At 35.5% G+C, this 144,179-nt stretch overlaps 3 long non-coding RNA genes across 3 annotated transcripts; 2 read left to right on the top strand and 1 right to left on the bottom strand.

Annotated features, from left to right (window-relative positions):
* Positions 1 to 43,615: 43,615 nt before the first annotated feature.
* Positions 43,616 to 50,494, top strand: LOC135298026 (uncharacterized). Its single transcript, XR_010359986.1, has 5 exons — positions 43,616 to 43,656; positions 46,077 to 46,117; positions 47,035 to 47,093; positions 49,291 to 49,411; positions 50,227 to 50,494. It is a non-coding gene; the product is annotated as an uncharacterized LOC135298026 (long non-coding RNA).
* Positions 50,495 to 63,021: 12,527 nt separating this feature from the next.
* On the bottom strand, positions 63,022 to 66,895 carry LOC135298025 (uncharacterized). The gene is made up of 3 exons (XR_010359985.1): positions 66,846 to 66,895; positions 65,910 to 66,064; positions 63,022 to 63,183 (listed from the first exon to the last, which is right to left on the bottom strand). It is a non-coding gene; the product is annotated as an uncharacterized LOC135298025 (long non-coding RNA).
* Positions 66,896 to 75,484: 8,589 nt separating this feature from the next.
* Positions 75,485 to 117,649, top strand: LOC135296409 (uncharacterized). The gene is made up of 6 exons (XR_010358475.1): positions 75,485 to 75,641; positions 84,132 to 84,314; positions 112,533 to 112,634; positions 112,858 to 112,986; positions 114,046 to 114,233; positions 115,755 to 117,649. It is a non-coding gene; the product is annotated as an uncharacterized LOC135296409 (long non-coding RNA).
* Positions 117,650 to 144,179: the final 26,530 nt, after the last annotated feature.

Raw genomic sequence — 144,179 nt, 5'->3', positions numbered from 1 at the left:
GCTATGAATCATCACAATGGCAGGTAAGTTCCCCCCTGTGGTGCTCTTGGAGATTTCATCTTTTCATGTGAATTTGCATTGTCCATTGCCTTGAACTATATCTCAGTGGCCCAAGATCTTTCTTGCTTAACTTAAAAGCAGAAGTGAAGATTTGGGAACAGCATAATGACAAAACTCATATTTCTCTAGGAGGTGTCTGTACCCCAGTAACTGACATAAAGCACTATCCACTTTTACAACAATTTAGAGAAATGCATCTAATTCCATGCCTGTCTTGAAATTCTGATGTGACTTTAATAAAATTTGGTATCTCTAAAGAGAAAATTAAGGGTCATCTTTTTTTCTCGTTGAAGTCCAAGTGTATGTGGGCAGATGTATTTGCAGACACACGTTTTCAAGTCCCCATATCCCCGACTCAAAGTTCATAATATTTATCTTGTAGAAGTCCAGCTTTTCTATAATAAAAATTACCTATATAAATGCTTCCATTAATTTCAATGTCATATTTCTTAGGAGATAATAAGAGAAATTTTGACATTTGTAGTTTGTTAGTAGAAAGGAAATTGATATATGTAGTGTCTGACAAACAAAGAATAATAGATCTGTTTATTTCATAGTCATGTTCGAGAAAAAGAATTCTGTTTTTTCCTTGCTGCACTGCATTTCAGAATCCCATTTAATTCAAAAGGGTAGTTTTCTGCTGCCATTAAAAACAGCTGTTAAGCCACAAAATAAGGTACATTACATTGTATAAATTAGATATATTTTAGAAGAATAGGAAATAGGTGGACCTCAACTAGTGTTTCTTGTCACATCTTCTAGGAGGCTGTATGTGAGACAATGTGGTATGCTTAAAGAAGTTAATATTTACTGGCCTGGAGGCCTTTATTTTTTATTTCCAAGGAGTGCAAATAAACCTGCTTGTTAGGGTGGAAATTTAAAGGTCAGTCCTCAGATGTTATAAATCATAGATCTAGGAAGAAATAGATTAAGGAAGCTTAAAATACTCAGTCAGCATCAACAACACAGCAGTGTTGCCTTAATTCTGCAACTGATTCCAGTTATTCTTCTGTTCCTCAGGGAGTAATTTATTTCTAGTTCAGGTCTTAAGAAAAAACATCACATAAGTTATAGTTCCTGAATTTTATCCAGATTTAGGTTTTACTCTTAAGGATTCATAATAATTTTAGTCCTTCCTCTGGTTAAACAGTGTTTCATTTCATTTCTGTCAAGAGATAAATTGATGTTTCTTAATTTATTTTTAAATCAGTACAGATTAGCTTTATTTAAATGCATGTATAATTAATAAGTGCATGTTTATTCAATTTTAATATTGTGGGTTCATAATACTATGTGAATTTTGAGAGGTCATTTAGACTGTGTTCACCAGGGATCCATATTTATGCCATTCCTAATATATATTTCTACATGTTTGCAGTTTTGGAGATTGATGCTTTCCAGAGCAGTCTAATACATTGCTCGATTACCTTTGCAAAAGATACATTTTTTCTAATATCGAATCTGAATCTTCCTTGCTGCAGTGCAAAAGTGTTATTCCACTTTTGTCTCACACATACATGGAGAACAAATCTCTTTAGGAAAAAAAAAGTGTATTTATGCATTGTGTATATCATGAATGTCATCTTGTAGTTGTCTCTTTTTTCTTGCAGTGTTCTCTACCCCAAGGTAAGTAAACTAGATAATTCAGTTGCTCCTGAGAGGGCCTGCCAATAGACCTCCCACTGCCATTTTTTTTCCTCATGCTTTGTTTCAACTGATAGTGACTTGAAATATGGTGCCCAGAATTTGAGACAAGGCAGCATCTGTGGCCTTACAAGGACTTGACAAAGAAGAATCTATTTTATATACTGTGAAACAAACTATGTAAGCTCAGCATTGCTTTTGGGCTAATTCCATCTATCAGTGTTGTTTTATTCTCACTCTCTGTAAAGGTTACCTTTATCATTCTAATTCTGTCAAAGAAGTGTACTTTATATCTTTGTCTCCCCACTGAGAAAATTATTGTTATTTTCACTAATAGACTGTTGCCAGTGGTGTCTAGTCAATTAGAGACTAGAAAAACAGAGCACAAATTGAAACACAAAAAGTTCTGTCTGAATATGAAACCTTTTTCCATTTCTTTTTCTGTGAGGGTGATTGAACACTGAAACAGTTTTCCCAGGGATGCTGTGGAGACTCCATCCCTGGGGACAGGTAAAATCCAACTGTACACAGCTCCAAGTAGCTTGTTCTAGGTGACCCAGAATTGAGCAGGGCAGTTGGACTAGACAGTCTCCAGAGGTCCCTTGAAACTATTATGTGTTTCTATGAAACAATACCTAAGTAAAGGTTATACATACAGGATGGTCCTTAACAGAATTAGAAAAAAACAAAATTTTCTGTCATGAAGATAGTGTAAAGTTTGATGCTTTCCTTTCCTTTCTAAATCCAAGAAGATTTAAGTGTATAAAATCACTGAGGTTGGAACAGACCTTCGGGAACATCAAGTCCAACCTTTGACTGAACACCATCCTGTCAACTAAATCGTAGCATTAAATGCATGTCCAGGCATTTCTTGAACATTTTCAGGGAAGGTGACTCTCCCACTTCCCTGGGCAGCCCTTTCCAATGCTTAACAACTCTTTTAATGGAGAAATTCTTCACAATATCCAACTTGAACTTCCCCTGGTACAGCTTGAGGCCATTTCCTCTTTTCTTTTCACTGTGATGATCTTTGTGGGTCCCTTCCAACTCAGAATATTCTGTGATTCCATGATTCTGCGATACATGCCTGGGAGAAGAGTCTGACCCCCCACTATGCTACTCCTTTCAGGCAGTCGCAAAGAGCAATAAAGTCCCTTCCACGACTCCTCCAAGCTAAACACCCCCAGCTCCCTCAGCCACTGTTCCTCTGGTATCTAAACCCTTTACTATCTGCACTGTCCTTCTCTGGACACGGTCCAGAAATGCAAAGTTTTGCAAGGGGTGGGGGCCCAGAACATGGCAGAGGAGTATTTAAGTCCCTAAAAGGTTAAAGTATCTAAAGGTTAAAATAAGTCCTTATGAATTATTATTGTGAGCAAATGTATAAAAATGATTAGCAGATTCAAATATGTTTGATTAAAGTCTATAAATTTTTTATGTGAAGAAGGAAAGTTGAGTTTGTGTATGGAAACATCCAGGATTGTCACTGCTGAAAGAGGATGAAAGGCATGCTGGTTCTAAGTGCTTTAAAGAACAGTAGGCGATTGTTTATCTTGCTAAGCATAAACTTTTTATGCACTTTTAAATAGTCACACAGAAAACATTTTTGCCTTTTGTTGTATGATCTATGTCTATTGCCCATCATATTTAGTGACAAAAAATGCCCATTTCTGAAGAAAAGCTAATCACTGACATACTAGCTTGTCCCTTTAATTTGAATTTTTACATGAAATTATGCTTTATCTCCTTTAAAGAAAGATCATTATACACTTATGACTATACCCTTTTAATGTGCTCTGTTTAAAAAAAACCATGACAGTTGTTTTATGTGTGGTCATGTGTGACTGGATTAGAGTGAAGCTTAGAGAAAGACTTTTTTCCCCTTAATATAGACCATTAAGATTTCCAGTCTTCTGGACTGGGAACCAATCACTGCACTTCCATCACTACTTTGATAATTTTGCTATGGTTTAGTTTCAAAAGCAGTTAACTCATTTGGGTTTAAAACCAAATCAAACAGAACAAGACTTTCCTGACTGTCAAAGGTTTTGTTGTTGGACTGATTTCTAAGGTAGGATCTTATTTTCAATGATAATGTATTACAGATATGGTGTGACTTGAACCTATTTGGAGACATAGTTTGGAAAAACTCATTTTAGGAATAACACTACTACAACTGTAAGTAGACATGGTATTTTCAACAGTATCACAACATTATTTTTTTAAAATATCTTGAATTAGTAAAATATAAAAAAAATTACAAAATATTTTCTGATTTTGTCCCTACCAATGAGGTTATTTTTTGCCTTTTTCTTTTTCTATTTTTTTTTCTTCCTTGAACATATTTACTTAGTTCTAGTCAAATATTTCCAAGCTATCTCTTCTGTTTACAGCTGGCAGCCTGTAACAAGTGGTGTCCCCCAGGGCTCTGTATTGGGTACAGTTCTGTTTCATACCCTTATCAATGATCTGGATGAGGGTTTTGAGTGCATTCTCAGTCAGTTCACATGTGGCACCAGTTTGAGCGGGAGTCTTTGTCTGCTGGAGGGTAGGAAAGCTCTGAAGAGGAGTCTGGATAGGCTTCCCAAAGGACTGGCTGAGTCACCATCCCTGGAAGTATTTAAAGGAAAATAACACAGAGACATGATTTAGTGGTGGGCTTGGCAGTGCTGGGTGAACTCTTTGTCTTGATGGTCTTAAAGGTCTTTTCCAGTCTAAATGGTTGTATTATTCTATGGCTCTTCCCCATTGGTAAATCATTCTGTACATTCAGATCCTCTCTTCTGTCCTCATGCTTTTGTCAGTTTTGATGTATGTAAATTTGATGTCTGCTTCCACCTCTGTTCTAGCTTGTTTTTCCTGATGCGGAATTATTTTTCCATACTTGTTCACAGGTATATTGCATTCTTGTCATCTATATCTCCCACAAAAAGGATGCCTGCAGAAACACATAGGAAAATATACCTTGGTGGGAAGGAACAATATTGGATTAGCCATGTTGCATTATTGAATAGAAAGATTAGTCAAGGCATACATGTTGTAAAGTGTAAGATCATGTGATCCATCTTTTATGTGCTAGAGTGATACACATATTTTTTTTGTTATTATTAATGGTTTTATTAAGGCAAACATTACAGTACTTTGAATTTATGGTAGTTACACATTGCTATTATTTTTTTTTCATAGATTTACAGTTGCATCCATATTGGTTTTAGTGACTAAAAGTAAAATATATTTTGCAAAATGCAAAATTGTTTAATTTCTGCAAGTTTCAGTTAGTATTCCATTCTGTCTTCTAACGCACTTCATTTGCTGATAGAAAGTTGGTATGTATTTTTGTTTTCCAGATATATTTCAAGAAGTAAAAATCCTTCTGATTTTTCTGAAACAGATGTTTGCTTGAATTGAATTTCTCATTAAGATAATTCAGATCAAATTCTAAGACAATGCTTAGTTAAAGTATTTTTCTGCTGATTGCATAAAAGTTATATGATTAAAGAATTATTTTAAAATATATTATATTTATATTTTATCCCTTTCTGCCTTTGGCATTGGTTGCAATTTAACATTTGATACTCGTGTGTTTTTTTCTTGTTTTAAATCAATGAATACTTTATGTCATGGAATGTTAAATTGGATTAAATTTTCTTTTGCAGAACTATCCATAATGGCATCAAATGAAAATTCAATTATGGAAATGGGAAATTTCCCACACTTAGGGATAGCCTTTTAAAAGTAATAACTTCTAAGGAAATTAATTTTCTGTTGATTGCCTGCTACTGAGCTGCTTGAAAATCAAATTTCCTAACTTTCTTTTCATAGGACACACCAAATCCAAGCCTGTTCCTGTGTCTGGTATTATTAAACAGATTGTTATACTGGAATTGTTCTGCTACAGACACTGAACACAAAACTTGATATGTGAAATTCAGCTAAATTACTAACCAGGAACAAATTAACTGTATCTAGTTTTTTGTTTGGCTTCCTATGTATCTTAGCTGCAGGTGGTTTTGGTTTTGTTTCCAAGAGCAATAGAGCATGAATAAATTAATCTGAGATTAAACAATTTCTCTTTTCCAACAGCTTTTGAGCTGACAGTTGAAGCAATGTCTTGGTCTTACAACTCAATTTGTTTTTATACAATTTGAAGGTTTTTGGTGAGAGACACCTCGTTCAACTAGTGGTAAATCAGTGTGTGCTAGTATGAACTAAAGCTGACAGTGCCTAGAATGACCGTGTATGACATCACTCTTTATTTCATTCATGTTTCATTGCATAGGATTTCCAGATCTTACTTATAATGTCATTTTTCCTGCGGCTTTTTTTTCATGGGAACATGCAATTCAGCTTGCAGCCTCTGGCTCATTTTCCTACAACTGATCTTTACCTTCCACCATTTGCTCATTTGCTCCAAAGCAGAAAATGCCTTTAGTGCTGCTTTTGGTTGTGTTTATGGTAGAGTTTTGTAAAAAAAACTCTCTTCTTTCTTCATAGGAAATCATTCCTACTTCTTTCAGCTTTTGCTCTCCCCTGTTTTCACTCATCATCAAACCTCCATTTCAAGACATGTCAAAACAATCACAAGTTAGATATTCTGTTTCAAGGTTTTTTTAATCTAGTTGTGTATTATGTGTAAACTAATATATGCACTTTTTAAAAACTTACTACTAGATTCCCTGTTTATGAAATAATTTTCTTTCTGCCTCTTATTTTATCTGTTTTAATGAATCGTAATTGTTTTAAACAAGTATATAGCTGCCATACTTCACAGTTACTTCTGTTTGACTACAATTCTCTTCCAGATGTGAACATTTTGTTTTACTCGCTTGTTTGGAGAAGTCTGTTTTTCATAATACCAATGTTTTTCAAGCTCAACAAATAATTGATGGTGTCTTCTTATTGGCTGGTACAATTAATTTGGATGAACTCCCCACTACCAATATATCCTTCTTTGTATTGCAAGCATGCAGATTGTTCTTCACGGGCTATTGATATTCTCCTGCTCCCAGGGATCAAAGCACTCAGTGTTTTCAGATTATTTTCCAATAATAAAGATGAAGTGCAGTACATTGTAAGATTTTAGCCAGTGTAGAAGCATATAAACAGACATATAAATTGTCATAAGGAAAAACATGGATGAGTATGATTCATTGTTACCCTGTCCTACAGTACTAAAGAGATTTTATTAATCTATTTTAATGCTAAATGGGCACCTTTGATAAAACAGCTGAGGTAAATAGAAATCATATCCTCCTGGGTTTAGCTACATCACATACGTGAAATTATCCACTTTCATGTCTCACAACACAACTGATAGCATAGTTGATCTATCTCTAGCACAAGCCAGGTAATTTAATTTCTTCAATAAGCTCATTGAGAAAGATCTGGTTTTCCTTAAAGAATTAAAAACTCACAATGTAGATTAAGAATTATTTTAGACTGAAGAAATTAGGTAGGGTTAAGCCACTAATATTAATGAAAAATAAAGTGCTGTCTATGTAACAAAGCAAATAATTCTGTTTGATACCATACATGAGACAGTGAAGTACTTGGCATGGGAGAAATGGTGTCAAATAACTTGTGAGCTCTGCTAAAAGGTACTCTGGAGTCAACTTTTGTAAACCTTACTTTATGGATTTTTGAAATACTTATTTGTGGCATAGTATAGGACAGATTCTTTAGAGTCAAGAATAGGCCAAACTTTCAGACTCAGGAGCTTGTTCCCATCAGCCACTTCCCAAGGGTTTATGGGAAAAACCAAATGCTCATCTTTATTAAAGATCTCAGATAAAACATTATGAAAATATGTGTTCTTAATGTGTATCTGTGTGTTTGTTTAATGTATAAGAGAGAAAAACTAGGAGATATCATATGTAAGTAGTTTCAGACAGAAAAAAATACAATGTTGTGGAATCTCATAATATGAAATTTCTTTAACCTCACACCTATGAATAACTGATCAAAGGATTGCACTTCTAAAGGAGAGAAGAGGGGATAACAACATTAAACACCTCCCTTCAGATCTTCTGCCAGAAATCCTTGTGTTTGTTATCTTACTGAACCCAGTTACTTTTTCTAGTCATCTAATTATTTTTATGCTTCCCTGCCATGAGCCCCTATGCTTGATGCCATATGTTATAAGCCAAGACTCAAAAACTAGCTGAAATTCACTACCTGCTTATTTAATTTAGATGTCTTTGTTGTAGTAGTTCTCATCAGCTCCTGTGTATCTTTGCTGCCTTGGTGATTCATTTCATTGCAGCTTTGAGAACAGCTGCCATAATAAAAAACTAAGAAAGGATACAAGGGGTATTTGTTGATTCCAGTTTATGAAAATTGTGTCTGACACTGTAATTTTTTCAGCTGAGAGAATGAGACACCTAAAATATTTCTAGAAAGATCAGTACTCAAGTAGGTACGGCTTGAAAAGTTACTGAAGCAATTTTCAGAATTTACTTTTTAGTAGTGGTAAAAAATGGGAGGTGAAATAAAAATTTCTTATTTCCAAGTGAAATGGTAAGTTGGTTGCATCTATTAGAGCACTAGAATTCCACACAAGTCTCTTTATAAATGTGTAGCTCACAAACTTATAATATTCTGCTAATTTGGAAAAAGGTTTTAAAGTAAAAATAATTTTCATCACTTATAAGGTTTTTTGTACTCACTTTCAGTCTTGCAAAGGCATTCAAAGGAGTAGCTGAAAAAGCATATGCCTTTGAAAGAGTAAAAGCCCCATTTGATGTAGAGAAAGGGGATCTGAAGAGTTTTTAACTGTTCTTCCTGACATTACTTTTTCACAGTACATTAGATACCATCTCTTTCCTGTTATAATACCTCTTTATACCTAGCCTATAAAATAGATTAAATTTGTTGCAGTGTGATTCTTTTCATTTCTTTGCTGCCAGACGTGACGTGAAAATTCTTCATCTATTTCTTCTAGTGCATATGAATACAGAAGCGATAAAACATTGGTGCAAAGATGAAAAAAAATCCACAAAATAAACAAAAAAGCTTAAGAAACTCAAAATGAAAATAAAAAGTACTAAATAAATTGGAAACTAACAAAATGCTTGTCAGCATGTACAGCCTTATGATGTGCCCAGGTCCAGGTTTTGTAGTACAGAATGACTTTAGAATTACCTGACAATATAGGTAGGAAAATATATTGATGTCTTCTGCAATAGGTATTATTGGCCTCTGAAAAGTCAAGAACAGAAATTCTGTTTTTTTTCTTTGTTTGAAATCTCCTTTCAAATAAAGTATGATGGGCCTTGTTGAGTACTTGTAGAGTCATTCTGCCATCTGGTACAATAGACACTGTAGCCTCTGTCTCCTTCCTTGATTTACTGCTATTTGATCAAACATCCAGCAGTTTTCCACTGTCTGCTGTATGCCTGTGCTTCTTAGTCCTCCATAAAGCCACTATCTTCCAATTATTTTCAGGATCTGCAAGATTTTCAGTATTTTTGAGACTTTTTCTCTCTCTTTTGTGATACTTCTCTATGAAAACTGAGACTATCAAGAGTATGTGGTCTTGAACCTGAAGTTATACTGCAGCTAATCAAAAGAAAACTGAGATAGCTAAAGAAAAATCATTATTATTTATATACAGTGTTTTAGTTTAACTGTACTAATAATAAACTTTAAAATTATTGCACAAGGATAGAAAACATACTGTATATTTATTAGGTATATATAGAGTACCTACAATTAAGGAAGCTCTTTGGAATCAGCTAAATTTTTTTTGCAAGAGGGACTGGAAGAATCCAAATTGCATGGGGATGAAGCAACCTCAGAAGGCATGTAATTCTATGCTATGAACATGCTTAAATTTGCTAGAAAGTTCTGTCCATCCTATGTACATAACATGTATCACAGCACCAGAGTGGACACCATGGATTGAAAAATTTGCATAATATATGAATACATATTGGTATTTATGATTAACAATTATAAGAGGGTTTTTTTTTTTACTTTTTAAAAACTTGTACTTTTTAATAAAGGGTCAATTTGTCTTGAATCTGTGCAGACAAGCTTACCAACATCTTCATGAAGACTATTCAATTAAGACTTATGTAAAATTTAAAATATTCTGGGCCTGAATCACAATCATAGCTCCTAAACTCAGCTCCTTTGATTCTCACGTGGTGGAAGTTCACACAGCTGTCAATGTAGTTGCACTGTGAAAATCTGGCCTAAGGGCCAGATCTGAAATGATCTGGCCTAAGGTGGTCTACTTTGGATTAAAACAATAATGATTCTGGCACCATCTAGAATTCTTTATTATTCTATTTACGTAAGTTGACTTCAATTAACCAGAGCAACTTATCTTGGAGCTACGGAACCTTAAACTCAGGGCAAGTGTGTGATTTGCTCCCCAGCTCCCCTCTCTGGGATGACACTGTGGTCTGTGGCTGTGTTGACAGGACATGCCTGTCCCTTGCTGTCTGTCTTTATTATGGTCTCAGCAGCACCACTGTTCACTGCTGCTCACTCAATTACTTGTACAGACAAAACTAAGTAACGAAGAGTCCTGCTGTCACAGTGTAATTAATCCTCTGGAGTCCCAAACTGCACAAACAGCTGACTAATCTGCCAAGGTACACCGGAATCTTGATTTGCAGCACCATCACTCTGCTGGTATTTCTGTACTTAAATGTCCTTTGTCATATAGCAGAAGTGAACTCTTCTTAGCTTGCAAGTGCTGGGAAGCTGTTCTTTGCTGCCTGTGTATTTTTACAGCTGATTGTTTATTTCTGGCCTTTTTGGCACAGCTTGTCTTCCATTTCAAAATCACAGGGCAATACCTTCACCTCATGTAAGCATGGAGGGAGTTTTTTTTTATCAGCTGCCTTCTAGAGTTTAATGTTCATTACATTTTATATATTACCTTCAGCAAACTTCTAAAGGTATATTTTCTAACATGAATAATTACATTGTAAAAGTCCACATTAAACACTTTGGATTGAAACAAGTCAAGTGCTAAAAAATATGCACAGAAAATGGATTTTCCATTTTCCTGATATAGATCTGACCTTTGATGTATAATAACCACATACTATGACAGATGACCTAAGCTGTAAACCACTACATGTAATAATGATAGATGTGTTTAGACTTTTTCTGACATTAGGCAAACTATATAACGATAAACATATTGTTAATACAGAGGGCACATTTTTACATTTTCTTGAGAAAGAATGTTTTTTTTCTTCTTTCATTTAGCAGTAACTAAAACAAATGGTTGTTTTGTGCCTATAGTCATGACTCATAAATGGGAAGTACTCATTCAAAATAGACTACTATTTTTCTCAATTAAAATGCAATAATGTTTGTTGAGTTTGGTAGAATTTAGTGTGAAAAGAAAAGTACATGCTTGAGGTCACAAGAGAATTCATCCTCCAGAAAAAATATTAGAGCAGAGCAATGCTTTATTCTTAATTGGCATAACAATATTGAAAGAATTTCAATTACAATTTTCAACAATTATAACTCCTGAGTCCACTGAAGCCAGTCAACCAATGCTGTAAGGAGGAAAAAAGTTGAGATACAAATTTAGAATATATTTTTGGAAAGACCAAATCAGCAAGAACCTGTTTTTGCAGCAGAAATAAAGGGAGTAAAATCTGAACTTTAAACCAAATTGCATTTTCTTAAGGGTATGAAAATTAATAGCACAAAAGAAAAGGGAAAGACAAATATAGTTTGAGTATTGACGGTAACAGCAGAAAGAGATCATAGAATCATTTAGGCTGAAAAATATCTTTTGAGTGTCTTTAAACCCAGCACTGCCAAGTCCACCACCAAACCATGTCCTCAGGTGCCACATCTACAAGTCTTTTCAACAACTCCAGGGATGGTGACTCAACCACTTCCCTGGGCAGCCTATTCCTACACTTGACAAAACTTTTGGTGAATAATTTTTTCATTATATCAAATCTAAATTTCCACTGAAGCAACTTATGTATGGATTATGAATGTTAGATTGTCATGTCGAACTAACCCATAGGTAATTTAGTAAAGCTGATTATCTGTTCAGATAACTAATAGAACTTGGAGGTTTGAACTAGTCTTTTTGGCATCAGTAAAGCTTTGAAACAAGACAGCTGGAGGTGAGTGTCTTTCAGCTCTTTCTTATTAAATAATTCCTTTTGAGACAAAATACTGTGTTGATTAAATGCTTATACAAAAATTTGAAGCCGTTATCAAAGCAGATTGCAGATTTCATAAAATTAAATAAAAAATTAAACAAACAAACAAAAAAAACCAAATAAAAGCCCACCAAAACTCAAATAAATTTTAAAAATGAAGTAATAAGGGATGGTAAAATAAATAATAAAATCCCAGGTCTGGCCCTTGATGATCCATAGCAGAATGTTGTGTTCTAAGCTTAGTGAGCTTCAACCACATATGGGTTGTATTCAGGTGTTCTACCTGATCCACAGGCTCAGTTAGAGCTGACCAGGGCATTCACTTCTAAAAATGCAAAATTTGATTCTGAATTGAATAAAAAGCTAAAAAAAATGGGAAGTGGTAGTGCTGCGACTATATAAGACCCCTCTTGTGCAAAATCCTGATCAGACATGGTACAGAAAGCTAAACTGAGACTGAAACAGAGCAGGAGAAGGGCTACAAAGATACTTAGGAGACCCTACCTTTTAATGGAAAAGATTAGCTTGATTAGCCAAGCAAAGATGAGAAAAAATGGCTTTGTTTACAAATATCCAAAGAATGAAGAAATTCTCTTCAAATTAAAGAACTGTTTTGGCACAAAAGCAAATTTGTCTGATCTAGAAATGAATAAATCCAGGATGAAAATTAGATTAATGCTGTTGACCAGTGGAGCACTTAGGTTTTGGATCTGTTCTCTGAGAGTACTAGGATGAAAAAACTTAGCTGTTTTTAAACTGGAGATTATAAATTGTGGTATCCGTGATAGCAGGACTTGATGCTTGCTATTAGCTGTGTCTTTTTATGTTCTCTTTTTCTCAATATTTAGGAATTTAATTCATACAACTTATATTCAAGACACAAAGAATCACCTACAATTTCAAACAGAGCAAATTTTCCTTCTGGAGACATTTTTTTGGTTTTGGTGTTAATGATTGCAGAGTATTTTAGAATGAAAGTAGTCATTAAGGTTCAGATCTGCAAAAATACTTAAGCATAGAAAAGGATAATTTAAAAACTTCCTGTTCTGTGTTTGTAACTTAGAAACCTGGTGCAGTTATCTAAGTAATTATACTCAAATACTGAGCCAACTCCTACACTGCAGTGTTTAAAGCACTACAATTCCACTGAAGATAGAACTGTGGCTGATTCCTGAGTACAAGTCTTAGGGTACTCAGGAATAAGCAGACTCAACTGTTCCTTTTAAAACCAGATGCTGGAAATTGTGGCTATCCTGAATTTTCTCTTTAATTTATACACATGCAATTTTTTTGCCAGTTCTCAGTGTAATTAGAAGTGTCTTCCAACACCTCACTCAAATCAAGGTCAGCTTCTAGGCTGCAGTATGGGCTTGTCCTTCACTCAGAGGTTTGTCCATTTGAGCTCTGAAATGTCTCTGAACATGGAATTTATGCAGACTGTGCAGAGGAAACCTGCTGTGACGTTTAACTGCCAAAGAATATTTTCTTGTATCTAATTGCCAGGGTGATTCATGGGTCAGGATTTCCAGCCAGGACTGCCAAGGGGCACCAGGGGCAGCACTAATTTCATAGAGAGACCTGGGTCTAGTGCCTACTATTCTTTAAAAAAACTACGGACATATTTGTCTAGCAAAATTTCTTTTCATTCACTAAAGCAAATTAGAATTTTAATTTGAAACTCCAAATTTTGGCAGACTTAATTGGAAAATGTGCTGTGGAAAAGAAAAATTAGATTGCAATTATTGGTTATAGATGTCATTGGGATAAAGAGACTAGTCAATTTAAGACACTATGAGACACATGAGTACAGCTGAAGAGGCTCATGATAGACATTTGTTTAGATTTTTGTTTAGAAATGTGTAACAGTTCATTAATTTCTGTATGTCTTTTTGACTTTTTTTTTTCCCTCTGACATTGAGTTTCTTTGGTTGGTTATGTTCTGTCAACCTGCCACTTTGAACCTAGTCATTCCTTTATTTGTATGTCACTTAAAGCACTGCCTTAGTGGTTAAACAATTATTTTCTGATGTATATTTACCTGTAAAATTTCCACACTTCAGTACATGGACCATCAACAACATTTTATACCACTGCTGAAACAAGTCATTTGTATTGCTATTTATTGCTATAAACTGTTATTTACACAGCAAGCTGTAACCATGATTTCCAGTCATCACATTAATTGACTACATTTCACTGTGCACCTCAGCTGCCAGTAATTGGGCCATAATTTTTACAGGATTTTTAATTTTTTTACAATGTGTGGCACCTGCTGCTCTTTTGTGAAACTACATGATCAGTGGTCCACTAATTGGCTGTCAGAAGTGCAAAAAAGGTAAAAACAATTGTTCTCCACTGTAAGGACGAAGAATGAGATTCCAGCATAGTGCAAACTTTATATCAGGCACAGAAACCAAAGTTTTGTCTGGTAAAGCTGTGACCCACATATCCTTGAAGGTAGCAATGAGGCTGCAGTCTTCTGCACCACCAGCCTCTGGTAAATACATTAAATAAAGCAGAGATTCATCACACAAGCATTAAGTAAGTCCACTGAGTTGTGCATTATTCTGAAAGTTGCTGAACAGCAGAAGGTAATCATTCAGTAGAGTCAAGATGAATAAAATAAAAGGCTATCTCATGTTACAATTGATTTCAATCTGCTGAAATATGCACTGCACATTTTGATTAGCTGGGTAATGCAGTGTGTGCTTCTGCTGGGAAGGAGGAATCCAACACTTTATTGTACTTCTTTTGGCTGCCTATCCATTCATCAAAGCTTTCCTAATTTGCATTCTATTTCCTTTGATGCAATCAACATGAACAATAGAGGGTGTTACCTTGCATTTCTATACTTTGATCTGATTTGGCATTTCTGATCAACACAGTCTACCAATGTTTCAGGTTAGAAAACATTTTGCTGCTGCCATCAATTACATTGTTCAGTGACCTTCCTTCTCCCTGCTGTGCTTTGAAAATACATGTATATATTTCAAGATGTCTTTTTTGCCTGCACTATTTGTTTTACAGAGCAACACACTGTGAAAATGAGAGATGGTAAACAACATCCTTAATGTTTAGGATGAAGAAGCCAATGGCTACTTATCCACTATTATATTCATGTACAGTTACTCTTATGGTGAATATAAATAATAATGCCATTAATCCTCCACGTCATGTCATGAAGAACTATGTGCATAGCCTCCAGCACTGTAGTATGCATTACCAATTCCTGGACTGGAGCATTTTACTCCCCCGAGAAGATGTGTTTGTTGATGTGATGCCAGTTCTTGAATATATTGAAATGTAATAAACCAGATAGTGCATTGTGAAAAAACACTAGTGATTCTTTGGTTGCTGAGGTATTTTTTGTTGTTGGTGTTTGGTTTGGGGTTTTTTTGGTTCTAACTGGTGAAAATGAGGAATATATGGACCTTTACTATTATTTCTATGATTATACCTCAGCAAATTTATGACTTGTGTGATTATTGTACAGCATATCTTTGGATGCATCATTCCCATGCTGTATACCTGAGTCCTTTCACTGGTAGGATGGGATAATAAAATTAATTTGTCATTACTTTAAAATTCCCCACTATAAAAGAAGCATTTGTGTTTTTTATATCAGCTCACAGGGTAAAAGAAATATTGATGATAATTAAAGTCACAGGCAACTTCTCCATAAAGAACTGAAAGGAAAAAAAATCAGTTAAGTCACTATTCTCCCCATAAACATTAGAACATCTTAAATCTAAATATGATTACTGTTTTAATCATTAAGCAGACCAAAATACTTTTTGCAAATCTAAGATCAGAAGTAAGAGGCTCTAGGCTTCCCAGTCAAATTCCATCTGTAAGACATTTCACTTTTCAAATTGTTAGTTTGCATGTGTACTCCTGCCTGCTGACATAAAACATCTCTATAATATTGTTCTCATTACCTTTGTATTGCTGTCTGATTTTCTATCCAAGAAACACTTATGTCTGAGGATCTGGGAAAATCAACTAATCCTGAAAGCATCTTCTGAGCTTGGAACATCTGTTAATCCTGTTTCAGGTTGCCTACACAAAGAATCAACGGGTGGATAGCTGTCAGAGAGAAAGTCCTCAAATTAAGGGTAGCAAGCAGAGCAGAAAGAAATGGAGGAGTTGTAAAGAAGAATAAATAAAATAAATGAACAAAAAAGAAGTGTTGAAAATGCTTATGGAAAGTGGAAATATCACGCCTGGATGTTTAATAGTTTTCTTCGTAGCTTACACATTATTTTCCCAGAGAACCCCCCAGAGATTCATTTGTCTTATTTGTAAGGAATTCCTGTGTGTCCACGAGCATATGGGCATGCTAACATGAATGATACTTGCAAAGTACACTTACTTTTATCTTTAAAAGAGAACAAACAGGTAAAATTTAATAAAGTGTCTGGTTTTGTGTGTAGGCTAAAAAGACTTGAAAATCTAAAGGGAACATCTATCAACTGTGATGGAGAGCAGCAGGGAAAACATAAATTTCTGTAATGTAGGTTATTTATTCTACTTATTACAGCAAACACTTGCTCAGAGGTGATGTATTTAAGAATGCAAACCAGTTTTCTTTGCCACCTCCTGCCTTTTCTCACAGTTAGACCTGGGGCTGGAGTTTTCCATTCTTTTCCTGAAGAAGGTGGGTGTATCATTCCCTTTGTTTTACTAATTAACATTTTTCTCTAAATCCTTTCTGCTCAGAGTATCACAACCTCTCCATTAATTTGTCTTTCTTCTTTTTACTTCTTTCACTTTATTTTCTCCCTTTCCCTCTTTCTTTGACTCCTCTTCCTATTTCTAGTGTGTATAACATTCTGATTAGAAAAATCCCACAATGAAAATCTCTAGACACTAATATTTCACTCATTATCATTATGCTGTTCATATTTTTAGCCTGTTTCTTGTTCTCGGTGTATTGGGTTTTGTGCTCAGATGTTGTCAGCAGGAGCTGCAGGGCAGACTATGAGGAATGGCCAGGACTGTCCTGTGCCAGACATGGCTCATTCCAACTGACCCACCATGGCTGAGCTCTGTAGTCAAGGTTGTGGCACTTCTGAGAAAGCATATTTAAGAAAGGAACAGGCTGTGAGAAATGAGGGGGGAAAAATATGCAAGAAAAGAGCCTTCCAAAAAATAAGAGGAACTAAATTTTCTGAAATAATAGTGAAATTGGATGAAAAATATGGCTTCCTAAAAAATTCAGTTCCTTCATACATTAATTTATCTGAATTACAATATTCTCTACAAAGGATAAAGTTGAAAATGGTGAACAGTAGGAGAGACCCTGGGGTGACTGAGGACGGTAAATTGTAGATGAACTCATTCAGTGCATCTCAAGGGAGAATGGCAAGTGGGATTTTTTTGTCTGCTTGCATTAAAGAATGAAGTCATGCAGAAATGAAGTGCTAATCTCTGCATAGCTTTTACCAGGCCATGTCAGGAATTCTGGGCTAAATTCAGGCATCTTGATACTAGAAATATATGGACAGCTCTAACAGTTTTTCTAGGCAGGTAGTTCAGGGAGAGAAGTACTGAAATGATTACAAACCAGGCAGATTGATTTCTGAGAAGAAAAAGCAGTATAAAAGCTAAATGTGCAGCATACATAAAAGAGCCACAATATGCTTGTATAGAGTGAAGTTTGATTTTCCTTGGGTTATTCATTCTGCTTTAACCGAAGCAAAGTGTGATATATCTGCCATGATATAAAGAGAAAAGCTAAACCTACCATCAGGACAAATGCTGAACAGTGACTTGATTCATGGAATAACTCCAAATAGAGGAATGTGCATTATATCTTTTGGAATTTTCACTCTAACAAGTATTGCTAGTCTCTGATGAGGACAGAATGCCCGTAGTCAGTGGAAACTTCCTTCCATTAGGTTACTCCTTGTCATTTTTTCTCATCTATCTCATGTGTATAAAGTCAGAGAAACAGGCAGAAAAAATTAATGCCTCAGAAGGAAGACCTGGTTCCTTAATGAACAAGACCAAAGAGGGAAATGCACTTTTTCAACAGAAAACTTTTGCAATAGAAATGTTAATATGTTTTGTATCTCCATTGATTTATGTTTAAAATGATCTTTTTTTATAGTTTCCTATTCATGTTTTAGACCTCACTCACAGGTAACAACGAACTTGACTCTAAGAGCAGTTCCAACTATCAAACCAGGAGAAAAAGATGAGCTCCTTGATTCCTCATGCAATCATTTCCTCACTGTAATTTTTCTGTAGGAGTTCAAAAAGGTGTGTTTTGTGAAGCAGCATTGCAAAAGTTGAATGACAGGCATCTATGGTTTCTTTATACTGAAAGTAGGCCACCTTCAGTATATTTATCAGTTTGCATGCTATTCCTCTTGATGGCAGGTAAAAAAAATAATAAATAATGCACAAAGGAAGCTAATCTGTTTCCAGAGTATTTTAATAAATAAAATGTAAAAAAAACCATTCAGGTCTTGGGCTTCTTGCCAGAGCCTGATGTGAGAGAAATACCAAAAGCACATGAACCACCTCTGAAATCTGTTAAGCTTCTTGCTCCAATTTCAAATTTGTATTTATTTTTTTCCTTTTATAGAGTATGATTTGATTTCATACAGGAATCACACTAATAATATAATGAATTTATAAGAAAATATAAAGTGGAACATCTCTACCAAGGGAAATTATTGTTACATCAATTTCTAATTATTCCTCCTATTAACCTTTTATTTTTTTTGTGTCTAGTGAAGAGAAAAAAACCCAGAAAATCAGCTATGCCTTTTGTCGAGTGCTCATATTGGAATGAACTTATATGGAGAGGAAACTGAAGCTGCACACCTTAAGAACTAATGCTCTACTACTCAAGAAGTAGATACTGAGAAAGGATGCAAAAAGTTTACAAGTTCATGGAGTTCCTTTGGGTCAGTGCTTTCCCCAGACTTGTGTATTTCTTAGTGAACTGCTCTCCCATGCCCCCATGGGCCTCTGCAGCCACCTTTACTCATTTACAAGAGAAAGATAGATGCTCGTGTAAGAACTATAAGAAATACAGTTCTAGGAAGAGTCATACTTTGCACCTCACTAGAAGAGGTAGAATAAACTACCACCTGCATCTAAGATAACTCTCTATATAGATATAGGCAAATAGGAGCATGAATAACGTTGTTAAGGGATTAATTAATTAAAAAAAAAATCTGTGTATTTTTCTGCTGTCAATCGAATGCATTTCATAGAATCAAAACAAGCAGTAACATCATCTGTAGACTACTAATCAGTGTAAACAAAAGTAAACACAAGTTAACGTGCAACTGTTTTGAAAAACAATATTGTATTAGCATCATTGGTTCAGCCTCAGAAAATTCTTATTCCACTTTTCATTTCTGAGAGGTAGTTTATCCATTATCTTGAGTGATTTTTTAAAAAGGACTGTGGATAAATGGATGCATCTGTCCCGGTTTTTTGATTCAGATACTATTGGAAACATAGTACTTGCATTTATTTTTATTTAGTGGCTTACTAGCCAAAAATTATCTTGGTTAGCTAATAAATGTTATCAATAAGATAAGATTTAAGATTTATCAATAATTGGGAAAAATCAATAATAGAAACTAATTCCAGTCATTTCAAAAAATCTTAAAAATATACTAGGTAATGAAAAAACCTCACAGAAACTACATGATATTACACAATGTTTTAGAAATTGTTTAATTTTCCCAAAAATATAAAGTTGCAATGCTTAATTATAGTCTCAGAATCATGACTAAATCCTAATGGATGCTGGACACGTTATTAAGGTAAGTATGCTTTTACAAAGATGGAAGAAGGAATTATTAAAAATACTGAAAGTATACACAGTAAGGGATTTATTATATTCCCTAAACCTTTTATTTTTTTACTGAAAGAGGCAGGGTGGGGTTCATTGTGAAGCTGAGAGCACTGCTCCTGCAAAATATGAATTGTAGAAATAGTACAGTGTAAATCTAGATGTGGTTAAATGCGTCTAACAGAATTGCATTTTTTATAAAAATGTTATAAATTTGACACAGTCAATTGCTCTCCTGTATCTTCAACTGTTGCTCCTGGATATGCATTAATATATACATATTTTATAATTTTTTTTTTGTCCCACCCTGTTGGATCCACTCTGTGAAAATCCTGGAATCAGGAAAAATAATCTTCTTGTCACAGATGAATGTATGATCTCCCTGAATGTTTCCTACAAAAAAAAGGAGAAGAAAACCATTTGTGTCAGGTTTCTGGTTTTTTTAGTTGTTTGTCATTGTCACTCGGTTTGGTAAATGTTTTTTTTTCTCTCACTTGATACCGTTTAGGATTGTTCTGACACCAGCTATAGGTTTATGGATATTGAGGAGAGTTATGTCCTGGTTTGGGATAGTACTTCTACTTCCATTGTGCAGAGAAGTGGAGCAGTTTCTAAGTGGTTCTACATGAGAGAGCTCATGGCTGGGTCCCGAGGCTGAGCAGAGAAGGATAGCATGAATTCATCAAACATTTTTCAGGCAACGGTGGCTTGTTTAAGCCTTCTTAAAGAGCTTGCAAGTTTAAAAATTGACTGCAACAAAAATCTCTCCCCAAACAATAAAATAATGTGAAATATATAAAAAGGAAGTTTATAGTGGAAAATACAGAAAGCATCAGGTATGGACTATGTAGCTGTAGTTCCAGGGAATGTTGTAAGGCTATGAAATCATTCTCCATTTAAGATGGTGCCACAACTGTGGTTCTTGGGATTTTTAAATAAAATGTTGATTATATCTATCTATATCATCTATATCTATCTATCTATCTATCTATCTATCTATCTATCTATCTATCTATCATTATATCTATCTATATAACTCATATCTATATCTATATAATCTATATCTCTATCATCATTTATATCTCTATCCCTATATCTCTATCTATCTCTATATAATCTATACATCTATATAATCTATATCTATATAATCAATATCTATATCTATACCTTCATTTCTTCTCCGGTATCTCCCCCTCTCACTGTGTTGAACCTCCTTTTTTACTCTAATAATGTTTCATGCTGCTTTCCTACTAACCTTTTTGACTAAATGACTCATAGATAATACCAAGTTTTCCTGGAGTCCTTCTGTGTTCAGTTGGATGGTTGGTATATATGTGAGACTTTAACTTCTGCACTCCAGAAAATAAAAAATCCATTTTTTTCCCTAGCATATCATACAGGTTGTTAACTCATGAATATGCCTACTCAATCAGTTCTGACCACTCCCTGCCTTCTGAAAAATAGTGTCAGCATTTGCAATTATGTTGCTGCTGTAATTCCAGCTGTTTCAACATTCCTTCAAGTTAAAACTTACATATTCTACAGGTCCCATGAAAAGGACCTTTCAGAAAATCAAGTATCTAAGAGTTTGTCCAAGAGTATTTATATGAATGAGATTAACTCGGTTTTGATGCATATTCCAAGGTATTAAAATGTTGATATTGACAACAGTTGAGGTAAAATCTACACTATTTTCTGATTATTAAAAATTAGTACATTTTTGTTTCACTAGTTCAGTCAGCTGCAATAACAGTCAAATTTTACTCTTAGAGCTTGAAATATGACTGACATAGGAAAAATCAGCATTTAGATGTAGAAAATTCAAACTCTGTGGTGGAAGAAAAAATCTCTTGCCTTCTGCAGGACATTGTAAGCAATAGAGAGGAAACAAAACAAGACATGTCATGGTACCTGACTGCAGTTTTAATGAGTTCCACTAAACGATCTTTTAGGTTTTTTGACTAACACAATGCTTTATAAAAATACATCTAATTGAAGGGCCATCTTCCTTGCCAACCATCTTTGTTTTAGCAACCGTGACACATTAGGGATAAGTGAGGAAATAATTCTCTCTAGCCAATACTCTCAAAGATTAATTGCAAACAATTCAATTTATATAACATAATTCTTTTTAAATTAAGAGTGGTTTACAAATAGATAATAATTTGTTTTTAATATATTATTCCATTTTCACTATGCAATTTAGAAAAATAATTTTTCAGCTGTGGACCCCATATAAATTTGGATTTTTTACTCAGTAGAGGACAGCTAGTTACCTTCATCATATTGCATTAACGGCTTTCAATGATAAACATTCATAGTGCAGCAGAGCAAGTATCAGCTATTGAATATCATTGATGAATAATTTATACAGACTTTTTGGAAACATTTTCACCTACATCTATCACCATTTAGCTAACAAAACCAAGCACTATATTCCTGTGGATAATGCAAATTAAACCTAATCTTTTACAAACAGCAAAATTCAATGGGCCTTCAGTAATGAAAAGAAACATACTTCAGCTCAAATACTCACAAAATTCCTTGTAGCAATATTCTTCTAAAACTAGATTTGTCTTGAATCAAGGTTTCAAGGCTAAATGTCCTATTTTGACATTTCTAATACAAAAATATATACACTTTTATTGTGAATAGTTATGTTTGTGTGCATATTTCTATATAAGTTACACGGCTACTAAGATACAGAATAGCTGTAGCTTTATTTTAGGATACAAGGTGGTGCTGTTTCTTTTTAAAACTGAAAATAATGTGTTGATGTGATCCTGCAGAAAGCAGTAGTAGGGACACAACATCTTGTCAAGTGTAGTTCTTTTAAGAAGCTGTTGATCAACTTCTCTATTTCCAGTTTATTTAATTGTATGCATTTAAATAAGACATGCATGCATATGTGTATTCATATCCATATATCTCCATACATTTCAATAAGCAGGTTTAAAACAATAACAGACTTTAACTTTGTACTTAATGCTGAATTTGATTATTTTCATGCAGAGTCAGTGTCTCACATTAAAATTAGCTTATATTTTGTCATGGAACTAAGGCACTGGCAACTCAAAGAGTGATTCTTTACACTGTACATGAGTGGAGGATATTGGAGCATTAAAAACCCTAATTTGAAATATTTATGAAATATTTGAAAGAAATGAAATATTTATTCAAATAAATATTAAATTTATCTGACTTATTTACTTATAGGGGTTTTTTTGCCTTTATGTCAGTTAAGTCCCCATAAAACAATGTCAGAGTTTATATTTTTAAAATTAAAGCCTAGAAATGTGATAAGTTACTTCTCCCCAGTACTGTTCAACATAAATTTTATACCATAAATGGCAAAAACTATTTTTGAGCTGTATGATGACTGATGTTGCCATATTTTAGATCTTTTTTATTTTTATAAAGTTCACTAGGCTGCCAGATGTTGAAAATCTGTTGGGAAGTAGAATATATTTGGTACCTATTAGAGTCAGGACCTTGAGCAAGGTGCATTTGGTCCTTCTGAAAACTCACATTTTGTGAAAGAATTTGAGGAACCTTAGACTATGGGTAATTGAAATATTAGGCTAAAAGAACAAAAAGAAACTACTAAATTATATACCAATGTGATCATACTGCTTCCATTATCATAGATTTTTCAAAATGTCCATCATATTAAGATCCATGATCCTGAGAAGAAATTGTGTTATAGTTATGCTGTACATATGTACAGTTCCACTGAAACTGATGTGATTACTTACATAAGACACATTCGTGGCTAATTCTTTTCTGAACTGTAGACCTTAACGTCTATAGATAGTGTTAAACTACATTGCTCATCTTGACAACAGATTCTTCTTATATAATCAGGCCAAAAATAAGTATTTTCAGACACCTCCACAGCATGCCCAAGTTCTTACATCCTGAGTATCCTAGACAGCATCTCCTGGGACTAAAATACTTTGTATTAAGCCGACTGATGAAATATACTAGTAACATCAATGGGTTTGTCTGTTGTTTGTTCTGGTTTTTTTCACTTGTGGCTTCTGTTGAACTGTAAACGGACCAGGTAAAAGTTTTATTGCTCTGTCCCTGCAGTTACATAAAGTTGTTTTGAACACAGCTGTACACACACAGAGTCCTGATATTTGATTGCAGTTTACCTTTTTTTTAATGTATGGTTAGATCTTTAGCATCTCTTTTCAGCACCTACTTTTAACCTGTAATATGTATATTCTTGTGCACAAAATATTTAAATCCTTTTGTAAAATAGTCTTAGTGAATCCTAAGTCCTAAGTAGCTAATGAAATCACTTCTACGATTAGGAATAAACACAAAGAAATACTCAGATTTCAAGATCAGTAGCTGTTTATCATAAACTGTTTAATGAATTATTATTTAAATCATTAAGCCTGACAAAAAACCTGTGTGGTTATGACTAAATAGAGTGAAAATGATTCTCATATTACAGAACAATAATGAGGGGAACAGGACACACTCAGAATATGGTTTAAGAAAAACTTGCGGCGAGATACACATTCTTCTGATTTCTGATGCCATGAGTGATACTTCCCAATACTTATCTTTTATAAAAATCATTGGGCTTGGACAATTTTCGGACTTAGATGTCAGCCAGGATTAAAAAAGAAATAGAAAAGAAAACAGAATAACAGCATACCTAGATAATTCTCTGTAGAAGGTCTCTCTGTCTGAAGCTAAAAAAGCCTCTAAGATGGGAACTGCTCCTTTGGGGTTCTGGTGTCCTCTACTGCACATTTGTCTCTCAGTTCTGCTACAAAAGCAAAAGCTTTTGTAACCCACTACTAATTTGAGAACATTTAAGCAAACATGATAGAATTTCCCTTTTGTGATATATCTATCTTTTCTAATACTTTCTTTTAGGCTGACTTTTTCTTTCCTTTTTATCAGGTTATCTAAATGGGAATATCTATTTAAAGAGCAGTGTAAAATGTCCAAAATTATGATAAAAGGTATAATTTTCTAGCACGTAAAGGTCAATAAAGCTAAGTCATAAAGCTAGATCACTAAAGTAAGGTTAATTTAACTGGGTCTAGTAAATCTCTACTCAATAAAAGGTGTAGAAATCTAAGAGGAAAAGAAGAAATAATTGAATGAGAAATGTGTACTACAATATTATCATATCTTACATAAAAATGTAGCAGTAGGAATAACACTAGTGATGGGAAAAATTACCTTACTGACATGGATAAAGTTGTCTCTAGATAATGATGAAAACTAGACAAAAACATGATTCTGACAGCTTCTGAGTCCTAAGAGAAGAGTTTGAGGTAATGGAAAAGGTTTTGTCTTTATCAGGACAGAAGCACAATTGAAATCTCCACTGAGTGTTGTACATAGAGTGTAGAGAGGAAGAATAGGTTTGTAAACAGCAGAAGTTATTATTTAGAGCATGGGTATATATTTGAATGTAAAATTCAGAGATTTTAAATACAAATGGAGTCACATACTCGCACATTATCTATGAAACATAGCTCCTTTCCCCATATGGACTAATGATTGATGGACAAAGGGGAAATTTGAGCTTTTGGGCTATACACTAGAATGCATAATGCATTACATTTTCCAATTATGCTTATCACCTAGTGGAAGGTCACCAGCAAGCATAAAATTGAAATGCTCTGATTGAGCATGCTGTTCAGGATTTCCCATTTGTGGTTTGTTTTTTTCCCTACCTGCAATTTCCCATTATGCATGGTAGTTTTCACACTGTATTCATAAGACACAGGTTTATTTTTGTTCTCTTACTGATTATTTATGATTACTCCTCATATCAGGAGGTCTGACCCAAATATCAATGAAGGCAACAGACCTAAGTTTGCAGCCTTGTTGAATTTTATGATGATTATAGTAATCATTATGACACCTTATACATTAAACTCAACTTTCATTCAAATATGAGGGTGATGAGAGGGATCGTTATATTTCTTTAGCAGTTAGGGAAATGTTAAATTTTGTTTTGCTTTATGACAATTTCCTTCATAAATTAATTTGAAAAACTGTAAGTTGTTCCATCACTAAGAATTAACTTGAAGTCTTTGGGATATATGCTGGCCACCCAGGAGAAAATTAATTACATGAAATCAATAGATTCAGGGCATATTAAAGTATGTACAAAACTGGCATCCAAATCTGACATAAATGACCGTATGAAATAAGGCTTGTTAGCCAGAAACTCCTTCTTGGTTTCCCTGAATTAGTCAAAAGTATTAGCATAGAGAGGTTGCTGTTTTCTCGCCAAGATCATGAAAAAGACAGTGGCCATTGTTAGTGTAATGTGAAACTATAATAACCTTGGTAAGAGAGGCTTGATTTAATATAATAACCTTGGTAAGAGAGGCTTGATTTAAGTCTACCACTGATAGCAGAGGTTCCAAATGTCCAGTATTCATTCTTCAGGCAGATGCCTTAAACAACCATATAGCAACCATCTGGCCCTGGCATTCCTATTAGGCTCCTGAGCCATGAAGAATGATCCTTATTACCAGAGCTGAAAGAGAAGAAAATATGAATAAGCACACTCTATATTACCTACTGAATGCTGGCATTCCAGTTGGATGTCTAGTTTATTTGTTTATGTTTATGGTTTTGGTTGTGGTTTTTTTAAAATTTATTTATTGTTTTGTTTTGGGTTTTTTTTTTGTTTGGTTTGGTTTTTGTGTTGGGAAAGGTTACGGAGACGACGATAAGTGCTGTGTCCTGCACTTTGATCACAGCCATTCGAGGCAGTGCTACGGGCCGGGGGAAGAGTGGCTGAAAAGTAGCCTGGTGAAAAGGATGCTGGGGTGCTTGTCAACAGCTGGCAGAACATGAGCCAGCTGTACCCAAGTGACGAAGAAGGCCAATGGCACCCTGGTCTGTGTCAGCAATAGTGTGGGCAGCAGGTCCAGGACAGCGGTTGTTCCCCTGTACTGGGCACTGGTGAGGCTTCACCTCAAATCCTGTGTTCAGTTTTGGGCTCCTCACTGAAAGAAGGACTTTGAGGCACTGGAGAAAGTACAAAAATAAGACAACAAAGCTGGTGAAGGGTCTGGATCACAGGTCTTAAAAGAAGAAGTTGAGGGAGCTGGGGGTATTTATCCTGGAGGAAAAGAGGCTCAAGGGGAGACCTTATCACTCTCTACAACAGAAAACGGTGTAGCCAGTGTCTTCCCCCACATAACAACTGATAGGACAAGACGATGTGGCCTCAAGCGAAGGTTTAGATTGGATGTTAGAGAAAGTTTCTTCACTGAAAGTATTATCAAATATTGCAACACACTGCCCAGGGGAGCAGTGGAGTCACCATCCAAAGAGATATTTAAAAAATGTGTTGACGTGCTACTGAGAGACACGGATTAGCAGTGGTTGGGTTCAATGGCTATACAGGCCTTTTCCAACCTGAATGATTTCATTATTCTATATAGGCAGTTTTTGCTGATATATATTAATTTTACTGAATTTCAGAAACAAAGAAGACTATCCTCTTGGCTGCAAGATTATTTGTCTTTGTTGAGTTTAATGGTTCAACCACAATTAAAGACTGAGCCACATACCTGCTCCTTATCTGCTGATGAGCTCAGCCGGCCTTTTTCCATTGAATGGATTCTGATGGGCACCATGCTGTGGGTTTTTTTGATAAGACATAAATGATTGTGAAAAGTAGAACTATTTACAACTTCATGATGAGTATTTAACTTCTTTTCTTTTCAAATCTTATTTTGAGCATTCAAATACTCAAAATGGTGACATATACATTATTCAAACCACTTTCTGCTTTTCCTTATGACTTTTTTTGCAAGGTTTAGTTTTTTACTTTTAAAAAAGACAGAAAAATTAATTCTAATGACAAAGATATTTCCTTTTGCATTGAATAAGTTGATTTTTTTCAGGTCATACAAAAATCTTTTATTTGTGTTTACTTGGATAGAAAAACCAAAGCTTTTCCATCTTTAGCATATATAATTTTTTTCATCACATCTTGCATTCATAATCAAGTCTAAATTAATGTGCGTCATCCATGTTACAATTATAATACAATTTTTAATTCAAGGGAAAGGCAAACAGTTGTTTGTTTGGTTTGTGTTTTTTGTAGAATAAAAATTATAGGGATGATCTCCTGATGTAATGTGAAATTATTGTTTTGGGAACTGAGATTCCTGTTTTGGCTTAGTCTCTAAATAACTTGTCTCAGTTCACCTTTTAAATCTGATTAAGTTAAGGACTTAGCAAAGTTTCAGAAGTATATTGCTAATACTGTCACCTTGCCTCTTACTGAAGCTTGTGAAGATCCTTTCAGGTAGCACTGTTGCACACTGCCATCATATCTTTGAACATTACATATGATGGAATTAGCAGGAGATTACATATAACCTGTGGCAGAATCCAGCCTGAGGTTTCTCCTTTACTGAAAGGAGCTAATTCCTCTCTTTATTAAATGGAATCACTTTGTCCTTCCAGTAAAATTGATTGCTATAAAATAATAATTCAAGTAGCAGATGTAAGTAAAGTGAATCTTGAGACGTCCATAGTATGGAAGTAGCAATTTGATGAAGAAAAGATGCTTCAAGAAACTAAATATTAAACGAATGGCTTTTATTTGTAAACAGGTGACATAACTTATTGTTACACTTAATTATATCTGACATCTGCAATACTCAATTATGTTTGCATTCATTTAACTGAGAAACTACTCATTAAAACAAATGTCTATGCTACAAATAGGAATTTAGCTTACTCTTGCTCTTGCAAAAATCTACGTCTGGAAAAATCTCAAGGAAAAGAAGCATCAAGAGCTTCCTTATAGACTAAAATCCATTTGAGAAAACATGTTGCAAAGAGACAGTGAGAATATTTGCATGTTAAAGCTGTAAAGCACCTATAAGGGAAGGACCACAGACTTTCAAAATGGAGATGCATTATTTTAGTGCAGCTAAAATACAATCAGTAAAAGGTGAAAGAAACAATTGTCACTTGAATAAGTAAAATAAGTAGCAAATATGTCCTCTCAGTTGCCTAATTTTAGAGCAAGTATCTTGCATTTAATCAGGTACTTCAAAGACATCATCAACTTTTTCTATTTCATCTAACCTCGCTTGCAAGAAAACAATATTAATATCAAATATTGAGCTTAAATAATTCACTTTGAAACTTAATAAAATATTATTTCCTAAAGTGAATATTTTGGTCGCAGTGGTGACAGATGTGCCCATATAGTTGTGCATTTTTTAAAGTATCCCAGCATTCTCAAAGGCTAGCTACTATAATATATGATAGAATAATAGCTTTAAAAGATGCACATGTAGGCAGTAAATGCAGATATACATTTTTACATATACATAAAATTCTTCACATAAGACATCTTTCTTAGGTATATCATTGCATTCTATTTTATGTTGAAGTATATATGAATTCACACTTTTTCTTAGTTGAAAATGGAATTTGAAGAAGCTACTACTTCTTTTCTCACACTTGATCTCACGAAGAGTCAAACCCTTTACATTCATCCAGCACAGCACTTAAACACATACTTCAGTTTAAGTGGCAAAACACAATCAGCCAGGAGTCCAAACATACTTAGAATCACCCAAGTACAACTCTGGACAGTTAGTGCCTTGAAGCACCCAACCCTTATGCTCTACAAGTAGCAGATATGAATGCACTGTTTAGTCTTTATGTGAGGAAGAAAAAAGATGCATGGTTTTGTTAGTGACTTCCAGTGTAAACATCTGCAGCTGCACTATTTTTAAAGCTTGGCTTATTTTTGCAGCTGAGTGAAAGGTACTGCTTGGTTTACAATGCATAGCAAATCCAATTAAGGGAATGGAGCTACTGGAGTTCTTTTTACATTGAGATCAAAACTAGCTTTGCTAAACCATGTAATTTTTTCCAGTAAGCATAGAACGGAGACATTTACATGCATTAAAAGGAGTTTCTCTGTGCAATAAATGTTAGACATTTGCCATTATCTTTTTCTAGTGGTGTATTTGTCATTCATATGTAAGATTTGAATAATTGTATAGTGAATGAATCTCAAGAAGTACATCAATTACAGCTACTGAGGGAAATATTGGAATTCTGAATAACATGTTTTTTATTTATTGTCATTGTACACAGAATTTGTATTGTCTGTGAATGTGTCTCTAAATATTTCCACTTATAATGACCACAGTTGTAATTGGTTCTTTCACAGCGAATTTGGTACTGATATTTCTTCTCTCTTCAGTGAAAGGAAAAAAGAAAAAATGCCAGGTATACCTGAAGGCATGGAAAAGGAAGCATTGCAAATGCGACAAATTTCTTGCATGCCTGTGAATTTTGACTTGACAATTGGATGAGTTGACATGGATAGGTAGGCAGAATGAGAGATAATGTATCTAAACCAGTTTGTACAATGTGAGATCCCCTATTCGTTCCAACTGTCTCCAAGCAACAACCACAAAATCACTTGAGTTAATGTACCAAAAAATAAACCAAAGCGGAACCTTTCCTTTTTAAAAAAAACACTAACCTTTGAAAGAGAATTGCAGAAGGCAAGAAAGGAAAGATAAAGAGATCTCCTTCTGTTAGTTTAATACATTTTGATTCTCTTAGGTATCACAGGGACAATCTTGATTTAGAAGTGTGGATGATAAGAAGCAGATGCTGAACAAGATATGTTTTCCTCAGACGAATCAAGGTGAATTTTCTGCTATGGAATCCAGCAAAAATGAAAGATATTACTATTAGATTAGTAATAATTCATGTTTCTTTAGGAGTATTGCTGCTAGCAAAGAGGAGGGGAGACCACTGTGTGCTTTTGATGAGTTTCAGTTTATTTTTGAAACTTCTGAAAACTCTTTGAAGTGGATTGGAGATTAGGAGAATGAGGATAGTTTTGAATTACTTAATTTTAGCACTCGTTCCTAAAGTCTTCTTATCTACAAACAAACAAACAAACAATCAAGTCAATTTTATTATATGAATACACTTTAGATCTGTACAACTGCTGTATTTATGGATTTAGCCATTCCCTTAGACGAAATCTATCAAAGTACTTTAGGAAAATATTACCATTGTTACCATTCACAAAAGGAGAGAGGACTGCTTTAAGAAATATTCACAAGCCCTTGCTTCTCTAGTAGTTTTATTACAATCCCTACATGATTTCAGTTAAATTAATAACTTAATATCATGTTGTACTAGTTAGGTGATAAGAATCTCATTTTCACACATGAAGAAAGAACAGAGAAACAATGGCATAAGGACTAAATAACGTGCCTCGGCTGATTCCAGGCCATCTACAACAAAAGACCCTCCATCTCAACAAGACCAGAGGAACAAAGGGGCACAATGAAAGTCAAGAACCCAAACCAAGTGTTCTGGAGGAATGTCCACCTTGTCCAGGCCCCTCCTGGAACTGTCCCAGCAGATTCGTCAAATCTGCTGTTCTGGCATGATACCCACCATAATGATGGGGAGCGGGTCTCTGGACCACCTTCAGACTAAAGGGGGGGTAGCTCTCTAGGAATGTGTAATACATTATTTGATGCATGGAAAAGGCATGTTTGGTATTGCACAGGGCTTATTTTAGCCTCCTTTAGGGGAGTGTCACAGTTTACAATGGCTAGAAGCTAGGTGCCTATGAAAAATTATTCACTCATTTTCCTATGCTGTAGTTGAGCAGACGAAGGGGACAGAAAAATTAAAAGGCTCATGGGATGAGATAAGGCTTAGGAGAAAACATTCTAAGGGCAAAATACACTCAAAATTTAAAATGTATAAAGAAAAATGTATTAACAGAATTAAAAGAGAAATGAGCATTAAAATAAACCTCTAGAACACCTTTCCCACCCCCTCCAGCCCTTCTTTCCTTCCCACTGACAGTGCAGGGAGAAAAATATGGGATTTTTAGTCAGTTTGTCACTTTTAAAAAATCTTTCTTCAGTTTGCTTAGGGAGAGGAGCCTCTTCTGTTATGTCATGGGGTTTCCCCCACAGGAGACAGTTTTCTGTGAACTTCTCCAACGTGGTTCTAATTTTTATGAGTAGAAGTCCCACCTGACCTGCTGCAGTGTAAGTCCCTCCCATGGGCAAAGGAGTCTTCTCACAACTGTTTACACTGGTCATTTTAGTTCATAGGTTGAAGTCTTTTAAGGATGAACTGTTCTACTCTAGAAGCAAGTGTGTTCTTTCTCTATCTCTGAAAGCAAAGGTTTTTTTCCTTTCTGTTAGAGTTTCTCACTAGATCACAACTTTTAAGCATCCACACGCTCCAGCCTCAGCACTCTTTTTCATGGGCTGCAGGTGAACCCTGCACGCCCCCATGCACTTAATGAATGAGAGGGAAACAGTTTGTTGTATTATAGGCTTCACCACGGCTTACAGAAGTATTTCAGCTCTGATGCCTGGAGCACCTCCTCCTCCCCCTTCCCCTTTTGCACTGACCTTAGTGTTGTCACGTTGCTCTCCTCATGTGTCTTCACTTTTTTCTTTTCCCTGACTTGGGAAAGAATTGGTGTCAGTAGGTTTGTTTGTTCCCAAGTTCTATCACTTGAAAAGTTTTTATAGAGTTCTTCAATGCTGAAAAAGTTGATAGTTTCTGGGCTCTGCATCAGGGAACTGCCCACCATGCTTCTTGCCGCTGACCACGTCATCCCTTCTGGAACCATGCAGGCCACGCTGGCTGCCCTTGCCTTTCTGTCTGCAGCACATCTGGTTAACAGCAAGCAAATAAAATTCATTGCTAAGCAAGCAAGCAAGTAAAATTTACTTGCTAAGCAAGCAAAATTCATTGCGAGCCATACCGAGATGAACAATGGCTGTGTGGCCTCAGCCACACCACCCTGGCTGCACGCTCCCAGAGCCAGGATGGGATCCTGGCTGGGCACACTGAGATGGGCCCCCAGACAGGAAGGCCCTGGCAGCCATGCCAGGAAAGTTCCCAGTGACCATCTCTCCAACTCCTTGGAGGAAGAAAGAGAGCTTGCACACATTTTTTCATTCTTAAATATGTCATCACAGAAGTGTTACTAACTTCTGTATTTGGGCCAGCCAATATATCTGTCATCAGACCTTCAGGGATTAACTCTGCTGGACACAGAAGTTTTGAGGAGCTTCTCTCTCAGAAGCAGCTTCTGTGGCTTCCTCCACCCCCATGAAAAGCCAAGTTGTGTTAAACCAACACAGGAGGGACCAGAGGAAGAAAAAGGGTGGCATTTTGTTGTGTGTAGAAAGAAATGTGAGAAATAGAGGGGTTGTCATGTCATTTTATTGGTAAACAGATTTGTATGTCCACAACCTGCCCTCTGCCTGATCACCTCAGTTTGTCATCTCCCCTCATTTTCTTCACCAACTATTTTTCCATAAGGGGTTGTTTAGTCTGTATATTTAAGGTGGTCAGTGCAGATGTTTGAGTGAATGTGTGAAGAGTAGCAAAGATCAAGCTGGACTAGCTTGTTAGTAGGTAAAATGTCCTGAAAAGAGCCAGGAGGATGGGATGTGTGGGCCTCAAAGGAGCACATCTGGTGGGGAAGTGTTTCTGTCTTCAGTGTCAAGAGCACAGGTACTTTGGCTGTGGGATCAGAGCATTGTGTGTGAGTGAGGGGGTCTGTACCAGACACTGGAGTGGGACTGAGGCTTTCGGGGCTTGTATACCAGAAGCCAGCAACTAGAGATACTGGGATCAAAGAACAGCTACTGGGTATAAAGAAAGTCTGAGCCCAGCTGCTGGATGCACCCCACTTTTACATGCATAAACATTTCTGCACTGTCAGAACTCCATCCTGCTCAGTCGAAGTGGGGAGGAGAATGAGAGCATTGGTGCACTTGGTGCTCATGTAAGTGCTCTGTGTGTCTGCTGTGGTCTGTGGCCAGACTTTTGTATATCTATATATACACATATATTGTGGATAGCATAAACTGCTTGTCAGGTATTCACACTCAGACTCACTCCTGGAGAGACTGGGTGACTGAATTCAGACTAGAAGGAATCCAGACACTAGAGACTGTCACAGGAGGTCTGGGAAATGCAGGAGGAATCCTCTCAGTTTCCAGACTTTTCTGGTTGTGTAATCTCTACATCACTCATGAGAGAATACCACCTGCAATTCAGAGAATTATTTTTGTCTATTTTTATCTTTTGATCTTCTGTTACCCGGGGTGTTTTTATTCATTTTAGATACATGACTGCAAAGTCAATGTAAAGTTGGTTTGTCTCTTTTTAAATGTGCAAAGGTATCCAGAAATGACTTTTTTTGCCAAAGCTTAATAACATTAAAATTCTTTGTAGCTGGCTGAAAATGTTAGGATTTTATTGGTTTGTCAGTTTTTGCAAGAACAGAAAACCCAATAATGATGAAAGAGAAGCAGAAATATAGATTTTTGTGCTATTTTGGTAGCCTTTTTTCTTTAGGTTTTTTGTTTAAGGTATGTTTTCAAATCAAACCCCCTTTTTATCCTACTTTTTAAAAATAAGTTCATTATGCCCAACACAAATTCTCAAGAAATAAGAAACATGATCACCTGCATTTTACAAACAAAGTCAAATCAATAAGCGTGTTCCAAAGCCTAAAACTACGTGTCCTGCTTCACAAGTATGTTCTGCTTTATTTTAAATCATTGATGACCTTTGCAGTGGGATATTATGTGCTTCACAGTAGTAAAGTTCAGCATAAAGGAGGAAGCATGTCTGTGTCAGCTTACAAATTCTTCTGTCATATCTTTGAGGCTGCTGTATCTGCTTATTCTAGAGAGATGCTCATAACCAAACCTACCTCACTCCCCAAAGAACACTCAGCATTGTACTGTGTGAGCAGCAATCACCTCAGCAGGCACTCATGAGGAAGTGACCATAGGAAAATTGAAGTGTTTGGTGCTAAATTTGATCTCATCTAGCTCCTCCCTCAAGGTGGTATGAACAGCTCCTATTCCGTTCGGGACAGACCTGTACCTTGTCTATTCCTAAAGCCCACCAGTGGCAGTGATGGCCCTGATTCATCTGTTGTCCACGGGTCTGATTTTCTCTTCCAAAGCATGTTTCTCCATGTTTCAATGAATATTTTGTGCTACAGTTTTCCAGTTTTCATATCCACTATGGTAAAATGCAAAAGCTTCTTCACCTGCAATAGCTTCTTTGTACTTGAATAGTATTGTCCCTTCTCCCTTTTCTTAGACTAAACAACACATAACTTCTAAATAAATTATGTATAATATTTTCCTCCTCCTGTATTAGTGCATCATGCCTCTGGAGGATCTTATACTTGTTCAGAACCTTTTTCCCTATTTTGCTTACAATATTGTCATATTAATCAATATGAAAATTCATCCAATTTCAGTCAAAATGCATATATAGCCCTGTAACTTCTTTCCTAACTACAAGAGCTATTAGTTGTAGTAAGAAATGTACTTTGCTTAATGTGGTTTAGTCTGACATATATATATTAACTGCTTGTTATCTTCCCCATATTTACAAACTGGCTATTTGGTTATTGGAGTTCTTTTGAAGCTATAATCTATAATCTTTGAAATAGTCTTCTTTGATGTGCTGAAGATCAGAACAACATTTTTTCTTTTTCTGATGTTTTGATCCATTTGCCATTCTCCACAAATTCAAGTATAAGTGATGTTATTTCAGAGATTATTTAAGCTATCTGCATATTGACCTAATGTGAAAATCAGGAGACCCAAACAATCTGAAAAACCCTAAATATGGTCTTTTTAATTTTTATTTTCTCTTTGAAGAACTCGGCATTTGTTATTTGGACTAATTGAGTTATTTTCACTTGGGAAAATGTTTCCTAAATTATACTTAGTCCACTTGTTTTATTACCAAATGTCCCCTCTTGTGGAGCAGTGACCAGTTACTGCTTTGTATGGGCTTTTTTTCTCTTATTACTGTGGACTTGATTCTTGATATTTTGGATATATCTTTTTGTCTGGGCCCCATTTCATATCTGTCAAATGAAATTCCAGCTGGTTCCAAGGAGATTGGTTGGTTTGACTTTTCATTCACTCTTTGAATGCTTTTCCCTTGCTTTTGAATCAATGAAAAGTACCATATTTGTCCAAGTAGGTCTCTTGCTGCATCTCTCAGCTGTCATAGTTTACATGAATACCCTAGAAGTAATTTGTTTTGGAAAATACCAAAAAATACCATTATGGTTTTTTTTTTCTCTCTGACATCCTTCATGTGCAGTGTCTCATATGTATTGGATTCATTCATTGTCAGCAATTTTCCTAAGATTTTCTTCAAGAATAACAGGTTGTGAAGATTACTCCCTAACTCTCAGCTCTTAAGCAACTATCCTTATTCCTGGTGGGGAATAAATCTACAGAAATTGTCCCCCCCATCTGTTCTGTTTTCTATAGCTTCTCTGTCACTTTTTGTGCTATTGGACACTAGCCTGATTTGACCAAGAGTATACTTTCAAATTCCAAATCTATGTATCTTAAAATAAACAGTGCTTTGAAGTGTTCAATTGCACTGAAATGTGATTATTCGTAATAATAGACTGTTACAATGGATCATGTCAAATCTATTTTAAATTGTTACTGAAAAATCAGAGCATTCTAGGAGTCATTCCCATTAAGCTGTTTCATGCCATCACCCTTTCTGGAGAAAAAGAGAGTTACTCACAGAGACATGACAGTTTTGTACCAGCTGATCTTAGTAAATGAATCCATTTACTACTATTAAATGCTTTCACTGAATCACTGCTCTGAATGATACTTACATTTGGAATTGTACTTGATTAGTTCTCTGAAACGCCCTGCTTGGTCATTTCTGCCATTCCTTTTATGAATACTGAAAATTCTTTTTTTTCATAATATAGAAATGTTGCTGCAGTAGGCCTCTGGCTGGGTAATAATTAGTATTGACTTTATGATTTACAGAAGGTTGATTAATTTTTTTGTTATATATATATGATTATTATTAAGAAACCCATTGCTTTTTATAGACAGTTATGATATACTTGGACTTAATTGGTCTTTTAATTTAGACATTATTATTATTATTGGTTAATTAAGAAACTACCCTTTGGTAAATAAATTTCTATAACACATTCTACATGTTCACAATAACAGGTGTAGTAAGTGAATATGAGTTGTTTCTCATTCTTTTCTCTAATCCTCTCACAGCCTTCCCCAGAAAGGCCTGGGAAAGTCATGTGCTGCTCTCTGTGGCCAGAGAGCTGCCACCACATAGAAATATTAAATGCCTTAATGTCCAGGGATGGCTCAAATTTCAGCATGTGGCAAAACAACCCTGATCCCATTGTTGTATAATACTTCATTCCTCTACATAGCTTTTGCACAGAAGCTTACTGAGATTTGTGTTTATTGCACCAGATAAGATTGTCATTTACCATCCAAATGTTTTATCTTTCCTATAATCAAAATATTTCACAATAAAATTTCTATTACAGGTTATATCTTTCTTTTACTGCTTTATTGCAAAAAAAATCTGACATATTGTTTTTCTGTAGACGATAACTTTGCTTCTTTACCATGGTATATAATTAATCATACATCAGAAAACAACATCAATGAGAAATTCTTCCTCACTTCCAGTAAGGAAATAAAGTAACAAAACAATTTTAGGGCCAAATATTGATCTGCCCCAGGGTTCTTGAGTGCAGTTTGCTTTATAGACTCTATTTCCTGAGAGAAAAAAGTAAAACTTTGGTGTAACTTTGTAATATGTATGATATAATGCATTTCCACAGTATTAAACATGTTTTGATATTTGTTCAAGCCACTTGTGCTGACTGGATGATTCAAGTACCGATTATTTTTTGTGCAGTGCAACAGAAGAATACAAAATACTCTCATAGACCTGCTAAGCCAAAAGACCTGATTCAGCAGAGTATGTAAGTCAAAAATAGTAACAGAATTGTATGATTAAGAAACACTATGTTCTCTAGCCAACATGTGGAATAGAACAAGATAATTACTAATGTATCTAGTAGTTTTGGATGTCCAGACAAAATGGCTGAAACATATTTATAGTTCTTTCAGCTGGGGGAAACTCTCATCATGGTACCTGAGGGAAATTCAGACTCAAATATTCAGAAACATAGTGAGATACTAGAGTCTTTCCACTATTATTCTACAGAAGCATTTAGTAACTAGAGTAAATTAATGTTTACATTAAGCATTTTAAAAAAATACCTTAGTGATAAAGGATCCAAGTAGTTACAAATTATAATTATCAGCAGCCCTTTTCCTCTCTGGCTATAAATTAGTCAAATGTGACTGAGTGTTTGAACCAGGGAAATTATTTCAGCTATACTTGCTGGTACTTTGAGCAAGATACACTACTGTAGCTGAATACTAGGGTTGCCTTCAGGTTTCTGAAAAGTGTTATCAACTTTTTCATGGAATCAAAGAATCATCAAGGTTGGAAGACACCTTCAAGATCACCTAGTACATTCATCAACCTAGCATGACCATAATCACCCCAACATCATATCACCAAGTGTACATGCAGATGCCTTTTGAACAGTTCCAGGTATGGTAATCCCACTACCACCCTGTGAAACATATTTCAATATGTATCCACTCTTTCAGTGAAGAAAACTTCTCTAACATCTAGTCTGAACCTCCCCTGCTACAATTTTAGGCCATTTCCTCTTGCCCTTTCACTTGGGAAATGGCAGGAGGGACCACTCCCCACTTGGCTACACTCTCCTTACAGGAGCAATAAGATCTCCCCCTGAGTTTCCACTTTTCCAGGCTAAAGAACCCCAGCTGCCTCAGCCATTCCGCATATGAATTATTGTCCCAGTCCATTCACCAGCTCCAGTCTCCTCTCTGGACTCCCTGCAGCACCCCTGTCCTTCTCATAGTGAAGACACAGGATTTGAGGTGTGACCAGGAGAAGAATCACTTCCCTTTTCTTGATACATGCCATTTGCCTTCTATTACTATGAAGCAATTATATTTGCTGAAAGAAACGCAAAGTGTTGAATCAGGACAGTTTCTTAATTCTGATAGGATTTCGAAAAAGAATGCTGAGGCCTAAATGTCTCCTGAATAACACACATTTGTTAAACTCAGGAAATATCTGAATCTTGAACACAGTGTTACTAGATGCCCTTGATAGAAGAGGGTGTAATGAGACAGTAAAATCTTGTGCTGATATAAAGGGGTTTCAACACAGGGGATGATCAAAATGTTATACAGGAAAAGTTGACTACTTTCAAGCTTTAACAAAGAGAAATTGGAAGTAATATAATAATAAAAGCAAGTTCAAGGTCACCTGCTCAGGAGTTAATAGGAAAATCCACAATAAACTTGTGCAGAGTAGATGAAAATGACAGAGGAAGAAAAAGATCTGTCCATTTTGATTAGTCAAAGAACATCTTGGAGATTCAATATGATGAAAACTGAAGTTTAATAATTATGCATGTCGTATGGCCACCGAGAAAGTAATGGTTATCCCTGAGCATAATGTTTCAGGCATTACTGAATAGAGAGAAACAGGGTGTATGTGCTTGCCATTAGTAAATTTAGACTAGAAGAGGGAAGAAATTATGCTGTAAAGCAACCAGTATCATCCTTTACGGTGTCATTGGTCGTAAAAAACATTAAATATGTTTCTAGATGGAATTAAAACAGATAATGGTAACAATAAGATGATACAAGAGGTTATTTCCAGTCCTATGTTGTGTCAGTGCATTTAGTTTCAGAGAATAAATTTATTTAAGATTAAAAATAAAAACATGTTATAAAGTTCCTATTATTATTGTGGTTGCTCTATCATAATTTTGATTTTTCTACTGGTCCACCCAAAGTGTCTTCAAAGACTGTTAGGTGCAGGAGTTACATAAATTATTACACTTCAGGTCCCTGATGTCCTTCACAAAGGAAAATACTTAATTTTTTCTCAGTTGTGAATGTACTCTAGTGTGTGTCCACAGCTTACAGAGTAACCAGGTGGCTGATATGTTGACAGCAATGATGTTACCAGGTGTCTTCTGCACCTGATTACAATGCTCTCCCTCCCTGGCATTTAACAAGCCTTGCTTGCCTGTAGTCACTGAGATCTTTGTAGACTTCAAGGGTTTTCTGTTACATTTCTGGTGTATATCAAAGTTGGATACCTTCACGCAGTGAAACCATGTCTGGCATATCTAAGTTGTCACTGTGCTGTGTGAAATCATTAGCCTGGATACCCTTTAAGACTTTTTCCATAGTGTTTTATTGGCAGACACCTGTCAATATACTGTTTTAAAATAATACTTTCCTTCTGTCACAGATTGTCAAAGTAAATTAAAAGGGTTGGGTTTTTTTAATGAAACCTAATTTTCTGTATTCTGAAATGCTTATAAAGACCTAGGTTATTTCTAGCTGAAAGAAATGTTAAACTATTAGCACTGAAACTGGGAAGCTGCGAGATGGAAAATGATGAAAAGGCTGAATAGTGATGTTTGGAAAGAAGTTGCAAGATGTGAGAAAAAGAGCAGGATTAGTAGTAAGAAATAAAAGAATGAATAGTAAAGGCACCAAAGCATTCTCCTTCCGTGTGTTGGTTTAATTTGTAGTATTTTGGAATTGTAAACTCTAGCCTGCCTCTGAAAGGGAATTGGGATAAAAAACCAATTGTTTCATTTTTACTTCTTCTTTAATCATCATTATTTTGTAAAAAAGATAATTATTTCTAATCTAGACGAGTTTTCCAGATTTTTCCATTAAAAATATCAGGAACTAAGAAAGGCTGCTTTGAGGCCTGAAATAAAAATTTGTTTTGTTTTATAAAAGTTACACTCATTTTGAAATTTGAATGAATAGGGGAGATCTCTGCATATCCCAGAGAAGTGAAAGTACAAAGTGAAAGAGCAGAGGGGAAAGAAGAGGTCAAGGACGCTTTCAAATTTTCATAAATCTAAGGACTATTGCTGTTTATATAAATGTTGAGTTTCAGCAGAGTAATTTGTGTATACCCTAATTCAGCTGCCAGAGCAATGATTACTGTGGGTGCATATTTGATCCTAAAGATTTACTGTTTCTGTTCTTGTGTGCAGAAATTCATAAATTATGGCTGTAATAATTTATTTTTGAATATTAACATTTACAATTCCATGATTTTTAAGCTTATTTTTACTGTGCAGAGTGTTTGACATATTTATACATTCCACATGATTTGAGGAATGTAGTTCCCTTTTTTATCATGCATCAAAGTCCTAAAGAAACCTCTCTGGCTATTTAAAAATGAAGTTCTAGCAATGAAACATCCAGGTAGTGGAGCCTCTGAGAAAGCATCTTTAAGAAAGGGTAATGAATAATGAGAAGGCAGAGGAGGAGGGGGAAAAAGCAAGAAATAGAACTATGAACTATGAAGTGAGGGAAACAAGGTAAAAGATATTCCAGGCACCAGAGCAGAGTTTTCCTTGCAGCCCATGGGAAAGACCACAATAAAGCAGACAACCATAATGCAGCCTGGCGCGTTCCCAGGAGGAAGTACATCCCAAGAAAGTACACGTGGGAGCAGGGGAAAAGTGTAAGGGGAAGGAAGGGCTGAGGAGTTGCTGTGGGCTGAATCACTGCCGCCCCTCTGCACTGCTCAGAGGCTGAGTGTGACCCAAGGCAAGAATGAAGGAATGAAGCTGGACTTGGGAGAGGGAAGAGAAAAAATTTGTTCTAATGTTTGACTTTATTTCTCTCTACTCATATCTATTTTACTTGTCAATAATTTAACTTTCCTCAAACTAAATCTGCCCTGTCTATGATAGTAATTGGTAAGTGATCTCCCTGTCATTACCTCCAGCCATAAGCTCTCTTATGCTATTTTCTCCACCTTTTCCTTTCGAGAAGCATGAGTGAGAAAATGACAGGGAAGGCTTCTGGCCATTAACCAATGTTAAGTTACAACATTGATTTTTTTTCCTTTTTACTCAAGAAAGTGTGCTTTTCCTGATGTTGTAAGTCTCAAAACCATCTTTGATTGCCTTATATCAAGAAAAGTCTGAGTAGACATTTTATAGTCCCCCACATTTCTGGCCAGCTTCATGTCCAGTTGAGCTTTCGCTACATAAATTTTCTCATACAGTGGCTATCAGCATCTCTGTATTCTTCCCATGTCACCCGACTTTGCTTCCACTGGGCACACAACTTCCTTTTTTTCCTCATTTCTGAGAGAAGATTCCTGTTCAGCCAAGCCGGCTTTCTGCCGTGCCTGTTTGACTTCTGATATTTGGGGATTGTCTGCTCCAGTGTCCTTAGGAAGGTGATGTTTAAGAAGTGACCAGAACTGATGGAGCCAAGCACCTGCAGAAACATTTTCCCTCGTGATCTTACTTACTAATTCCCTGAACAACATGAAGTTAGCTCTCCTCACGTCCAGAGCTGAGGTTTTGCTGGCACTTTTCCTCCTGTCAACAGAGATTTTAAACTCAATCACTTTGTGATCACTGTGGCCAAGAGAGCCGTCAGTCTCAACTTCTCTCACAAGATCCACACTCTTGACAAGCAGTAGATGAAGAAGGGTGTCTTTCTGAGCTGGCTTCCTTAGGACCTGTTCCATAAAGTTGTTATCCAGGTTTTTTAGGAATCCACTGTTCTGGGTTTTACCAGCTGTGTGATACTCCCAGTTTATTTCTGGAAAGTTGCTGTCCCTCATAAGGAAAAGGGCAGTTTACATGGAAATGTCCCTTCATTCCTCAAAGAGTAATTCTTCATTATTGTCATCATCATCATCATCATCATCATCATCATCATCATCATCATTCTGGCTAGGAGGTCTGTGGTAGACTCCCAAAATGACATCCACATCATTTGTTTGCCCCTTAATTTTTACCCAGAGGTTCTCAACTGTGCCACTGTCAACTGTGAGCTCCATATATTCTGAACTTTCTGTTACATCCAGTGCCACCTCACTTCTGCCCATCTGCCTCCCCCTCCTGAAGAGCCTGTAACTGTCCAACAGGGCACTCCAGTCAGAGGAGTCATCCCACTGGGTTGACTCCTTACCCCACAGAAAGGGACCCGGGGGTCCTGGTTGGTGGAAAGTCAAACATGAGCCAGCAGTCCCCTGGCAGCCAGGAAGGCCAACCCTGTCCTGGGAGGCATCAGGCACAGCATGGCCAACCAGGCAAGGGAGGGGATTGTCCCTCTCTGCTCTGCACTGGGGTGGCCTCACCACCTTTCTGCACTGACCAGTGGCAGGACACAAGGGAATGGCCTGAAATGGTGTCAGAGGAATTTTAAGTTGTATATTAGAAATATCTTCACCCACAATGTGGTTGGGCACTGGAACAGTCTCCCTAGGGAAGTGGTCACAGCACCAGTCTGACAGAGTCCAAGAAGTGGTAGGACAATGCTCTTGGGCACATGGTGTGACTCTCAGGGATGGTCCTGTGCAGAGCCAGGAGCTGCACTCGATTCTTGTGGGTCCCTTTGAACTCAGCGTATTCTGTGATATGGAAATCTTTCTCTGAAAACTTACCTCTGACTGTTTAAAAGGCACTGTTTTATGTAGTCCTGACAGTGCTCTGCTCTTTGATGGTCCATCAGTTTTCACTTAAGAATGTGTTTAAAAACCACAGAAATAAATGTTAATTTTCCCAAATGCTTAGCTGAACTAGAATATAGCATTGCGGAAATGTGTCATACAGTAAAAACAGAAAAAATAATTCTTTTTTTCCTGTCAAATTGCCACTTCATTGAATAGAAGTTGCAGGTTTTTGCATGCTCCAGTGTTTATTCCAGAGTGAATTGAACCAATGTACTGAATGCATAGTTACACAGGCTACTGCTGTGGATTTCAGTGTGACATTTCACCACTGTGTTTGATATACACAATCTAATTTTTATAGGTCTCTCTTAAGTTAACTCAATTTTACGGCCATGAGAACTGCTACCTACATAACATTAAATTTGAAAAATAACTTACATGAAATATGATCCTTATGCATGGTACTTACCACAGTAAATATAATCTTCTTTGTTACAGGCTGATTGTCACAGTGAAATGGAACTGGGATGTTTATAGGTAAGGATGGTACAAATATTAACCACAAACTATTCTTATGTTCTTTTTATTTATTGCAAAGCGCAAAATTGAGACAATATAATTTCTTGTTTAATGTGAATATTTCTTATACAATACCATGTTTTTTCTCTGTTCATATAAATTTTGATAGTTAAGAAGAGGGTTTTTTCACACAGGAAATATTTTAAAGAAATTAGTCTGTTTTGTCAGATCTGAAGGCTGTGTGGTCCTGTGCCAGACTTGAACAATCACCAGTACCAGAGCCTTCAAAAAAAGGGGAAATTTGCTAGCATAAACAGAACCGTATATCTTTGGTTCTTCTTTTAAGTGTTCCACAATAAATTTTATATTATCCCACATGACACCTCATCTGTCCCACAATAAATCTGCTTTTTCCCAAAAGACTAAGAATAATCTTGTATCCCCTTTCTTATCAGCTGGGAAATTCAGTTTGAAAGTCCTCAAGTCTTTGTGCAATTCCTTCAATGGCCCGCCAATCTGTGCTGATGAGTCCTGATCTCTGGCGTTGTCTCTGTTATCTCTTGTACCTTGGAGGTTGTATACCTGGGTGTTCAATTTTTTCCTTCTCTCCTTTCTAGTGCTAGACTCTTCTGCTGAGGATGCAGTAACCAGATATTCCCATAAATCACATACCATTCCACTAAAGTGATCTCCCATAATAAGTGTCCAGCTTACATCTTAAGGCAAAGTACTTAAGCAGTCATTCTCAATTTCCTCATTAGTATTCTTAAGATGCTGGAAATGAAGCCCACAGTTTAATTACACATCCTGAAAGGAAATTTTTTCTCCTACTGCTTTTAAAAAACCCTGATTCTTTTTTACTACCATTATGGTGTCTTTTTAATTGTGGTACAAGACCAGAAAAACAGACACGTATCCTCTGTGGGCTATTCATTATTTAATATGCTTACATCACAACCCTTTCTATGAATATTTTTTGTAAAAAACCCCAGTCTTTTAAATCTCTTTTCAAATTATTCTCTTCCTCAATCTTGGCCATTCTCTCCAGGCCTCCCCTTTCCCTATAGTTTTCTTTTGAGTTAAGTCTCTAAGAAAAAAATGTACTTTCTTGGGACAGGAAACAGGAAATTTAGGTAATATTCACCTTCATCCCCAGCTGCCTTATTTTGGTGTTGGCAAACATCCTTCCCTGTTCCCTTCACCTGTGCACAGAATCTTCCTTGATCTTTCCAAGTCTAGTGGAAGCTGGAAAAATAGATAAAGGCTGGGATCTTGTGCTAATCTATCTCCAAGCACGATGTTGTAGTGTAGATGTGCAGTGCTCCAGATGATGCCAAGATATTGATTTATACAAAACTTTGAAACTCTATGCTATTCATTATCTTACTTCTTATGCAGCTTAATGTTTTGTTTGCTTTCTGACTGCAGTTGTAAATTAAGCAAATATCTATCAATTATTGCAATGACTAATGGTTCCTTTCTTGAGATAGAGGTGAGCAAGCAGTTTAAGATTTTCTTCATGTATAAATTATTTTTCACTTATTTATTCTGAACATCATCTCTCCATTTGTTTACTTCTCTCTAACGTTTTACTTAATCCTCTAGTTTGGATTAAGTAAAATAATTTTGTAAACTTCAGATTTTGCTGTTACCTTGCTTGTCACTTACAAAAAGTAATAAGCACTGTGGGATTTCAAATGAAAATGAATGACTTGATAGCAGCCAGCACATTAATACTCTGTTTAGCTGTGCATATCAAACTTTAGGGAACAAGTTTGCCTATTAGTTTAAATTTGTAACTGAATGAAATATGTGTAAAAGAATTGCAAAGCCTAATTATTATTATTGTAATGCAATTTGAATTCCTGACTTTTTCAGTGTAGAGAGTACACAGTCTTTCAGGGTTTTGTTTTGCCCAAATCTTTCACAATTTTCCAGACATCACTCTCTTTAAAAAAAATCTGGTTTTGTAGACTAGTTTAGGTTATAATGTATTTTTCCAAGCATCATGATTGTCATCAAACTGTAAAGGAATAATCCCTGATTCAGCATAGCATTCAATTTGTCCTCATTTTCCTAAAAATTCTCCTGTCCTTTTCCTCTACTAAAATCTTTCATGGTTATGGAACTGACTTTGATAAAATAATTTTGGAAGGAGCTCCTGGTATGAGAAGTCCTGACACTGAGCCTCTAGAGAGTTAAAATCAGTCTAAGATATATGAATCAAATCAATACTTTCAGCTTTCTTCATTAAGGATGAGACTTGACTTGTTTTTTGGAAAATAGTCAGTGCTTTCTAATATTATTCTACAATTAATTCTATTCTGCAATATATATTTAATGTATAATATAAATATATTATTACATTATAATACTATTATAATATTATATGTGTCTGACACATATTCTGAATATTTTTGTTCTTTCTCTTTAACCAGAGAGAGAGCCTTTTACTTGAACTAACTGTGATTCAGTAGAGGTGAGATGAATCTTATTTTTAACACCCATTTATATACAGGAAGAAGCCATGATTATATAATGATTAAATGTGGTATTAAAATTCAAAACTTGAAAACAACACATAATATTTTTGCAGTAAAACACAAACATATTTCTGAAAAAGTATGAAAATTATTGAAATTAAAAACATCTTAGCAATAAGTGACTAACAGCAATTCCCTGTTTTTACTAAAGAGTGGTGACAGATGCTCTGACATATATTCAATCTGTTTCAGTAGACCATCACAGGAAAAAGATCAATTTCTTTTTCAAATGAAAAAAAAGACAGAAAAATCTCTCAGACCTTCAAATATTTAAAGCTATATTTTTACTTAAAAACTTAGTTTTTCTTCTATTGCTGTGTTTTAATGCTGAACTCTTCTATAATACAGCAGAGTGTAAACATATGCACGTTTTGGAAAACAGTGTGTTTTAACCATCAGTAAAAGAAAGAACTCAAATAATGTTTCTTGTTTTACGGCTTTAAAACAATGCGTAAAAGAGATTTTTGCTTCCATATCCTCTACTTGCATAGATAAGAATGAAGTCTCTTAAAACAAACCCAAGGACACTATCCTTCAAGGGCACTAACATTCAGAGACCACATAGCAGAGATGGCTGGTAAAATGCAAGCAGAGTAATGCACAGGTGTCCCTAAACATGTCATTACTGCCTTTTTCTTTTGTCATAATGGCAACAATCAGTAAATTTTGCCAGCAAATCTCTCCAACCAGGTATTTGAGAGTGAAGTAATAGACTTGAAAATGTCTTCAATTCAGTTTGGGAGGTCATAAGTTAATTAATAAATTAAAAAAAAAAAAAAAGAAAAAGAGAAAAAAAAAAGAAAAAAAAAGCGGATGTTGTTTCCTTCTTCTAAAAAGCTTTTTCATCTTTCAGGGGGCAGTATGATACCCGGAGAGGAGGATAATGGTAGAGCACCCTCAGGCTGTTAAAAGGTGTAGTTCTGATGAGGGCTAACTTTCTTGTACCTTCTTTTTCTTTCTGCTTGGTAATATAAAGAACAGAGTGCTAAGTGTCCTTTCCTACTTTCCTCATCCCAATGGTCTGTCTCTTTAGTCTGACTGCTGGGTTTTATGTTTGGAGCAGCTGTACCCTTCTCTGAAGCACTAGCTGACACATCCAGAAAATGGATACTAGATTTGATGCACTACTAAATTTGTATGTTTCAAATGCATAAAATCTGACAACAAGTTAGTGCTGCACGTTTTATTGGGTCTGTGTCTCATATACAGCAGTGTAAATGAGCTTCAAAATCATATTAATTTGCCATATTGAGTAAAGAGCGTATAGAAAAATCATGAACAGTTCCTTTTTAAGGGAAAAATAACTTTCATTTGAGAACATTGCTATTTCAATGTGAGAGTTTGTACATTAGGCCATCTGAATGGAAATGTAAAAATATTCATTTTACTCTCATAAAATTCCCTACATTTGTTTGAATGTTATAGAAAAGAGCTTTGTAAAAACAGTTAAATTGACATTAAATAAAAAGTATAATACGCCCTTCAGGAAAAAAACACACAAAAACTCAAACAATCAGTATCTAAATGTATATATTTGAGCAAATAAAATGATTGTTATGGATTGAAGGCTGTATAAGCAGACACACTTAGATAGGTGTATCAAATGGTATTTATTGTACCCAGAATAAGATTTCAGTGCTTTTTGCCATCAGGGCAATAATGAAGATTTCAAGTTAACTTGAATTCTGTAACAAGAATAATAAAAAACCCAATAAAGATTTTTACTAAATTGCCTTTAGCTCACTAGTGTGATTCAATTTGCCATTGAAATGCACATTCTAAAGTGAATGTAATGAACATGTTTAGAGAGTGAATTATTTCAATGTTATTCCTTCATATAGATGTATTCAGTGAGATGCTCATTAATCAGTGTATTGTCTTGGTCTAATTAAATAAGGTAAGGTAAACCAAGGGAAAAAAAAACAGAGGGAAGATATCAAAGAAAATGATAAATTCACAAAACATCTTCTCTACAGAATCTAGTAATTCCATATTTTTCTGCAGTCAACCCTTAAAATGATTTCTAATTTCAGTGAGGTGCACTCCTTAGGAAGAAAAAGCATATGATAATTTTGTATCTATTGTTTGCTTCTTTTATAGTTCATACATCTGAGAAAAAAAAAAAAGTTAAACACCAGAACACTTTTTCTTAGTGGTAGTGTGTTTGTTGAGAGAAACAACCACAAAAGAGCAAAGGAATTTCAGGTTTTACTGACCAAGTGGAGTTGTGTGCTGATTAGATGAATTATGTTGACACAACAACAAAAGAAACAACCTACTAGATTTATATTGATACAAATTGATAAAGGTTTTTTTGAAGGAAAGACATAGACCAGCATATATTAGCTGAATATTTGGTCTACACCTTTAAAAGAAATGAGATCTTTAGTCAGCTGCTTTGTGTCATAGACTGAGCCTGTGAAAAGACATTATCATTGTCTATTTCACTGCTCACAGTAGATTTCACAGAGTCTATACCATTCTTAATTAGGACTTTCCATTTTTTTTTACTAAGATTTTTAAATAATCAATTTTAATAATACTAGAGAGTTGCTGAATTTTGCTGGCTTGTTGGTAGACCTATTATCTTGGACTCAAGAGGCAGAAATAAAATTCACAATTTTCAGTGGAATTTTAGTTTGAGTAAACACTGCATGATTGGACCTCAGAGTATGGTTAAGATCAGTATTCCACTTTGCTGCTGTAGAAGCAAAATGGTAACAAAGTAAACTTATTTGCTTTTGGAGGTTTGATTTGATTCAGGTCTTGCTGAGGTCACATGAGAGATTCTTGATAACTTTAATATATTTTGGTTGAAGCTTCACAAGTGAGAATAGAATATATATACAATACTGAGATTTCCATGATTTACTGGTGATCTGGTGACTTTAAATCTCAGTCTTTGTAACTGGCAGTATGGTGAAGCACTTTATCAGCTGTGACAGGACGTTCTAGGACAGGGCTACCACAAGTGTATGCCTGTTCACAATCTGGCAAGATGCAGCATACCAAGAAAGAGGCCCTCAATATTGCAAATGAGAAGTTTCTGTTAATTATTTGTGTTTGAAAATAAAATTACTTTTAGCTTAGACTGAGACTTTTTTAACAGTGCCTTCAAACAATCATATTTATGAAAGAAAGACCAGGCGTTCATGTTATACTTCCTGCTCCTTGTGAGGATGTTTGCATCCTGAAAACTTTTTCCACTATTCAGCCATCTGAGCTGCAAGGTGAGTAACAATGCCAAACCACCTGGGCATGCACGAGCTGTGAGGGTGAAAGGTGTGTATCTGTGCTGATGCAATGTTACAAATGACTCAGGTGATCTGGCTCACCATTGGCCATTCTGATGTAGTGTTAGTAGTCAGGTCAGCAAGATTTCAGACATTCGCCAGAAATTTTATCAGTACAGGAGTAAGAATCATTGCATGACAGAAGGAATTCCTCAAAACCCCTCATAAGGAGAAATCATCTTCCTACTCAGGGCAAAGGTAATTTCAAACCTGAGGTGAATGGCACAGGTTGAACAAGGATTAACTGCAGTTTGAGGGAACTGCTGTGTTGATAATTACCTGAATTAAAATAAAACTAAAAATTATACTTTCAAAACAATATTTTCATCCAAAAAACCCCAAAAAACCAAACCCAAAACAAACCAAAATAAACCAAAGCAAAAAAAACCCCCACAAACAAACAAACAAAAAACCAGCTCCTCCCTCCCATCCTTCCACCACAAACCCAGAAGATAATAGGAAAATTGTGTTACACTTTAATAACCATATTTGGTCTAAATATTTATCTTTTCTATGGATTTTACAGATCATGAATAACAAGCACAAATATGTGATTTTCAATTGCATAAATAAGGGAAAATATGTCCTGAAAATATTTTCCCTTTTCTCTAACTAACTTGATTATGTTATCTAATATAAATACAATCTTTCCATCACTCTCTATTGCCAGCAATAATAACAAAAGAAGTTTCAATAGCCAGACTTTCTGACTGTCATTATTTGTTGGGTACATAATGTCTTTTTTATTGCAGCATTTATTTATAAAAATACTCCTTCACATTTTTTCTGAGGGGCAAGATCCTAATTGAGGCCTTTCAGTACCTGATGGGAGACTACAAGAAAGATAGAGAGAGACTGTTTACAAGGACATGAAGTGACAGAACAAGGGGAAATGGCTTCAGACTCAGAGCAGGTTTAGATTAGATTTTTTGAACAAATTCTTTACTGTGAGAGCCCAGGAATATGTTACCCAGAGAAGATGTGGATGCTCCATCCTTGGAAGTGTGCAAGGCCAGGTTGGATAGGACTTTGAGCAACATTGTCTAGGGAAAGTTGTTCCTGCTCCCCATAAAAGTTGGAATTACAGTCTGTGACAAACAATTGTTTTGGCAAATACTGTCCTTTTGGTTTCACTGTAGAGTTCTTTTAGACCTGCAGCTGGATTCACAACATTTGTCTTACTAGAAGATTCTCATATACTTAATCCTTTGGACATTATTTCATTTACAGATGAGGGCAAAATATTAAATAAAATATTATTTGCAAATTTTGTGTGTTTTTTTTTTATTAACTGGCATAAATATGAAATATTAAAAAAGAAGAAGAGGAGTTAAACCAGGTTTTCCAGGCTTCCTCCATAGACAGTTGGAAAGACAGAGGAACATCTGGGTAATTTACCTCAATATAATAGTACAGGGAGATCAGCCCTCCAAATAGCCTACATTTTCAATAATATCAGCAGGAACCCTGATAATAAAGCAGCCTAGATTTTAGATAACTAAATTAACTGAGGTGAATCTCCCATTAGGATGTCACATTCCCATTCTGTGGTTTGGTTTCTTGCTTTTTGAGGCCTAGGACTAGCATAGCCCCAGTGACATTATTATTTATAGAAAAATGGTTTTTCATTCATTGCTTCTCCTGCTGTTTTCTATAATAATCAGTGATTTTAAAATCTCTATAATTTCTCAGATTAATTTCTAGTTTGTAATTTTATTAATAGTTGAAATCACTCCCTAGATATAACACAATGGATTTTGCCTCCATCTTCATTTTCATCTGTAGCTCAGTTTCTGTTGGTGTTTTAGTAGGCACAGTACGTCATTGCTCTCATTCTGTTTATGCTAATACATGAATTCTGTTCTCTTAACCTGCTATTTAGAATATAATACAGTAGAGTTAATTATATGCTAATAGTAATGTAGTTCTGAACTCTGTGGGATGGAAAAAATACTTGAATTTTTTCATATCTTTGCTATCTTATTACTTCTGGGATTTAAGCAGATTTAGTTCAGGTGAATTCATATTCAGAGATTTTATAAGTGAACTGTAGAGATCATCTTCATATGGACTAAGTTATGACTAAGTTATCAGGCACAAAATGTCAATAATTCATTGGAAATACAAAGTAAAATTAAATCCCAATCCCTCCAAAAATACAAAAATATTTGAGACCTGGTTTGTTAACACTACAACCACATAGTAGCTTTACAAATGTTTTCATAATCTACTTCTTTTTTTACATGACCCAGCAAACATATTGCCAGTCCTGAGGAAATGTGTCTACTCAGAGCTACTTTTTTACTGCTGCTGGTTTTGATATGTTGTATTTTAGGAAGGTAGTGTCAGAAAGCCTAAAAATTTTCAGTCATAGATTCTACTGCAGTACTCTGAGTAGTGCCTTATGATCCAGTCAAGGTTGTTTAACGTCAATGTTTTAGGTGTTGCTACAATATTTCAAAGAAAATTTTCAATCAGTAGTTGGCCTTTTTTCTATCTTTTTGAATGTGCTTGTGACCATGAAAACTATCGGAAGACTCTTCCACTAGACCTATTATTATTTTATACGTAATTGTGAAGCTGTACTAAAATCAGAGGTTATTATTTCGCTATAGGTTTTTCAGAAAAGTGTGCAATCTTTTCTTAGAGGCAGGAGGGGATTTTGGTTTGTTTTTTGTTTGGCCGGGGATCCTTTGTGTTTGTGCCCATGGCCTATATGTTCTATAGTACACTTCACCATAGCTGTGCAATAAAAATGTTGGATCACACTATGCTGTTATCATTTTAAATGTTTCTGAAAACAATATTAAACACTGTGGAATAAGAAAGAATAAAGGAACATGGATTCCAAAGCACTATAAAAATATTAACAACAAGAAAACTTAGCATTTTTGTCCCCCTAGTATTGGCATGGAGTAGATAGGAGTGAATGAGATGGAAATCTTAGATTGAAATATACATGTTTCCAAGTACTCATCTGATGGATCTTTAAATAAGCCTTACTTTGGGTTATTGGAAGTGCGATTTTCTTTATTGTCATGTGGTGTGTCTATTATTGCAATAAAATAAAAAAAGTTTCATGGATCATGTTGTTTTCTTCTCTAAAAAAATGCAGTGTGTTGTATCTCTGGCTGTCCCACAGAGCTGTAAATTGCCTCCATTAGTTTTCTTGCTTTTTACTTTTGTTGTCTTGGTAACAAAACATAAGTTGTTCTTATACGTGTATTATAGTCAAACTCTGTAAGTTAAGGTTGCAAAATTTCTTCCAATAATAAACTCATATTTGCACATGGACATAAGTTTTTGGAGAAGTCTGACATTAAACTAAAACTTTCTCAGCTGAAGTTTATGAGAAACACATTTTATCTTTAAAAGTTTATAGAAAATATTTTGCTTTATATGAATAATGGACAATGGCAAAAAAAAATCCTAAGGGAAAAGAAAAAGCAATAAAGATGGGACTCTTCTCTGTAAATTTAGACACCTAAAAGTTAGCCACGTAGGTCTAATAACTTAAGGGTCATGCTCAGTGAATAGGAGCAGACACCTCCAGACATGTATTCATTACATTCCAAAACAGGATTTTAAAATAAAGGAAAGTGAGAAGCTGAATTGTTCTATGGAGGTGTCAATTTCTCTCCTTTAATGGGAAGTTAAATGCTGTGAGTTACCTGAAATTTGTTTGGCTAAGTCTTAAATGTCGAAACAGGGACAGATGAATCCCAACAAGCATTCTGTTCTTAAGGGAAACTCAAATGTATGCAATCTGAGAAGCTTCTTATTTTGTGTATTGTTCTAAAGAGGGCCTTTTTTATTCTATGAACTTGATTTCAAACAGGTAAGAAACTGTTCATTAAAGAAGAGATTCTTTAAAGCAAGAGGTGTCACACATTTCTGGCTATACACATTTTATTTAGTATAGGGTTTCATATAGGTGTTTTACTCAAAGAAGATTGAATGTTAACAACTTTATCTCAACCCTTCTACCAAAATCATCTAATGATTTTATAGTGCTTGCTGAATACTTTTCTCATTTTGTCATTTGATCATGACAAATATATAAAATATTCTAGGAGATGGAAAATGTTCTGCTGAATTTCAGGCCACAGAGTAGTCAAGGATCTTTAAGCAATCATTTAGTCTATCCTTCTCTGTCAAATGTATCATCAGACTTGTGGTTGATGAAGAAATTATACTGATTGCTTTTCAAATTCTTTGCTCTCTTCAAATTAACATCTGTATATGGTTTCAATTGTCTCTTGACTGTTTCGGTACACCACTCTAAATATTCTGGTTTTCTCCAGATGAATTAATAAGAATTTAAACTTTTAATGACTTTTTAAAAGACATTCTATTTCTAAATTTTTACTCTTTGCACATTGATAACAGCATCTTAATTGGATTGTAGACTAATAATGCATAAGCTCTAGTGACAGACATCCTAGATCTTACTCAAAGCAGTGCAGTCTTACTCAAAGCAATCAAGTTCATATGTTTCCTGGCTAGACATGTTAGAAATTTTTTATTCTTAAGTTTGGTCAAAGGCCAGCCCTGGTCCTGGAAAAAAGAAGTTCTATTTGTTTGCTTGGATTTGTCTCTTCCTTGTAGAAAAATCTGAAATCCTGAGCTGGTAAAAGTAAGTTTATATATTAAAAATAAAACAACAAAAAACCTACATTTGCTTATATGCAATATTCTTTGGGCACTCAAATGTGAAACCTACCCTTCTCTGAAGCCTAATATTCTCTTGATGATCTCTTCCCTCTCTGCTTCTGCCCTTTCTCCAGGCCTCTTTATAAAAGGGGTTATCCCTTCTGAGATTACCATGCAGACTTCAAACCTCTCTAGAGGTTTCCACAAACACACAATACTATTTCTATTTTGTTGCTTAATCCTTTTCCAGTAATTTTCAAAATGTAATACATCTTCAATGCAGTAAGTAACTGAGCACTGAGCTTGATATTTTTATAAGTCTATCTACAGTTACTCCAAGCTCTTCTCTCAGAGTGATAATAACCATGTTTGCAAACAGGAGGACTTGCGGGTGATGTGATGGTTAGAGGCTGTCTGGGGCTTAGTGATCGTGAAATGATCTAGTCCTCAATTCTTGAAGAATTGAGGGGGAACTCAAAAGAAGGGGAACTTTCAGAATGTGGACTTTGGCCAGTGAGGGAGACTGGTTGAGGAAATCCTTTGGGAGGCAGTCCAGGACAAAAGATTCCCAGAATGCTGAACATTCTTTGAGAAAGAAATTTTCAAGGCTAGGATCAGGCTGCCCACACATGCCAAAATATGAACCAGTGGTGAAGAAGACCAGCCTGGTTGAACAGATCATGTCTAAAAAAATGGCAACAACAATCTGGAGCACAAGTCTCATAAGGAGTGGTTGAGGAAGCTGGGGTAGTTTAGCTTGGAGAAGGCTCGGGGAGAAATTATTGCTCTCTACAACTTCCTGAAAAGAGCTTGTAGCCAGATGGAAGTTGCTGTCTTGTCCCAATAAACCAGTGATAGGACAATTGTGGAGACAGCCTTAAATTGCACCAGAGAGGATTTTGATTGATTATTAAGGAAAGTGTTAATCAGTAAAAGGCTTGTCAAGCTTTAGAACAGGTGGCCTAGGGAAGTGGTTAAGTTTGCATCCCTGGAGACATTTAAAAATGTATAGATGTGGCACTTGGGGACATAGTTTAAGGGTGGGCTTGCAGTCCTGGGTTAACAGTTGGTCTCAATGATCTTAAACGTCTTTTCAAACGTAAATGATTCTGTAATTCTAAACCAGCTGACTTAGAACACATAATTATGCATCAATACCTAATATTGCTTTACTCATGGACTTTTACATGATAATAGTTATTTTATGGTACTGTGAGATCTCCCTGCATCTCTCTGCAATCATATTTCATTTTCACCATGCTGCATAACTATACATATTCAGCAAACTTTTTTCTCTCAATACGCTCTTATCAAAGACTTTTGGAAGTCTGGTGTGTTTAAGAAACGGGTCATCACCCTGAATTTCTGCAGCCTAATTCAGAGAACTCAAATAGGTTATTGAAACATAGTTTCCTTCTATATTGATTTTTTATCTTAGTTTATATAGCTACATATTTATTTACTTTATTCTTATTATAATTTTAGACAGTTAAGATATTTTTGACATGTAGTCTGTAATAGTTTGACTGGTCCCAAGGCGCTTCTCCAAAGTTGCTGTAATTTTAGTTATCCATTCCCCTAATTCTCCAGCTAATTTGTTAGTTTATATAACAGAGTGACTACTTAAAGAAATTTTAGTTCTAAGTTCTTTCAATGCTTAAAATTGTCTTAACTTTAGCAAGAAGTTACTATATATATTATTTGTCTGTTCTTACATTCAGCTGACAATGTAATTTGAGACAGTTGCTCCAAGATATTCCTGTAAAGAAGAGCTCTCATATGGGACTCTTCCTAAATTTTTTCTGTGGAGGACAGTGATGTAAATCACTTAAGATTTTCTACCATGGTCTAGTTCATTTCCTATATTAACTACCCTTCCTTTTCTATATTAAGTGCCGATTGATCCTGCAGATTTTGTGTCAAGTATTTTGTTTCTAACATGTTTGAAAACATCTAATTAACATCTTTATGCCTTTGGCAAATTGCTCTTTGAAGTAATTTTTTGGCTTATTAAAGTCTCACAATTAATTTGACAGAGCTTATTTATTTTCCATTCACCTTATCTGGACACAATACTAATTTTCTGAAAGATAACTCTTTACTGCTGTTATGCATTTTATATTTACTGTTTAACTATTGTTTAACTATCTCTACTCTTTCTTTTCTTTAGCCAGACTGATTTTATATTTACTTTTCTCCTTCAATATGGTGTCTCAAAGACTATTTGACTATTTTAAGAAGATTTGTTCTTTGGTTGATTCTTTTACATTACTTTAAGTGTTCTGGTTTGGCATAATTTCTCGTTTTGAAATTGAACATCTCTGCAGTGGTTTATTTTGTTTGTATGTTTCGCTCCTGCCGTAGTTTCAAACCAGATTGCATCTCCCTCAGAAAAGCACTTTTAGAGATACTTTCCAGAATATATCCAACCTACACCTCACAAGAATTTCTGATTACCACCAAGGTCAGTCTTTCTGAGTAACTGTTTCAAGAAGTTGAAGTCTAATAAAATAAGCTCTGTCATCTGAAGTTTGATCTGATACCACATGTTCAGATACCTATCTAAATCTTCCTGGAAATAACTAAAACTTCCCATCATTACAGTGTTTATTGTTCTTGCAGCTTTTTGGGTCTCTCATATTCACATTTAGTGACTGAAGGCTGAAAATTAATATGTAAGCTTTAACCATCATCATTCTTTTAAAGTATTGTCTAAAATTATTATTACTTTTCAAATCATGGCTAATTATTCTATTTGCCCTAGAAAAATCTTTATCTGACCTGCTTAAGTAATTTGCAACTGACATGATGTGTTTGCAAGATCGGCTTTCTTTTCCCAGTTTCATAAGTCTTCATAGGTTATTGTGCCCATTAAAAATCAGGCAAACAAATTCACCTATTTTATGCTTTACATTTCAAACATTTAAATAGGTGAATGTGTTAATTTCCTTTTGGGATGGTTGTCTCATCACATATGATATTCTGAAAAAGAGATGGCTTTTTTTTAGTAAATAAACCTGAGTTTTAAATTCCTTTTTGTTTTAAAATATCCTAATTCCTTGTTACTGAAAAAATTTTCTTCAGTGAGATCTGTGAGCTCTTCTGCAGCTCTGAGCTTTCTCATAGTTCTTAGTGTAAAAGTTCCCCATAAACTTTTAAGTTTCAGCATCATGATTCTGTTTTCACTTAGATGTACCTCATCTGAAATAACAGACAGTTTCATAAAACAAACATCCACCTACTTGATGAGATTTTTTTCCAGTTTCTATTAAGTTTGATTTCCTCACACAACTGTCTGCATGTAAAAAGAAACTCAACCTGTCCAGACTGCATGACTTTGATCAGTCTTGGTCTTCTCAACTGTTCATTTAAATTTGGCTCCAGAATCTCTATTCTCCTGCCTCGTGTCATGCTACAAATGTAAGCCATACAAGCCATATATGACCATTATTTCCATTGTCTATACCACGATATTCTTTGCTGTATTAAGTCAGCATACTCTCAGCGTTGTCATCACAGACACATCTGTCTATCTACATGATCCATGTCCTGTTATTGCTCCCTTCATCACTTCACCAGATTGCTCTGGAAGTTCAGGATATTCCTTTCTATCTAGTCAGATCTTGGTTGCTAAATATTTTGTGCTTTTTCTAGAATCGCAGTATCCTAGAATATTTGAGGTGGAAAGGGGCCTGTGGAGATCAGGAATCCTCCCCATGGCTCCCAACATAGTCCACCAGGAGTGGACTAGTACCTAGTTTCCTAGCACCGTGTCCAGTAGGTTTTTAATATTTCCAAGGATCAAGACTGCAATGTCTCTGATCACCAAATAGAACTAGAGATGGTTGTCTCCTGCCTTGCTGTGGGGGCACATCACTGGCTCATGTTCAGCTGGCTGTCCAACCAGATTCCCCCTTTTCTGCATTGCTTTTCAGCTGCTCAGCTCCTCAGTATTTACTGGTGCATGGGCTTATTTCTCTCCAGGGTCATAGCTTGGTATTTCCCCTCACGGAATTTAATATCTTCCTTCTAGGAAATGGTTTTCCTCAACAGCAGTATTTGCTAATGGCCTGGAAGTGGGCTTACTTAGGATGCCTGTGTACTTTCTCTGTAGACAATAATGCTGCATTTAATTTATGTCACTAATGAAAATGAAAAATAAAAGGCATAAAAAGTCAGTAGTGTGGTTTTGATCATGGTCAGTGGTCTGTGGCAGGTACATTCTGCATCATTATGCCAGTTTCTTTGTTTCTAAATTTATATTTCTGTAACAATGCTTCTCAGATATGTTCTACTTTGTTATTATAGAATTAATAATTTCAGTAGACTAAAATATTCTCATTCAGGTTTTCTTAACATTGCAAATCATCACAATTTAACCTATATCGTGGGTCAGCATACGTGGTCAGCTGATATTGTTCAGTGTCTTCTAGTGACTTCTGCTTAAAGAAGTGAGTAACGCTGAATTCTTCCATAAAAATCCTCCAACAATTTTTTCCCTGATAAGCAAAGTCTATATATTTCCTTAATTTTTTTTCCACATCCTGCTAAGGCTGTTCCTAAACACTGAGCAATAGTCTTGCCACCACAGTACTGCTCAACAGAGCTTGAAATTAGCAAGAGGAGCTCGGGCTGTCTGACAGCTAGTCCTACCACGGCCGCCAAGTCTGAACAAACAGCAGCAGCTATTTTGCCCACAGGGGAAATAAGGTTAGGGAAAATATTAAAGAAAAGTGAATGCCACTGCTGGCATGGCAACACTTTGCAGTAATTGGTTCCTTGTGATTCATGCTGGCCTGGTTCTGAGAGTTACAGATGGGAAGCTTGGAAGGTTTAGTTTGGAAGCCCTAGTATGGTGCTTATAAGCTCTTCTTAAGAAGTGGCAAACAGATCAATCAAAAGTTCACTGAAAAAAAAGTGTAATTCTGTAAATTCCAAGAACACTTATTGCTAATTTGTTTTTGGTTTTTTTGGGGTTTTTTTTGAGAGAGAATTCTTTGATTTGAACATGTAGAATAATAACTATTGTAATCATTCAGCTGCAGATGCTGTTTTTCATTAAAAACTGCAGTCTTTCTTTGTTTTTTCCTCTGCTAAACTCTATGTCATTCATATACCACTGATCCTGACCATTCCTTCTTATTATAAAAATCAGATTTGTATAACTAGATAATATGATTAATTTTGAAAGACATTGATGACAGTTTGTTCCAAATATTATTAAAATTACTGATAAAGAAGAAAACTTGTGTTCAAAGGTTAAATACAAAACCAAAAATCATTAACTAACACAAACAAATGGTGAAAACAGCTTGCAAAAATTAAGTCTTCTAGCTCAGCTATGCAAATATGAACCATATCTGAGCTGCCCAGTTTAGCAAACCAAACTGGAATTCTCAAATGAATTGACTAGACTCTCAAAAATGTTGAGGAGATTATTTGCTTTAGTACTCTGTTGCTTGGCTAGGAGTGTGGCAGTTGATAGAGCTTATAATTTTCTTCTGGGTTCTGCCTTAAACTGTGAAATGAATGAGAAATATTTTTGTATTTTTTTATTTTAAATAGAAAAAAGAGTGAATTTTTCAAACCTTTTCCAAGTCTTCAGTTAAAATATGACTTATGTTTAAATTGCAGACGTTTGAGTTAATTTACTTCTGCTGTTTACAGAGGTGTAATTCTGGTTTCTTGACCTCATAAAACTTACACTGATTGACAAACGTGACAATACTACAGATTGAGGATGATAATTAATAGGTATTCCTGAGAAGTTGTAGAGTCTCCATCCTTGGAAGCACTCAAAACCCAATCGGACACGTTGCTGAGCATCCTGCTCTAGATGACCCCGGTCTGTGCAGGGGAGATGGACTAGATAATGTTCAGAGGTCCCTTCCAAACTCAGACTTTCTGTGACAATCTAAGTATAATCCCCCCCAAGAAGATCTTGATGAATTTAACAGCTGTGATATTTTTCCTACTATGCTTGTTTCCTGCCTTGTTACATCAGAGCCCTGATCTCTGAGTCAGCGTGAGGTCTTATGAGGCAGATAGTTATTTATACTGAGCTTTTTCATTTGCTCCCAGCTCACTTGTATGCAAAAATATGTAATTAGTCTGAAGCTGAGTATACAACAATATGCCAAGAAAAAGAGTACTTTAAAGAATATTACTGTCTTCTCAAATCCACAAATGTTAATCTGGGGATGTAAATGTAATGTTGCGTTTTAAGAAAAGCACACAGTGTGAATTAATGCAGCATGGAACAGCTGCCTTTATAACCCTGACAATTCAGAAAGAAATAGGGAGGAAGAACAGAGTGAAGCAGTGTGTTTCAAGTCACTGTATCAGGTAGATGTAACACCACCCATGTGGCTGGCAGCTACTGAGTCAGAAAATCAAGCTTTACCAAGAGTGAAACCCTAGATCCCACGAGTCTGTTTTCCATTCTAAATCGTTAGTCACTTTAGTGGTATTTCATTAGGACTACTCACACCATTCCATCCCAGTGATCCTGTTCCATATCTGCTCTACCATCAGTTTCCAACAAAATTCTGCTATATTCTGTTTTGATTACCTACAATAGGAAAACACATTCAAAGATTACCTTCTTGTGAATTATTGTATACTTGCTGAAGTCAGGTCTATTTTGACAGCTGAATTACAATATGGAGAATATAGCTAGTCAAGGCTTCAAGAATTTTGTTTTCAGCTTAGTAATGACAAACAAAACTTCTTTAATTCTCCACAGGTAAGTTAAGCTTGCAATTAAATACGTGTGTAAATATAACAGTCCCACACTTCAGTTTTTGTAGGCTTTTAACTGTACACGGGATTCTTGATGCCTTAGAAATTCAGGTTAGCAGCTCACTTCCTTAAAGATTTGTCATGCCTACCCAGCAAAGCAGCACTACAGTTGTTTGATTAATGTCCTGATATTCTGCTCAAATTAGCAGTACCATTTCAAATTATTTCATCTCCTGAAGGGAAATTGCAGCCTGATATTCAAGGGATTAAGCTGCAGATAAAACAATTATCTTTTAATGACATCTCTCCTCCTCATTTTCATGTTTTTTTCATTATAAGGCAGTAACATAATTTATAAACAGAAGAAGGCTTTGTAGCCTTACATGTTTAGAGATGTTGCATATAAAAGTCTTCATTGTTTGTTTTACCAATCAAACAAAAGAAAATGTGACAACTAAATCATTCTGTACTTCAGCAAAACCATCTTTTATTTAGGACAGTAGAAATTCAGCACAAGTCTTTGTCTTCCTATAGACTGTTTGTCATGTGGTTATTTTGAAATAAAATGGTTTAAAACCAGATATATTCATGTCATATGCTGGCTAATAAGAACCAAATATCTTATCTAGATTAAACAGTCTCTCTGCAATCTCTTAAATAGGCCTGTAAATAAACCTGCTGTAAATAAACCAGCTTTTATTATGCTTTAAAGGGACAAAACCAGATACCTAGATAAATATAATAGGAGGAAAAAAACTTCTGAAGAGTGTGCTTACAAGAAGAACATTACTAGAAAGTCAGTGGAGTGCTATGGTAAACAAAAAACATTGGTACAACAACTGAATTTATTCAGGATTTTATTAATCAGAATAAATAAATATATTTTATTTTTATCTCCAGTTAATGTGAGACAACTGTCATTAATTCACTGTTCATACTCTTATTTGAACCCTTTCTGTGCATCAGCCCAGAGGGATGGTGTAGTTTTAATCTGAACAAGCAACTTGTCTGTCTCAGTGGCAATGATGATACTGTACAACAAAACCCTTCCAGATAATGCAGTGAGTAGGGATCAGTGAGGCTACTGAGCTGTCAGGACACACAATGATCAGGAGATGGTAACAGCACTTGGATGCTGGTCTCCTGGTCCTTTCAGAAGAGAAGCATGGGATGCCAGGATTTACCAGCAGCTATTTTCCTGTCCTTTCCTTAGCGAGTATATTTGGGGGAGGAAGTTATCTGTACATTTTTCTCCACCTGCTAATCTCTACTCATTATGTTTAATTAAAATGATAGGCACAGCTTCTGTAAAACACAGGCCAGCCTTAATACTGAATACAAGGCCTTTTCTGATCTTCTGTATTATTTGATTTCTGTTGCAATGAATAAAAGGGTGTCTTTGGAGGATATTCTACATTTAAGTAATACTTTTGCTCCTCTCCTTCTCTTTGCTCAAACCTGAATCTGGTTTAGGACTGGCTTGTGAGCTGTTCTAGTTTCTGGCCAAGGAAAAATAAAATGCCACATCGACAGTCATATTTATTCTGAAATATCACAATTCCTTAGTGTGAAACATACAGCTCTAAAATGCTTTCACAGACCATTTGATTTGAAATAGATGTGCATGCAATATGCTGGGTTTTCTTCTGAGCAGTTTTTGCATTCTTCAAATACTATTTTTTAAACCCTCAAGACAAAATGTTAATTGCTTCAAACAGTGTACTAAGAACTTTGGCAGGGCTTTCACTTTCTGTTAATATATGTGTGCATGAGAGAAAAATTCACTCCTGTCAATATTTGCAGTAAAAAGCCAAACTTAGGAGTACACTCTGAATAAAGAAATTCGTTCATGATAACTTCAATAAAGCATAAGATATACCGTTTAGAAAAATACAACTGCTCTTGGATATATTTTAGCTTTACACCAGTAACAATTCAAATGCCTGTTTCTGTACACATAAAAACAGAAAGCTTGATTTTTTTTGCAAACAACTAAATAAATACCAGTGTCAGACATGCACCACAATCACACACACACGCACACACGCACACACAATGCTCACAGTCAGACATAGAAAGACAAGATATTAGAGAATGTACAACAAAATCAAATATTGTAGTGTGGAAATGTTGAGAAGTTTCCCTTTCTTTATTCTTTGTAGAACAGAATATCTATGAAATTTTGTTAGATTTCTTTTTCTTTTCTCTGCACCCAGAGCAGTCTGACTTCACATGGATGGACTATTAGGAGCAGTAAAGACACATCCCAGACACAGAGATCATCTCCATCAGTCAGCAATGTGTATCTTGTTACTCTGAAATAAGAAATGCATAAACATTCTCAAGAAAAATCTTCCAGAGTATTTTTACTTCACGTGTTCTTAAAAACATCTGAATCATTTTGGCTAAAGTTTTTTTGTTGTTTCTTCAGTGACAGATGGATTAAAGATCTGACAGATAAGCTAAACTTTCTACTAGAGAAGAAAACTCTTGTGTGTGTGCCTTTGGTGTATTCAATCTGTCTGCATGAAAAGTTAAAATACATATTTTCGTGTCTTTACATATGTATTTCTCACTCAAACAAGCCACTTTTTGGATGTGACTTTTGTTGTTTAATTATTCATTTATTTCTTTTCTTCCTTATTTTTATCCATAATCATTAGACAGTTCATTTCCTCAGGTTCTTAGACTGTACTTTTTACTCTTTTTTTAAAGAATTGCCTCCTTTTAAGAAAAGGAGATTCTAAGGCTGGAATTTCAAGACAGGCAACAGCACAAAAATATTTTTTTACATATGAAGAAAGGTATTTTGTAGAAATAGGGTAACTGTGCAAAAGAAAGAGAGAAAAAATAAACAGAGGAATTAATTTGGTATTTCTCTGATCTAGTGGAGCATTTCAGTGGTGCTCAGAAATACCATATTGAATGCTGCTCAGATCCTTGTTTTATGTGTGTCCTTGGTTTCTCTGCTGCTTGACTCCTGTGCGTAAGTTTGGGACACTGTTTCTCCAGTATAACGAGGTCGTTAGAGAGAGAGGCACCTCTGGAGGCCATTCCACCCTATTCTAAAACAGGTGTTTAAAACAAAGGAAATAAATCAGCAGAGGAAATTGCTGCCTCTCTCCATTGTTTTAGAAGGAACTGGGAGAAGCAACTTACATTGGCTATCAAATTTATGAATAGATAAAATAAAATAATACAATACACAATATTTAGCAGAAAACTGCTTCTGCTGATTAAAGAATTGTTTTTTTGAATTTTGATCCAAATACTTAGTAGTAAAAAAAATTTGAGGAGCTTCTGTTTTCAGGCAGTAAAGTAGATTGCTCTTCTTTCTGTGCTTCCCTTGGATACTCATCATATCACTCAGTATCATTAATTTGTGTTTTAGTAAATTTTTAAGCATTCTATGTCCTGAGTTATAGTCAGTAGCCTTGAATCTTTGCAGCCCTTTAATCTGAGTACTGGTAGCACCAATGTGAAAAACAAATGATTTATGCACACGCTCTCTAAGTTAAATGTACACTGTCTTCTGTATATAATTAAAACAAGACCTTCATCAGATGTCTTGTCTTTTTCTGAGTGTTAATTTTTGGCTTTTTTCTTTCTTGTTCTTCTTTTAAAAACTATTTTTTCCCCTAAAATCTGTCTGGAAATGTAAGGAATGTCTCTTAAACAAAATAAAAAATTAACATCTAACAAGAAATAATTTTTTTTTAAATAGGCATTTTTCATATGCACACCTACATAAGAAAACAATTCCCAAATGCACAGCATAAGGAGCCCCAAATAGTCAGTTATTTCCTCTAGAGATTATAATTTAAATCCATATAGTCTCTCCAAAAGAACATTGTTCATTTTTGAGACTATCATGTTTACTTTGTCCCCAGAATAAATGTGTAACATTTGTGTCTTTAAAATACACCATTATAAGGGGAAAAGAAGGAAGAACTTCCTTGTTGAATGCACTTTTTCAAGGAAGACATCCCTTTTTCACTTTATAATATATATATATTTAATACATTTAGAAATCTCATAAAAATGTCTGTCCAAATAGCTATTAAAAGCTGACTACAAAGATCTTGCTGCCTAAATGCAAAACACAGAACATTTATAGTAAGCATAGGCAAAGTCTTGTATCATATTTAAATAGTTCTCCTTCATAAACATAACAGACTTTTAAAAATAGATTTTTAAAGCCAGAAGAGATCTTAGACCCACTGATTTCCAGTTTTGCATGTGGTGGGCCAGAGAATATCATCAGAACTAGGCCAAATTACTTCCAGTTTCCTAAAACAGATGTTCTATATATTTCTTTATCTTCCCCTGAAAATTCTGGGAAATGGAAAGTTTGAACAAAAAGAGAACTGTCTATCTACCTTCACAGGATGAACTGACTTCTGGCCAAATGAAAGCCTTTGTAAAAGTAGCACAAGCAATCTAGTGGGCTTGATCAGAAATTGTGGCACATCTTCATATGTCACTGATCCAGGGCAAGATCACAACAGATTAATTTCTTGATCTGCCACCTTTTTAAGTGGCATTCACTTCTGAAAGGTTAAAGAAATAAAGTTCAGAGAACAGCTGAAGGTTAGCTCTGCTAACAACAAACCTTAACAGATCTGTATCATAGATCTTTCTCCATAACAGGATTTGGGATGTGCAGCTATTAGAATTACCTTACTGAATTTTCTGTCTTCTAACTGATGCATGATCTCAGTGTGCTTGCGCTTATTTTGTTTCTCCAATTAGAAATATAACAGATTAGTTGAAACCACTAGTGAAATTAGTTTTAGCAAATAAATAACTTCATTGGAAAGGGCAAATAAAGTCATATAATCAATCTGAAAAGAGGTATCTTCCTCTGGATCAGTCTATGGCAGTAGAAAAGGTTATTTTGTTTAACTGCCTATGCATTCCTGAGAAGTTCTGGCCTTCATTGTTATGTCAGTTACATAACTTGTATGAAAACTCCTTAATTTGCTGAAACAATTTATTATCTTTTTTTTTTTTTTTTTTAAATAATGGAGCTGGTACTCACAGTGCTGCAGTGGTGGAAGGTTTGCAAGAGACTCATGTTTTATGAAAGTGTTGAGGAGAAATATCAGACACTGAGCCAGTTGGATCAAAGTAAGATATTTGTCCAACAGCATCATTTGCATCTTAGAAGCAGTTTAAGAAGCAGCTGACTACTTTCTCAAAGAAAATGAGGTACTGATGGTAATTCTTGTTATTAATCATGTTAAACTTAGACACAGAGATAAGATGAGGATAGTGAAATATTTTAACAAATTTGCCAAGCATCTGGTTTTTGTCCTTATTTATGGTTTTAAGGAAGAGAAATAATTTTTGCACTAATAGTTTTCTAGTTTGTTCTATTTCCCTACCCATCCCTGCTCCCCCTCCAGCAAAAATGTATATTTGCTTGAACAGATCTTGATGCTCAATTCCTCTCATGGTATTGTGTTCCATGATGTGATCTGGCTGACTCCAACTGAGTGTGAAGCATGTTCTGTTATACACATTTTTGAACAGTGAATTCAATTGAAGTTGCTTGATACAGATATTTTATGTTTGGGTCCACTACTGTCTGCTGCCGACTACCTGTCAGACTTTTCCTCATTTAAAAAAAAATGATGATAAATCTGACATATATTTAAAATACTTGCCAGCTCTAATTTCCCACATCAATTGTGTAAAGGATTGTGATTTTACATTAAAAGAAAATGCTCTTACTAGAGTGTAAATACAGTGTTCCATGTAGAGCAGTTTAAATTGTATGTATTTTCCATTTATCATGGAGTCACTAAGTGTTACAACTATTCATTTTGTTGGCTACCTCTTCTGCTTCAAAGATCAAAAGAGAAATTAACATTAGCTTTAACACATTTCATTATCACTCTAGTGATATGTAAAAGGTTTGCTAGATTTTTTTTTCTGGAAAACTTCAAATGAAGGTTTTAAAAAATGACATCACCTCCCTCTTCCATCTGAATTTAACATGGTGTGGGATGAGAATGAAGTTAGTGCCTCAGCTGACCACACTTGGTTTGATGGCAGTGATTATTAGAATGGTTTTGAGTTCATTGCTCATTGTTAAGTAGGGATCCTGTGTCATAGTGCAATTAAAAAGAAAAATTGCAGATGCAGCCAATAGACTACTTCATTATCACAAAGGAACAACAAAGGAAGATTTATTGCCACATTTAAATTTAACTAGATTATATTTTTTCCACACAACCTATACTTTCCTTATATTTCTCAGAAAATTCGGTAATTCCAATTGAGCATCCTGATAGGTAGCTGTTATTCATGTACTTATTTATTGATTGATTTAAGAGTATCAGAACATATATAATAAATGGACATTAGAAAAAGAGGTTTTTGCCATTTCACTGACTTTTGGATACATATATATGAGATTTATAAGGTGGGACTCTAACACCTGATCTTGCCAAATCCGAAAAAGAGACAGCTAAATGGGAATCCTAGTGCTCATCTTTAAGGCTTTAATGGCAGAGTATAGTGAAGATGGAGTCAGACTTTTCTTGGAGATGTGCAGCAAGATACACTTTTTTCTGAAGTCAGTAAATCTGCTGAACAAACTCTCAGAGTGCTAGTTACCAGGGAAAAAAGGGAACATAGAAGGAAAAAATGCATCTCAAAGAGAGTCAAAGATGAAATTTGAATGTGTGAAATAATATTTTTAAAATTTGTGACCTTATACTATAAAATAATGATTTAAAATAAAATAATAAAATATTATAAAATAATATTTATAAAATATTTTGCTGGACTGAAATTTAGACGGTGAATTCTTAAAACCTTACATGCTCATAGTCCCAGTTAATATAGATAGAAAGAAATCATGCTGGAATGGATGAGTAGAATATTCTAAAATTACTGGTTTTCCTTCATCACTTTTTAAGAGTAATCTTAAAAGAAATAAAGCTTTTTAAGTCCATTTTTAAACAGACAAACGTTCAGCTCTTCCTGTTATAGAAATATTCATACCTGTTCAAAGACAATTTCAGAGAAATAGGAATAGGATAATCTTAGAATTTCATGATACTTGCTCTCTTAGAAACCCTGCTAGAAAAATGGGGAAAAAAAAAAGAAAAAGCTTTGACAGATACTGCTTTCAAACTAACAAGCAAATATTCACGAATCCAACAAATTCTAATGATTTCTGTTTTATTTCCCACTTCTTCCTGGCAGCATAAAAGTATATAGGTTCAACATCTTCTACCAAAATATACCCAGTCACTTATATAACTTACCTTGATCTCTCACAACTCTGTAAATTACCATAAATTTCATAAAGTGAAATTATGTTCATAAATTTTTGCATGGTATACTCTGTGGAATGAAAGACTGAATATGAATCTGGGTCTCCAAACTAATTGTTTCGTTCTCAGTCCTGAAACTACCTTTTAGGTATTTTTTCTCTTATTTTCAAATCCACCATATCTAAAAAGTCTTCTGTTTTTTCCGTGTCAAAATATCTATTTCTAATGCTTTTAAATAATTCAGTGCTATGTACGTACTGATTATTTTTTCTTTTGTGATCATTATGATAATGAATCAGCTCAGTCAGATGAAATAAGGTGTAACATCACTTGGAAGACTTAGTGACTGGCAAATTAACCTGGTAGTTTCCTTTAATAAACTTATTTTCTAAATTGAAGAAACAGAGGAGATTCTGTGTTTCTGGACCTTTAGTAAAATATAATTTCAATACCAGAGACAAGTAAAATCTTTAATTAAACCAGAAAAATGCATTGAAAAGAACTAGCTAAAATGAAACATTTAAATAGACAGTGATATATTACCATCAGAACTCCTTAAAGATCAAAATAGGATAAATATTAACATCAGTGAAGCAATTTGTTGTTTAAATTTGCTAATATTCTAAAATTCAGAGATACCACTAAAATCAAAGCTTAACAGAATATCAAAATAAATTGAAAATTATCTAATGCTTATGAATGAAATGTAATGGTAAGAATTTCAGAAGACTCTGAGGAACTAATAGTAACAATCCAAGTGTTTAGAAAATATCAGGAATTGGAATTTATTATGGAAGAGAAAGAACTTTTCACATTAATTCATTTCAGGCCGACTATGAGCAATAGGTATCATATGGATGTGAAAATGGGAATGCCATCCTAGATAGTGTCAGTCTAATTATTTCCAGTTAACTTTGGACAATTGTTAACAAAATATAGAGCCTACAATTTAATAAATACTGTGAATAGTTCTGTCATGCAAGTCACACATATTGAAGAGCAAATTTAACCTCAATGAACAACTCCTAAAAGTCAAGTGTATAAGCATGGAGTACAAAATGTAAATCTAGCAAAAGGGAAGGAAGGAAGGAAGGAAGGAAGGAAGGAAGGAAGGAAGGAAGGAAGGAAGGAAGGAAGGAAGGAAGGAAGGAAGGAAGGAAGGAAGGAAGGAAGGAAGGAAGGAAGGAAGGAAGGAAGGAAGGAAGGAAGGAAGGAAGGAAGGAAGGAAGGAAGGAAGGAAGGAAGGAAGGAAGGAAGGAAGGAAGGAAGGAAGGAAGGAAGGAAGGAAGGAAGGAAGGAAGGAAGGAAGGAAGGAAGGAAGGAAGGAAGGAAGGAAGGAAGGAAGGAAGGAAGGAAGGAAGGAAGGAAGGAAGGAAGGAAGGAAGGACATGGTATGTCGCTGTGTATGTATAGGCATGTGGAAAATGAGGGCTATTGAAGGAACCAGAAGCATAGCTAAATTCATTAGTGGACAGTGGTGGTACTAGATTAATTAAGTTATCCTGTACCTCAGATTTCCAAGACAAAATCTGAGGTACGGGACAAAAGTAATTCATAAATCGTATTTGATTCATTAACAAGTATCTTGTAATAGCTTTACAGGACTGGATTCAATAGTCCAGAACTGTCCCTTCCTATTAAAAATGCCCTTTTCTATGAGAAGCATTCATGAAGTCAGTTGCTGCAAAATGATCTATGCAACTTAGACCTTCCTTAGCATCAACAGAGCAGAGAGGGGAGTTGCAACTTTCCCTGCACATAAATGGGAAAGATGCCTCTGCAAGGAGACAGAGTAGCTTTAGAGTAGCACTTCAGTTTGGATTGACAGCATGTATTTGCTTTCATTTGTGACACAAGAAGATCTTGGCACATAATTTAGACTTCTTTTTGCTGAAACTAAGATAGATAATTTGCTTTGGGAGCCAGCTAATACACTTCATGCCCAGTTGACTGCTCAGTGCACAAACCAGGTCGTCAGAAGTTTGTTTGAAATAAAATTTCCTGTAACGTGTTGTGCACACCGGATCCTTAGCACCAGCTGCTCCTCTGTGTGGATCTGCTCCCTTTGGGTAGCTGCTTGATACTGCAGATGTAACCTTTGCATCACCCAGGGTTATACATGACAAAGAGGTAGCAAGGCCCACCCACACTGACTCTGGAAATCTGCCAGTGGATGGCAAAGGACATGGCTACCATTCATGTGTACCAATGGCAACTGGTCTTGCCACAAAGCTGTCAGTATCTTTGAGTTGATGTGCCGATGGGAGGGAATCATGTTAATGTTTCATTTGGTCCTTGGTAGTGGGTTCCCAGTGCAGTAACCATTTGCTCAAACTGTGATGAATGAAATGAGCTAAATTCCATCCTGCTGTAAGCTGTCCCAGCAAGAGATTTGACTTTGGCTTGGATGTGTATATTAGAGATGCAATGGTAATCTTAGGATGGGTATTTTCAGTGTTCACCTTTTTTTGTTTTTGTGTGGATGGTTCTTTCTGGCATCTTTAAAAATAGTAACACTAATTTGGATTTTATTTATTGTCCTTTTCTCTTAATGGTAGTCTGTGGGGTTTTTTTTGGTTTTTTTTTGGTTTTTTTTTTTTTTTAAAGATGAAAACAGCAGCAAGATCTGCTTAATTTCTTTCTGCTGAGTGAAAGACTGTATAAAGAGTACACATGTGAGTTTATTATGCAATAAGGAAAAACTTATTGTGGTAGCAGCATGCTTTCCAGCTAAAGAGCTGTTAAACAGTGTCTCGCTTACACGTGGATTGCCTGTGATGAGTGATACCAGATGTAGAGAAAAGTAAAGCAGCTGATGTAGATAATTTACTTTTGTAACTGTAAATTATATAATGTGTTTGCATTTACTTTAGAGTCTATCAGAAGTAACAGAACATAATGATGACAGGTGGTAGAAAACATGTTGACTTTTTCCTTCATCTTCATACACTTGTGTCTAACACAACAGAGTTTGCTATGTGAGAATTCCTATTGAAACACCGATTAAGTAATCTCCATTACTCTGCAGAGGGAGATAAACATCCAGACCAGGTTAAATCTTTGGCAAAAGACAGTCCCATAAAAGGATTTATACTGGAACCCTATTTTCACACAGTTTCATTTCAGTGAGCATCTCACTGTTGGTTTGATACTCCCTGAGGTAACCTGTTTTCAAATGAGGAAAGCTTTAATTCATTCCGGGGCCAGACTACTGTAGCTGTGTATGACTGTATGTCCTTCAGTCTCTTCTGTGGAGTCACTGTGTATTGCAAAGTTAATGAAATATTCACTGGTATAAAGAAGAATTGAAAGGATACCTGATCCATCTCTAAATTCTCTCTTCCCCCCCCCCCAGGAAGTAGTTCTTTAATTCACACAAATATGGTGGAGCTTCTATAGCAGTAAAAGAGAGTTTTTAGCCCCAGGCTTATTTCTTGGTGAAATGTCTATTATATGTGGAAGATGGGGTGTGACTTCCCCAGACAACAAAAGATGTTGGAATGTAATAATCTTAAAATTTTAATTGTTCAGCCAAAATCTACTAGATAAAAGAGGACTGGTAGAAACATACTGTCTTGGTGTTTGCTTTCTGATATGGTGTGTATCATTCCCAAACTAGTGAAGACAGAATGAGTTGCCTAAACATAGGCTATTTTACATACTCTGGGTTATTCAAGACATCTGCTTGGAATTTACACATCCCACATCCTTCTGGGGTGGCAGCTGAAGGTATTTATTTAGACAACTCATTACTAGTGCTCCAACATTTTCTAATTCTCTGTTGGGTTATGTTCAGACACTGTGGTTATGGAATCTGCAAGAGTTGGGGTAATATCAGTACATGCTCACTGAGAGAAGTAAAAGAAAACTTATGAGTATCATTTGTGGAAATATGGGCAACCATGATACTTCAATTTAACTCTAGGATTTGAATTCTAAAACTAGTGTGTGAAGCTGCTGTGTCTACTGATTCTACATCTGAATATGACCTCAAGGGGCAGAGGAGCAAACTTCTTGGGCATCCATACAAAAGACAGTGACTAAACTTAGCCAGGTTATCACGTTTTCCTTAAGCTAGTGTTTCCTGACCTAGAAACAGAGAGTTAGACTAAAACAGCTTGAAAATCATCAATTATTTTTCATGTGAAAAAGCAATTAAAAAAAATCCCCTAAATCAGAAGACATTAAGAAAAATAGGTTTATTCTTGTTGTTTTTCTAGCAAAATAACCCCCACCAAATCTCTGAGTTTATTTTTAAGATTCCAACTTCCTTACCAGCAGCCAAGCTCTGTGCAACCATTGGCTCACTCCCCCACCAGCAGGTGCAGGGAGAGAATCAGAAGGGTAAAAAGTAGAGAACTCATGGGTTGAGATGAAGACCAGTTAACAGAGAAAGAAAAAACTGAGCACACAAGCAAAGCCGAACAAAGAATGATTTCACTGCTCCCCGTGGGCAGGCAGGGGTTCAGCCATCCCTAGGAGAGCAGGGCTCCATCATATGGAACAGTGACTTGGGAAGACAAACACCATCACTCCAAATGTGCAATTCTTCTCCCTTCCTCCCCTCCACTTTATGTACTGAGCATGATGTCACATGCTCTGGAATGTCCCTTTGGTCACTTTGGGCCCTCTGTCCCAGCTGGCTCCTCCCAGCCTCCCAAACACCCCCAGCCCCTCCTCAGTGTGGCAGAAAGAGAAGCAGAAAAAGCCTTGCTCTGTAAGCCCTACTCAGCAATAGCAAAAACATTTTTATGTTATCAACCCTGTGTTCAACACAAACTCAAAACACCCTAAACTCAAAAAGCCCTCTGTTAGCCACTGTGAAAAAAGTAACTCTACTCCAGGTGAAACCAGCACACCTCAATTTTAATCTTTTTTCTCCACTTCCTTTCATTAGAATAATCTTCTTGGTTCTCCAACACAAATAGTTATGGCGTTTGAATTATTTCTGGTTGCACAGGAATTATATAATAAAGTGAAATTTAAAAATAAAATGGATTTAAAGAAATTTAGACAAAAATAATTTTCTTTAAGACATACATCCATAAGAAAATTTCATCTGCTCTATTTAAACCCTGTGATTTGGCTGCCATTATTTCTACTATTTTTGTATTATTTAATGCTATGTTGTCTACATATATGTATTTAATAAACTAATTCTATACTAGTTATTTGAAAATTGAGGGAACATCTAAGAAATAACTATTATCTTTTCTGTAGAAATTTCATAGAACTGTTAGGTAATGCTCAATGTTTTGTAGAATATATGCAAGAAAATCCCAATCAAAGTTAAGGAAAGTTTAATTTAAATAGCAGTGTTACTGAAATACTTGAAATGACAAACTTTATTTCTAACAGCTCTGTAAAATGATCATTCTGATCCAAAATATAAATTTTTGCCACTTATGTGAATATCTTCTATTTTCTTTTCTAATAAGATATTGATGAACATTATACTTGTGGTATAATCCTTTGAAAGCAGTTTTAAGTGGACATGCCATTAATATCTTGTCTTTTTATTACCTTAAAAGACAGTGCTCTCTTTCTTTAATGAAAACCAGAGTTATTTTTATTTCAGTAATTTTGTTCAATATTTAAGGCTTATAGTTCACTTCTGACAATTTCTAAATCCAAAACACTACTTCAAAGGAAACAGCTATGCTCCCTCTGTCAAAATTCTGACTTATATGGAATCTGTAAGTTCTCTTGAGACCTGGAATGTAAAAGCAATTGCTGATATTATGAGAATGAAAAATAAGAATCATTACTGTGAATTCAAAAATAAGCAAATAAATTTGAGTGAAACAACTCTGTGTACAGCTGAACATGAAGACAGAGCAAGAACTTCAGGGTTCAGTGTTTCACTTGTAGCTTCATAGTAATTATTTTTTCAGCTGTCTAGGGAATACAGGAAAGGAGACATGGGAGACCGTTTAGAAAAGAGCTGAAAAACCCTTAAAGAAGGAAGGGTACCATCATCCAACACTAAGAGGACAGGAACTCATTCATACAGTTATATTCCAAACTCTTAGCATGTGATACACACAAAAGTGTGGCTCAAATGGGTTGTTGTGGGCTTTCAATACTTTCTTCATCACCTATCTCCCTCCCTTTAATATCCAAGAAATTTTATGCACACAAGTAAAGGAACAATTTGGACATATGGATGTCTTACTGAAGTCCTGGTGCTTAGCTTAATTTTTTATGCTTGTATGGGATTGGAGCTAATGCAAATAGGACTTACTCATTATCTTCACAACTCACAGACAGTTGGATAATTATGCTATTTATGAAATTCATATAGTATTGTGAAGCATGGAAAGCAGCTGCCTCACAGTTGCAGCAGTATAGCACAGATTTATCAAATGAGTAATATAAAAATTCATGTTTAAATAGTTTTGGTAGCAAGTTAAATTTATTTATTAACATATTATATAAGACTTAAATTTATCACATCCTTAGAGTCTTTAAATTTCCCTCCCTTTTGTAAATTAATTTCTAGGTGTCTAATAAAAAACAGTATTCACATTTAACTAGGGCAGAGTTTTGCACACCCATAGTTGAAACTTCCTTGATTGGTGTAAACTTTGAGTAACAGGCCTTTGTCTTTTAGATTGAGGGGGAATTAATCAAAATCTTTATGTTTAGCTTCATAACTTTACACAATCTGATCTCTCTTTGGTCTGGAAACATATTTATAAGTCATAAAGATTCCTGATTTTTTTTTTTCCCATACAAATGTCTTGTTCTATTTTGAATGTTTATGAAAGCCCACTGTTATCACTTTATTTAAAAGAAAAATTTAAGATGAAAAAAACCAAAACAGATTAACTCCTGATTTTTGTGAGAAGAGAACTTATTTTTCCTGCTGATCTTCTTCTGTTTTATTATTTCCTACTTGGTAAATCTATATCAGAAAACTTTATTGACCCTTTGGTGTTATGACTACTGACTCGAATGTAGACAGTTTACACTGTAATACTGATGGGACCTGGCACTGAATAGGTATCCTGACATCCAAACTCTATTTCTATTGATCCATAAAAGACCTGTAATTTTGGTCATATCTCCTTCTACCTTTTTAATTTCCTAACTATTGTGTTCTTTGTGTATGTTGAGATCATTTAATTCATTGAGTCAAAAGCATCTTATAAAGTGGCTGGGACACTGGATCCCTTATTTCATTGAGACACGCAAAATACTGGTGCAGTAATAAAAACAGCTGAGAGGTGGGTGGACAGAAAACATCACCCACAAAACTGGTAAGTGGATACCCATTGGAAACACGGAAGTTTTATGGATCAGTGTGTTGCTTCTTCACTAAAGAAGCAGTAGGAGAATCAAGACCAAGTGGACTAAGGGAAGGCAAAAAGAAGTGTCCAAAAATTGATTGTCTGTGAGTACAACAGCATGCCACCAGTGGTGTATTGTTCATGAAGAAGCTTTGGTTTGTGAATGAGGCATCACTCTTTGGATTAGATAAGGTAAAGACATACAAAACTGTGTCATAGGTTTATCTGATTTTTTTTTCCTTTTTGTTTTCAGAAGAATAGAATAGACAGGAGGACTTCACTCAGTATATGTCCTTTTTGCTTACTGAAATAATAGATATCTACTGGCTCGCTATAATTAAATTTTCATTAAGACATTTAAAATGTCAGTGTGTGTTCTGAATCAGTTTGGAGGAAGGCTGTAATATAATGAGAGGAAAAATGTTCCGAAAATGTGTGAAGGCTTTTGTTAAAGTTTTATTATTGTTCAGCAATGTGCATGCTAAGAGAGGATCCAAACTACACAGAGGCTACAAAAATTTGCTTTATATGCTATTTATAGACTCCCATCACCTCTCAGTGTAGCTGATTAGAATCACTTGTAGCTGTGAGAATGATTGTGTAATCAAAGACACATAAACATGGTGGATTTTTAATTATTCACACCTGCACACATTCTAAACAGCACATCCTGCTGTATCTTTCAGATGCTCTAAAAACAAACATTCTGTTCTGATTCAGTGTGCTATTTTTAAACATCCACAATTTGTTAGTTAAAGCACAATTGTCACATGGCTTGTTTGTTTTTTTTTTCCCTTTAAATATAGCAAAAAGCTCTTTATTATGCAGAGAAATGTAAAATTTTGTTTCATTTCATTTGAATGCATTGTTTAATCAGAACTGAAAATGAAATCTGTGGTGTGGTTCTCTCATAAGAAATCTAAAGGTAAAAGAAAAATGGATTAATTGAATATATATTTCATCCAGCAATTTGGAAATTTAAAAATTCCCCCAAGATATTAATTCAATTATTTGAAAAGAGTTCTTTAAAGAGAGCTGAAAACATACCAATACCTGTAATGTTACCTCTAATTCTGTGTTAAGGCTAAGAATTGTGGGATGCTGAAGGAAAATAATTCTTGTCATATAAGTAGTTGGACAGTTCTAACACCTAATTGAAATCACCTTTTCTAGTGAATGTATCAGATAAAACCCAAAGGAACATTCCAGTGTATGAGTTCCTGACTCACAGAATATATAAACAATCCTTACAGAGGATGTAGAGAAGCCACTCTAACAGGAAAAATAGCCATTTTGGTGCTTAATAAGCAAGTGCTTAGCTTCATGCTGCTATCTAGACCAACTCTGATTCTGTAATTTGTCTTTGTCTGCTTCAGAAAAGGCATCTGACTTGTGTCTTCCACTCTCTGCTTGTATATGTTAACTACACTGGGACACCAGCCCACTGTTGTCTCATAAGAGTAATATATCTAGAGAAGAGATGCTGATATTTTGTTTTGACTGTGATTTTATATGAACTGTCCTTCGCTTCTGTTTTTTCTCTATGTCTTATATATTCAAGGAACCCCTGGGAGTCTGCTTGAACTGTCCAGGCACAGCAAGGTTTACTATTTGAACTTACTGAGCCCCAAGGAGGCTGTTGGACACTCTCCAAGACAGTTGTCATAGCCACAGAATCTTGATGCTCTTTATTTGTATATGTTCCCCTATGTCATTCCCCCCACGGTGATAATTCACATTAGACCTCCAGGATGTTGCTGTTTCTGTGCCTTAAACTCTGTCTACATCACCTATCATTATTTTCAGGTCAAGCTACAGCCAGACCTTTTTCTTTTATGGTTAGTTGGTGCTGCTGCTTTTCACATTACCTCATCTGGCTCCCTTTCTGTGAGAAAAAACAGAGAAGAAACTCATAGCCTAATACTTTATTAGCTCTTTGCTTTCTCTCTTCCATCTTCCCTCTGGGTGGGCATCTTTTCTCACTGTTTTTTTCTTTTCCATTCCTATCCAAATACTGATAAAAAAGAAAAACCTGCCCAACACCACAACTCTGCCGCTAGATTTCTCTCCTCTCCTTTAATATTTATAACCAATTTTTTAACATTCCCTCCACTCAAATGCATACATTACTTTAAAATCCACCTATGCATTACACTCTGCAGAGATGGTACTGGCAGTTCAGCCTTGAGCAGGCAGCATCTCCAAACACAGCAGGACTGAGCTACCAGAGAGAAAAAATTTCCTTCTGTTGTGGAAAAGAAGGAAGAGGGAGGTGGGGAGTCCGAGTTACACAGAGGGGCTGTTTGTTCCAAGATGTGTGGTCACCCATTCTTTTCTACACCAGGTAACTTATCTGAGTTCATCAGTCAAAGCCCAAATGCTGCAAGTGCCACCAGTTTGTGGCTTTGCCCACGGAGGCAGGTGGCATGAGGGCTGTCCACAAGTGCTTGTGCAAGACTCTGCTGATGTATCTGCCTAAAAGCTGGTGGATTTAGCCCAGGAACAAGTAACCTTTCACAAGCTTTCTACAAGCAGCAAGGTCTGCCTAAATTTTTATTCCCTTCTATCTGATGCTGAATGGACAAAAATTAAAAACAGTATTGATGAGGTCTGCAAAACATGTTAACAATTTCGTAATTAATTCTAGCAAAAAGGTTATGTGAATGCATTTCTTCATAAAGCCCTCACTGGTGGAAAGCTGAATCCAGCTCACACGTGAGGAGACCCACAGAAGGTTTCAGTTCTGACCTGCTCACGCTCCTCTTCTTCTCCCTCTTCTGAAATGCACAGCTGCAATTTCACCCATGAACATTTTCTGCAGACAATGCAGTTGATTGTGAGGGTGTCCAAGCTCACTGCTCGCTCCTGTGTCTCTTCCCACCCTTCCTGTGCCACAGCAGGACCTGTCTCCAGCTCTCCACAGCTCGGTCCTGCCTGACCACAGGTCTCTTAAGCCAGGCACACTCTCAGCCCATGTCCCAGCCTGACTTTTACCCGTCCCCATCCCCAGTGAGGTTCCCCATGCCCTTCAGCTGCCCTGCCCCTAGGAATGGCACTGGGTAGTGGCCCTCCAGGAGCTCCTGGCTCTGACTGTGAACAGAAGACTGAAGGAAATTTCATGAGGAGGCATTTTACAAAAGCAGTACATTTAAAATAATGAAATACTCTATTTAAAATTTCTTATCTTGAGTTTCATATAGCTTTACATAAAAGCCTGCAATGCTCTGATTGAACTACCATAATCCTGCTCTGGAACAGGCATGGGAGTGTCCACCCAACTCTTTCCCACTTCATTTGTATCCTGACTCTATGTTTCTGTGGCTTTCCTTACACTGACAAATTCTTAATTTTAAAATTTTTTTTCAGGAGGCAAGGGCTGGGAGGCAAGCATGGCCGAGAGAAAATGCAGGACGTGGGTGGTCTATCTTTAGCTGCAGCAGCATGTTTTTAAAATTACTTAATCTTCTGAAGACATCCTAAGAAACTCTAGGTTCACCCTTGCTTCTACTAATACTCAGTGATCGTGATTGTACAAATATAAACCTTCATGAGAAGATTCATAGGTGACTTAAATAGGGAGTTATATCACCTCATGGATGGAAATCACTACATGAAAACAGCTGAGACGGGTTGTGTGAGTGAGCTGATGCATCATACCTATTTAACCCTGGAAATAAGTAGGGGGCTGTACTTATGGGCTGTAGTGGGACATGCAGAGCACTCAGCCCAGAATATGCTTTCCCTTCTTAATGAATAATGAATTCGTTGTACAATAACTTATCAGCTTATGTTTTGCTTTTTTTCTTTCCTTTTTATTTTTTTAAAATCTATATTCTTATTTCTGGACATATGACTTGTCAAGTACATGTGGATAGAGATAATTTATGGTGCATAAAGACATAGGTCCCAAGACACAAGCAGCAATGTGGAAGCAAGGTACCCTTATATTGATGCAGTCTATCTTAGCCTTAATGTCATCTAAAACTGATATATTCCCTTCATCTATACTCCATGCTATCCCTAATACATATATGTATATGTATATATATATATACATGAAAAAAATGGAAAACGTGAATGTTAAAATTAACTATGAAAATTGAGAAATATTAGAAGCAGAGTACAATTTAACATGAGATATACACACAAACCACAGCAGAGGGCACTCCTAAAAACCTTAATTAGAGTTTCCAGAACATATCAGAGGATATTAGTGAGTTGCTTCATTGGTAGCCATTAAAAAAAACTAAAAATCATTAAGTTATATAAAGAGCAAGATGAAAAAATAGGGCAGGGATGATGGGGGCAAGTGCAACAGTACTTGACACATTCAGGACAAAATACTTCTGATGGACTGTTGTTGTAGTGCCATTGCCATGTCAGAAGTATCTGCTCCAGATATGAGTCAGGAAAAATGTTTAATTTCTATCTGTCTGTTTAAGTGTATATATCATCCTTATTCAGGTGTCTTGCAGAGTACCAGCTGAAACTTACTGACTTTTGAAGTAGTCTCATACTTGTTCAAAGAGAATATCCAGGTTTCTCTGGTGCAATGTTACTGCCCCTTTGAATATAAATCTGGTATGTATTAGTGTTCCAGTTATCCCCAGCATTACAGGTGCAGCAGATTCTCTGTGTTTTTGCTTGCAGAAATTGAAAATTTACCACAGAGGGTAAAGAGTACAGATTTTTTATTGATGAGAGAAAAAGTTTCAGTTTTGAAAATATGTTATTTACACACAAGATGATATACATTGTTTTGATATAATTTTATAATGCCTAAATTTCTTTGTTTAATTTTCAGCTAGGAAGACCTAGATAGGTCATCAGAACTGAAGTAACACAACCTTCCTCTCTGTTTCCTCCAGTCCTCTACTTTTATAGTCCTTGGAGTCACTGCAGCTCCTTCCTGGACATTTTGTACCCTAAAAAATGTCCTACAGCCTCCTGCTCCCTGTTCTCCTTATGGGACCCATCTGAGTCAAAGCCTGTCCTCTCTCCCCTGGCATCTTAGAGGTACAAGGGAGATGGGCCCTTCCCTCTGCTAGTTAGTGAGTGCAGCACAGGGAATATAACTGGTCATATTTGCAAGAGGTGTTATTCATGTTATCCCTGATAACTCAGCCCTTTGCCTTTCTTCTTTATGTTGAATGTGTTTTACCTCAATACACAGTTTACCTATGCAGAACGGCCATGAAAGCAAGTTAACACACTTACAGAAGAAAAAAAAAATCCTCTCTAATTGGCTGTAGTGGTGCATTTGGCTTTTGTTTTAGCCCCTTTTGTTATGGCAAGATTTCCAGCAGTGGTTTTCTTTAGGTAGGAAATCAAACTAGTCTTTTTCCTGTCAGAAAGAAGAGGGCCTGCAGCTGATTGTGACATTGTTTTAGTGATATAGGAATCTGGAGGAACAGGGAAAAACATGTGCATAAAAAACTGCTCTCTCACTGATTTTTCAAACAAGTATGGAGAATTACATGTATTTTTAAAAACAGGGGTTTCTTTCTGTTTTGGGTTTGTTTTTTTTCATATGACAGGTACAGAATTTTCAATCTTGAGTGCTTTTGACTGATTTTAAGAATTATACTACTTTTTTCTTAGCAAACCTATAATAAGATAAAACATTCAGTAAGTGAAATCTAATAATCTCTAAGTTATGTATCTCTGCACCAAATCCCCAAGTCCTTATTAAATGTTATTCAGCATTAGCCCTCACACAGGTAAAGTCTCCTGATCTCAATTCCCATGATCCTATATATTATAAGGAATTCTACTTTTCAAGTATTTGCCATTGTCTCAAACAATGATTGTTTGTTCAATAAGTGATTAGCATGGTCAAAATGTTTTATATTATGTATTGTTTTTTAAGCCAAAGGTCCCTTTTCTTAAAGACTGAATGGCAAGAGAATTCAATTTCTTGGAATGCACACTGATGTAAGGCTAAAAGAGCAAAGTGGAATGGAGAACTTCTAATCCATTACCTACAGCAGGATCTTTGATTCAATCTAAAGACACTTTATTGTTACTAAAATTAGATTTGTTTTTCTTGGAAAAGTTTCTTTTCCCCTTGGTAAAAAAGGGTACTCAGCATTTCTTGTTGGAATCATTTCATGGCCTCTAACAAATGGTCTGCAGTCTGTCAAGGGTGGAAACACAAAAAAGCCTCAGTATTTTGTAGCCTGAATTTAATATTTATGGACACCATATTAAAAAGGACTATAGATGTTTTTTCACTGTGTCAGAATATATCAACACATTCTATATGAGATTTAGTAATTTTAAATAAATTCCTCAGTAGTTTTTGAGGATGTTTTTCTTTAGTACATTTAAATTATTATGATTGACTTTATACTCAAAGTCTCAACAAATTTCAAATAACGCACATTATCTGTGTTAGAACTGTGTATGACATCTACTAATGATCAGTAGGTTAAACCTCAAGTGTTACATGACTTGCAATTATAAAGGTCAGAGATTGCATCTCGAGTATAATTAGGCATTTGGGAATGCCTGTTCCTTAAATCAAATGTAGGAAAAAGTATTTAGTGAAAATTTTACTTAGGTCTTTTTTGGTGGCTTTTCACTGATGAACAGTTCCCATTATCTCCTGAGGATATGCATCCTGTAAGCTGAACAGAGATACAGAATTTTTATAGCTGAAAAATCCTTAGGAACTATTTTTAGACTTGGTCTTTTTGTTTCTTTTTTTTTAATAGTGACATAAAAATAACAAAGCTTATTCATATTTATATCAAAGGCATGTTTCAGGTATAAGCTGAAACTTTGTCAGAATGGATAGGCAGAATTCCTGAGCAGAATCCTGGCATACTTGGCAAGGGTGAACTTTTTTAAGCCACGAAAATATAAAGCAAATCTGTATCTTCTTGTATGAAGGCTGCCAGCTGCTGTTGCAGCAAAATGAATATATTAAAAACAGAATAATAATATAGTATAATAATATTACAATAATAATGATAATATAATAATATTAAAATGTATATAAAACAGTTACCTAATAAATTTGAAGGAAACTGTGAAATGATGAAAAATTACAAGTAAAAAATCACAAAATGCTAAAATCTTGAAATCTTCGTTAATATTTTAAATTTATTTCCTATATCAGAAATGAAGACTGATGCATTAGAACTGGGAATATGCACCTGCTGTTCCAAGCTTTTAGGCACTTAATATTACAAGCAGATATTAGCATCTAAATATATTTTTTAAAATGCTTTAAAACCCTTCATATTGTCATCATTACATCTTCAAGCTTATATCTTGGCATTATTCTCAAAATATCCATAGTCAGCTGTGAAAGTAGGTTTAGATCTCATGACACTTTGAGTTATAAAGTCTGTAAGTCAGGCAACTAACTGAGACTATAATTCAGTTTTCCAACTGAGGTGTTACAGGTATCCCTGTACCCGCCCCTCCAGGAAGAAATGCAATTAGACAGAGGCTGATGCAGAGAAAGCTGCAAAGAATGATGAATTCTGGGACTCTTTTTTTAGCATCTTAGAATAAAAAACATCAAAGACAGAGGTGCCTCTGAAGTACCTTCTGCCGGATCTCGCGTAGCAGCTTCTGTGCAGCTGGGATTTAGGTTTTTCAGCTTCCATTTCAGTTCATGTGAACAGGTCATGCTTTTCCCTTAAAATACAAGCAGGTAAAAATTCTGCCTTTCAGGAAAATAGTTCAGTGGCAGAAGCACACTGCAGGCATCACAATTCTTGGTACAATTCTCCTTAACCTGGGAAGATCTGACCTTCCATCCCCTCTCTCCGTTCTAAACTAATAAATAGGATGCACTAGGACCCCCAGGGTAAGGGGTGGGACATAACTCGTGTCCTTTTGGTGATACTCCTTAGGGGTCCCATTCATGCTGTTTAACTGTAACAAACCCTGACCTGGCTAGGCCTGGGATTGTGCCAGCTTGATAGGGCTGGTGTGGGCCAAAAACCATGCTGAAAGCAGGCTGATGATAGAAAAATACAAGAAATTTCCAGTACTGTACCCCATGTACTGGCTGTGCCTAATTTAGTGGCCTAGACATAGTCATTAATACCAATATAATGAGTTTCCAGGGTGTTCCATGTCCTCGTCATTCTTCTTGTTTGAAGCTGTGCTGCTCTGCAGCTAGGACTATTTGATTCAGAAATCCAGAAAGAGAACAAGTGACCTTGTCAATTGAGTTTAAAACACTCAGTGAACAAAGAGAAAACTAAATCTGAGTCTTACTTGCTTGACAAGAGTTCTCAAGGCAATGTAGAACCAGCAAACAGCACCTCCATTTCTCTCCTTATTATTATTTCAAAGAGAATAAGAACTGCTCAGTTCCTTGAAAGTGTGTCTCACCCTGTGTATTCAAAGTGGTTGAACTCACCTTCAGCTTAAGGAGATGAAGTATAGGAATTCAAAGATTTCCACATCTCCACAGTTTCCTGATTGTAATTCTACAATGCAGATTGCACTCACTTTAATATGCAAGGCTCTTTTTAAACCCTGGCTAATTTGTACTGCAGATTTTTCATTTCATTCACCAGACCAAATGAAAGGCAATCACTGAGATAAGGTATATTCTGCTATTCTGGTCTGAATTTTGATGAAAGAAAGATGCAAGGAATTCTTGAAGGATATTACTTATAGATTTGTTTTTTCTGTCATTCTCTTTTAATCACACAGCTTGTGAAAAATACGTATAAGTGCGATACTTTCGGGAGAAAGCCTGAGTGAGGCTTTGAGTTCCACGAAGCTGAAACACCATCTACAGCGCGCAGAAATGCTCTCGCTACAACCAAAGCCCACCTCAGGTTACAGCTGTCGGCAGAACTCGTGGGTCGCAGCTGTTTAATCCCCGCAGATGCTGTAAGTTTTGTCAATTATTAACGCATAGCAGCAGGGATTGCTGCTGCAGTTTTGCGGCTGGACCTCCGGCCGGGTCGATAAACGCGCTGCCCGCTCGGTGGCGGCAGAGAACCTCCTACAGGAGGAGGAGATGTTACAGGAGCCGACTGGATTAAGGTCCTGGTTTTGTTTCACTAGGGGAGGAGCTGTGTTTTTTCTTTTCCCTCCCCCTCCTCCCATGGTTGTGTTTGTTTGTTTTTACCTTGTTTGTTTTGCTGCGACAAAACAAGAATTACTATTTGTGAACTACTGGACTTTAAAGGTGATGATGTACTGAGAGCACAGGCAATTAAGTTGAGTTCGGGTTGATGCAGAACTACGGTTTTGAACTTCCATTATTACAAGTCAGGTCATTCCTACAGCAGTACAAACCCAGTATTTTACTGGAAAATAGAGTAAGTAGGTCCATTACTGAAATATCCCACATGGGTATAATAGGCATGCAGACTAATGTGGATTCATTATTTTTAACTGCTTATTGAACATCAGACTCAGTTGATTACAACTGTTAGTCCATAATAAGTATATCCAGTAATTTTAAAGTTAGGCATAGGAACAAAACAAAATGACCTACCTTATCAGAACACAGTGAGGCATCATAAGTCAACAAAAGTATAATTTCATTAGCAAGTTCATAAGACACAAATTGTGTGTGCACCAGACAAACTCCATGTGTCTTCTGTTTCTGAGTGAAAATTTAAAGGAAAGTTTAAGTGTATCTGGCTGGCTTAAATTTCTAAGGTGCAACACAGCTGAATCATGCAAATAAGACCACATACCTTTATTGCAATGAATGAATGACTGCTTTTTCTGTAGGTCACCAATAAAAATATATTAAAAATATAAAAATATATTAAGAAAGTTTAATAAAAATGTATTAAAAGAAAGCTTAGTTGGCAGGAAAGGTCAGTTGTTGCAAATTCTAGAGGCCTTCCATAAAGCAGGTTAGTGGGCAATAGGCGGATGGTATGAGATTAATATGGTTTTTTTTATGGACATCATCTAGCATTTAAAAGGTGTGGAACATGAAAGCAAAGATTAGTAGTTTAATCTATTTTTTTTTCCCTTTTAAGTAGCATGTTTACTGCTTGATGTGTTTCTTAATTGTTGTAGCACACAGTAGGAGTTGAGACAAAAAATTCATGATTTTATGAGCATGTTCAGTTTTGTTGAATTAGACAAAGCCAATATGTTATTTGAGAACAGATATTTAAAATTTGCTTTCCAGCACTTTCAGATTATCACTAAAAAAAAAAAATCAAAATAATGGAATGAAATCATGTCACAAATTTCTGATAACTCAATTTATTTGTGTGCTGTAGATGGCCCCGTTTTTAGTTTAGAATTTTTTAAATTAATTTTATCATTTTCCTTCTTCAAGGTACAAAGGCATTTCATCTTTTGTTTCACTCTTTGTAACCCTTCTTTTGCTGAAGCTGCAACAGTCCATTTACAAAGGATTCATTTTGTTTTGATTTTTGTTTCCCTTATTTGTGCTGATAAATGATATTATATGAATGTTAAACTTGCTTTTCCATGCTAGTATTTTCCCATAATTGAATGTTACATACAGAGGCATTTTTTTCTATCTGTGAAGACATATCAACTAAAATTTGGAACTAGCTTGCTTGCAGTTGTAAAAAACCTATTTGCAGCAACTCTAAGTCCTACCAGTGATAAAATGCTTCATTCACAACAGCACTCAATAATACAAGAAATGATGGACAAAGCCAGTAGATATGCTGTGAAATAAAAAATAGTACTTCAGAATTATCACAGAACATATATTTGTCTGATTTCTGTAATATTCGATATAATAATATTGAACTACAACACATTACAAGTACTTTGAGAAATTAATATTATAAACTTCAAATGTACCATAATCAGGTATTTTCAGTGATGCAAATGATATTTGAAAGTGTACTGAAGTACTTCAAGCCACAAGCTCAATCATATTAAATAATACCTTCTACTCAGATTGGTTTAATACAGATTTAAAGGGCTTTTAAAGAATTTTAAAATTAAATTTGTTATGGGAACTAATTTCAAATGTGCCAAAGTATCAAGTGCTGAATATGTTTGCATTGCTATCAAACCACTCTTAATGTTCTCACATTTCACTGAAAGTAACTTAATAAGGCTCGAGAAGCGTTTTCATATACTGAGGTAATTCCATGCAGTGTTGTGATTCATACTCATATTGTATTCATGATTAATATTAACCACTCTTTAGAATATCAGCTTGGTTGTCTTAAAATCTGCAGTTTTCTTAACTGATTACATGCAGGATGGAAGACTATCTTCTATTTCTTGCTGTGTTTTAGTCAGCCTATTCAAGAATCCCTTAAGTAATGATAAATGCCAATGACCGTAATTGTTTCTCACCTTCTTTGGCCACAGTGAGTTACTCTGCAGCTACTCTGAATGATGGGATGTCTTCCTTCTTCCTCTCCACATACTTTTTTCTACACTACACGTGTCTCCACCACTTGTCCAGTGGCATAGCCGGAACGCTTTTCTAATCCAAGCGTTCCACAATCACTTTCACTTTTCCACAGTCAACACGTACTGAACTTAAGACACTTTGCACACTTCAGCATGATTACACAGGAATAGCTGCAGTGACAGAAAGAGAGAAATCCGGATCTCAGTGAAGTCAATGACAGCTTTTGCACCAGGAATTGGATTGGTCATTACCAAACTTTTAAATTATGACCTAATATTCAGGTCAATTTGAAAATACCAAGTCTCTCACTTTTTTTTTTCTTTTTTTTTTTTCCTGTCCCTAAAATCCCAAGGAGAAATATAAATGAACATACTGTGAAATGTGCAGTGCTAGATTGCTTACCATTTTCTGCATGCACCCTGTGAACACTAAATACATACATGTGCAGCCAGTTCAGCACTCTACAAATATGGCAGGTGTGTTAAACTCTTACTGATACACTCTGTGAACAATCAGTGCATGCCTGATGATTTCAGCTTTACGTAATTGCAGAGAGGTTTAATTGCTTTTTGTTTTAATTTATTTTAATTGCTCTTGCTCTGATGGAGCAACTGTACTCCTGGGAATCCAACACAAATGATGAAATTTCTCCTCTCCCACCAAGATAAATTCCTTTTCCTCTTGGCAGAAAAAGAAAAAAAAAAAGGAAAGAAAAAAGAAAAAAAAAGAAAAGGCATGTTCTGAGAACTCAGGACACAGCTACATCAGAAGCAGTAAATTAAACACTGTCAAGACCTGTACTCTGTCTCTGAGGCTAATTAACACAAATAAGCCATAGCCATTACTAAACTTTCTTACCCTTTAGAATATGGCATCTGCATTCAAACTAGGAACTGGAAATTCTCTTTGCTTTAACACAAACTTCAAGCCACATCTGGGAGAATACTGGTCAAAATCATGCCAAAGCACTACTCTGACTACTTAACAGGATAAGAAAGGATTTGTCAAGGTTTAATATGTTAGAATAGAGTGGTCACAATGCCTTCAAGAGTGATGTTGGTTGTGTGAAAAGATTGACCTGAAAAGACTTCTGCAGTATTAAGCCTCTGCATTTGCTTGTATTTTTGCAATTAAAATACATTTCAGTTTGTGTTAGGAAATTTTGGCTTTCTTGACTATACAGCAAATTGTCATAAAAAGGGGTTGTCTTCCTTTTGGCTAGGAAAGAACTTTTTCTACTTCTTGAAACTACCCACAAATTCAGCTGAAGAAAAATAAATAAAATGCTTAAGAAATCGGAGGAGGTTTCAGCCTTTTCTTGGTGACAGATTCTGATTTTGCTCTGCAAGCAGACATGTTGGTGTTGGGATTCAGGTGCAATTCCACAAATTCAGGCCAGAATTAGACAGGTGTATGGAAGTTTATTTGAAGGGACAGGCTACTGCAGAGTTCTGTTTTTTCCTAGCTCAGAGCACGAACTTCAACAGAAATTTTGCCTCTCACAGCAAAATGCCATAGTCAGCAAGCTGTACAGCAGCCTGGAGTGTGAAGCTATTTCAATTTGTTTTAATTGAATGCTTATTAATTCAGAATGTGGTAGCCACCTACCTCCTCTTCTCAGATGAGTGCCTGAATCACAAGGTTTTTGATAGCAGGCATGAACAAATGAATGGTGAATGGTATAGTAATGCTTTCAAAATTTTCTTTTTAAAAAAGAAAATTTTGGACTTGAGACAATGCCCCTCTCTTGGTTTAGACCATTTTTTTTTTATTTTCAAGAAAGGTGAAAAAAAGTCCTAATCCCTAAACTGAATCTAGTATATTGAATTGAATTTATTTCTTTTAGAGCTGTCAGAACAGCAAGTACTCAATTACACATTGGATTTGAAATAGGAAAAAAAAGATCGCCCAAAACAGTCTTCTGCATTTTATTTTTACTTTAGTCTTTGAGATGAAAAAAAGCTGTTGCTTCATGGTACTCACTATTCTTTTTCTTCCAGTTCTCAACTGAAGTTTTGAAATTATTTGATCTTGCTTTATTTCCCATGTTTTAGTCGGAGAGTCAGCAAGGACACGAGCATCCTGCATATCCTGGTGTGTATGCAAAATAATAGGCTCAAAGCACACTAATGACTGCCAGTTCACGCTGTCTGCGGAGGATTACTGAGGATTACATGTAATTATCTGAAATTGCACACTGGTTTTTGGCAATTTTTTTAAAAAGTGGAATTGATAGGGCTTCTAGTTTCCTGCTAAGATTTTACTTTTATATTTTGCATTTAATATTTTCTCTTTTATGAAAAGAAAACACTGTAATAAATGAAAGAATCCCTGAAAGTCACTTAGGGATTAAACATATATAAAATTCAAAGCTGAATACAGAACTCAGAGACAATACCACTAATTTATTCAATATTTTACAGAATCTTGCAGAAAATAGAGTTTTAAAATGTCACTGATGAGACCATGGACTAGATTTTGATTTTCATTTCTGGTTTCTGGGAGTCTGTGTAGGAAGCAGTATAACAAAATTAATTGCAAGAAATTTTGGAAGAAGAAGGTGACACTTATTTTGAAAAGTTTCTAAGTGATTTCATGTACTCACATTGTCACACTCCCATCTTTTCAAGCTGGGTATTCAATCTAACAGTTGAGCCAGTACCATTTGTATACCCAGCTACTGAGCCCATATCACACCTCTTGTGATATTTTCGATTAGTGATCAGAAACTAGTTTTTATTTTAGTCTTTTTTATATTCTTTAGATGCCAGCAGTTACTTAAGTGATTCTTTTGCATTAGAACTCAGCTTATCTAAGCCTCCATAAATATTAGCCAAGGATGCCAGTCATTGTCTCTTTTTCTCTGTTTGGAACACAAAAATCTTTATGGTTCAAGTCTGTCTTCCTTTTGGTCAAACAGAAGAAATAATTGTGTGTGTGATGTGCTGTAGCTTTGTTTTCAACCTCCTGTTGTCACAGTACAAACAGATCCTTCTGCCAACAAGTTCCCTGTGCTCTGGCCTTATAGACTTGAAGGCTTTCCAGCTTTGGAAGAAACAACACATTTTTCAAATTTATTGCTAGAACAGTGGTTTTTATTAACACTACATGCCATTGTCTTAACCCTTGTTTTGCTTTTTCTTCCAATATTTACATACATACATTTCTCTTTACACCTCATATCAGTCTTTGTTTGCCAATGTTTAAAAAATAAGGGGAGATGATTACAGACATTTCTAGGTGAAATATTCTGATTTTGCTCTGCAAGCTGACATGTTGGGATCCAGATGTAATTCCACAAATTCTGGACAGAATTAGACAGGTGTACGGAAGTTTATTTGAAGAGACAGGCCCTTAATATTCCTGTTAAAGCTCTCCTCCTCTGTTGGCCTTAAGGATATTGGTGTTTATATGTAGAGCTTTAAGAGAGATTCTCAGTAAAAATGTTCAGCTTTAAATGTTAGTGGTGGCCAGATCCTGTCCTGGCCCTATTATTAGACATACTTCACCAGAAATTAAAAATTCTGTAGTTAAAACAGGAAAACAGAAAAAAAAACCCAAAACAAAACAGGACAAACCACCCCCCCACCCCAAAAAAACCCCCCCCCAAAAAAAAAAAAACAAAAAACAACCAACAAAAAACAACAACAAAAAACCCCACAAAAAAACCCAAGAAAAAAATGCTATACATGAGACAGGGCAAAACCAGGATGCTTTTAGTCTGTTGACAACACTTGAATCACATCAGCCCATCTCTTACTAACGCACTGGCAAAATGGAATAGATTCAACAGGTCTAGGTGTAGATTCAAATAGCTCCACAGCCAACAGGTGACTTGCTTAGCATAAAAAGGCTGTGCTGGGTTAAGGGACAGATTGTGTTATTTAGAAATCCTTGGACCATACTTATTCTCAGTGTTTATTCTGAGTGCTGGAATGGCCACTCAGCCTTACTGCAGCACGTGGTGTGTGTGGCATTTCAGGTTACTCTATGAATAAAAGTTATTTGCTAGTATTCAGTTTTCTTACGGTCCATCAAGAAACAGACCTTGTATTTTTGCCAGAGAAGGCCTCTAGCGATTTCTTTTGGTCTTTGGGTTTATTTCTCTACATTTTACAAAATCTGCTGTGTCTGAATTAAAAGGCTTCCGTAATTACAATGTCCAATTTTTCAGCGTATATAGAAAGCTTTATTTAAATTTTTTGTCACTGCTAATGAGTGATCTGAGATGATGACTGGTACATTCTAATTATATTTCCCAGTCTAGGGAATCACCATAATTAGACTTTGCAATATAATTCTTGTCACTTTACCATGAATCCAAAATTCCTAGTAAAATGTTATCACAAGTTCCAAAAATTCATCAAAAATCCCATCTCTGCACCCATATTACACCTTCATTAGCAAATCTAATTAGCAGGACAGTTACAGGAAAGGAAGAGGAAAGAAAGCTTTAGTTCAGTATCAAAAAACTAAGTATTTGACAGACAATGAAAATCTGGGTAAGAGGATTCACAAAGCAAGAACACTGAGTGAAAATTGACACAATATTTAGTGGAAGATCTGAAACAATTTAGCATATTTTATAGGCTAGTAAGAAATATTTCTGTTACATCTGATATGCTTTGCAATACTTTTGATACTGTAATGATTAGAGACCTGTTTGGAGCTCTCCTGGTGAAACCAATGTTTTCAAAAGTATCAAAAATATGTTGGTTTCTTATCTAAAAGTGTCACGATTTCTTATCTCCACTCTTTGATAAAGTAATGAATCCTGCTTGGTCTTTTTTACGTAACTTTCATCTGAAGACTATGCAAATATTATTGGTCAAGGTAAAAGCTTAGAAATATAATTTCTTTCTAAAACCTTGTTTTAAAAAAAGACTTTCAAATACTAAAGAGGATGTTAAATAGAAAAGTCCCTTTGATTTCCTTTGGGAACTGACTGTGCCCTTGAAAAAACTCCGCTGAGAATCAGTCAAAATTGGAGAACATCCCAGAGTACCATCTCAATAAAATCCTTTGGCTGCCCTGTATCAGATGATGAGGCTGTTAGGGCGTAGATGTGTTGTGCGTAAAGGAAAGGACATAATTAGTTTTTGAGGTCATCCAAAACTGTAAAGGCTGATGCTGACTGAAGGGGAATAAATGGAATAAATGCATCAATTTTATTATTTATTAGGACTGTTTTGAACTAAAAATTACGCATGAGTTTGGTAAGAGCGCATGTTGAATGGGTTCATCCAAAAAGGCAGCATATGAGGCAGACAAATCTAACATTTCAAAATGTCTATATCATTCCAGCTTTGTCAGCTGGTGTAAATTCATATCATTCCACTGAAATCTAAGGGGTTACTCTTGTTCATGCCTGCTGAGCATTTGGGCAATTAAGTATCTGAAATCCGGGCAGTCATGTCAGATGTCAAGGAAGATGCCAGTTTGAATGGAAACACAGAGTTAGTGAAATCCTCCACATGCAGTTAGTGGGCTGCCAAAAGGTTAAATCAATGCACTTGATAAAAAAAAAGGGGGGATAAAAGAAGAAAAAAAATGAAGTACTTCATCGTTCAACACTCAAGGAGTTAAAAGTGAATCAAGAGCTCATGAAAGGTCTAAATGGTGAGGTTGGGAAGTGCCAGAGAGAGTTACTTGGGAAGTTGCTCCTGTTGCAGGACTATCAAGAGGCTGATTAAGCTTCCCACAGTCTCCTCTTCCTCAGATGGTTTGTAACCTCTATTAAATCTAAAACCTTAAAATGTATCAAAGGTCAAAACAGTTCAGGACAGATGCCTTCGGGATTTAAGAGTGACAGTTTATAAAGGGAATCTAGTGCTAAAGTCAGGTCTGAACAACAGTACACTGAGCACATCAATCTGCTTGGATTACAAACAGTTTTTGGGATTTGGTTGGATAGGAAATTTATACCTATGGAAGATGATGACTGTCCTAGCAATAGTGTTGAGAACATTCATCACGCTTTTTAGAGGGCACTTTAGATAGCAGTGTCTCATGAACCTCTTCAAGCCAGGTAAAAATCCACCACCACCAAAAAAAACAAAACCCAAAAAGCCTGTGGGAGAGCTGCCTTCAAACGGAGAAGTTAAGAATGAGAATGATTTAAAATCCAGATTAGAGAGGATCAGCAGCTTCTGTCACGATGCCGCAGTAGATGAACACAGACCCATAAACAAGAAGTGAATTGTTAACATGTCTAAGAGCAGCAAGTGACAGAAGTAATTCCGCTCCAACATGTGCTTGTGACGATTCTGCTGCACCCTGTTGCATTACAGGAGGTAGATGTGTGAGAACCAAGGACTAATTAGGGGAAATAGATTAGCCTTTTAAATTGGCCACCTGGTATCCACCCAGTTCCTGCACAGCTATGGACCCATGCTGCTCATTGTAAGAAATGTGTAGAATTTTTGGGTTTTTTTTGTTTTATTTCCTATTACTTTTTTTTCCCAAAAAATACCACCTCAAAACTAAGCTTCATTAGGACTGTCAGATTAAAATCATATCAAAATCTAATTAATCAAGGCAGATTCAATATAAAATTAAAATTAAAACATTAGATTAATTATAAAGTATGATTAATCTTTATAAATTTGAAGAAGTTTCCTGTCTTCTTGGGTATAAGTTCTAATTAGATAATTTGGTCAAGTCAATCAATACAATAATTTGAATGTTTAATGCTGAATCAAAATTAATGTCTAATTCTTAAGCCAAAATTTCAAGAAAAATATAAAAGTTTCTTACTTAAAATTCTGCTCTTGTATGAAAGCTAAGTGTTTCCTGCCTCAGAGAAGATACTGACTAAAAGTTCAACAATCACCACTGGTAAGAAATTGTGGTGGGAAACTTTAATCTTGGTTGGGCTTTAAATGAAGAAAATAGAGCATAGTTTTATGGTTAATTTTGAAAGACAGATTTCAAGTGAGACTAAATCTAAAACTATTGGGTTTTGTGCTTTCTCCAATATGAAAATTAAAGAGGTCTATGAATGTGCCTTCAGAAACAACGTTTAGAATTTCAAGCCAATACTTAGCATTTATTAACATCCTGCAAAATGGAAAAAAAGCTCAAATTTATGATTAGTAGACTGATATAAAATTGTTCTGAACAGCATTTTATGTTGATCTTTCCCTTTTGGAGTTGTCAAATACTTTATTTCTGGGAACAGGACTAGCCAACATAGTAACAACTGCAATTTGTTACTGCTCAATGTCTGATACAAAATATGCCTAATAATTTAATGCAATACTTGCAAAAATTTGGGTATGGAAATTAACTTACTAATAAAAGTGTCATTTAAAAACAAAAAATAATTATTTTTTATTAATAAGCTATTTCAATGTTCCAATATTTATATTTTCCATTTTTTGTCATGTTAGATCTCAGTTTAACCAAAATTTATAAATTTACTTTTCTCCTACCCTGCAAAATATTTTATTTTGTATTTTCGGGAATGAGGCTACAAATTTCTTGCTTATGAAAAACTCAGTCTCAGCTTTAATTTGACATTTGGAATACTTTAATTTATCATGAGGAAAACAGTATTTTGCTGTTTGTTGTTCATTTTGGTATGTTTTGTTTTGTTTTGGTTATTTCAGGGTCAAAATTATGAAGAGGAGCTACTTTGTGTTTGAAACCTAGAAACCAATTTTCTGGTACATTGACCCTATCCCAGTACTAATGTTTTAGAGACAAATAGCACAAGACACTCAAGATCCATCTTCAGAATCTGAAAATACAAGGCAGGTTCTGTAGTCATTTGTATATTTGAGACTCTGTATGTGTATGTGTGTATTCACATAGACACATGCATATATAGATATAAAATTTATTTATTTATTTATTTCCTTATGACACAAAAGACTTCAAATGTAGTAAAACTCTTCATACTTTCATATCTAATTTGAAAACCTAGTATTTTATAGTAGATCTCTTAGGCACTACTCTTAAAATCTCATAATCTCTTTTTAGTATATCCAAATTTCTTTCATGGTGTTGTTCCAGTTGCTTCCTTATTCTGCTGAAGCGTTGAAAGAAAAAGGAATAAAATTCCTTCAGTCAAGATAAAGGGAATATTAGCAATGATAAATAAGATGTCTTGCATGTAACCAACAGACATTCCTTCCTACCCCTTTCATCATAAGCCAGAGAAATAAAAGCCAGCTCCTTAATAAACTCTGAGAAAGGTTAATGAGTCTGCCTTCAGTGAATCATGGGAGGGAGAACAGAGAGGTTTCTCTGTGAAGGATCACTCAGAGAAAATGCCTTGCTGCTCCTACTAACTTCTTTTAAACGGAGCAGGCAGAAGTTCAAAGCCCTGCTCTAAATACAGTAGTGGTGCTACCACATGCAGCAAGTGAAAATCTGTCAGCCAGCCATAGCATTAAGCCTAAAATATTCTACCTCTAATCTAATGTCAGAATTTAACACCATCACTCAAGGAATAATCACTTACAATTAGTAACTAAATTGAATGGTCTTTTCTACAACTTTTGATTCATATTGTGATGTGTAGGTAATTTTATTTAGATCAGTCTTTCTAACTTGATTTAAGACTTTAATTATGGAAATATTATTTGCCCTCCATTTCCCCTTTAAAAATGTACTGCTTTCCCTGGAAGCTTTATTTTCTTGGTAATAGAATTTAATCTGAGGTTAATGACACATAAATTCTACCTGAGTACTTAATTCCATGTTTAATTTTTGCTCTTTTTTTTTTTTTTTTTTTTTTTTTTGGTTTAACTTAGTTAAAATAGGCTGTGGTAGAACTGAATTTAGCCCTTATGTTTTTAAAGCAAGTGAGCAAGTGGCTTTAATCACAGTAATTCCAAGTTCATAGGTAAAGTGCATTGCTTCTTGAGGAGCTCACTACAGATGTTTAGCAGGACTGTGTTTGTCTTTATCCTTTGATTGAATGAGAAGGTCATCACAACACAGTTATAGTAGGGAAAATGGAACTCTTAAGATTTTTTTGTTTGTTTGTTTGGGAATGCACAGTTCTAGCTCATTTTTCTGTTCATATAAAACTGCTGATATAAAGCAGATCCAAGTGAGTTTTGTCTTGTATGGAGAGTTACAGTGAAGACAAGCTCTTTTTCCCAAGGCAACACCAACTCATATTTGCCAGAGACCAATGAAGCCATGCCATGGCTCCTTACACCAGGGAAGGACAGAAAGAGCTATATTCTGATGAGAACATCAACACATTTTCCACAAAATAAATAAGTGGGAAAGCAAAACATGTATTAAATAAATAGACAAAGCCATGCTTAGCTTTCTGGTAGGCAGAGAGCCTATCAGATCATTGCTCTCTAAGGCTCTGCTGTATGTCTGTACCTAGCTCTTGTCCCAAGATTCCTATATTGTTATAAACTCTCTGGTGGATTTTTTTGCTCCCTAAATATGTTCAATGTGTACAGCAAAACTGTTGCTTGATCTTCACTATGTTCCTGATTGTTCACATATGACAAAAAAATAACAAGAAGAAGAAGCAAAGACAGGTGTAGTACAGGTGGACGAACTGCTGCCTCAGGCAGCAGGATGATTGGATCACAGCAAAATCATGGCTTTGAGAGGGGAATAGAAGGAGTGAGCCATTTCAAGCAGGATTCTGCAGGAATTTCAAGGGATGGAGCTGGTCCTCCAGAGTAGATGCTTCCTGGACTGGTGGGGGCTCCCATAATCCCAGCAATAGGAGTCTATCTATGCCCGGCTTTTCTCTGAACCCCATTCTGACTGCTGCTGCTGGGTGTGGAGGGGACACACACTGATTTATTTAAAGAGCAGGATAAACTGTCAAGTGGCCATACTCTGTCTCAACATTTTTTTGGGTGAACTGGCTATAGCATTTCTTTTTAAGAGGAGACAGATGAGTTTTTGAGTGGGACTAGAGAGTGGGCACAGCCCCCAAATAGCCCCCAGTCAGTTGGGCAATAAAGCTGCTTGCTGAGGACAGTGCCTGGGACAGTCACTGCCTGTTCTACCTTGCTGAGAAGCCTGAAACCAGCGCTGCACAAAGAAAGGAAAAACCCAGGAATCTCTAAATTCAGTCAAGGAGGAGTCAGGTATTGCTAAAACTGCTCAGGAAGTCTCTGAAATGATGAATTCATCAGCTTTACTCTGGCCTTGAGAAACACCAACATCCCACACAGAGAAAGAAAAAATATATCTCCAACCAAAAGCCTTGGGGGGTATGTGAAGAGGTGTGTATGGGTTAAATCAAACCCAAGCTATTCGCAATGGTGATAACATGAGAACCAAGGAGAGAATGCTCAAAATGAAATGGCAGTCAGATCAGAAAGCATTCATGGAATCACTAAAACAAGTCACTGTGTCAAGAAAGAAAAAAAAATGGCTAAAAGAGTTAAAATAGCACTCTTTGCAGTGCTAGCCAAAATAGAGTATTTCAAGAAATCTCTAGATCAGTAATGAAAATCCAGCTCACAGACCCAGAATATATTATCAAGATCTGGAGAAACATGTAGGAGAATCCAGCTGAGCTGCACAACTTCAAATGAATTCAGCTGGAGATTCTATAACAGGAAAATGCAAACACAAATAACAAAAAATTACTAAGACAACCTTTAAAACACAGAACTGGAAAGCGCCAAGACCAGATGTCACCCATGGTTTGGGATTAATTGTTTTTCTCTGCTACAGTCACTGTTTCTATGTGTTTCATAAGAAGAAAAATCATTCAAAGGATGACACACAGAGCAGAAGAGCACCAGTACTGAAAAACAAAAGCAATCAAGTGTTTTGTAACTACAAATAAGTCACATGTCTCTCTTCCTTTACCTTCCTCAGAAACTGCTAAGGCTGGGTTTATGATGTCAGATTTTGAACTGTGCTTGACACTTAACATACGATCAAAATGTAGACAAATGAAAAGCAAAAGACATGAAGGCTCTACATCTGATTGACTCCTGATTTCAAAGATTGTTCAGTCCGAGTCAAGAAACTGTAGCTGCAGAATTTTCCTACAAAATATTTGATTCGGGAGCCTCTAGGACTGTTGGGACTGTTTCAGCTTTTACCTGGGCGTCTAAAATTATAATTTACCAGGGAGCAACAAGAGCTACAAGATGTCTTTTCTTACAAGATTATGCAATGTCTTTTTGGGAAATGTTGCCTTGTAAGCTGTCATTTTGTCCTTAAACTGACCCCTGGAGCAAAAAAGGAAACATAAATCTTTATATTCCTAGATTCATCTCGGCTCATGGGCTTCTGAGACTTTGTCAGGGTGTCTCATTGCATGTACATCCCTTTTTTCTGCAGAAAGAAAGTATCTCATATTTCTCAGCCTCCTTAACTTCAGTCTTAAAAAAAAGAAGAAATTTAGAGTCAAAAGCAGGAATGTTTGATCAAGAGATGCAAACACTGAAACTCTTGATTAGAAAGCCAAAAACATTGTTAGAAAAATGGGAAATTAAAACAGTAAAATGTGTTCCTTATTACCTTGTTCACACCAAAGATACCTACTCTTTAAGTTACCTGATATATATATATGGGCTGAAAAAAACCAACGCACATTTCAGGTGAGTATTCATGCATCTTCTAGATGCCAGCATTCAGGATGGGAACTAAAATTAGTTCAGCAACCACTACATTTATGTCCTTTCTCAGTTTCTGCTGTTTTATTTGAATTCACTGTGTTCAAGATTTTTCTCTCCCACTTCAGTTTTTATATGGATCAAACTGTAGCTGCACTGAGCTGCACTTCAATACCTTATCAACCTTCATAGGCACTGCCGTAGTTTCATTTTGTAACTTGTGAATTCTTTCTAATTTACATGTCTATCAGCAACATTTTCATGATGCTATAAGACATATATAATACAATATATTTCCTGAATAAATGTCTCATAAAATTTAAAGTCTCTAAGTTTGCCTCGACCTTTTATAGAATCATGACATTACATTAATTGAACAACAACCTGATCCTCAGAAATATTTTTTAAAAAAATCATCTTTTCCAAAAATTTTGGAATGCATGAGAACAGTATATAAAACCAGTAAATTTGTGCAAATTTGTGTAAATACACAAAATTTTAGGGTATTTGTCTATCAGCACCACTGATATGAAAACAATAACAGAATTTAAGAAAAGGCTGCATCAGCCAGCTCATGACATTGAAGTGGATGCTAAATTATTTGGCAGAATCAGGCCTTTTCAGCTGCATCATAAAACTGGGCTTAGGAAAAACTGACAGCACTAAAGAGAATGACAGGCAATCAGGAGATGTAGTCTTTTCCTTCATATAATACACCAGCTTAAGATCAGCTTTAGAGATGACAGGCAAAACCCTCTTAGATGGGCAAAAGTGTTAGGAAGCTGATGAGTGTTCTGCTAAATGATCCAGAAAAGACTGCTTAAAACTGTTCATTTGTTTTAGACTCACAAACCCATCTCTTCACACAGATTTGCTAGCACATCATGTTTTCAACCAGCACACAAATGATAAAGATCCAATATATAGCAAGATTATGTTTCTGAGTGGAACTGGCAGATTTACGACAAAATATTGGGGTGGTAAAAACAAGCCTTCCCTGGCACCTACGTGGCTAATGCTACCTCCCTACAAAAGTGAGGTGTTGGGAATACTGGCATGAAAGCAGGAAACACTGCAAGAACTTCTCACCAAGTGACCAGCTAGATTATTAAACCACACACTCTATGAATATGAAGGCAGGTGTAAGACACTGTGTAAGAGGTTTGCTTGCCTGAACATAGAGGTCCTGTTTGCTTTTAGACAACCCAAGATATTTTACCTCACTGACAGATGAAACTCCCAAGCTGCATTAGATGTTAGTGTTTAGGCACCTTATTCTGCCTCACACCCCAACAATTGTGCTTACGCCTGGTATGAACACCTGTCAGATAAGAAAAATAAATTATTGAAATAAAGTAATAAAATAAATAATTTTTTAAAGTCTTCTTCCAAGTATTGATCTTTAAAAAGGGGGAAATAGTCAACCTTTAAAGAAAGCAGAGATAGGATCATCTGCAACTCATCTCAAAAGTAACCATGACATGCCTTCCATCAGAAATGAGCTTAAAAGTGGTGTTATTATGAAGAGATTTTTGTCAAAAATAATAATCTATCACTCACATAATAAGTGAGTGGTAGATCTCACTGTCTTCCTAAAGGTCCAGTTGCTTTGACATCTATATGAAAAATTGCACATGACAATGCTGGTGCATGAAGTTGTGATTTGGCATAATAGGGATCGTGGTGCAATAAAACTGCTCTGATTATACCTGAAACATTTATTTGAAAGCTTAGGATATATATCAGTTTATAACAAAGTGTCATAACTTCAATATTTAGAATGTGCTGACTACATTTAAATCTTAAATGTCTTTTCTTAGCGCTACTCATTCAAGCAAAACTGATTGACTTCAAAAGGTATTTTGGCTGAGTTAGAAGCTATGGACTCTGTAAATATCTAGCCCAAACAAGGTGAGGATAGAGCACAGCAAACATAATTAAAATTTCAAAACAAAGATTAATTCAGCTAGTGGATTTTAACTTAGCCATAGCAGGAAAAATGAAACAAACCTTCTTTCTTGTATGAGTATACTCTCAACCCAGTTAAATAACAAAGGTCATTCAACCAAGTGTCCCTGCTGCCAGTTACTGGAAAAGAAGAGGAGAAATCCTGTGAAATGAATTCTCAGAGGATAAAGTTTTTCATGAAAACAAAAATAAATTGAATTCTACTGTTTTCTAGCTGCAACCTGCTAACCTTATAAAAATATATCAATGATGTTAAAAATAAAAAATGCAGCCAAGGGAAACAGCCAGATTCCTGAGGGAACAGATTGAATTCTCACTGGTAGTGGTTAGACACTCACCTTTCTTATCCTGATAAGCAATTAAGATGCTATTCTGTTAAAGCCCAATGCCAGCTACTCTTAGTTTGTCACAGCTTAGATGGATAAATGAGCATGGACTATTCCTTCAGTTGCCTGCCTTTTTTTATTAACTGCCTATGCACAGCAGGTTGGCAGATCTTGCTCAAGAGGTGTTAATTAAGGCCGTTTATTTCTCTTTTTTTTTTTTCTACAGTAGAATTAGAATTCTCTACACTCTTTAGCAGCCAAACACTACAAGAAAATACATATGCAGTACACACACTAAAGGAATTGGAAGTTTTGAGTATCAGTATGCTGCAGAAACATATGTTCTTAAATGTGGCTGACTGGGCTAGCTTGCAAGCCTCTGGGATTTTTTTCCCTCCACAATTTCATTCTAATATAAAACACTTTTTTTGGTACAATTTTGAATACCTATAGTTAGGGCCTAAATAGTGACTAACATCTGACAGTAAAAGCATCAGTAATGAAGGTTGTCCATTTCTCCCTACTATTGAATGTTTCTTAATGCAAAATGAATAAGCCAAACATGAACAATACTCACATTGCAGTGGCTTGGGGGTTAAATAGTCACCTGTCACTGAGAGGAAAAACAAAGCCAAAACCTGAACTTCTTTCACTTACTTTTCAATAGAATATCATCATAACACCCTAGTATTTCTCTCTGTATGCTGTCCATGACTCACACCCACTAACCAGCTGCCTTAGGAAAAAGCTTTCTCTTCAAAAATTTTGACAGAACTGGTATGTTTGTGTTTGTGTGCAAAAATTTAGTTATGATGAATATTCATCTCTAAGAAGAAAAAAAACCCAAACCCAACAAACAACGCAGCTGAAAAAGAGACAGTCAAATGACATTTCTTATGGGTTATCATAACTCCAGCTTATCTGGTTTAATATTGAGCACAGATACATTATATACCTCACTCATATCTTGACAGTAAAATAATTTCTGACTTTTATGAGTCCACCACTAGCTCTAAGCAGGCTGCAGTTTTTTTGTCATTCATAGAAAGAAATAAATGGTTTGGAACTTTCATCAGAGCTGAGAGCCAGACTCACCTAGCCAAGGACAGTGTGAGGGTTGTGTCAACACAGACAACTCAGAAATTGTCACCAGCGTTACAAAAGCTTTGATGGCACTGTTTCCAACTGACAGCAGAGAACAGAATGAATTTTCAAGCCTCTGTTGCTCTCAAAAAAAAAAAAAAAGCCCTATTGAATCTTGCAGAGACAGCTGACAGGATTATTTTCCTGCAAATGTTTGTCCTGCCCACCTTCTGTTTCACATTTCTTTCTAACATAATAGAGCAAGCAGCTGATGAGGGCAGGTTGGTGGTGGGAGAATGTCATTTGAATGGAATGGATGAGAATCAGGGGGATTTACCATTCTTTGCAGGCTACTAAGAGGCTGTTTATATTGCTTTTGCACCAGATGCAGTAGAGGTATGAAGTGGAGAAGGATGGTCTAAATCATTCTAGAATGAAAACTGTAAGCGTTGAAGTTACATGTATGGCACTCTTTGCACGTCAGCAGTTCCTAACACTCCAATGAATTTGGTTGTGAGGACTAAATGGTGTCAGGATCTGGGTACAAGCCTGACAGAAATTGAGGTTCTAGCTGCAAAGAGGAGATTGACAGAATCTATAAAGTATTTTGTTGACAAATCAGGTTGTGTGACCAGAGCATCTTGAACAGTTTCTGCAAGAGTATAACATAATGATATTTCAGAGGGTTCCTTCTTATGTCTCTGTAGTCATACTTCTCTGTAACTACCATAAAAATGTTGCTGTATTCTGATATATGTTAAATTAATTTATATTAGAGTCAAGGAGGAAAAATACTGTTGACATACACATTGCAACTGAATCTGACATAAAATGATAATTCAGACATAAATTATTAATGCTGCTTCTGATTTTAGGATTAATAAAACCAAAATTTTACTATGCTGGCAACATTTTCTCTTTGGATAGTATGATTAGACTACATTCAAAACAAATAACTCTTTGAGCATTGGAATTAGAAAAAACTGCCCCTTTCAAATTTTCAGCCTATTTGAGACTTTTAAAGACTGTGCTTTAATCTACATATTATAGAAGCAAAAGTGATCAGCAGCTGTAGATTGAGCTTCCTCAGAGGCTTACATCATTTTGTTTAATTCATTTTTGCAAGGAAGTGGGTGGTCTATGCATACCTAAAGGAACTTTGCTTTCCCCCTAAGAGATAGCTTCAAACATTGTGAAAGACTTGGTCAACATTTTGCCACCATTAAATTTCATTTCAGAACGATCCTTGCTCTGGAACTGCAATAAGATTAGATCAGGAACCATGAAATGACATCAAAAAGGTATTTTCATTGTTGATATTCATCACATGGCAGCAGAATAAGGAACAGAACTGAAAATGAAGCCTTATGGTTCTTGCTGAATTATGTTTTTGACTTTAGGCCCCCAGGTGTTCACATAAATGCAGAAATCTAGAACAGCACAATGACCAGGTAAAGTGTTTCAGTTGCTAATGTCTGTCTTCTATCTTGGAGGCTGAGAAGCTTTGGATAAGTGCCTAATAGAGCTGCTGTCTTGTTGCCAGGCACATTGCTTCCTACCTTTTGGCGCTGCGTTTATGGCATACACTTGAAGATAGGCTCTCCACTCTAGTTCAGCTGAAATCAGTTATCCACTAATGCATAGCATCCTTGTACAAAGCCATTTTCAACTTATGCCACTGTGTTTTCATGTATTCTCATAAAATCCACACATTAAACTTCTTCAAAATTCCTAATGACTATATTAGTCCTCTAAATAGCTGTTGTGTAATGTGCAGTGAATATTGAGAATTTGTGTTCTGAGAAATTGAAGAAAATATAAAAAACCAGATTTTTTTAAAGGGATAGAAGACAAAAAAATCCTCTATAGTTACTTTTATAGCAAAAAATAAAAACATTCTGAAAACTGTAATAAAGCCACAAATTAAATAACCTTTATAATAAATATTCCACTCACAATGAGATAAGATTCATAACTTTCCTCCAATTAGAGAATAATTGTTTTCTTCTTTATCAATAAGATATACATGTCTAGAAATTTATTTTGTTGTTTTCATTTAAGAATATTATATTACTTAATATTTAAACCAGTTTTTTCTTTAATTCAGTGTAAATTCTTGTAATTTGTAACTAAATACTGCAATAACAGCTCTATTGACACTTGATAGGTTTGAGTATCAACGAAATTAAGGTAAGCCTTCTAGCATTTTTTCTTTTTTATTACTTTTTTCCCTTTGAATAATATAGAAATGTGTAAAATATTAGTGATCTAAATATACTTATGTTTGTTATTAGTAATATTCACATTTTTTCTTAAGAGCATTAATTAGGTATCAAAAATTCTTTATTCTTCCAAGTCTTCCTATGTACTTTTTAGATTGAGGCTATAACCATTTTTTGACTGTGAATGCAAACATTGGTGGCTCTGCAGACTATCTTTTCTGTAACATGTTGCAATTTTAAGTTTCAGAACGGCCTTACTGTATATTGCTACTATTTTAAACAACAGAGAACATACGTGTCATTTATATACTTGTCATAAAGGCAACTTGATTTGTATATTTACTTGATTTGTATATTAAGAAGTACAAATTCTGCTTCTTGGTGGGGAAAAAAAGTTAAAAATCTGACCTCATCTCCATAAATATAGCCTCCTTTAGATTCCATAGTCACCTAAAGGTATTTTTTTGATACCAGTCAGATTCCAGTCTTGTAGAATCTGCTTTCATTAGCAGAAATTAAACAATAGATTATTTTAACATGACAATTACATAATTAATAATTTAGTATAATTTTCATATTTTCCATTAATTCCATTAAGTTTTTGCACTATAATGTTACTATAGAAAGCACATACAAATTAACCTTTCAGAAATGAAAAAATAATGAGACAAGGAATAAATAATGAAAAAAGAGAATAATTTACATTATTTGTGACTTATTGATATCAAAACACTTGCAATTATTTTACTAATTAGATGGTGTTTCCACCAAGCATGAACTCATGCTCCATTTCAGATAAAATATTTGTTTTCCAAAATTAATCACTTTTTTTTTTTGAAGGATTGCACAGTCAAGAGGTGCACTTGAGTAGACAAGCAGTGCTTATCCTAGGCTGTGCTGTGAAGCAGTGGGCAGAGCTGGGAAGCTGGGAATAATTGAGGAGATCAGAAGTGACCTGTCTGAACTTTGTTGAGGGAATAGTGTTGTTAAATAAAACTAATTTCCTTTGGCTAATGTATTGTTAGAGGCTGCATGAATTCCTGCATGGATGAGACAGTGACACAAGGGTCTTGAAACTGTAAAATCTAAATAATGGAAAATAACATTAATTTGACATTATAATGATGCATTTAATGGAGTAATGAATACTGGTCTATTTTCATAATTTTGTACAAAATTGTGCATTTAATGGAGTAATGAATACTGGTTTATTTTCATAATTTTGTACAAAAGATGTGTGTGAGTGGGATCAAATTAAATACTTGCATCATTCCTTTATCTCATTACAAGAAAACTAAGGGTAGTTAGTAATTTAAAATATCTGTATAATTTATTGTACAGAATTGTTTCTTTGAAACCATAAGAACCTTTACCTATTGAAATCTTTTAGACCAGGACATTGTATTTTAAGATCTATTTTAGATGTATGGCTCTCATAACTTCCCATTTAAGTATCCTGACCTTAAAATGATTTCCAGGTCTATAAAAATATTCAGGGTCTGTTAAGATCTTGAGTGTGGGATTTGGAAGGAGGTTATTAGGATTTATGTTCTTGACATGCAAACAAAAGGTTCTGAATGCAGTATATGGAGATCTAATGTGAAGCTTCTTCTCACCTGACTTTGACTCCATTAAACTTTACTCTCTGCTTTACGCTTAAAACTGGACTGGCTGTATGGTCAGTGGGTGAATTCTTCCCACCCTAATATAGTTGTTTTTTCTTTATTGATTATGCGAGTAACTTCAATGGTTAGTTGAGATGCTGGAAATTAGGCAACATGAAGCCATGTAATTATTATTTCATTTGTTTATAGCAATTTAAATAATTACTTTCATGAGTATTTCATCAGAATACAGTATTTATATGGACTAATTAAAAAAAACAATATCCAAAATTATGCAAAGAAGGGAGTGGATTTCAAATTATCTGCAGCAAATATAATCCTAGGATTTCTGGTTCATTAATCTTGGCATGTATTAGAACTTGTTCCACTTGGTCCTTTTGACCTTTTTTCTGTGAAAGATAAAGGGAAGAAATTATTTTGCTGCTGCCTTCACAGCCATCCAATGTCCATCAGATCCAAAGCCCTCCAACACTGTAACAGTTTAGTTTCTCATCTGGTTTAATCAGCCTGCCCCACAGGAAGCTTATACTGGCAAAGATAAGCTGCCAGTTCCTACCTTTGGGTGACAAAAAATATCTATCTCGTCTTAATCCTCTGCCTCAGAGCATTATCTGGAGTTTAAGGAGATCTCATGATATCTGACACAGTAAGAGGAGAAAAGCAGTGAACTCAGGGGCTGAAAGGCATTGCAAGAGCTTGTAAGGGTAACTGGGAGTTTGGAGAACAAGTGAATAAGGGAGAGCAATGGCACTCAGCCATGTACTCTTTTTGCTGCAGCTGCCTCCTTGGGATCAACTCCTTCCTGCCAAAGGCACAATGCTTTGCTCTTTGCTGTTGGATCAGACCTGTAGGATCCCAGAAAAGATGCTTGAAATACACATACATTTTATTCTAGAAAAAAGATAGAAATGAAGCCCACATGGCTTAAATGGGTTTACTTTTGCTTCTTCTTGGTGAAATCTAAACTCAGTTTCAGAGGTGTTTTCCTAGCTCTACAGATAAGCCTTTGGGAAAAAAACCTACCAAACCTGGCAAGGAAGACTTAAAACATGCTCAAAAATCAGCCTGAAAGAGTTGTTTTAATGGAGAGTGCAATGTAATCTGCAAGCACTTGTATCCCTACAGATTATGCACTGTATTACATGGTCTTATCATGTGCTCCTCCCCAGTTGTTCAAATTGGTACGGACAATACAATCATTTTTGTGATGTTTTCTGTAGGTGTCTTTCCAGGCTTGTCTGTTCTGTGCATTATTTTGTAAGCATTCATCATGCAGATTTCTAATCTGGAATTAAACCGCCTTCTCATCCTGTATCTGAAATGAAGAAATTGAAAACAAAACCCCAAAAACTAAATAAAAAAAAACCAACAAAAACCAAAGCAAAATGTCCCACAAAGCACAGAAAACAGGGCATGTTTCAGAAGATGCAAAAAACCCTCAAACTAAAAAAAAAAACAAAACAAAGGCCTTTGGATTTCAAGAAGTGAAACTAAACCTCACAAGAATTCAAAGTCAACTTAGCAACAATTTTAACTGGTTAGATGTTGCTCATCAAAACCATAGCATGCTGAAGTTAGCTGCTTCTCAATCTCCCTCCTTCGGGAGAAAAGAAAGGAATGTAGTCATTTAATACTCCTTCACAGAGAGCAGGAGGATGTGGAAGAAGAAAGGATTAATGAACACCATTCAACTCAGATATCCTCAAGGAAGTCCCACAACAATAAATTATTAAACATAAAAGCATAGCACCTGCTACCGCCAAGCTAATGTTGAAAATATCTTAAAAATAAGAACTGTCCTTGGGTATAATCCATTAATATAGTCTGCATCTAGAATTTTTGTAATTCTTCAGAAGTTACAGATTGGGCAGCAAATGCATTCATTACATTAAAATGCTTTTACCTGTATAAGGGATAGGCCTTGCTGTGATTCTGTAATGTTGCCAGTCCTCTGTTTATCTTTGTTCTGGCTGTGTGGCTCTAAATCAAGATAAAAACCAACTCAACATGAAGGAAAATAAAAGGAAGGTCATTTAATCACCACGTTAGCTTAAAATGATTATTGATTCCTGGAGGTGATGTCTAACTCTGCCAGAAAATCCATTTCAGTAATGATTACTGCCCTCTGCCTTATCTATTATACTGGAGGTTATTAAAAGTGGGAATCTCTAGGGAAGTATACAGCTTTAGACCACTAATATCATATTTAATATGTTTTTAACAGAACAGAGTTTCAGACTGTGCCCTTTAACCTACAAGCGAATCGCGGAGAGTGTAGGTCTAATTATTATATATACTCCACTGGGATCCAGTCACACACTAGACAGATAGATAAATATCAGCTGGGACAAAGATGTATTGAACTCCTCATCACTCTAAATTGCCAGGTGCACACAGCTCTAGAAATAACATACTCAGAAAACTTACAGCACCCTCTTGAAATAGTTACTCAACTTGCTGTTGCACTTTACCAAATAATGTTCTCATCCTATGACACTTGTATCATGTTTTCCTCCTGGCTGGTCTCTCACAATCACAATGATACAAACTACTGTGGGAATAAACAATTGTCTGCATACTGGGACATCTGTCCTGCCATTATGAACACACTCTCTTGTGTGTCCCAACTCAACTAGATTGCGTAACTAAATGCATAATGAGGGTAACATGATAAAAACCAAAGCTTGAACGTTCAGAAAATTAGACTAGACCAACCAATCTAGTTGCCTTTTGTGATCCTAATTTCTTTCTTTATGTGAATCTCTAATTTAAGGGAAATAAAAACCAGGTAAGATGACATTTGAAATAGCATATTAAAATTATGTTGTTTTGATATTCCATGGACCAATTGGGGTTAATGCTTGAACCTTTTTGCCACCTGCTGTTAATCCCTGAACTTTTTTGAACCAAAGGATCTGTATTAACACTTCAAAATTTTCATAGATCATAATTTTTTTCTTATTATTTTAAAATTGGACAAACATATTATTTCAAGAATCATTTGCAGACCTTTTTCCATGGAATTTTGGACCATTACTAATGAGAACATGAGACTCCTTACCACAAGGCCTATTGAAAAGAATATTTTTTTTTTGTAGTCACGGAGAAGCTTTTTAAAAAGTTATTTTAAAGAAAAGTGTTCAAAAGAATAAATTACAGAAACCAATTTTTGAAATTATTTAATCTGACAGTATTTACAATATGAAAAATAGGTTGATAACAATAAATAAAAACCATATAGCAAAATTCATGGCTGCCTCTTTATTTATAACATTATTTTATTTTCTGCCGTGAACAACAGATACTGTAGATCATATCAGTGGTACTATATTTGATAAGAAGAAACGTCCAGAATCAATGACTGAAAAAAAAGTTGCAGCAAATTGCAGTTCCAAACTACTGCACATATCTCAGGCATTACAGAGCATGAGGCACAACAACTTTTAATTCTCTGGCATGCACTCCCTATAGCCTTGTGTGATTTATTATAATATTTTTAATATTTATATAGATGTATATGTATGCATGTATATATATAAATTATATATACATAATAATATAAATACACAATAATATATGTGAAGCCTATTAATATTATTTTACCCACAAAGAATAGATGGAAAATTACATGATTCTCTCTTTGTTTTGATCTCATTCCACTTCACAAAGGGAAAAGATATTTGAAGCAGTCAATTTTCTCATCAAGGCATCCCAACTACAGTAAATAAGTGCAAATAAACTGCATTCTAAGACCCTGGTCAGATGAAGTGCCATACACACAAAGAACAAGCCCTCCAAAACTATGCAAACACATACACCAAGTTTTAAAAATGGTTTGTATACAGAGTTGTGCTATGCTACTACATCTGGGAACTCAGCACAAAGTAATTTTGGAAAATATTTGTAAGAAGATTTTTTTTTCATCTTATTGTTCTTTGCTGGGTAATTTTCTTTTGCCTTGATACTCCTGATATTATGGATTTTATACTTTTCTTAACTGATGCAGACTCAGAGAAGTTGCTAGAAATCTTTTCAGTGTATTTAAAGAAATTTTGTATCCATCCAACAATCAAACAGAGTCAGAGAAGGCCTGATGATTCCATTTTGAGATGCACAATTCAGATTATTGGCCAGACAGAGGACATACTACTAATTATTCAAAATATCATAGAAATTTGGTTTAAAATTTCTACATCAGTAGTTTTCCACATTACACAGGGTTGATAGATGTGATCCAAACTTTATAAATACAGTGCATGAAATACTGTCAAGTGTTTATGTTAATGGGTGTTCTGTGATTAACTTTAATGGGGAATATACACACTGTATTGTAAAATTAAGAAAGGTAGAGATGTTCTTTGACACCTCACAACTCACAGTTTAATAGTTAATTATTTTATTTTTGAATTTCTATTTGTTTTGGAGGATCTGTGGCCCAATAAATTGTTTATTTCAATTGTGCCTGTGGATGCTTTGGTATTTTGATATTTTTATAATAATGAATACAATTCAATTATTTTTATGTGGTGTCAGTAATTCATTATAATGCAGAGAGATATGTCAGCTATGCCACTTGTAGGATAGTACTGCATTTCCTGGCTGTATTGAGTGCTAACTCATTCTTTTATTTTGAGCCATTATAAGTGGACTTGTATTGCTCACCACTAGGACATTTAGCAGGAAACCTGCTGTTGCTTATCATGGGGACCTCTGAAAGGAAAAAAGCCCACAAAACCAACTCTAGATTAATGTCCTCAATGTGTCACTGTCAGAGAAGCCAGCCAAACCACAAAGTACTTTTTAATGGAAGAAATATAAGTTATTTTCTCTTTAAAATACAGACATAAATATAATCATAAAAATGAGGAGAAAAAATTTTGATTCATTGACCAAAGCTGGGGTCAGATCCTCAGCTGGCATGAATTTGCATGCTCCATTACTGTTAATTGGATTTATGCTCCCTGAAGGCCAGATGTTCTGTTTCTTGGTGGTGAGTGGTTTCAGAATCTGTAAAAAGCAGGTTTTTACTTTCATATCCTAGTGTTTTTTTATGGACTGGATAGCATTGTATTTGTTCTGGTCAGTCTTTTGCCATATTTAAACTGTGACATGGTTTAGACAATTATCAGATTGCAGACTTAGGTTTTATTACATATTTAGGATCCACACCACTTTTAATTAAGAAATTCTTATGTTTGTCAAATTAGATTACTTTTTTATATAATATTCAGCTGTGAGTGCAAAAAATATTTTAACTCTCCCTGATAGCTTTAACACTCATAGCTTCTCCTTCCTCACACTTCTGCTAACACCTTCATTCTCCTTGTTCTCTGTCAGAAACAAATATATTCCAGCCATATACTTACAGTAACTTTTTCATAAAGTCCTAAAATCTTATATACTATTTGATGACACCAAGAGCTTGGTGGCTCTTGTTGTTGTGATTTTTTTTCCCTGAGTATAAAATGAAGATTGAATTGAAACAAACAAGCACATCCCCTACAACATATTACTTAACATAGTCTACCAATGAGATTGCTTTTTTGACCATGTCATACTGAATATTTTGTTCAAGATTTTATTAATCAGAAGTCCTGTGGTTTAGTTAAAAAAATGCAACTAATCATCTTCATTCCTGTAAGTCTCATGAATCAGATGCTATTAAATTTTTTTTCCCATCCTTATCCTTTTCTGTGGAAGGAAAACAATGAATTATTTCACAGTATATGCTCTGATTGTAACTTACAAAGGGTAATAAATTATAATAATTTTTAAATAGCAAATTAGTTGTATTTTGTGTCTGAGATACTGAGACTTCTGCTGATTTGAAGAGAAAAAGGACTTCATTTGAGCATTGCCAGTAGTCAAGGGAGGTGATCCTGCCCCTCCACTCAGTCCTGATAAGGCCACATCTGGAGTGATGTCCCCAGTTCTGGGTTCCTCAGTATAAGAGAGACCTGGAGCTCCTGGAACAGCTGCAGCAGAGGGTTACAAATTTGATTAAGGGCTTGGAGCATCTTTCTTCTGAGGAAAGGTTGAGGAAGTTGGGCTTGTTCATGCCCAAGAGGAGATGATTGAGAGGGGACCTCTCAGTCATCAATGACTGTAAATCTCCGAAGGAGGGTGCTAACAGAATGGAGCCAGGCTCTTCCTGATGGTCCTAAGCCATAGGACAAGATGCAATGAGCCAAAACTGCTGCACAGGAAGTTCCACCTGAATATGAGGAAGAACTGTACTGTGCAGATTGCCCAGAGAAGTTGTGGAGTCTCCCTCACTGGAGATATTTGAGAACTGTCTGCACACAATCCTGTGCCACATGCTCTAGGGTGATTATGCTTGAGCAAGGAGGCTGGACCAGATGATTCAATGTGGTCCCTCTCAATCTGACCCATTCTTTGATTCTGTATTTAATTTTCACTTGGAAATCATATAAAAGTTGTAAAAATAAAGTTGATATCTTGAACTTGTCACTTGAAGAAAATACCACACAAGTATATACTTGAGGAGAGAACTCACATCAATGATTTCATTAATTGACAATAAATTTTATTTATTATTTACTACTTTTATTCTAGGTAAGCATATACTTTCTTGTCTTATGCAAAATCACTATGATTGTAGCAGTGAATCAATTATTAATAGATTTCTTTTTCTTTATCATTGTTCCTAAATTTCTCTAATCTTTTACAACTGATTTTCCTTTTTTTCTCAGTATTGTAATAACATAAATGAGATAGTGCAAGTTATTGATAGCTCCCTTCTTATATCCATTTTACCTCTAAGTCCACCCACTGCCAGTGGCAAATATAAAACAAATTTATTTTTCCATAGCTCCTCACTATCAACAAATGACCCATTTGAGATCAAATGTTCATTGACTTCTTTTTTGGGGAGGAAAATATGTGTCAAAACAAGCTTCTTTTTCTTCTTGTCACTTCTAGACAGCACAATGAAGACTAGAAAAACTCGTATATGACGGGAAACCTGGTGCCTGTTGAGCTGTGAAAAGAGCTGCCATTAGGAGCCCAAAATATTTCTGCCAGGTCAGCAAAGTATGAGAAAAGTTCCCATTAAGCAGTTTATAACTATACACCTCTTTTTTCTTCCTTTCCCTCTCTCCTCCCCCTCCAAGCCTTTGATAGCCAGCAATTCACTTTGCTGGCACACACTGTGGCCTTTCCCAGAGTATAATTCACAATGTTTATAACTGTCATTTCAGTCTCTGTACTTTGAATTTTTTCATCTCATAGCCTTTCTCTTTTTCAGGTTCTTGTCACCCTGGAAAAACACTAGTGTTTATAACCTCCCTGGCTGCACTGACTGGCTGTGTCACCAGAGGTTTTTGTAGCATCCTTAATGACCTGTTAGGAAGAATCTTGTAAACATTCTGTCATAGTAAGTGTTAGGCTAAAAATCTGTTACCTTAACTTGTATCCTCAAAATATTGGCATATTAAGTGCTTGGCAATTGGCTGATGTGATGGGCTCAATACAGTAAATTCTTCAGATACTCTTTTTTCTTAGTAGTATTACTTTTTGCTAGAAAATGGCCATTCTAATCAAAGAATGGGTGTGTTATTAGGCTGTGAATTCTTGGGAGCTTCTGTGCTAAATATTTATAACTAAAAATATTCTCCAAAAATGGCAACATACATCTAGAATAAAAAGAAAAATGCTTTTTGTGAAGTTTTAAGCAATATCCTAAATGAGAAATATAGGAAATTCCAAGCATTATGTTCTTATATATTCTGCCATGGGAGAATGTAGAAAACTCCCAACTCTGCTTTGTTATTTTGACAATAAGAAATGTCTGAGGCATCTACAAATCTTAGCAGAAAATTGTATTTTCTAGCACTAGTAGATTCTGTGTAATCAGTGGTGCTAGTCTTGCAATTCTTAAACTTCTCAAAGTCTTTGAAATAATTATGTGACTTTTCATAGTAATAATTTATAGGTGAGAACTAGGTATTGTTTAACTCAAAAAAGGCATAAAAATTTAAGATGGTACATTTACAGTTTGTTTCAGTTTCAGTCTCAATTTTTAATTTCTGTCTTAGAAATCTGCGAGAACATTTGAATTGAAGTGTGATACTGGAAAAACATGAACCTTTAGGTAGAGTATCTCCAAGGTGCCACAATCTAGACAGTAAAATCTATCTTAGATAATATCCCTATATATATATAAATATGTTAATATAAATAAAGACACTATACATATATGATGAGGTTTACACATTATGAAACAATGTTGATTTTTACTTACGTTATAAAAATTAAGACTTATATTGAGAAAGTAGATTAAAGTTAACCTCTTGTCCCAAGGAGGTATTAGGATACCTGTCTGTAATGGCTTCAATGCACATAAATTGTGAAGAGTAAGAAAACCATAGCTATTACTTTGGCAGAAAATTGTGAGGCAAATCAAAGTAATTAAATAATTCTCTTTACTATACAGATTTACATCTCACATGGATTTGGAAGTCAGGAAGACAAGTATGTGTTCTGGCAAATGTTTCTTTTTTCCTTGGAATGAGGCAAAGGACTTGCTGCAAACTGATCACCAATTCACTGCTGCCAGGAGTGCATACTGGGTGAAATGGAGAAGTCCTTTGAGAAAAGGCTGGGATTTGTTTGAGTGAAATTGTAAGTGCATGAGTATTAGTGACACTGGAAAACTTAGTCATCTGGAAATCAGGAAATGAGTATCACCACTTTATTCAATCCTTTTCCCCATGATTGGAGATATAAAGGCATATTGCTCCATTTTGCAGGGATCAAACAATGCTTATGAATGATAGCATCACAGTCATGGTGTTCATGTCAAACAAGCACATACTGAAATACTTGAACACCAGGAAAAGCAGAAAAACACAGTGAATATTGGAATCCATCCTAGATAGTGTTAAATAATACCAGCCAAAAACTCTTAGATTTATTCCAGGAACCACTTCATGCTTATCAGCAAAAATGCAGAAAGCCTATCACAGTGGTCAGATGAATGAAGTACTAATGGGACAAAGCAATCTGAAATAATTAAATTTTTCAGATAATGCACAAAACATAGTTGAATGGATAATACTGTAACAGTATCCCTTGGTCCCCTTCAGTTCTGTATTCATACACATAAAGAAAATAACATCACCCTGCCCACACTTTCAAAGATGATTGTAGTCTAGAAATTTCCTCGACCATGTCTATTCCTCTCTTTCATCTTACTGGAACTGATTGAGGTTTTCATTTCCTTCATGAAGGGTGTGCACAAAATTATTTTTTATTGGACAACATGTTTTTTTTTAATTACTTGCTAAAAATAAACCCCCAAAAAGCAAGAGCTTAGATTCTAATTGTTAAAACCAAAATACTTATTCAGAATTTTAGAATATATTCAATGTGTGGGAAAAAAGTTGCCGTACCTCTGTTTACAGAAAAGTACAAAGATTGGTTTTGGAGGGAAAAAAAAGACCCAAAACAAATAAACACAAAAACAACCCTACAAGAGAAGGATGTATTTAGTATTTCAGTGCTTTGGTATTCAGATGTTTTTATTCAGTTACAGTATGGGAATAAATATGATATGTATAGACAAAGTACCTAACCTGATCATTTGTATGTGGTTACTTTTTGTGCTGTCAGTGATAGAATCAATCTTCTGACTGGAAGGGAAAGTCATATACACCTCAGCATCAGTAGGAGGATTGGCTGACAGTTAAACTGGTAATGATATTTTTGAATTTGAGATGTAAAACCAGATAGATATTTTGTAATAAAAATGGTATAAACATGAATCAATAAAAAAAATAGAGTAGTTTTGTGCTGATCCAGTTTGGGAAATCTCTGGAATTATGACTCTGTTAGTAATAAAAGTTCAATAATGCACTCAAGCTGGTGAAAGGACTGACAAAAATTATTTTAGGGGAAGTAGGATTCAGCTGCTTCCACTTTAGCTGTAAATTACAATTTTGTTTTCCAGATAAGTCATCTAAACTATTCCAAAATCAGTAAAAGTTCTTACATTAGTTAGCTGTAGATGAGTAGTTCAGATTACTAGTATAAGATTTCTAATATCTTAATATCTGAGATATGAGACTGACCTAAAGCCTACTTATTCTCTCTCTCTTTTTTGTTTGTTTTTTTTTTTAATCCCCAAATTATTGAATAATTTAGGTTGAAAGAATTCTCTGGAGGCAACATGGCCCTTCTGTCAAAGCAGGGCTGCATTACCTACTGCTCATCACCATCCTCACTTCACTTGAAGCAGTGAGATTGATATCCATGGTGGGTGTCTCTAGAGAGGTAATTTGGTGTATTTCTTTTAAATTCATTTTCAGATTAAGTTTCAAAGTTCCACACCTCACTCATTCAGTAAAAGCTGCTTCCAGGTACAGAAGAACCAACACAAACCAAACTTCACCTCTACTGGTTTAATGCAATGGCTTTTTCACCAGAACTCTTCCAGATCTGTGTTAAAGTTGTCACTAGGCATGAGAATTGCCAGTAAGACATAACACATTCAGTTTTCTTCCTAAACTGAATTTTTTGACTGGCTACCAGAGAATGAGTACATGCATACAAAATTTTAAACACATATGCACACATATTTCTAATGCATTTATTTGAATATAGAACTTTATGGGTTACTTAAGAGCTAATAAAATTTTTGAAGTATGACTGAAACAACAGTCTGTTTTTTTTAACATGTAGTATCATTTTCAGGCAAGGCAAAGTGAAAGGAAAGAAAATGTATGTAATATGTGATTATGTTTCTCATTTATATTTATTCTACATGAGAGGCATAGAGGAACACACAGCAGATATTTTAAACCCATCAGATAACCTCAGTCATTCTGATGCTCTGGAATGCCTTTTATGACATTTCTTCAATTCATCAGGCAGATAAAGGAGGAGATATTCTTTCATTGCTTAATAAAGGTTTTAAAGATGGAGAAAGATTGGTTTGGTTTTGAGGGGATAAAGAAAGACTGGTGAAATAAAATTAAAGGAAAAAGAATACAGTTCATTAGTGTCAGTATAAGCCTCTTCTACCAAGTTTAAAGAAGGGCTTTAACACCTTCTGTTGAATGAGGATTTAGCTCTATTTTCCCTTAGTGATTGAAAATAAGTAACTTGAGAAAACAATGAAAGTTTCTTGCTTCTTTTGTTGTTATTCTATCCCCATTAAATTATTCCTAATAGCATTTTAAAACAACTAAAAGCTGCAACAGTATATACAGAGCTTTAGTCTGGAAATATGTGATGATAGAACACCCAAGAAGTGTAATATGAAGTATTTATATTCTATTTTATCCCTGATTATTCATTACTGCTGACACCCTTTAAACATATTCAGTGAACATGGCAAAACTTATTTAGAGAGAACTGTAAATGAGTTCTCCTAATTTCAGCAAGAGTGTACATTTTGTTGGGAAGACTGACATTAAAGATCTTATACATAAAACCTCAGCTTCTTAAGGATGTCCCTTTGCACTGCACTCACTCCCATTCATTCTAACATCTTTTCCCCTCCAAGATTCTTTAACTTTTTTCTAATCATCTTCCATTCAACCTTTCTCCTCTTGTTGCACATTGAAGCCTTAGCCCCTAAAAGCCATGATCTCCTTTAACTCTGGCTCTGGTAAACTATTGAATAATCCTCCTTTCTGAAGGGCTTCCTTCCCTTCTGAATTGCTGAAGAATGTCCCTTCCTCTTCTCTTAGCATTTTCTGTTTCTAATAGTCTGTGCACTGTGGTCCCTCTACAAATTGAAATTCAATTCTCTGTGTCCCTTGCCTTCCTCCATGAACAGAAGCCTTTTGCTTCTGTTTACTAAAAGTTTTGACATTTGTCTCTTTCTGAGGGTGATGTCCTTCCTCAGTTTTCTTGTCTCAATTTCTTCTGATGAATCCTGTTATAAAACCTATTAATATAGATATAGATCGAATTCTAGATTTATATATAAATTTATACATATATGAATTTATATGTATACCGATAAAATAAAAACACATTGTAAATATATATTTTCTTGTCTTTATTCTATTTACAGGCTAAACAATAAAGAGAATAAAGGATTAGGGTTATTAAATCTGAAATTAAATATTATTAAACTGATTGAAAGAAAAAATCAGTCTGAATTTTGCAATCATGAAGTACATGAATTACCACCTAAAACAAAGTTTAGGTTGTAACTGCTGACTCATAAAATGGGCAAAACACTTAAGGTCGTAGGAAGGTGTCTTCTGGAATGTGGTGTGGGGCAGTCCCACTAATTTAATTATTTTAAAGGTAGGACAAGAGGATAAAGGACAGAGGGAAGAGCAGGCAGATTACATAAAGCTAGAGAAATATGAAAAGGTTAATCTGAACCTAGTCTCTCATGAGACTAAAAGGAAGTTGTAAAAGATGATGTATTCTAGAAATCTGAAGAAATTAACTGGATAAGTATGGTGAGATTGTTTAACTTAAACTTTGATTACATGAACAAGTAGCACAAATATAAAATTTTAAAAACCAAAACTCTAAGGGATTTCTTTATCGAAGGAAGTACTAAAACACATACAGAATAAGTCTGGTTGTACAGAGATTCTCATATCAGAAAATACACTTTTTTAAATTACTCAAGATCTCATTTCCATTTGGGAGTGTCTACCTTTATTCATTCTTCTCTTAAAAGCAAACACCTTTTTTTTATTCGTTGGAAAATTAATAATTTTTTTATCATTAACTGACATAATCTAAATTAATCTGGGAGAAATGAACAATTATTCAAAATGGCGTGAGAAATACTTTATATATCTCAAAATATATTACTCAAATTCATTACACAAGTAATTTTATGGAATAAAAAATAAAAGCAAAGACATCATTGTGATATATATTTAAATTCTTAGGCTATAAGTCAAAAATTATGGCTGTTCATCATGATAGGGACAGATGCATAAAACATAATTCTTGTATAATGATGATACTGTCATTTGTTTTGAATTTCAGTATCCTTTTTATCCTTGTTGGACCTCTAACAAGAGGAAATCAAGACACAGAAAATATATAATGCAAATACATAACAAGTTTATGAACATGTTTTGGGAAAAAGTACTTTACGTAATGCTTGTCTGGTGCTACTGTTGGGAATATCCAGCACTATCTTCCTCTTTTTCTTTTTTTTTTCCAATGAACATAACATTTTTGGTTAGTCTGCAGATGAACTTGTTCTCAAATGTGACTGCGCAGTATGCAAACGGAGAAAAATAGAATAACTTTAAACTGGTTAGAAAAAGGAGATCCAAATGTAGCACATAAACCAAGAAAACTAAATCACATCTATCAATTTTTATAATATTTTTAGATGCATATCCACCTATTAATCTATTTTTCCACTTAAATTTGGATCTATATTATTTCTGCTCCACACATCTTCTCTCTTCCTAAAGCCAGTTGTATATAAACCCATCTTTGCATATCAAGAGTAGCTTAGCCAATGCATCAAAACAAAGGAATGTAGCTTTGCATGGCTTGTAAAACATATGAAAATTAATCCCTCCACCTGCAAAGAGATTACACAGAGCAGTCATATTCTGACTTGTGGAGATAAGTGTAGTTAATCAACACTCACACAAGAGACACGGAGCTTGTTGTTGCGTGAACACGTTAGTCAGGTATATCAGACATTTCTGTTCTTGTCAAGAAATTTGCACCGCTAATTTGTGTAACTTGAAGCTGAAAATGAAACAATTGTTTGAATTTATATACACTGACTTTGAAAATTACATGTTCACCTCAAAATAGATTTCTGAGTAATAATGTAGCGGTACCAGTAAGTCTCCTTAAACTCTTGAAAGCATTGTTCTGATTTCAGAGGCCACACACTGCTAAATGACTAACTTCACCGGCAATGGAGAGTACTCTAAATTCAGGATTTATATTAAAGTAAGAAGAAATTACTTTTTGTATTCCTACTGAGAAAAGTATATACTTTGTGGTCTGTGTATATGCAGACAGACAGAAACCTTTCTATTTTCCTATTCCTTTATGTAAAAAAATTCCTTTTTTAGTTCCACTTATACAATGTCTTTCAAAAGAGTTTTTTTGTGACTGGTACATTAGCATATTATTTTTAGTACATGTAAACATCTGCATTAATTTCCATTTCTTCTTACAGGAAGAATGAATTGAGAAGTCAGATTTAAAGAATTTGTACTTCCATTCATGGGAAGAGCTTATTAGCTTTACAAATTAATTTCCAAGACTAACATTATTAGCTGAGACCCCAAAAAACAGGCTGAACTCCATTGACTTAACACTACAAAACAGAAGAGTCCCTCACATCACTGTTAGGATGAGCTTTCTCTGCTTCCCTCTTGCCCAGAGTCTGGATTACTTAGAGCAAGGGGCTTTTAGGGGTATGCACTTTCTTCCAGAATACCCCTTTTGATGGTATGGGTAATCTATACCCAAGGTCAACCTACTTGGAAGCACCCCAAACTCTCAATACATATCTTACAGGACTGCTTCTGCTGTTGTATTTACACTACACTCTTCCAGAACTTTTCTTTAAAAAATTTTGTGGCAAAAAGTGTATGTATAATCCGACATTTCTTTTCTTGCTTTAATTGAAATGATTTATTGAGGTAAACAGGTAAATGGGTACAATTTTAAAGGATTTTGATTTAAAAAATTAAAGTTTTTACAATTATGAAGGATTATGAAGGATTTTGGTTACTGAAATGCAAAACTGAGACTTAAAAAAGTTCCTAGCAGTATCAAAAAAAAAACCAAAACAAAAGTATGTATTAACTGGATTATGACTACTGCCCAAAACTTATCACCAAAAAACAGTGGGGTGCCCCCAAGCAAGAGGGCCACTATGGAATCACTGGAATATGGAGAGACTGACATGACTGGCTAGAAAATAAAATACTTTTAGTTAAAAAAAAAAAAAGTCACAGGAAATGCATTTTTTTTTTGAGAATGGACCTACATTCAGAATCCTTTCAAGCTAAGTTTAATATTACCATATCAGCATATATAAATCTGCCCACAGAAGTCAACTTTTGAACAACTGATTCAAGATTACCAGTTGTTCAAATGAAATGTCATAAAAAATGTTTATGCATTTGTCAGAGGTATAAATTAAGGACTAAAGGTGAGAATTTGAGTCCACATTTGCAGAGCACTGATGATGCTGCTATTGAGGTGCTGAATTTACATAGCTCTGTTACCTAAACTTGGAAAGTGGGACAAGAAAGAAAGAACTACAGATTTAGCACAATTGATAGAAAAAAATACTTCATAAAGTAGGAGAAACACAGAATGGACAATGCTGGATGAGATCACCATGAGTCTTCTGGTCCAAGCTCCCTGTTCAAGCAAGAACTGGATTGTACACAGGGCACTGCATTGTGTCCAGATGGCTCTTGAATGTTTTCAGTGAGGGAGACTCCACAATATCTATAGGAAACCTTTTCCAGTGCTCAGTCACCTGCACATTACAGAAGTTCTTCCTCCTATTCAGGTGGAACCTCCTGTGCACCAGTTTCTGCCCATTGCCTCTTTTCCTATTGCTTGGCACCACTGAGAAGAGTTGGATCCATTCTCTCAGCACTACAGGCACTGATGAGGTCCCCTCTCAGTCATCTCTTCTTGAGGCTGAGCAAGCCCAGTTCCCTCAGCCTTTCTTCATGAGAGAGATGCTTCAGTTTCCTCATCACCTTTGCAGTCCTCCACTGGACCTGTTCCAGGAGCTCCAGGTCTCTCTTGTACCGAGGAGCCCAGAACTGGGCACAGCACTCCAGATGTGCCTCACCAGGGCTGAGTAAAGGGGCAGGATCACCTCCCCATGCCTCCTGGCAATGTTCTTCCTAATGTATCCCAGGACAACATAGACTTTTTGGTTTTGTTTTTCTTTTTTGCTAAAAAGATGTTCGAGTCGCAGCATTAGACAAATGATGACAACTAAATGTAGGTAACTTTGTAAAGCATTATAGCTGGCAAATTGTGAAAAGCTGTCTTAGATTACATGTTAAAAAAAGGAAGTGTAAATGATAGTACTTAGAGAAAGGAAACCAGAGGTCCTTGGGTTTTCCTCAAAAAATCAAAGAATTTCTCCCAGCATGTGATTTACAGAAGAGCAGTGTCATTTACTTTTGCTTTGCAGGGTACATTATAGAACATTTAAATCCAGTGATCAACCATCTTCTTCCCTTGCCCTCTTATTTTTCTCCCAAATCCCAGTTTTAAGATTCAGCTCTCCCTGAATGGTTGAGGTGAGCAGTTTATAGGTTTCTCCTAGTAGTTGTGAGGTGGCAAGAGAAGGCAAATATCACTAAGTTCAGTCATCTCCATATCTGAGCTCTGACCATGAATGTATGTTAAATGTATAAATGAACAAGGGAAATGAGTGTTCTAGTCTTGCATGCTTGCTTGTTTTCTTTATGAGCCAGCATTGCTCAGATACTTTTCATAAGTGATATTTTTACTGAAGAAAATTGCAAAGTCTGCAGAGTTCAAAATAGAAATGATTTTTGCAAACTCACACACAAGCACATATGTATTTATAAATGTATATTTAAAAAGCATCAGGAACAATTTAGTCATGAAAGATGAGAGGAAAATTTTGACCAGTCAGAAATATGACATTATAAGGAAGTTTTATGAGAACAATTTGCAGAACAGTATCTAGCATTGAGTCAGGAACTAAAACATAAAAATACATGTTCTAAAAGTTGAGGGGAACACACCATTGTAACAGCAGTATGAATAACTACAGAAGTGGATTTAACTGACTGCTAAATAAAATTATCTCTATAACCAGCATAAAGAACCTGTGAACCCCAAATTCAGATGAAAATTGCATTTTAGCAAGTAGATTATAGGTACTGTATAAAAAGACCAACCCTTTCATAAAATCTGCAACCAAAGGTGTCAGCAATATCAATAAACTGAAAATGAATGTGTCATGTGATAGTACATGATCAGAAAGCCTGGGTCAGGGTCAGGTTTGGTTGATTCTTATTAATGGTTTGAATAGACTTCATGTCACACCTGGTTTCTGGAGTAACCAAGGATAATGGTAACAAATGAATGAAATGTAATTTTATTATAAAGTATTGCTGTGTTGGTCACTGCTCTTGGTGACTCTATAAAAAGTGACAATTGTGCTGATATCTCAGACTTTTTGTCTGAGGTATCACAGATGTAATTGAATTAGTTTTCCTGTAAAGCATATAGTTGAGATGGATCCAAGTTAAAAGAAATAACATATGATAATTTAAAATTCAATAATACCATAAGATGAGCATCGGTTTTCAATGATTTGACCAAATATCCACTCATTTTCTATATCTTATTGTAATAGTCAGTCAGTCTGAATTAGAGTTATTGTATGTTTGAATTTTTTCTTTTGTCATGTTTTACAATAGACAGTCTTATATTTTATTATCTCCATCACTTAAGGTATTTTTTTAAATAAAGCAATTCAGCTTTATATGACAGAAGTGAAAAACGCTTTTCAAACAGATTATAATGAAACATCTGACCTAATACAAAGCATGACCTCAGCTGAGGATTATGTTTGGTGTTTTAAAGTATCTGACATATTTTAGAGATGTTACTGTCTTCAACCTCTGTATTTCCACATATTTCCATAAGAACTATTAAGTACTGTTTTGATTATGATACTCTCTGTTTTAAAGTCAGCTTAATCATAAATGTTCGGATAACTAAAACATCTCTGCAGAGAAAACCAGACCGAATCTTTGGTCTAGGACAGACAGTGAGAAATGGTCTGTGAACGCTAAATTAAGTAGTCATTCTTATTCCTATCTGATTTCTAACCCACCTGTGCATAAAGCTAAAGTAACAATGATCCAGTTGTAAGAGGGGCTAATCTATTTTGGTTTAGGTTTAACTATGGCAAAAGCAGGAGTCCAACATACTGTTCAATAACATAAAATTTCAACCTATTGAAAGATACAGCTCTCAGCGAAGAGAATGATTCTTCATCATGATTAAGCATCACAATCAGACTGAATATCTTGTTCATCAGAGATTTCTGCAAAAGCAATATTACACCCTTAGACCTGAGGCTCAATCTACCATCAAAATTTTCCTGGGGCTGTAACAAGAGTTCAAGCTAAATTTCCCCTCCATATTCAACTCTGAAAGAAGATTGAGGCCCCTCAAGATTGCCTGTTATTTAGCATGAAGGTTGGTGAAAATGGGACATATTGGGTAAGAAGGAAATTATGAATGACTGAAGCCCCAGCAACCTTTTGCTGGTGCTGCTGCCAGTGCCTGGTGGTTTTACTGTAAGGACATATACCAGACCTACTGAAAGCAACCCAGTTTTTGCTGAAGCCAGGTGAGAATTAACTGTCCCTCAGTCTCAAAAGGAACCTGTTCCCTGCCCAGGGTGATGTAACAGCTTTAATGGTATTCTATCTATATCAACTGCAAATGCAATCTGTACCTGATGACATTTGGCTAGGGCATACATTCTCTTCCCATTTGTGGATACTTCAGTATGCCAGCGTGGGGTGAAGGATTATTTCCACTTTCAAAGTGCTCATCAGTCAGATAAAAAAGAAAAAAAATATTTTATTTTTCCTAAAAATTTTTGTCCGGTGGCTTCTACATCTCCATGAATGGATAGGCATGAACTACACAAGGAAATAGTATCAGTGTCAGAACTAAGAAAGAAAAGTGAAAAGTAAATTCACTGGTTGAAATGCAAAAATTTAGCATGCATTAATTTAGACGTTAACATCATCCTGGTTGTGGTTCAGAGATGGCTCCATTGAAATAGCTTCATACTGGGACAACTAAATTTGCATGGTCTTCTCAAGTGAGGACTGAGTGTTTCAAGCAGCATTTTGTTACTAAGTAAAACTTTTTCTTCAGGTGATACCACATAATGGGAATGTAAAATTGCTACTAGTGAGAGCATGTGAAGATCATCAGGCGCTAATGTTCCTTTGAATAATCTGGAATATTCCTGATGCAACACAGTACAAAGAGGGATTGGAAGATAAGCAGCTGAGTAGATACTATACAAGCCATGTGGAAACAGATCTTCATATTTGAAAATCAGTCTATGGACATCTTAAATTCCTAGCTAATGATTGCAGGATCAAACGTGACTGAATGGAAAACTGGAAATAAACTACAAGGCATAAAGGCTGAGAAGAACCTGGAAAATTCATAGATATAGTGGAGTTGAGGAAAGGCATTAGGAGATCATGCATGGGGATATAGAAGGAGAGTGGGTTTTCAGAGTGGATTTCAGAAAAAACCCCAAACCAACCAACCAAGTAAAAAAAAAACCCCACAAATAAGAAAGGAAGGAATAATAGCTTGTTTTGGTTTGTTTTTAATAGCTGACTTTTTTAACAAGCTGCAGACATGAGAATCAGTTGTAACCAATTGAAGCTGTTCTGTGATATTATGCTATGCACGCACAGTGCTAGAGGCAAAGTAGCTCCAGTGTGAGCAAATTCTATATGCTGCTGGAATGTGCAGACAGTACTTATGGAGAATCACAAAGCATCTATACCTTTCTCTTGCACTCACTAATTCCCTACTTAATGGCATGTAGAACTAGGAGCAACAGAGGTTTTTAGGGTGTTTTTGCAGTAGAAAAGTATGAAAAAATAACAGATATAAATTTTGTTTTGTTATTTTTTACAACGCTTTGTAGCTTGCATTCTTTTACATATATTTGTATTTTCAATAGCAAAATTAATGTGGCTTAATCAATGCATTCTTTCATGCAAGAAAATATTTCTATACAAAACATTAAAATTTTTTCTTTTAAAACATATTTGTAGTCAAATTAAGTGGGAGGAATTACAAAAATATTTAAATAAAGAAAAAAACTGTATGTCTCATCAATTAATTTACATTTCCTCATGTGTATTTGAGTTATTTTTTTCTCCAGATGCTGTAATCATTACCATGAGAAGTTTTGAGTTTCATGTCTTTATTGTTCTTTTTTTTTTTTCAGAAATACCATGTATTATCTCCTTTTTTTTAAAAAAAAAAAGATAATAAAAGCTTAAATATTGTTTTCAGTGTTGTTTACCCTATGGATATGTAATAGTGACAATCAATCATTGCAAAATACTTAACAAACTGCAAGAAAAAAATTTTAGGCAAAATAGGCTCTCACTGATAACAATAGGCAATAACATATACAATTAAACATGTGAAATAAACTTCTTGAACCTGCAAGCCAGAAAAAATTAAGTTCTGAAGATGCCAATTTAGCTAATAATTCAAATAGCAAGGTTGTGTAAGGGAGGAATTAGTAATGGTTGCCCACCCCCGCTTCCTCTGCTATTATCTCAGCTGGGTGTTCCAGTCAGTGAATGATGTGACATCTACATAAAAGCTGCCTTGTAGTCTTTTACCACTGGTTACTAAAGCAAAGAGCACAGGGAAGGTATATCTCATCTGGCCCCTGACTCCCTGCAGGTAATTTACTTTTGCCCTCTGACAGGGTTCAATCCTTTAATAATACAGGCAAACATTGGGTGAACACCTCAAGTAGTGCAGAGACAGGAAGAATTACTCTAAATTTAAAAGCCACTCTGACACTAATGGCTGATTCAACAGTGCAGAAGGAGACGCCCTTCCTCTTTCTAATCATGCCTGAGCTGCTTGGCTTCACTGCTTTATTCATTCACTTACCTCGATGTTTCCAGCCTCTCTTATTTGGTCGTGTTTGTGTGCAATTTCTGGCCCAGGAAATACAGTCAGCAAGAAAATCCTTTCAAGATTTTGGGGTGGGATTTTGTCTCTGCTGAAATCAGTTAGAAAGTGCTGTGGGCTTTAGTGTAGCTAGAAGCCCACCGTAGTCTTATGTGCATATATGGTTTTGTGTGTATGTGTTCAAACCATGGAGATAAAAGAACCACTTTTTAGTGAAAGAACTGTAGGGTGTTATTTCTATTTTCCATAGAAATAATGATTTGGTAACTCCGCCTAGAGAAGAGAGGTGGTGGGGAACTAACTCAAACTGTTTAAATGACAGGAATCTGCTAACAGCTGACACCCATTAGAGCATCATTTCCGACATACACAAGCTCACGAGTCACTATTCTCTTTTTACGATGCTCTTTCAGACTGTGCTCTGCAGCACAAAGCTACTGTACTTCAGCTTCTAAGCGCTGTCTGCCACTCTTATGCCACGCCATGGTGTTTTCCCACAATGGCTCTTCAGCTGCTTTGTTCCTGAGGTGACTGTTCAGGAGGGAGCAGTATAATTTTCAGTCTGGTGTCAGGGAATGTGTGTATAGCTATATGTGCATGTACATAATTACAGTGCCCACATGTCATGCAATTCCAACAGTGCTGGAAACTTCCTGTGCTGGTGGGTTAAAACTGAGATGTATGTGCCTGTTTAATGCCAGGGTCGTGTTGTTTTAGCTGTGCACTCAATCTGGGTCTTGAAGGTGGAGAAAGTTGACGGGATGTGAAATACATTTTTAAAAAAATAAAAGAATAACAGAAGATATCAAAAAAGAAAGCAGGAAATCCAGGTGCAAAAGTTGTACTTGGCACTTATTTTCAAGATTAGTGCCACCTTGCATGTTTTGTTTCTTGAGAAGAAGAATTTAATTTTTCTTTCTCTCAAAAAAGCCCTAAAATCCCCAAACAAACAAACAAACACCCACCACCTCCCAAAAAAAAAAAAAAAAAGTTGATAGTATAGTAGAAAATTATAGGTATTTTGTTTCTTGGCAGCATCTTTTCAAATCTTCTTAGGTTTCTGTGCTGCTTTGCTTGTCATCTCATCTTGAATTTACATGTTTTAGGCTGGTGAAATGTGAAAAATCTCTCTAATCCCTTTGAAATAATTTAGTCCTTCAGACTCCAGGGAAAGCACCAAGAGCTGGGGTGATGGGTGGTGTTCTCCTCTTCTCCATCAGCTAGTAGCTGTCTGCACAAACAACTCGGACACTTCAGAAAACCACCTTGTAAACCTGCTGTGCCTTGCAGAGGCTGAGCCCTTCCCTAGATGAGCAAAGTTAGGCAAAGGAGTTTCCTGTGGGGGATGGGGAGGTGTCTCCACTAGGTGGCACTGATGAAATGTGTGAAAATTCACAATTTGGCACTTTTGGTGTTCAGTCTTATTTTAATTTCTTTTTTGAGAATTCTTTAAAAAAAAAAAAAAGAACATATTTCTCCCTGCTTGAAAATAAAATTTTGTTTTAAAGACCAAAGTTGTGTTTTTTTCAGATGTCGCAGCCTAAAAATATAAATGCTTCTAATGTAGAATTTACTTCGAGATTTTCATCAGCTACAGGGAAAAATATTCTAAAGCAGGAAAAAAATGTACTGGGACCTATATTAAATTCTCAATTTGAGTTTTTTTAGTTGCATTCTTTTAAATAATTATTTATTTGATTCTTGTTGACCTCCACTTGAAATCACAAATCTGTCTTGTCAGCTACTGTCGCTGACTAAATCTTGTCTTTAAAAATGCCCTTCAGTGAGTTTGCAACCTCAGTGGACAGAGGAGGACAGAACTAAAGGGTGAAATTCCCTGTGTTATAGATAGGAAACATGAGTACATGTTTCCACCAGCAAATCAGGTCTTCTGAGTCCTGCTCCACTGACAAATCACAATTTATTATCTCCATTGTATCACTGTGGTATTTAATTCACTATGAAACAACCAGTGAAAGATCTGTGATTACTCTGCTCTCTGGGTGTAAACTACATGTGGCACCACAAAATTCTTACTATATTTTAGGGTCAGAGATGGTTTACTTTGCTTTATTAAAACAGGAACAATATGTTGTGTATCACAGCAGTTGGCTTCAGCAATATGTCCTTGACCCTAATGAATTACATTTTATCAATGCCAAGTACTATGGTATTGCTCAGGAAAATTTTATTTCTGGATGTAAATGATGAACAACTGATTCAGCCCTGACTAAGATGACAAGAACTACAGATATGCAAAACAACACAAACTGAGAAATAAATGTCCCCATTTTCTTTCGCTGAAAACAATTCTTGAGCTTGTGATTACTGATCACTTGCTAGACCTGCCCTAATAGATGCTTATAAGGGTATCCAAGCAGTATTTAATCACTTACTAAAAAAAAAGTTGAGAAAAGTTGTTGTCGTTTATTTGGAGATGTCTTACACTTTGTTGAAGTCTCCAGGGCTTGCTGACATTCCTGACTCTTTGTGAATGAGGCTTTTTTAAAATTTTATTTTCCCTTCATTTGTTTAGCTCTTTACCTAATTGATTTTCTGTGCTAATACACTAAAGGTCTGAAGAAGGCAGAGCCTCAGGTGTGACAGATGAAATAAGGTGCTTTTAGTCATTGCTTTTATCTTCCATGTCTAATGTGTTGGTTACATCTGTGCAGTTTAACAGCAAAATCAATACATCATTTACTGCCAGTATCTGAAAGAATTTGGAAGCCTGATGGTGCTTTAACTATTAGGTTTCCCCTGAAAGGCTTTTCCTTACCTTGCTCCCCCGTCGGCTTTGCACCTCCTGAAGTCAAATGTCGCAGAAAACAAGATCTCTTTCTATCTCCTGGTGTTTGTGTACGCATTTAAGTTTATTAACGATTCACCCTTACTGCCAGTTACCTAAACTACCTTCTAGGTGCTTTCATCTAATATTTGATTTATAAACCTTCCATTTGCCTTTATTACAAATGTTATTCAGGACATATTTACTGCTCATGTTTTGAGGATATAGTCCCTGAACATGAGAAATATGAAGGTAAACTAGGAAATCATTTGCATGACAGTGAGTAAATAAAATTTCTGGTTCTGAATGCAGTCCTGGTTTACTGATGTAGCCACAGATATAGTGCTATTTGTCCCCATTATTTCAGTAAGTACATTTTGATCTCAGAAAATGACAGAAAATGACAAGAATGCAAGACTCTGCCAAAGAAAAGACAAAACAGTGCTTTTTAAACAATTTGTGGACTCGCAAATCAAAAGTTCAATTCCTTTTCATGTTGTGTACATTGCAATATTTTCTCCTCATCTCCTGGTTGTGCTTTAATTTGTGTGAACTTAGTCCCTTCCACATCAGTGCAGTGTCATTTACGTCTTGTTTTCCTCTGACTGCCATTGTTATTTCCATGATCTTTCACACTGTGACACTTATTGCCATTTGCTAAGGAAACCCTCAAACACAAAAATTGCCCTCTAAATAACATGATTACTTTATCATTGATTTATTTCATAGTTTGCTGTAAGTGTTTGCAGTGTTACACTCTAGGAGCTCTGTGACAAGCAGATAACATTTTCCTGCTTGGAAAGGATGTACGGAGCAGCACAGTGCTGCAAAGAGCTCAGTCACTCCTGTGCAACTTTACCTGCCCTCAATTTTGGCCCTGCCTGTTTTGGTTACACCCTGCCCCCTGCTGATCCCTCTCTGACGAACTAGTTCTGTGACTCTATCTTGAAAAATTTCCAAGAACTTAACTGAATAAAATAATCATCTGAGAAGGACTTAAAAACTCAACATTAAAATATAATAAACTGCTATTATGATTATAATTAGAATGATTATTATTATGACTAAATTATTACATGTTACAAAACCAGCAGCCTAAATACTCATCCCAGTAATGAAACAGATGAAACAGGTTTCAAGTTCAGGACATCCTGAATTTTCTCTGCTTTTTCTCTCTACATGTACTTTCTAGACCTGCTCTAAGCTAGCATAACCATGTATTAAAAACAACAGTTCAAATGGCGCATCCAGCATATCTGAATCTAATGGAATTATATTTATTCCTGCTGTTTGGACATCAACAACAATACCCTTAGCAATCTCCAACTATACCTGAAGATAGCACAATTGTACTGAAGAGCTCTTTTAAAATGCAGCAGAATTCTTTTAAGACAAGTTTACTACTGGGCATATGCTCAATTTAGAGAACTGATATTTTGTAGTAAATCAAATTGTTACAACCTTGTTAGTGCTAAACCTTGCTTGAATAAAATCACCAATTCCCTTCTCTCTGATTTCTGACTGTTACTTATTATTTCTGACTTTTACTTGTTATTTCATTTACTTATTATTTTTGACTTTTACTGAATGCAGCTTATAATTACACCAATTTTCACCAAAACATGTCTTTATCTCCAGTGCAGTGAAGAGATTTCTTGATCTATTTCTAAGGCCAAAAGAGATTGTTGTTTTCAGGTTGACTGTCCATGCAATACAATTAACAGAATTTTACTGACTGGTTTTGGGACCAAGTGCCTGACTTCTTGCTGTCTTAGAATATAACTCTTGGAAAAGCTGTCTGTCCAATAAAATGATTAGCATTTTGGACAGTCATAACCTTCAGAAATTATGCCAACTTTTAATTGCTCTTAGAGTTTAGAATGCGAATTTGGATGTTATTGGCTTCCTGTCCTTAGAGTTTAGTATGACTTTTTTTGCTTCTTTAAATACCATTTTTATCTAATTTCTGTGCCTCATGGAAGTGCTCATGGATAGTGATAAATCCTTTTCCTCTTTTGGATAAAAAATAAACTTCAGGCTACATAATACTTTTTTATTGATTTAGAATTTTTTTTCAAGCTATTAACATGCTTTTCAACCTGTAAGAAACAGATCTGGTTGGTGGTTTCCAATTAATAGTCTCTCCGGTTAATAATCTCATCAGGACTGACAATACAACTTTTTGTTTTGATTTGGCTTACTCCTATACTTATTGCATCAAAGCGGGAAATCATGTGCATTTTGATGTTCACTGTGGTACCCAAGTTCTGTCCAAAATCACTGTTTTCAGAAATAATCCATAACAAATTCTATGAAAAATCTATGTTAATCTAAAAATAGTGAACATACTTTGATTTTTGGTCCTTGAGCTTGGGTTTATCTGTGTTAAGTTCAGCACGGAGAACTTCAGTGTCCGACACTTTTACAAAAGTATTCTTAAATACAATACCTTTGTATGATTTAGAGGTTTTATTTCATTGGGTTTTTTAAGTCTGCTATGAAACTTCTTGACTCTAAGATGCCCATAAGAAGGTCCATCACATTCTTTTCAATAATCTGGCAAAAATTGGAGAGATCCAAGCTCATTATAAAAGTCAGGGCATCATAAAATCAGGGCATTTTATGACACACTAATTAATGCTCTACTTTGTAGAATTATGATCTATTTTTCAGTCTTTTCTGCCCAGCTAAAGACCCTCACCATACGGCTGTATTGGATACTTTTGCACCAAGATAGTTTTTTCCTCTTAGATACCTTTTCCTTCTCAATGTCACCCTTTGCTTCCTGAGAGGATAAAAGGTGATGCCAAGGTTGTAGAGACCATGCACTTAATACCTTGCAGCCATACACAGAGGCAAAAAGAAATCTTTCACTTCAGAGAGTAGGTTTAGATGGTACTAATCTCACTGTACCAGGATTCATAGTAAATAAGATGCAGTTTTTGAGATTACCATACTATAAAGCAATACATTCATGTGATTCCTCAAAAAACATGAACTTGTTATTCACAGATATAGCAGGCTCTAGTACAAAGTTAAGCCTCAGGTACTTACATTGCAATTGTCTTTTCATCTGGGATGAAGCACTCTATAGCATATTTAAAGCAGGATAACATCCCTGTTTAACTTCCACTGTCAGGGTGCAGCCAAAGCCTCCCGTGGGGCCACCAGGCACAGCCCATCCCACTGCTGCAGCCAGCCCTGGGTGCTCCCTGTGGAGCACAGCATCTGCCCTATGAGCACTCTGCACACAAATCTCCTGCAGCTCCTGCCACACATCTCACACTTTCTGAGCTTGAATACCAAAACACAGACTCTGCTGGTGCTTGTGAACACAAAATAAATGAAAGTACCATGTTTATTCACAGGTGTCTTTGCTGGTTTACAGTAGGTGTTGGGAGGAAAGGATTAAATCAGATGGTATGTGGCTGTAGATGCTTAGGAATAAAAATAATCATCTTATGTGAAGAAAAATTACATTAAAAAGAGGGGGAAAATTGACCCTGTATATGAATGGGTCTCATTTTCAATCACCATCAATGAAAATAAGTGAAGAAGAACTTTAGGTTTGGTCGACACAGACACAGATGAAATAGAAGGTGTTATCTTTGAAGTTTGATTTAGACAAAGTGATGTTTTTCTCCTTTGTGTTTGTTTATGAGACATTCTAGGACATTATTCTGTGCATTTCATGGCTTGAAGTTAGACTTAAGGTAATTTACTGTTGGTCTTGTTTTGAAATTGTTTTTAAAAAGGATAAAATAGAAAAAACATGTTAATTTATACCTTATACACACCCCTCCCCTTATACTTCATCTCAAGCTGTGCAGTCAATCAGCTTCAGAGAGTAAAGACCAATTTTTCTCTTAAAAAGCTGAGAGCATCCTCTGGGATGGAGAAGGTGCATATTGTCAAAATTCTGTGATATCATGCCTCATGAAGAAGGCTTCAAAAGCTGCCACCCTCTGTTTTGGGATTTTTTTTAACATGGATAAAAACCAGAAATATTTTGCTGAAATCTTGCTTCATGGTCACACATTTTCATAACAGTTTTTTAAGTTTATCTGGGGCTTGCAATCAGACTTTTTATTTATAACTAATAAATATCTCTTGGACAAGGAAAGCCATTGCAACCAGCTGGAGTTATGTGACTCCTTCTGCCAAGGTTGGCAGAACTCCCTGACAAACCACACAGTTTAGCTACTCTGGGCCACATGCTTCTTTCTGATGCATAAATATGGAGGAGGTGTGAAGGGGAAAAGACAAGTGCAAAGCTCAGTCTCCCAAATGAGAAAGAAGGGTGGATCTTGAAGAAAACACTTGTCCCTGATACAGAGATCCCCATTATGCAAGCACAGGGTAAGATGAGATTAATCCTCAGAACCCATAAGGGAAATGGTTGGTGAATGGGGGGTTCATTCAGGCGGTAGCTACTCTGTAAAAGAAGTTTTATGTTTCACAGCTCAGTGGAGTATTACAGAACCCTTTGCAAGTTCTGTTCTTCTCTTTTTCAGAGCTGGATTTTTTTTTATTATAAGGCTTTCATCCAAGATATGTTAAATGTATTAAAAACCAAGACTAACATCCCCCCTTTGTTCTGAGCAAGCTCAGAAGCACACATTGAATGCCTGTGTGCTTTCTTTCTGTGACATGGATATGGAATTCTAGCTTTGCCATGGCCCAAATGGAGATGAAAAGGTGAAGAGAGAGACAGATGAAGAGAGACAATATCTTAGTCCATACCATTCTTTTTTAGGTGCTCCTCTGAGAGATGGAAATCCAAATGCTTATCTTTGGTTTTAAGCCAATGGTGGGAGAAGTGATAAAAAGAGTAGTAAAGGTTGTTGCAATATGTAGCTTGTAATCATTTACACCTTTTTATCACATCTGGCCTATACTGATAGTAAAGCAAACGTAGACTTAATTTTAAGCACTTTTTCCTTTGGCTGCAATAACATTAAAAGACTTGGGGGAAAAAAGTAAAAAACAACCAAAACCAACCAACCACTTTAATATACAAATTTCTCAGAAGAAATGAAGTGCTCATCCTCTTGGACCCAAAATCAGACATATTGTCCAGGTAGGCATATATTTCTTCCTAGTATGTGACTAATATATACCACAGATGGGCCATAAATAGCTCTTCTTCTTTCTTCCCACAAAAATGAAAGCAGGTGATTTAAGCTGATGGGTCAAATGTGAGTCTGCCTGTTTAAAAATAATATTTCACATGTTTAAGAATTACAAATTAACCTTTCAATCTGTGTTTCTTCCTTTCTATTTTCTGAAAATACAGGCATTGGTCCTTTACCACTTTGGAAATTTTTCATTCCAAACATGTATTCTCAAAATAAATAAGCAAGAACTTTTGGCCAAAAGACTTTTACTCTTGAGACATCTTCCAGTGATCTAATTTGTCTTTCTTTGAAAACACATGCCAGATTCCAAACCCCATGGAGACAACTGCTTCCATACAATCCTCTGCAGCTCACAGGAGTCAGAGGAGACAAAAAAGGAGAAATAAACAAAAAGATGAACATGTACCCCCTTTTTCTGTTAATCAGAAAATATTCAAAACTTAATAACTTATTGAAAGTATGAGTGTTTCTCATTGTTCAGCTAAGTTCAAGAAAAAGTTGTGTGGAAACTGTTGAAAATGAGATTCTTCTTCTATTAAGAATTTGCTCTGGCTTGTGTGTCCTGTGTAAAGCAAGAATTCATATCCTTGTTCTCCACTTTTGACATCAATCTTAAGCAGAGTTGCCCGTTCATCCCCAATCAAAGCTAAGATTTGCTGCACATCCTTCACCCCATGTACGTGTTTTTGACAGTGATTTTGTTTCTACAGCTGAGCAAATGACAGAATCATCCTTTTACCTGCTTTCTGTGTCGAGTCTCCAGACTGTGATTTTATAAGAATGTTTTGTTCAGTCGTGTTGTTGATGGCTCAGTGTCTCACTTGTTTTCACTTTGTGTGAACATTCAGGTGTTCAATCTTCATTAGTGCAAATAATCAGGGAAAGGACATGTTAATCTCCAGTTTGTCAAAAGCAATTTTCAAATTGTCTGTTTAACTATGATACTGAGCTCACTTTTCTTTGGTTAATTAGATGTGTTAAAAGAGGCAAAGAAAAATATATAGCAGAAACCTAGCAATGTAACGGTGTGCGAACTAAGAACTGTGAGCATTCATTCTGCACATTTTTATATACCCTAGTACTTCTAAAATTAAAAAAAAAAGTATATAAGAAGTTATTCCAATTTTTTGGGGTGTTAAAATACTTATTTTCTCTATTAAGACAAAAGCGCTACATGACTGAAACTGTCCTCAAAAGAGAAATATCTATTTGCATTATTAAGTTTTCTTTTCTTTTCTGGATGAGAGTACTCTTTTATTCCCAATCTTATACCATATTGTGTCTGTAATGAATGCTAAAGACACTGAGTTCCAGAACTACAATGTTTATTTTTCTTTAGTTTGAAGAAATAAAACTGCATTTAAAAATTTGAACAGTTGGGTGTGTTATTTCAGCTTGCAGCCAGCTCCTTGCAATTCAGTGTTCCAGTTTACTGTTCAAAGGAGGAACAGAATATGATGAAAAGCAAAAGGAAGAAAAAGAAGAAGACAATTAAGAAAAAAAAAAAAAAAAGAAAAGGAAATAAACAAACTAACGTTCCTCAGCAAAAAGAAACCCTGTGGGCTTTCTTCCTCTACAGAATCTATCTTTAATAATCCCTCAAGGCAAAATTCAGTTCCTAAGTCTCTCATAGGTAATTGATTGGTGTCTTGTATCTGTACTCCAGTAAAAACACCCAGTCAATTATTTCAAAAGAAGTATGCCTGAAGTATGCTAGAAACATAAAACTAATTCCCCTTTTGAAATACAATAATAATCACCTGTTTCAGTGTGACAAAGTTCCTCCTCTTATTTTTAATAACTTCTTCATGCTTATTTATTTATGTGAAAGTTTTCATCAACAGAGAACTGAATTTCAGTTCCATATGATCTGCTTGAGTTGAAACAGGGCACAGAGTAATGTTTGCCATAATATATTAGGGGTACTTCAACTTTTATAATAATACAATATAAATTAAATAGCGGATGTGAGAGCAGAGAGTAATTGTGTTTGTGCAGCAATATTTCATAGTGATTTTTCATTTATTAATTTGTTTTATTGATTTGATACATCAATATTAAGTCTATGTATGAGACAAGAAAAAGAAAAAGGAAATAGACTAAATTGATATTTACAAGTATGAAATTAACATGAAGTTCAAGGTTTATCAAGAAATTATGATCTGGTTGAACAAACTGAAAATGGAATCGTTATCAGAATCAATTGTCTTATATCTTACAGTAAAGGTTTTGAATTATTAAACTATTTTTCTTGTTTTACAAATGTCAGAAATCTATATTATTATTTTAGATAATAATTTCTGTGATATTTTAGGAAGAATATAAAATTTTGGCTATAATTGACAATCAAATATGAGAAATAAATTTACAGCAGCCAGTTATGGCAACTTCCTGAATTATATGATAATATTTTTACACATAATTAATATACTGGAACATGATAAAATTGAAATGAATTTAAAATATCATGGATATCACTCCACTTTAATTTTACCTTCTAATTTATTTCACTGTATCTCAACATACTACTTACTTCCATAACAGTGATATTATTTATGATCCCAGTAAATATCTTAAATAATGTTTATATGATTTTAAATTTCTTTGAGGAAAATTAAAAATTGTAATATGTTTAGCAAAAATGGGGAGAATACCCATTTTTATCTATTTTTAAATAAAAAAAATCTTCAAGCATTTGAAGCCTTTTTTTTGTTTCTCTGCTTTTTTACATGTTCTTCTTCATCTTTATTTTAATGTTTAAAGTGGTGACAAGTTAAGGAAAGAAACACAGAGAGATGGAAGAAGTTAATTCTACTAATTCTAATAATTTTTAAAAAAAGTATATTTTTGATTTCTTTTTCAATCTTTGAAATTTAAAATATATTTTTAAACTCTTCACAAATTTATGTTTAAATTATTTTTGCACACTTTTCTAAATATCGTTGTATGCATATTAAAAAATTAATTGAAATTTGTAATTAAGACTTCAAATATGTCCCTTTCCAGACACAATAAGTTGCTTTTGAAACTTAGCTCTTTTCTCTATTTCCCTCCTAAAAACCATAATTTTTTAATTGTTCAGTGTAGGAACTCAGAGAGTCAAACTATGTTTCTTGTTGTATAGTTTCACTTTTTTTAATAACATATGATTTAATATGCTTCATCATTGTTTATTTATTCTTCTTCTTCCCTTTTCTCCTATGGCAGTTTTCCCTGGTACTATTTCTTTTATTTCATTTTTGCTCTCTCATTCTTCCTTTCACCCTTTTTCTATTTTGTCTTTCTTCTTGAATCATGAATCTTGTTTTCCCTCTGTCTCTCTTTAAAAAAGAAAATCTTCATTTTTTCCCTTTCTAATCCTTTTTTTTCTGTCCTGCTCTACCTACTTTAACATTTACTGTTTCTTCTGTCTTAAACCCTCTGAATCAGTTAATGACTTAGTCTCATCCATTTTAACCAAAGCGTGTCCACAACCAAGCATATCCTAATTACTCTCCAGGTTGAGATATTAGGAAATTAAGGATTTTTTTTTTTCTTTCTTAACTGGAACATGCCCCCAAATCAGAGTTCAGTTGAAATATGATAATATTCAAATATGATAATATTTAAAATATGCCAGGATTTTGTGCACATGATTTTGAAGATCTTCAAGATAGCATACAACCTCTTTTTGGAAGCTTGTTCCAGTCTAATCACCCTTATAAGGAAAAAATGAAGTGATTTTTTCTTTATGTTTGAATGGAAATTCCTATGTTCATCCTGTCTCTCTTCTCCTACCACTGGACACCAATGAGTGGAGTCTGGATTCATGCTCTCTACTGTTACCCCATCAAGTATTTAGGCACACTGATCAGTTCCAGGGACTAGGGAGGTCATTCTTCCCCTTGGCACTGGTGAAGCCAAACTTTGAGTGCTGTGTCCACTTCTGGGGTCCTCGGTGTAGGAAAGACGTGGAGATTCTTGAGCACATCCAGAGGAGACAACAAGGCTGGTGAGGGGCTTGGAACACAAGCCCTGTGAGGAATGACTGAGGGAGCTGGGGGTGTTTAGCCTGGAGAAAAGGAGACTCAGGGGTGCCCTTATCACTCTCTATAACTCCCTGAAAAGTGGCTGTAGTCAGGTGGGGGTTGGTCTCTTCTCCCAGGCAACCACTGACAGAATGCAAGGACAGAGTCTTAAGCTGCACCAAGGGAAATACAGGTTGGATATAAGGAAGAAGTGTTTTTACAGAAAGGGTGATAAAGTACTGGAATTGTCTGCCCCGGGAGGTGGTGGAGTTACCATTCCTGGATGTGTTTAAAAAAAAAATTGGATGTGGTGCTCAGTGCCATGGTTTATTTGAGGTGTTGGTGCATGGGTTGGACTCAATTATCTTATAGGTCTCTTCCAACCTAGTCATTCTGTGATTCTGTGAATCCCCTCAGCCTTCTCTTCTTCAGGCTGAACAGCTCCATCTCTCTCAGCCTCTCTTTATATGTCAGATAGAGTAGTTTCTTAACCATCTTCATGGTTCTTTGCGAAACTAGCTCTGTTTTGTCCAGTGTCCATCTGATATTGGGGTCCCAGTACTCCAGATGTGTCTCATCAGGACTGAGCAGAGAGGGAGGAGCACCTCCTTTGACCTGATGGCAATAGTCTTCCCAGTGCAGCCTGGGCTGTTCCTGGGCTTTTTTACTGTGAGTGCATTGCTGGCTCAAGGTCAGCTTGGTGTCTACTCTGAGCCACAGGTCTTTCCTTGCCAAGCTGTCTTCTGCCCAACATGTGCTGGTCCATGGGCCTGCTCATCCCGAGGTTCACAGCCCTGTTTTTCTCCTTGTTAGAGCTTAAGGGCTCACTCTTTGCTGCAATCCCTCATTTCACCTGAGGGAAACCATCTAAGCTATCAACACTCCTCTCAATTTTGTATCATTTTTAAACTTACTGAGGGTGGATTATTTCCATGATCTGTGTCATTCATGAATATGTTATACAGTGCTGATCCCAGCATTAACCCCTGGGGCAGACATACTGTTGGTCACTGCCCTGCAGCTGGACTTTGTGCCACTGGCCACAAATGCTTGGGCCCATCAGTACAGAAGGATTTCATTTTACCTTACTGTCCTTTTATCTATCCTCTACTTCATCAGTCTGTGTCTCAGAGATCAGGTGAAGATGATCAGTGTATAGTTTTCTGAATCTTCCTTCTGGCCCTGCTTGAAGATAGGAGTAACATCTGTTTTCCATGATCAGGAATCTCCCCCAGTCACCATAACATTTCAAGAATAATGAATAATGTCCTCAAAATAACATTTTTCAGCTACCTCACCACTTGTGGGTGTATCCCATCCAGCCCCATGACTTTAGTTCACCCACTTTGTTTAAATATATCCTAACCTGAAACTTCAAAAATAAGGGTTTTTTCGCTCCAGACTTTTCCACTGGTCTCAGCGGCCTGAGATTGCTGAGGGTAAACCTTGCCAGTAAATACTGAAGTGAAAAATCCTTGAGAAATTCAGGCTTTTTCATGTCCTTTTCACAGTTCCCCTGCCCCATTCAGAAGTAAACTCTGATTTTCTCTAATCTTCCTTTTTTTGCTGATGTAATTGTAGCAGTCCATCTTTCATATATGTTGCAAAATTCCTCTTTAGTCTGGACCTGGCTTTCTAATCCTACCTTTATATGATCAGTTTTACAAATAAGTTGATCAGACAACATCCTTCCTTCCTTCCTTCCTTCCTTCCTTCCTTCCTTCCTTCCTTCCTTCCTTCCTTCCTTCCTTCCTTCCTTCCTTCCTTCCTTCCTTCCTTCCTTCCTTCCTTCCTTCCTTCCTTCCTTCCTTCCTTCCTTCCTTCCTTCCTTCCTTCCTTCCTTCCTTCCTTCCTTCCTTCCTTCCTTCCTTCCTTCCTTCCTTCCTTCCTTCCTTCCTTCCTTCCTTCCTTCCTTCCTTCCTTCCTTCCTTCCTTCCTTCCTTCCTTCCTTCCTTCCTTCCTTCCTTCCTTCCTTCCTTCCTTCCTTCCTTCCTTCCTTCCTTCCTTCCTTCCTTCCTTCCTTCCTTCCTTCCTTCCTTCCTTCCTTCCTTCCTTCCTTCCTTCCCTCCCTCCCTCCCTCCCTCCCTCCCTCCCTCTTCCTTTTCAGTCAAGATCAACATGATTGTCCATGCAGGTCTCCTGACATTGTCTTTGATTGACTTGTGTATTGGGATGGACTGTTCTTGAATTTGGAGGACATGAACCATCTGGAGGACAATGCTTGGATGTCTCTTCTCTCCAGTACTATCTCTAATGGAATTCTTCCAAGCAGATCCCTGAAAAGGCCAGCGTACTGTCCTGAAGTCCAGGGTTGTGATTCCTCCTCTCACAGTTTTGAACTTCACCACCTCACAGCCTTACTTAAGGCTTTTACCCACCTGATCTGTCCTTCCCTGTTTGTAGATGTGGCCTACAGCAGACCTTTCACAGGACCTCATTTCACAGGACCTCATTTCACCTATGTCAGGAAATCATCAGTGTGCTCCAGGAACCTTCTGGATTGCTGCTGTGTTGTACTTCCAGCAGACACTGGGGTAGCTGAATTTCCTCATGAGGACCAAAGCCTGCAATCCTGCAGACTCAGTTGCAAAGGCATAACAAGATTCTTCTGCCAGAAAATATTACAAAAATCCCTAAACTAAACCTTCTTCAGAATGCATTTTTATCCTAGACAATCTTAATATTTTTTTCTGAATACCAATATCTCATTTTACAATAATTATATCTGTAATTAAAATATTGTTATCAGAAATATCTGGTTTTGGTTTTTGGGTTTTTTGTTTTGTTTGTTTGTTTGGTTTTTGTTTTGTTTTGTTTTGGTTGTTTTTTTGTTTTTGTTTTGTTGTTGTTTTTTTTTCCTGCTCAGGGTTTGGATTTGGTATTTTTCCTGTGTGAAGCTTGCACTGGGGGACTCCTGTGGGCTTCTTTCCCCTTAGGGTCTCTTACAGAACCTGGACTTTTTTAGGACTGCTTTCAACAATTTCCAGAATCAATCTGTGACATTTTTAAAAACGTAATGTGGAAATAAATTGTAGAGAAAGGTTCCCATGCCTTCAGAAAGTGTTAGTAAGTGAGTGGGTGGTGTTATGTGGGAGATATATTAGTTGCTATACATAGGAATGAAGTATGCACAACAAGAATAAAAGGAAGGAATGTGATCAATGCTGCTACCCACACTGTTATGGATTTTGGATGAGTTGTAATCAGCTTGACCTCCATACTTTACATGGAGAATTCTGGAAGGTGTAACTTACTATTATTAGCATAATTAAAACTGAAAAAAATTGAAAACTCCATTATAAAAAGATTAAAAAATTACACTCTCTTCAATAATGTCAACTATACCTTAGCACCCCCCTGATCAAATCAATACATGATGTTTTAGCATCATGACATTTTTGATCATGTACACATTTCCTCACATTTAAAAATCCTAGGAGAGAGCAGGTATTTTATTGTTTTGATAGAGCATCTGGGTTTTATCGTTTAGAAGTTTGAAAAATAAGTACAAAATATGTGTTGAACTGAGATTGTACTTTCAACAACAACAAAAAAAATCAATAAAAAAGCAACAAAAAATCCTACCCAAATAGGCATCACCTAGTGAGTAATAACTTCATTTCTGTATAGCTCAGGGGGGTTGCAAGGGGAGTGTGAAAAGTTCATTATTATCAACCAGGAAAAAAAGCGAGTGCTAAGAAGAAAGAATCGTATTTCCTATTGGGATTTCTCTCAGACTACATGATTTGCATGAAGGGCGCCACATCAAACACATTGGGTGCCCTTTTTCAAATATTAATGTGAAGCTTGTTTCAAGTTCTTTCTTGACTTTGTGCCACCTTGTATCAAAGGAACTTAAAAGCAGGACTTGGGAGAAAAAAATACTTTTCCAACTGTTTCAGCACTTAGCAAAAATCTTTCTTTATTTGATCAGTTCTGCTTCAAACTTTTATTATTTTGACAAATAGGCACATTTTTATAGCTGTGCATTCTACTGCAATACGATTGGAACTTTTTTCTCCACTTTTTTTGAGGTTTTTCCATTTTTCAGCAATGGGTGTCATAACTGACCCACTCAAAACATTTGTGCACTACATACTTTAATTATCTGCCTTAGTCTTTTCTCCTACATGTCATAATTTCTATTAAATATTTATGTATCTGAGTAAGATTAAACCAAAGTATGCCACAGAAAATTGAGCCTTTAAGATTAAATGTGTGTAGTCTGAACTGTCCTAATCTTACCTCACTGGACTTTGTTCCTCTTTTGGTCAATGGGGTGAAATAGGCATCTCTCCAGGACAGAGGTGACATGAATTCTGCTCCAACAGAAGCAGTTTGTTTTAACTGACTATAAAAAGGGAATACAATGCTTAGCTTATGTTTAAATTACTAATATTTATATCTGAAGTGTTAAGTAATTTCCACTGAATGTAAATGAGTAGCAGCACCAAAAAGAGAATACAAAACAAACATAATTTCTATATTTTTCCCTTTCCCCTCAGAAACACAGAAAGCAGGAGAAAAGTGGTAGGATTTTTTTTTGAGTAGTCTAAGCACAAATAAATTTCCCATAAAAATACAAGAGATGAAATGTATTATATAACATGAGAACAATTATTAGAGATAAGAAATTAATTTCCAGAAATTTACAGAACAGCAGTTCTGTGAGGAGTTGGTCTTTTCACAATGCACAACCCACAGTCTGAAGGATAAAAATACGAAATTGTAATGAAATAGAAATAAAATGCCAGTTCTAATGGGTAACCTAGGAAATAGCGGCATCCTAGAACTAAATTTTCTCCACAAAGCCTGGGAAGAAATCTTCACTGAGATCTCACAGGATATGGTAGGTAAAATTTTAAATTTGCAATTATCATTCAGATTTTTAGCTGAAAAAGCCACCACAGGGGTGGAGTATGCAAAGCTACTGCAGTATTTCATCAAAAAAATCCTAAGTGTTCTGGAGAGTAAATGCAAACAGGTTGTTTGGTCTGTAAGACAAAGGATTTCTAAACCCTTTTCCTTACTATTTTTTATTTAAATTTAAGTTAGAAGGAGATTAAAGTGAACTACTGAAAATAAATGTGAAAAACCTACCAGTGTTACTAAAACCTAGTAAAGTTTAGACCTAATATATTCTTTATATTCTTAATATACAAAAATATCTTCACATTGAAGTCGATGAGATGATTGTTTTTCTTGTAAGTCACAGAAGAATCTAAGTTTTACAGGAATTTCCTGTTCATGTTTTTATTAAAAAAAAACAGTAAAGTTATTAATATTTGTTGACCAGTCTCATCTATAGTCAGATATAAAATAAAATATAATGATCCTGTCTTTTAAAACATAGCACACACAGTAGGAAAAGAACAATATTATCATTAAGAATGGATGGTATGGATGCTTTTTCCCTCTTGCATAGAGATGAAAACATCTGATTTTAATTTTTTTTTTGTCCTTTCCCTCAGGGTGAGTTTGCTGTCACCTGTAGGTTGGATGTATTGTCATGAGTACTTACTACCATTTTCCTAGGGGTTTTTTTGTTCCCCTTGACTCAGTTAAATTCATGGGCATTTTGCATATTTTAAAGCATTGGGTCTAAAATTAATCATAAAAAGAGAAAATCTAAACTATTATATCATATTGTAATCCTTTATAATATATCTTGTGATAGTTTTAGAAGGGAGACTAGAATCTGCTTTACAAATTTGGCTGCTCCTTATGTATTGAATTATTCTTTATTTCTATTGGAGTACATAAAAGCAGAATGTGTATGTATGAAATTAATGATATAAAGTTTTATTAGATTCTTTTGATTATAGTGGTACAACATACCACTAAGAGTACTTTAAGTTGGCAGTTATGGGCAGAAGACCTTTTACCACTTAGCTGTGCACTCTCTGTGTATTTTTGCAGTCAAAAGTGAAAAACCTGCACTATCAGAAAAGGC

The sequence above is a fragment of the Passer domesticus genome, chromosome 3 (assembly GCF_036417665.1).
Source record: "Passer domesticus isolate bPasDom1 chromosome 3, bPasDom1.hap1, whole genome shotgun sequence".
Taxonomy (NCBI): Eukaryota; Metazoa; Chordata; class Aves; order Passeriformes; family Passeridae; genus Passer; species Passer domesticus.
Note: the sequence above shows the minus strand (reverse complement) of the source record. Positions and strands in the feature narration are given on the sequence as shown.